Source organism: Stegostoma tigrinum, chromosome 31, assembly GCF_030684315.1.
Source record: "Stegostoma tigrinum isolate sSteTig4 chromosome 31, sSteTig4.hap1, whole genome shotgun sequence".
Classification (NCBI taxonomy): domain Eukaryota; kingdom Metazoa; phylum Chordata; class Chondrichthyes; order Orectolobiformes; family Stegostomatidae; genus Stegostoma; species Stegostoma tigrinum.
The window spans coordinates 17,385,159-17,529,337 of NC_081384.1; the positions used below are offsets into that span (position 1 = coordinate 17,385,159).

Genomic DNA, 144,179 nt, shown 5'->3' on the forward strand with positions numbered 1-144,179 from the left:
GAACTCCTTGTCTAGCATACCTTTGCACATCTGATTTTCTGGTCAATATGTGGAATAAAATCTCCATGTTAACAACTGCACCTTTTGGGCAAGCTCCCATTATTTCTTCCTTTACACTCCATTCTACCCTGTGGTTCCTGACAGGGGGCCTGTACAACACTTCAACAAGTGACTTTACATTTTTCATTTTCATCTCTATTCAAATTGCTTTTATATCCTGGATTTCTAAATTAAGGACATGGCTCTTCACTCCCAAATAACTAATTAACAGGGCTACCTTTTGCATCTCTTTCTGCCTGTCTCTCCTTCCTAAATGCCCTGTACCCTTCAATATCCAGCCCACAATCTATGTCAACATGCAGCAATGCCTCTGTAGTCGCTATCTTACATATCTATTTATTTCTATTTCTGCTATTAGTTCATTTGTTTTGTTATGAATGCTATGTACATTCAGACTCAGAGCCTTTGGTACATAAGAATGCAGAAACTAACTACTGGAATAGACAATTCAGCTGGTTCCATCATTTGGTTTAATCATGGCTGATCTTATCTTGGACCCAATTCTACTTTCCTTGGGCGCGTAACTACTTAAAAATATACCAGAGAGGAAATGGCCTGGTAGTGTTATCGCTGGACTAGAAAGTCAGCTGCTCTTCTGGGGAGTCAGGTTTGAATCCTGCCACAGTACATGGTGGAATTTAGATTCAATGTAAAAAATCTGGAGTTAAGAGTCCACTGATGACCATAAAATCATTGTTCGAAAATCCCACCTGGTTCACTAATATCTTTCTTGGAAGGAAATCTGCTATTCATACCGTGGTCTGGCCTACATGTGATTCTAGACCCACATCAATGTGGTTCCCAACTGCTCTCTGAAATGGTCTAGTAAGCCATTCAGTTGTACCAATCATTACAAAGTCTCAAAGAAATGAAACCAGATGGATCACCTGGCATCGACCTAGGTGCCAGAAAAGAAAACAGCAGAAACAGCCTGTCAATCCTGCAAAGTCTTCCTCACTGACATCTGGGGGTTAGTGCCAAAATGGGAGAGTTGTCCAACAGATAATTAAAGCAACAGCTTGACATAATCATACTTGTGGAACCATACCTTATAGATAATGTCCCAGACATCATCATCACCATTGCTGGATACGTCCTGTCCCACTGGTAGGACAGCCCCAGCAGATGGAGTGGAACAGTGATGTACAGTAAGGAGGGAATTGATCTGGGAGTCCTCAACATTGACTCTGGACAATCTGAACTCTCTTGGCATTAGCGTAAACATGAGCAAGGAAGCCTCCTGCTGATTACCACGTTTTGTCCATTCTTGGCTGGTGATTCAGCACTCCTTCATGTTGAGCAACACTTGGGGGAAAAATTGAGGGTGGCAAGGGTGCAAAATGTACTCTGCCTGGTAGATCTTGATGTTCACCACTAAGAATAGCTTGGCAGCGCACTGCTGATTGAACTGGCTGGGTCCTAAAGGACATTGATGCTAGACTGGGTCTCGGCATGTAGTGAGGGAACTAACAAGAGGGAAAAACGTACAAATCCTCATCCTTACCAATCTGCTAGCTGCAGATTCATCTGTCCTTGAAAGTCACAAAAGCAGATTTTTGATATTTATTAACACATATAACATTGGTTCATTCATCTATCAAGCATAATTTATCATTGAAGTTTCAATTTGTTATTGAAGTTTAATGGGTGACTAGGGAGATATTCTCAATCAACCTGCTCAGATAAATTGTGACATACCCAGGACTTCTTACCAAGAGATGTTATCACTGTACCACAAGAGCTTTGCAATTTAGCCTGTATCCAAATAATCAGAGTTAGAAATGAGAAAACTATATAGCACTGTGCAGCATAAGCATGCACTTTTTGAATAAAGTTGATGCATCTGCAGGTGATCAGCAAAGAGTCATCACCATGTGATACAATAATGGAAATGGCTGGAAAAACTCAGCAGGTCTGGCAGCACCTATGGAGAGGAAGCAGAGTTAATGTTTCGGGTCCAGTACCCTTTGTCGGAACCATGTGGTACTGACTCTGGGTGACTAATCAAGGAACGGCCAACTCTGATTAGCAATCCACTACGCTTTTCACAAATAAAAAAAAACAAACCCAGAACCTCAGATTATGCAGAGCATTGTGTCAATCCAGAACAAGTTCAAGTTTAAAGAAAACCTTCCACATGATGCTTTTTCACAGTTGAATTCATACTTTGTTTGCATAATGTTGAGCTTCTGTAGCTTTGGCATCAGTAATTTTTGGGTTTTTTGCAGCTGTGTGTATTGTGGTCCATACTGATTACCAAGTAACCATGTGAGGTCATTGGTTGATCTTTGTTTGGCAATTTTCAGCAAAAAAATCATTTAAATCATTCATCATGATAAGTTTTCATTGATTTATAGCATCAATTAAGTCACTACGCAATTCTTCTGGGTAATTCTAGAAGTAATAACAACACTGGAGCATCAAGGAGTCAACCAGACTATCTGCTCAATATCTAGAAGATATATGAAGTGAACTATTATAAGGGGGTGAAGTTGTTGTTGTCAGCTTTGTACTGCTTTGGCAGCTCAGTGAATGCAGCAGGCCAAGGCAGCTGCAAAAAGCAGTACTTTTAAAAAGGAACATTTTACTTCCTTGAGGTAGATTTAGAGGTCAAACCATCTTCCACTTAAAGGAACAATTCCATGTGTCACTTGTTATATAACACAAATATAACTCTGCATTACTTATGGACGTATAGAACTTCAATTCCAACATGCCTTTATTGGTCAGAATATTGAGTATAGGAGTTGGGATGTCATGTTGCAGCTGTACAAGACATTGGTTAGGCCACTCTTGGAATACTGTGTACCATTATGGTCTCCCTGCAATAGCAAAGATGTTATTAAACTTAAGAGGGTGCAGAAAAGATTTACAAACATGTTACCAGGACTGGACGTTTGAGTTCTAAGGAGAAGCTGAGTAGGCTGGGGCATTTTTCCCTGGAGCATAGGAGGCTAAGAGGTAACCTTATAGAGGTTTATAAAACCATAAGTAGCATGGATAGGGTGAATAGTCAAGGTTTCTTTCCTCGAGTGGGGGAGGCCAAAACTAGAAACCATAGGCTTAAGGTTAGAGGGAAACAACTTAAAAAGGGCCTGAGGGGTAATTATGGTGCAGGTATGGAACAAGCTGCTGGAGGAAGCGGTGGAGGTGGGTACAGTTCCAAATTTAAAAGGCATCTGGATGGGTTTATAAATAGGAAGGGTTTAGAGAGACAAAGGCCAAATAGTGGAAAATGGAGCTAGGTCAGATTAACATGTCTGGTTAGTGATGATGAGTTGGACTGAAGGGTCTACTTCCATGCTGTATGATTCTATGACTCTCTACGGCTATTAAAAGAGGATTAATATGAAAGTGGTTTTAACTATTTAAATCCAGTGGTTTAGAGACAGAGCCTATAATGTCACCCCTGAATGAAGCATCAAAGAAGCTTCAAAGAGATGAAATTAAAAAGGTGAACATGCATTACAAACTGAACTGCATACTTCTGGGAGTTATCTCAGGTTGCGAACTTGATGGGACTAAAGATAGCAGTCTAGACAAGAGACATATTTTGCATTTCCTTTTTTAAAAATGCACAAGAACAGGGAACAAAAGCCGGTTCAACTTCTGTGTGTGCTTGTGAGCTGACGTACTCATGTTTCCTAACCTGGTTTCAAGCAATACGGTGTTATAAAGATCAAAGTCAAAGAACCACCAATTAGTCACCCCTGTGTTGCAGGTATGGGACTCTCTTGCTCTGAGTACTTGAAACCAGGTAGCCAGTGAGCCAGCCAAAAGGAAATAGGACCAAAAAAAATCATCCCACCTGAAAGCCAAGAATCTCAAAATTGACTGGCCAACTAGCAACATTTCACCACCCACTCTTCACTAATAACCTAGAAACAGAACTATGCAGGTCTTAATTTTTATCTGTTTTTGGGGTTACTTCTCATTTCTGTTCTCTCTGTACTGTTTCTTCTCGCATTTTCTAACTAATTAACTCACTCTTTTATTAACCATGAAAGCCTGGGTAAAGCCACTTAACAAATTCTGATTTACTTTTATTTTGTTTTGCCACAGTCATGCAAATGATAATGCAATTAATTAGCTACAATGGAATAAATAAGTAATAAAAAGATGGAAACACAACTGAAAATCTCATTACGATATGTGCTAAGTGAATAAACGTCAGTCTGGTTAATTATAATTACCAAAAGAGCCTTAGGGTCCTTCAAAGAAAGAATGTTAGAATACTTGCCATTTCTGACAAAGGTAGTTTTTAACTTTATGTATATTGTCAATCCATCAATTTTGATATCAATTCAAAACCAACCATGTTGTAGGGAATTCATTATATGGTGCATTTTCTACTATTTCCACAAGGGGCCACTCTTTGACTAGCAAAAAGAACGACATTTTAAAAATACTGCAATATAAATTCTAGCAGCAATTTTTGAAAAATATACTCACTCCCTGTAATCAACTTCAAATTATTCCTTCATAAATACACAGTAATATCTGTATGTGAAGTCAGAACAACTTGCCCCCGGCACAGGGATCCTGCCTTAGCTCATTTCATCTCCTTTTTTGCAGTCAAATTACCAAGAGTAGAAATAATTTATACCAACATTTATCCTTTCATGGGACTTGGGTGTTGCTAATAAGGCATTTGATGCCCATCCCTAATTGCCCTTAAACTAAGTGTCTTACTGACCATTTCAGAGCACTGTTAAGAATCAACCTCACTGCCATGAATCTGAAGTTTTCGCGATAGTCAGTAGAGTTGTCATATTGTCAACTAGGCAAGTAATCCAGACACCTAGGCTAATGCTCTTGGGGCATGAGTTCAAATCCACCACAACAGATGGTGAACATCTAAACTCAGTTAGATCTGGTGTCACGTGGAGGCCAGATCTGTGTAACAATGGCAGATTATCTTCCTTAGAAGGTATTAGTGAACCAGATGGGTTTTAGGCTAATTGGTAGTTCCATGGTCACCATGATTGACACTATAATTTTTATTCCAGATTTATGAATCAAATTTAAATTCAATCACCTGCAGTACTGGGATTTACACCATATCCCCAGGATATTTTCCTGAGTCTGTGGATTAGTAGGCCTTAGTGAAATGATCATTACATCACCGACTCCCCTAAGCATATTAAAGAATCTGTAAAATTAAAATAAATGAAAAGGTTTAGATGCATATATCCAGACCCAGTTTCCTGCCTTTCTGTAATTTAGCAATATTTCTCATCTGAAGTTATCCTGATAGCTCCTCCAAAGGCCTCACCTGTGCTTTCCGTTTAGCTATTCCTCATTTCTTCCCTCTCAATGCAAGATGAAAATTCACTGTATTATTTCTTGCCCAAACTCCTTCTTCATCCAGGCCCTAAAACTATGGAACACCATCCTTCCATTATTGCAACTGCTCCGCAATTCACAGGCTTTCTTTAAGAAATGAATCTGTTATGTTTGTCTTCATTGACATTTCTCTCTCAAATCGTCCCACATCATCTGTTTTCCACTTTTGCGATCCTGATCCCTGCACTTAGACCTTCACTAACATTCCTCAAGTTACGTTTTGCATCTTCTGTATCATCAATGTATCCTCCCTGTGTTGAATTTGTAAAAGGAAGACATTGTTTGGATGAACCAAGACCGCAAATTATACCTTCAGTGCTTTGAAATCTCACAAGCATAACAACGATTCAAAAGTATTCTTCCGTTCTCTCTATTATGGTTGTTTTAATACTACAAGAGAGGACTTACGAGCTTTACTGCAAGCCATTACATCAGTAATTACTGTTCTCAGCTTTTTAGTATTTAATTGTTGTTACATTTGAAAGCTTCAGAGATGAGGTATTTTGAAATTCAGCTTAAAGTAAAACATTGCATGATACCAGAGTTCAAATATATTTCATAAATCTTACTATAAATCACAAATTCTGATGTTGATCAATGGAACAGAGTTCGTCAGTTAGCCACTCAAACCTAATCCATTATTCTCTTAGAGATATTGGAATGGCAGATGCTGGAGAATCCGAGATAACAAGGTGTAGAGCTGGATGAACACAGCAGGCCAAACAGCATCAGAGGAGAAGGAAAGCTGACGTTTCGGGCCTAGACCCTTCTTCAGAAATGGGGGAGGGGAAGGGTACCCCATCCCGGCCTCTTTGACCGGTCTATCTCCTCGCCACCTATCTTCTCCTCTATCCATCTTTTATCCGCCTCCCCCTCTCTCCCTATTTATTTCAGAACCCCCTTCCCCTCCCCTGTTTCTGAAGAAGGGTCTTGACTGGAAGCGTCAGCTTTCCTGCTCCTCTGATGCTGCTTGGCCTGCTGTGTTCATCCAGCTTCACACCTTGTTATCTCCATTATTCTCTCAGGCTGGAAGAAACCTTATATAATATTGACTGAGTGTTAGTTGTATCAAGGATTTTGGAGGGTTTTTGCCTCATGACATTGCACTATTTCTTGCAGCATCTTACCAAACTCACTTTATAAATTACCCACCCAGCCTGATGGTATCCATTTGGTCAGATTCCAGCCACATCTTACCACATGCCAGTCAGCAGATGTCTGCCTAAAGACTAGCATTCTTAGTTCCTGTGCCATTCCCAAGTTGCCCAGATTGATATTCAATCAGAAGATGCTGGAGAAGGGGAACTTGGCACCGCTGAGGGGGATGATGCTGATGGGGGGGATGGAATTTTCCGAGAGGACAGGCAAAGGAGGTCTTGACAACAGGTCCTGGAAGTCTGGTCAGAGGTCACCATCTTGGTCGGTCCAGAGGAACAACCAGCTGTGCCCCAAGGTCAGTGACCTTTCCCACTTCTCTAGGGCAAGAGCTGCACTTTTCTCTCATGCACATTCTATCCCCACTACTGTACCCAACTCACAGTAAAACTCATTCTCTGCCACTATTGCCTACAACATCTTTCCTCAATCATGCTAATCCCCTATGTTTAAAACTCATCTGCAATCCACTTCAAATCTGCTCGTGCACACACATCCCACCAAGGATTATGAACTACAACTCTCAATTGCACACATTGTGTCAATTCAACAGCTCCCAGGCACCTCTTCCTCCCAAGCTACGAACCTTTCCAGCTTTCTGCACTTCCTCATTCATCTGCCCTTTGACTCACCATTAACTGCTCTTTCACTCATTTTCATCATGGTCAGTTTCCTCCCTTTGTCTCATTGCAAGAAATACAAGGCCAGCAAGCTGATCCCACCACATCTCCCTCACTGACCTACCTGTTATCCCGAGATTAGTTTCACTTGAACCACACAGATGATTGAACCCCAATCCCCACACTGCTCGGTCACAGATTCCAAGATTCTGTTAGGACAAAGTGCCGGACTGACCATGGCCAAAATCTCAAATGGGAACTGAACGAACCCCTTGGCTGTCTGTGGTGCTACACCCAGATTGACTGTAGCTCCCTCTTGATACTGTTCAGGACTGCTCCAGTTTGACTTTCAGACCTGACCATTTGCTTGACCACCTGTGGCCTGTTTGCCACATAAGCTGTTGGCACATGCTGCAGGTGTGATGTTGACAAAGCCTCTTGTCACACAGTGCCAAGCCCACTCCTTCGATGCCCTGTCTGCCCCCGCCTCTACCCCTCTCTCTCTCTCACTCTCTCTCTCTCTTTCTCCGTGCAGTAAAATGCATTGTCAGTCACAGAGACTACAAGCCTCCAAGTGATTGCAAAGTGAGGAAGTAGGCTGAGTCATCCAATCCATCCTATATCGATGCATCTATGTCCCTGAGCACAGGAACCTGATGGAAAACATGCAGGCCGTGACCCTCAGCTCCAAAGCAAAATCCTGAAGGCTGAAGTGGGTGTGCATGTTGGTCCTAGAGCAGGCATGATGGTATGGTAGGACTGGTGGTTAGCTGACGCCAACATGTGTGGATATAGGAGGGCAGTAAGCAGGGAGCGTGCAGTGGCATTCTGAAGTAAAGTTCAATGGTGGCTGGGACAATCTATTATGAGCTGCAGCGTCAAGGTGTCTGCTCTAACTTGCTTGTCGGGAAATTGCACCACTTAGTTCCTCAAGGATGGAGCAACTAATTCACAGTGATGTAAAAATAAGATGGATTCAGTTACTATTAACAGGAAATGCACAGAAATAAGATAGAAGTGTTTCCTGGTGAGATTCTGAAATCAGTGTTTAAGGTTTAAGAGGAAAATTGAAAAATTTTTCTTGACACAAAATCCTGATTCCCATATTGCTCATGTTGCTCCAGTGAATACAAAATTTCATCCATAATTTCAAATATTATGGGCTCTGAACACTCACGAAATGTGTCCAGTGTACTAGCAGGAGTGTTACTTATATAGTAATGTTCACATTTAAATTCACATCATTGGCAAAGCCCTAATACGCAGATAATTACCAGAATGACCTGATGAAATTAGGATCAGCAATAAGAAACTTTGTTACAGCAGTCAGAGAACTGGCTTTCATGAAGTGGTGGTCTTTGCATACAAATCTACTCTTCAAATAAGAAATGAGATAAGAGACACCATTGCTTAAATAAAACTCTCCCATTTTTATGCCTATCTTTCCTGCGTGTCATAATTAGACAGTTGTGTGAGTGTGTGACAGTATATGTATGTTGCTACTAATGGCAGTGTTCGATCTCATTCTCGTTTTCTTTCCTGCATTCTACATATAAATGGTAATTTCCTCTTTTTTATGTTATCAGATGTTTAAGCAAAATAAGTAAATTGATCGAAGAATTAGACAGGAAGTAATGATCCTAGAAAAGTCTTAAGATGATATCACAAATATACTGTAAAGTACATTAAGCACAGGCTTTTTTGAAAGTTATGTTCTTGGAGCTTTGGGATACTGGTATCTGTTGATTTGTCATCAGATTACCTTCTCCCTTTCCAACATCCACTTAATGTGCTTCCATTTTAGTTCATTTCTTAGCCAGAGCATATAATAGAATATTAGGCTTGATAGAGTGGAGAGTCTGTAACAAAAACTACCCGATATTCTGTGAATTACAATCAATGGAGAATGGAATAGAATGGAAGCAGTGCAGAACAGATGCACCATACACTCTGCCAGATATTCCAACAGGATCGTGAGGTAGAATGCTCCCTGCCACAACATAAAGGCAGAAAATTACCCCCTTATCTCATTAATCAATGATACTTTAAAAATATCAAGTGTTGTAAATTACTGGCAATTAAAACTGAAAATCAGTTCTTTTCAGTAATCAGTTCATGTCCAGGCAACTGGCACTGATAATCAGTATTTATATCTATTTTGCAGCTGCACATTCTGATATTTATACTTTCACAATAGCAATCTGAGTAACATCATGGCAGATCCACTAATTTTAAAATTACTTTCAATTGAAGTACCGCATCTTCTACCTTGCAATGTCACCACTTTCCTTGCAAGTGGCTAAGCAGAGTACAATTAACAACTGTTAGTTTACAGGTCATGACAGGTCACAGGGCAGTGATGGCATAAGTTCATTGTTTCATGTGCCGTTCTAGTTTAGTTCACGGAAAGCGTGGAAGGAGTTAGGTTTTAATGAATTCAGGAATTAATTCCTGATTGACCAACTTTGTTAAAGTAGTTCAGATAAATACATATATTTAATTTGCATTTTGTGCAGTAAGCCCAAATTCTGTACCCTTCGGGAGAGGCATGTGTAATTTAGATTGCAATGAAATCACATAGCTTCTTCGCAATTGTTTTTCTTCAGAGGTCAGGATTGTTACAAACAAAGTAGTTCTGAGTTTCTGGATGAGGCCAAAATTGTACTACATGTTTATCAAGTTGAATAAGGGTCCTGAGATGCGGTAGCATTTGTTAAACAGTTATGTTAATTACATGAAAAATACAGTTATTTGGTAAGAAGCTGCTGATAGTTATGTAAGTTATAGACTATAATGGAAACATTATATGCAGTGTGAGTTGAACAAATGAATGACGCAAGAGGACTTGTTGTTTCACTGCTGATTCCATGAAGACATTGTAAGGAATGCTCTTGGCATAATAATGAATTTGTTACACATTTACAATAGTCCTATTATAACCACAATATTGACCTAAGTGTAAGCCAAAATATACCATATTCCATGACCAATTGTTACTGTTAAAACTTACAAGTACTAAGAATTCAAATGGCCCATGTTGATGGAGGCATGTATGGTTTTAATTGGATAGGACTGGCCACTTGTTGATTCTGTTATTGTACTATGTGCCATATCCCCAAGAGGATGTTCAATTGTTGTTTTGGATGATGAGTCCATACCTCTTTTCATCTTCCCTAATCTCCTATTGGGTTATACCACTCGTAGCTATGCAGGCTTCTGGATGCTTCCTGAACTAATTATGAATAGTGGCAGCTTGGAGTTAAATCTCTATCATATTCTTTTGCCCTTGATTTTTGGAGAGAGGTACCTCAATTCTTCCTTTTGCCTTCTTATAATGATGAAACTGAAATTGTAAAAGAAAGCTGAGAAGTTATACACAACCCATTTATCCCACTGTCTATGCCCTAGAATATAGACAAGGTTTAAGACGCTTGAAAAAAGCCTTAGTATATATGGCTATATTTTCTGGCCAGTAGGTGACGTTTTGACAGGAGAAATGAACAGTGGAGAGACATATCATTGGAATCCTCCATAAATCGTAGCACAGGTTTTTCGTTTAGATATTACATTTCACAATAATAACATTTAAGAAGTGGCTAGCGCAGTCGCCATGTGTTCTTGTGGGGAGTGCACCAGACGCTCAGTTCCCCAAGTGGAAGGCCTTTGAAGAGAATACAGAATACGTGCTTTCAGGGCGTGAATATTTTATACTGGTGCTGCTGCATATTTCCATTGCAGCAAGCTAAATACTGAACATTTGTATTGCCATTCTCTATCTGTGCTTTTTGAATAGAGAAGGAGGGATTTAGCACAGACTTTGTTGTACTAGAGACAGACAACTTTTAGTTAGCTTTACAAGTGCAGATCATGACCATATAATCAAGCATTCTGACCTATATTAGAAAACAAGAATCAGAAGCACGAATAATTTGGAACTTCGAGACTCCACCTAATCATCCCTAATTTCCTAACTCAACCCCACCTTCCTACATTTGTCATTGTCTCTTAATTCCATTCATAGCCAAAAATGTCTTGAATATATTAGGCAACTGAGCATCCACAGCTTCCTGCCTTAGAGAATTTCAAAAATTCACAACCCATTGAATGAAGAAAGTTTCCATAATTTCAGTTCTAAATACATAACCTAAGAGTGTCACTAAATGGTGACAGGTTGCAGAACTCTGAGATGCAGAGAAGTCTGGGTGTCCTAGTGCACAAATCACAGAAGGCAGTCTGCAGGTACAGCAAGTAATAAGAAAAGCTAATAGAATATTTTGTTTTATTGTGAGGGGAATTAAGTGCAAGAGTAAGGAGGTTGTGCTTCAAGCATACAGGGCATTGGTCTGGATTACTTTGTAGAGGACTGATTAGTATACTTACGGAAGCATGTTAATGCAATGGAAGCTAGTCAAAGAAGGTTTACTAGACTAATACCTGGAATGAGCAGATTTCCTAATGATATGAAACTAGATAGGCCAGGTCTGTAAGCTCTGGAGTTTAGAAGAGTCAGAGGTGACTTAATTGAAACATGTAAAACGCTGAGGGAACTTGACCAGGTGAATGCCAAAATGATGTTTCCTCTTGGGCCAATCTAGAACAAGGGGTTCTAGTTTAAAAATAAAGAGTTGTCCTTTTAATACAAAAAGGAGGAATTCATTTTTTTCTCTTTGAGTGTTGTGAGTCTTTGGAATTCCCTTAATCAAAAGACAAAGGATGCAGAATCTTTAAATATTCTTAGGGCAGAGGTCACTAGATGCTGATTAGGAAGGAGATGAAACATCATTGGGGACATGCAGGAATGTAGAATTGAGGTTGAAATCAGATCAGCTGAGTAGCCTCCTCTTGTTGCTTAGTTTTAGGAAATATCTAAAGGACATTGCCTCCACATGCATTATGTAATCAAGGATGCAGTTTAGGCCTTTGCTACCTGTTAAAATCAAACTCACAGAAGACTGCCATGAAAAGGAAAGTGACTGAATGTGCTATCAAAGTCACCAGGTCTTCCTGATACTTTAACTTCGGGTTAAGTTAGAAATTCCTTAATATTTATTGCATTAATGGCTTCAGTCATTCTGCAAATGGTGCAAATCGTTTCCATGGTTAATACTATTTCCAACAATGCTAATAAATTACCTTTACACAGCCTTTATTCATGTGTGGACAAAGGTAAGAGTGAGTGGTAAATGTTGGAAGACAGAATACAAGTGACGAAGTCTGAGCCCATTGACGTTTATGAGGGATTGAGGATGGGAAACCAACAAGGGAGGCATGATGCTCTGAGATGCTGACTAGGGGGCAGCACGGTAGCTCAGTGGTTAGCTCTGCTGCCCTACAGTACCGGGGCCTGGGTTCCATTCCACCCTCAGGCAACTATCTGTGTGGAGTTTGTACATTCTTTCTCTGTTTACATTTGTTTCCTTCAGGTGCTCTGTTTTCCTCCCACAGTCCAAAGATGTGCAGGCTATGTACATTGGCCATGATAAATTGTCCATAGTGTTCAGGGATGTGTAGATTTGGTGGGTTAAAGGCGAATGGGTTTGGGTGAGATTGTCTGAGGGTCAGTGTGGATTTGTTGGGCCAAAGGGCCTGTTTCCACCCTGCAGGGATTTTATGGATCTATGGACACTTGGCGAACTGGTATCTGTGATTGTTTCTTCATGACTTTAATAGGAACTGTACATTTTTCATCATTGTTTCAAATCCTGATTGATATTGAGTACATTAGTGAATGAGTACATTAAGGAAATACTAACATGGGGAGGCCCGAGTAAAGGTGGAAATGTGAAGTCAGCTCCCTAATGTATGAAAATGGTATTTGAATAGAAGCGTGTTAATGAGGGTAAACTGTTACGTAAGACATATATGACATACTCATTGACAGTTTTGACTCACTTGGAGAATGGGGTAAGGCACATGTGTTGAAAGACAGTTTGAAGTAGTAAAAGCATTTTTTGATATAGCATCTATCATTATCACTAGACTTCTTAAAGGCCTTTTACAATGAATAAAGTAGATAGTCTAGATAGTCACCATTGTAATGTAGGAAATTTATGGGGGAATTTCAAAAACCTTTTCTAGGTTTACATGAATCCACAGCTACCACAACCAAAGACCCTTTCCAGTTTTGAATGTAGTGTAGTCGAGACATTGCTGACCCACGATTATTTCAATAGTGCTGTGACTGGAACTATTTTGATTGCATGTTCATTTAAAGCTACTGGTCAAATTGATCTTCTCAGTTGAATTTTTACACATATTTAATAATTATAAAACATACATAGAATTATCTCAAATAAGTCATCATCAGAGAATTTGTTACAAGGAATTTGGTTTTAGGTGTTTTAAGAATTCCAGATCTTGATCATGCATCATAAAATAAGTAAAATTGGAAGAGACTACTCTAGAAATTTTGACAGGACCTGAGTTGGATGGAACTGTTTATTCAGCCAAACCTTGGCTCCCGATTGTCTGTCAATGAAGGATGAAGGGCTTTCCTTCGCTTGGAATTCCTGAGATTGCAATGTTCATTCTATTCTTCTATCTGGATACAGGAAAAATCCAAGTTACAAATCATAATCAGAATGGATGTGACATTCTTACGGTCTTAGGCTGTAAATTCCTGGAAACCTGCCAGGTAATCTTTGGACCTCCATTAAAGGGATTTGCTTTGTCAGGGTATTTATACTTGTTGGTGTACAGTACATAGTACAGTAAACACAATTGACAGCCCAAACCCCTTGCCTTGATTTCAAAGATGGTTAAAAGCAATTTTCAGATCCTTCAAATACATCAGTTATCAATGTAGCTACGCATCAATCTATTCAAAAGAAATGGCTCTTGGTTTTGAATATGCCTGAAAATTATCGTGGGAAATTCATGACACACCTGCAGAAAACATGATAACAATTACTTAAACTCATCAGAACAGAAATTGTATTAATTAGCAAAATTAAGTCTCTGCTGCTATGTCTTCCACTTGTTATCCTTTTCATTATGTAGTAAACACAGCGCTAGTTGTATAACGACCAAACAGCACTAAAAGTAACACATTGTTAACAGCAATGGAAAGCAGCAAAGTTACAAATATGAATATTGGGGAATTAAAAAGGGGAATGTTTGAATTCCCTCTGCCTAGCATAAGCCGGACAGACTGGGGGACTTAAAACACATGTAGTTCAATTGTCATTTATTTCCCACAGTATTCAGAAAAAGCATGAAGCAACAAAACCCTGCCACATCTGTTTCCTATCATCAATAGTTGGTTTGCAGTTAATTTGTGTGGGGTGTGTAGTGAGATAGAGTTGTAGCTGGCTCCTAAAGACAGATCCTGCAATGCCTCTGTTATATGAATGTTGTTGAAAAAGCAAGGTCATCGTAGTTATGAATGTGGCAAATATTTGGCTGTCCTTTCAGTCTGAACTAAGTAGCCTATCTCAGTGCTAATGGCATTACTGAACGTGGGCTTCCTGTGGCTCTGGGTATTGCTATGTTAGCTATAACTGACTTGACTATAATTCCTCTGTTGCAGCTATTTAAAAAAATTCCACAAAGGCTAGTATCCCATTACCAAGTCACTCTTTAATTACATGGGCATAGGTCTTGACATTGGTTTGGCTTCCTTAGAGCCAGCTCCCAGAATGAACAGAACCCTTGATACTCCTGGTTATTATCTCTCAGCCAGGGCTCCCTGATTGGACCATATTAATAGCCCCAATCAGGAAACTCATATTCTATGAGCTCCACCCGGCTGACCTCATGACAATCACTACAGCTATGATTGTGAGCATCTCAACTCCACAAAACCATTCATCACAGCATGCTCTCAGTAAGTGATCAATATCAAAAAACTGCTGGAACTGTTCCTGACTCATCAAAAACTCCATTAGTTCAGGTTGGAACTTCTGTAAATGTTAATTGTTTGATGTGCCTCGGCAGAATTCAATATTTGTTTAAGATTACCTCAAATCCATATTCAACTTTTCACGAACCTTTCTGATTCCCCTTTCTCAGGGCTTTGGATGTTTGTAGCATAGAAGTATAATTTGTTATTGCTTTGATCTATCTAACATTTAATATATTTACGTATAGAACATAGAACTGTACAGCATACAAAGGGGCCTTTTGTCCCATGATATTATGCCGAACATGATGCCAATTGAAACTAATCCCTTCTGCCTGACCTTGGTCCATATCCCTCCATTCCTTGTACATTCATGGCTTATCTAAAAGTTCCTTAAATGCCTCTAACAGATCTGCCTCCACCACCACCCCTGGCAGCACATTCCAGACTCCCACCACGTTCTGTATGAAAAAAACTCACATCTCCGTTAAATGTCCCCCCACCTCACCTTAAATGCATGCCCCCTAGTATTAGACATCATGGTTAGTATTGACCATCAACTCTATGCTTGCACCTCATAATTTTATAGAGTCCTATCAAGTGTCTCCTGAGCCTCCTTCGTTCCAGAGAAAACAACCCAAGTTTTCTAGACTGTCCTTGTAGCTCATACCCTCTAATCTGGGAAGCATCCTGGTAAACCTCTTTTGCATCTTCTGCAAGCTTCCAAATCCTTGAATTGAATGCAATACTTTAAATGTGGCCTAACCAAAGACTTATAAAGCAGCAATGTGGCATCCTGGCTCTTGTTCTCAATTCCCTGACCAGTAAAGGGAAGCATGCCATATGTCTTTCTTACCACACTACCTGCACTTTCAGGGAGCTGTGGACTTGAACCCCAAGATCCCTCCACACATCAATGCTGTTCAGGGTCCTGCTGAATACTTTTCCTTAACATTTGATTCTCCAAAATGCAGCGCTTCACACTTACCTGGATTAAACTCCATCTGCCATTTCTCTGCCCATATCTGCAACTGATCTAAACTCTGCTGTATCCTTTCATAACCTTCTACACTATCCTCAACTCCACTGACCTTTGTATCATCTGGAAACTTTCTAACCCATCCATCTACATTTTCATTCAAATATATACATAAATATAGAGTATAAAATAACACCCTTCCACCACTAACATTGTATATATGTGCGTGTGTGTGTGTGTGTGTGTGTGTGTGTGTGTGTGTGTGTATTATGAATGTTTATTTCGTAAAATTTCACGTACAGTAAATATGTTAGGTGTCAGAACAATGTCTTAAAATCAGATGATTCCACACCCTTGTGAAATTCTTTTCTCTGCTATTTTGTTGGTGTTAACTCATTTAACAGCACTGAAAAATCATGAGACAGGATTTTAACCAAACTCCCACAATATTCTTTCAGGGGTTCGATTTCTTTAAATTTTGAAAATAACTTCTGTCTGTAGGGGGCAGCATTATGTTTTGTTGAAATAGCATACTCATTTTCATTTCAATCCTTTATAAATTGATATTGTTTCGTAAAAGATCTCAAATTTTACAATGCCTGTGAGGGTTTTCTTTGCTATTTTTTAACCAATGTATTTCAATTAAATTTATTCAAGTAGCATCTTTTATTAAGGACCTGTTATTACAAATGTTTGACGGGCTATGATTTTAAAGACATCTAGTTAATGAACAACAAATCCATAATTTAATATTTTATGATAAATGTGGTCATAGTATTGTGGATGTTTGAACTTTACATGACTGAGATGATCTGTAGCCATCACTCACATTTCCTCCTCGTTGAACTCCTTTTTTTTAGTTAAGCTGTTTCATGGTTCTGCTTCCCAATCTCATTTTCGTTTAACTTTATTTGTTTTTTACGAGTCTGCCTCTATTTTTCTCTCTGTTGTTCACTCATTCTGTTTATCACTTCCCTGAGGGACCATTGCAAAGCAGTAGTCTGCTCCAATTGGTCAGCCTGCTTCGTGTACAGCTCCTATCTCCAGAATCACTGTGATGCTGGATACAGTTCCCAGGGAGTCTCCAAGACCACAACAGCCTTCCTGCAAAAATGCTGCACATGTTCCTGAGCCTTCTACCTTCACAGATCTCTACAAGAGCAGCTGAAGTGAGGACAGCCCCCAGTTTCCTACACTGTCTGGAAGCATTAAGCTACCTAGCAACGGGGAAACATCATTCGAAGTGAAAATCCTGGGCTACCTAGCAACTAAACAATGTCATTTAGTGCCTATCCAACACCCAGATTCGAAAGGGGACCTGCCTCATAACACAAAGACTAAAGCTGCCTCAAGAATAAAATTACACTGGGCAAGGATTGATGATTTCAGTGTGCTGCTGAAAGGATGTCTGCACTCCGTAGAAAATTCGGTGAAGACTATCAAGTTGTGAACACTTCCCGGGTTTCCACTTACAGTGCTCCTGTGAAAAAGAAAAGGCAAAGGTTTGTAGACAAGAACGGTCGTTGTAATGTGCAGCATGGGAACTTAGGCGGAGAGACAAGTAGGTATATTTCTGATTTGTTCACTACTTTAGTGGATCTGAAGTGGAGATGGAACCTCCTAATCTTCATTCTGACTTATACCATTGCCTGGCTAGTGATGGCTTCAATGTGGTGGATCATAGCCTATATCCGTGGAGATATAAACCAGACCCATGGCGAGAACTATACCCCGTGTGTGGCCAATGTCTACAATTTTCCATCTGCTTTTCTCTTCTTCATAGAGACAGAGGCCACTATTGGTTATGGCTTCAGATACATTACCGAGAAATGCCCAGAGGGTATCATCCTCTTCTTGTTCCAATCCTTGCTCGGTTCCATTGTGGATGCCTTTTTGATCGGGTGTATGTTCATCAAAATGTCCCAGCCAAAGAAAAGGGCAGAGACTTTGATGTTTAGCCACAACGCAGTCATCTCCCAACGTGATGGCAAAATGTGTCTGATGTTTCGAGTAGGGAACCTTAGAAACAGCCATATGGTTTCTGCTCAGATGCGGTGCAAAGTGATAAAGGTAAGCACAAACAAACTAATCTGCCAGTAAAAGCCTCGGCAATGTGTTCAAACAATGCCAGCCATTCTTAACTCAATTTTGGTCTCCGGATAAACTGTTATGTATCTTATATCAATGTTTTATTGCCAGATTTTGTTTTAATTGATAGATGGAACTTTGGGTAAATTTAATTTTAAAGCATTTAGCATTTGCTGGCTGAAATATTTAAGCTGAAAACAGTCTTCTTGGGGAATTCAGCAGTGAAGGAGTTAACAAAATCTCATCACAGAGATCACAAGTACATTTGGTACTTGTACAGCCTTCAAATGTAGGCAATTAAACACAATTCATCTGAATATGTTTGAATAATCCAAATATTCTCTACTCTCTCGATGTCTAGTGAGATAAATGATAGTGGTCAGTGGCCTGAATTACAGTTGCTGATATTAACAGCTACTAGTTAGCCTGACAGTGAAACATTTGTTGTTCTTCTGTCTTGCTGGAGGTCCTATTCAGTCTGTTAAATAATAGAATTTTGGTATGTTGCTTGTGCCCATGTAAAATCCCGACAGTGCAGAAAGAGACCATTTGATCCATTGAGTCTGCACAAATCCTCCGAAGAGTATCCCAGCCGGACTAACCCCATTCCCCCACATTTCCCATGGCTAACCCACCTAGCCTGCACATCCCTGAATACTATGGAGCAATTTAGCATGGCAGATGCACGTAACCTGCACATCCTTGGATTGTGGGAGGAAACCATAGCACCCGAAGGAAATCCACACAGACACGGGGAGAATGTACAAACTCCACACAGACCGTCACCCAAGGCTGGAATCAAACCCAGGTCCCTGGCACTTTGAGACATCAGCGCTAAACACTGTGCCACCCTAAGCCAATTTCTAATATGAATAAAGAGTTAAACAAAGACAGCAGTCCCAAATTTCATAATATATAAAGCCTGTCAGCTTGAAATTACAGAATTAGTGGAAGATACTACAGTTCCATGTATCAGTTGTGTACAAGCACCTTTAGGGATATGACTTCGGACACCCATTTGGCCGTGTTTGATGAAAACATTGGGAGGGAACCAACCATTATTGTTGTGGTTTGATTAGATTTTGATTAGATTAGATTCCCTACAGAGTGGAAACAGGCCCTTCAGCCCAACGAGTCTAACAGCCCCTTGGAGCATCCCACCCAGATCCATCCCCCTAACCACTAAGGGCAATTTAGCATGGCCAATCCACCTAGCCTGCACATCTTTGGACTGTGGGAGGAAACCGGAGCGCCCGGAGGAAACCCACAGGGACATGGGGAGAATGTGCAAACTCCGCACAGACAGTTACCCGAGGCCGGAGTTGAACCTGGGTCCCTGGCGCTGTGAGGCTGCAGTGCTAACAACTGAGCCACCGTGCCACCCTAAATACAGTGATATACAGTGATTCCTCAGGGAGCCAAGCAGAAAAAGCATTTTACAGCCTAAAGTGAACATGGTTCCATAAATTCAGAAGCAGCCGTAAATAATAGATTACCATGCGGAGGTGGCCAGTGTATTCCAAGTTTATAAGGACAGTGAACAATGGTGCGTAGCCATGGTAAATTTTGATGTCTGTTGGACATTGGAAGTGATTATCCCGCAAAGATTTCCCACTGCCTCCAACTATGCCTTCTTCAGCAAGGGGCCTCATAGAAGAAGTAATTGCATTTACATAGCAGCTTTCACTGGCTCTTGCCCCAGTACTTCACTCCTAATAAAATGTTTTTGAACAGGGGCCCTGTTGCTGACACATGTTAGGCAACTTGTGCACAGCAATGAGATACGTCCCCAAATGAAGTATGTTTGGAAGTGTTATAGTTGAAGCTTTACTGTCCTTTCATTAGTGCCATTGGATTCATACACTTGAAGGGACAGATTAAATGTTGGTTAATGTTTCATTGGAAAGATAATACCCAGAAACAGAGCACCTCCCCCTCTCTGAAATGTTGATTGAGACAATGTGCCAAAGGGGAGAGATGGAAGGAATAGTTATAGAGCCCACAAGCATGGAAAAAATTGTTTTATGAGGTGACTGACTTGGGCTGAATATGAAAGTTTGATTTCCTGATGGCACATTGAGGTTGAGATTAGGTCAATGACGTTTGTTCAGTGATGGGTTCATACATGTAATAAACATGCATGCTACGAATACCTATTATCATAAAGCTTTTTAACATAAAGTCCTATCTTCAGGATAAAGTCAGCTCACAAAAGAATCTTGCACCATCTTCACTTCGGTTTAAATGTGACATGTGTTTAAGGTCAAATGTTGCCACAGAAACATAGGCAACATGAACAGGAGTAGGCATTTGACCTCTTGAGCCTGCTCCACTATTCAATCTGAGTCTGATCATCAGGCTCAATAACTTAATCCTGCCCTATCCCTTGATCCAACGAGCCGCAACTGCTATATCTACTTTCTTCTTGAAAACATTTAATGTTTTGGCCTCGGTGATAATGGGAACTGCAGATGCTGGAGAATCCAAGATAATAAAATGTGAGGCTGGATGAACACAGCAGGCCCAGCAGCATCTCAGGAGCACAAAAGCTGACGTTTCAGGCCTAGGCCCAATCTCCCCTTCCCCCACCGCATCCCAAAACCAGCCCAGTTCGTTCCCTCCCCCCACTGCACCACACAACCAGCCCAGCTCTTCCCCTCCACCCACTGCATCCCAAAACCAGTCCAACCTGTCTCTGCCTCCCTAACCTGTTCTTCCTCTCACCTATCCCCTCCCCCCACCCCAAGCCGCACCTCCATCTCCTACCTACTAACCTCATCCCACCTCCTTGACCTGTCCGTCTTCCCTGGACTGACCTATCCCCTCCCTACCTCCCCACCTATACTCTCCTCTCCACCTAGATAATAAAATGTGAGGCTGGATGAACACAGCAGGCCAAGCAGCATCTCAGGAGCACAAAAGCTGACGTTTCGGGCCTAGACCCTTCATCTGATGAAGGGTCTAGGCCCGAAATGTCAGGTTTTGTGCTCCTGAGATGCTGCTGGGCCTGCTGTGTTCATCCAGCCTCACATTTTATTATAATGTTTTGGCCTCAACCACTTTCTGTGGTCGTATATTCCATTGGATCACCACTCTTTAGGTGAAGATATTTCTCCTTATCTCAGGCCTAAAATACTTACCCCTTATCCTTAAACAATGCCCCTTTGTTCTGTTCTACGCCACTATTGGGAACATCCTCCCTACGTCTAACCTACCTCGTCCTGTTAGAATTTTCCAGGTTTTTTATTAGATCCCTTCTCATTCTTCTAAACTCCAGTGAATCAATCCTAATTGACTCAATCTCCCATTGTATGTCAGGCCTGCCATCCACAGGAATCAATTCATTAAACCTTTGCTCATCTCTCTTTATAGCAAGAACATCCTTCCTTTGATAAGGAGGTCAAAACTGCACACAATATTCCAAGTGTAGCCTCACCAATGTCCTGTATAATTGCAGCAACACATCCCTGTTCCTGTACTTGCATCCTCTTGTGATGAAGCCAAACATAAAATTTGCCTTGTTTACTGCCTGCTGCACCTGCATGCGTACTTGCTGTGACCAGTGCATGGGGCCATGCGTAATCCATACACATCCTTGTTGAGCTCTACATCACAAGTGAGAGGAACAAGATAATAGCAGCTTACATGGATGTTCAGGCCTGACACGGACGAGTCAGCATTGGTGGTGAGGTGTGGCTTAGGGTTCGGGGAATGGAGGAGTGAAGTAGGAAGGGCCTAGCATCCTTGAGGTGGTGGGAGTTGGTTGGAAACAAGGCATCTTGGTCAGGGTAAGAAAATATGGGTCCTAAAAGGCAGTGTTAGTGCTTTGCAGATAACAATCCAGTGCAGAGTGTTCACTGGTATAGTTTCTAGGACTTTGAGTTCACTCGCAACACTCAAATTATCCCTGCTGAGAGTGATCTCTGATGATGTCCTCCACAATGCATAAAAGAGAAGGCAAGCTGACTCTGCACTTTCAACCATGTCCCACGAAGTGACAAGGACAACATTGCACTTTTACACAAGCATTCAGTAAAGAGTGAACATAGAAATGCACCATTGTGAAGGAAACAATAATGGAAGTGATCCTAACTCCCCTCTCACCATGGGTGTCATGTCTAATAGTTCCCATGCAACATATTTAAATTTCTGATAAAGTTAATTCTAAAAATAACAGTGGCGCACACATGAATAAAGTGAAATCAATATAATGTGAATTATTTAAGAAGTGATGTTTAACATGAAAAATACTGTACCTCATTTACACCCTCAAAAAGCCTCATATTAAAGGCAATGGAGTTATGCAATATAGTTGTAACCATGCTGAAGAGTCTTCGTGTTCAATGATGAGGGTCGTCTGTAGCCTGCCTGTACCTGCTTTATTGTCAATTGCTGATGGGTTTTGCTGCTGAAAAGCCACACCTGACATGCGGTCACACAAGTCTGCCAAGTACACTAGCAACACTTTAGTTTTAAATTGGAACCATGTGGGAACCAACAAAAAGAATGACCAGAAGTGACACACACAACTAGTTCCACCATTGGGAATAGTATGCCACTGCCAAAATGTCATCCGAAATTGTATGAAATGACATCTGAACCCATTGCATAGCATCCTAACTCAACAGACTAGATTACTATGAATTAGGCAAAGTTAATACTTGTGCCAGGATTTCTGCAATTGCTTGGCATACTGTCCAGCACCACAGTGCTGGATCCACTACTGAGTATCAGTAGCAGGAACCACTGCCCTAGAGAAATTCATGCTCCCCCAGTCCCTCACTTTGCCCCCTGTTCACATTGACTGGGGCAGGTGGAGATTCTGTGTTTTAAAAGGTAGCAACAAAGTTCTCAGAATCAGCTTGATGCCAAAGAATTGGCTGACATTCTCCTGGTAAGCCCTGTCAAAAACCTCCAGCGGGAAGCTGAAGCAATCCCTGGGGATGTTCTGGGCCACTAAATTCTTCTGCATGCTTGGCTGATTTAACTCCCCTGAAACCTTTTGTGAAATTTCCAGTTGTTTTCATCACTGTTTTAGGATGAAAAGTTATTTACTGGAATTGTACAGACTCGTGAAGTCAATTTTGAAGAATACGTGCATGGAGGCAAGTAATAGTATCAAAAATTTTATAGGTTTTCAAATGATTGCTTTTATAAAAATGTTAAAATTAAGACTGTCCAAAGTACAATTTGACAATTGAGGCTAGTCTAGAAATATGAAAATTTTATTGACAGCAGAAATACAGAATAACCCACTGTACATAAGTCAAAGCAAATAGCTCATATTATAGTATTAAAGTCTGCACTAAAAGTCAATATCATGCACTTAAAATTATCAACATAGTAAATGGTTATCTTAGAAAATAGGATCAAAAAATGAAACAAACGCTTAATGAGAGATCATTCCAAAGAAGGATTTGTTAAAAACATTCATTACAACTTTTCTGTGAACCATTTCGTAAGAAAATAATTCTTATGATGCCCTCATTTTTTTGTATTACTGGTCATATACCAAAATGTTCTGTGGTGTAACAGTTCCAAATTTTTACTGGATTTCATAAATGCATTAATGGAAAGCTACAGAACTGATGATTGCATTTAAAATGAATAAGTAATGGGCTTGAAATGAATTTGCCTAAATCTGTATGGTAATAATACAATCTCACTACATACTTGCAGTATGTAATGAATACACTCTCTTTTAGACATTTTGCAAAATGCGGGTAAAACATCTTCTAGATCTATATTTTCTAATGCATATAATCTGTTATTTTATTGAACATAAAATCATAGTCTCCGTGTTGTGCAGATAAGTCAGCTACATGTCTGTTTTGTAACATATTGTAATTTCTACTGCAGATCTTCATTTTTGAATTTGCACAAACTGAATTGTAGATTCAGGGTTAGTGTAAAGTATCTTGGACTGAGTTGCAATGTATGGCCAAGATGGATTTTAACTTAAATCATGCCATGAAATAAATTATTGCACAGGGACAAAAGACATGAACTTGACGTTGACATTGAATCATAGCCATTTTTCTAATAGCTATTTTGGTACAATTAGTGAGATTTTAGGTCAAGTTCAAAACTTAGTTGATTATAAAAATCACAGTGAAGTTCACAGTCAACCATCATAGCAGTTGCATCAGAGGTGACCTTGTTTTTGAAGTGCCACATACTGTCATTTCTGCTAAACAATTTAACCTCTTTAACCCTTTTCAAGTCTATGACAATATAACTGTCCATTAGTCAAATATGACATTTCCTATTATTTTTGATTGCGACATGAAAGAGGGTTGGAATGTGATGTAGAATAGTACAATACAGCAGGTTCAATCCTGGCTGAGGTTGTTCTTAGGGCTTGACTCCTATCGTTGCTCCATGTCTAATCTTTGGATTATCATGTCTCCATACTGATGTCTTGAAAAGAAATATGATATTTCTTGGACTTTCCAGGTTTTTAGTCTTTAAAGATGTAAAGGAGCTTCAAGAAGATAAATGTTTCAAAGAAGTATAATTCTTACTTCTCAAATAAAAACATCGAGTAAAATCTATGAATGCGTTTTTTTTTTAAATTGTGACCATCACTAATTCAAGGATTTAATAGAACAGATTTTCATTTATCAGCTTTCCTGCATTTTCAGGAATGTAATAGGGATATTTTGATATACTCTTTCGTGTCAACCATTTCAAAAGAGCTTCTCTGCAAAAGATTTTACTAATAACATTCAATGAATGTGTAGAAAACAAATAATCAAAACACTTGTTCTGCATGTGAGCTAATACTGATTCAGATCCTGGTAAAGGATAGCCTTATGGGAGGTGAATGTGGGTGACACAGTTGTTACTTTGGGTGCAGGTGTGGTGAGTGCTGAGTGTGCCAGCTGAGTGGTTAGGCAGTACGGAGGCATTGCAAGGTTCATGCTGTTGATTGGGGTTAGCTCAGTGACAGCAAACGAGAGACAATGTTTGCTGGCAATAGTGAGAGTGGTAGAGCGTAAGCCTTTGTGCGAGATGGGTACAGTGGTAGTAATAGAGTGAGTGTTTTGTGTTGGAGAGAAGATGGTGTTGGAGAGAAAACTCACTTACACTGAGTTCTCCTGCAGGCAGCTGAGAATGTAGTGACTGGGATGGCAACTTTGGACCAAACATAATCTGCTTTCCTCTGCTGGTTCTGAGGGAAAAGGAAATGCTGCTTCTGAGTCACCCTGTCCAGCAGGATCCCCAGGTCTCTGCCCACACAGCATGGCACAAATACCCTGAGATAATAGGAACTGCAGATGCTGGAGAATCCAAGATAATAAAATGTGAGGCTGGATGAACACAGCAGGCCAAGCAGCGTCTCAGGAGCACACAAGCTGACGTTTCGGGCCTAGACCCTTCAAGATGAAGGGTCTAGGCCTGAAACGTCAGCTTTTGTGCTCCTGAGATGCTGCTTGGCCTGCTGTGTTCATCCAGCCTCACATTTTATTATCTTGGCACAAATACCCTCTTTGCTCCATCTGGGACAACTGTACAGCACAGCTCCAGAAAGCCAGTGACTGTCTTTTGAAGGTGGCAAGGGCACAAGGAACATTGGTGAATTTGGTTTATCTGCAGACCGGCAAATCGTTGGGGAGCCGGGGCTGAAATCAAATGTGAGGAATATCATAAGGGTTGGTCAGGTAGTTAATGAGCAAGACACAGTGAAAAATATATGCAATTTTTTCAAATCACAAGTTATGTTCCTAACTGTGATCTTGTGAAAAAACTCCTTGTCTTTTTGCCAAGTCTGATTTTGGTTTCCCTAGTAGTATATTATTACATGCTCAGTATTTTTTAAAACTATTACATTCAGTAAGAATGTTACATCTACTGTTATGTACTCTTAATGTGGAGTGAGAATAGAGGAATCTTGAAGAGATTAATGCTTATAATGCTGCTAGTGTAAATCGCATGGTGTATTTCTAGAGATAAAGCTGTGGACCTGGACGAACACAGCAGGCCAGGCAGCATCAGAGGAGCAGGAAAGTTGATGTTTGGGATGCTTCATGGTGTATTTCTGATATGTTTGTCGTGATAGAATTCTGTCACCATCGAGGTGTGCATAATGGCAATATTGATCAACTCCAAATTCTGAGTTTCTTAATAAAAGTGGCAACAAGATGTATATGTGGGTTAGGACTTGTTAGCTCAGTTGGAAAGAGGGTCAGAGTGTGAGGCAGGATAGATGCAGTAGAGCAGGTTCAATCCTGGCCAAAGTTGTTCTCACGGCTTGACTCCATTCCTTGCCTCAGGATGATACTATAAGCCATGCCAAATCTTTGGATCCACAGAGAGCAGCAACCAGTCGCAGTTTTGAGGCGATGGTATTTTGGTTTATACTATGAGCTTTGTGTTGAGCAATGTTAAGGCAGAGGTGCAAGCTTCAGATCCCAGAACTGATGGCAGAATTTCCCAGTTTTCAACACCTCTAACAGCCTCTGTGATTGGATTTGTCTATAATCTGCAATGTAAAAGTCATTGGTGTGAACTATTTGAGATTCTGTTAATGACAGGACCAGAAAGAATTAAAATCATACGTGGATCAAAACTCCACACACAGTCTAATCAGAATAACTTGTATTTTTATAATTGGTTCATCAGTGAAAATTAATTTTGTACTGTGGAAGTTTCCATGCTAAATCAAACTGTTTCAAAAGTAGAAATAATTATAAAAATCATTTTGGATTGCACTGCCTAGAAATGTGGTGGAGGCAGGTTCAACTGAGGCATTCAAAAGGGCACTGGATGATTACTTGAGTAGAGGCCGTGTGCAAGGACATGGGAAAAAGCAGGAAATTGGCATTAGGTACAGAATTGTGCACTATGGGCCAAATGGCCTCCTCCGGCACTGTAGCAATTCTGTGTGTCTGTGATTTTGGAGACCTTTCATTTGAGTTGCATTCATTTTGTCACTGAGAGTGTATCCTCTTGAAGCTGTTAATTTGTTATGTAATAAATTGTACAGTAAAATGCTGTTCACATATCTGTAGCTCTTCCTGTGCCTCCGCATGCAGATAGTCTACCAATTTCAATCTACTTGTCATGTTGGTAGCAACCACCAGTCAAGTGCTTCATGGCTTGGGGTGGAAGCAGATGGCCACGGATAAAGCGAGTTGGGTCATCACAAACATCAGGAGATCTGTGGAACATACTCACATGCTGCTTTTATTTTTTGTGAAGCACGAAGAATAATTTAGCTTCGTATTTTTGACGACTGCTGCACTAGAAAAGCCTGACTGGAGTGGACCCATCACTACAGCAGGCCCAGTTTAACTGAGGAACCTGAAACAAGCGTTATATCCGTGTTTAAAATGGGCAAGGTACTTTATTCTTGTTTGAAGTCGCTGCCCTGGAATCCTGATAAGTGTCAGAAGCTAATGTGGCTTTGAAATTTTTTCAGGCTTCCCACAGACACTAGGGGAATAGCTGCAGCAATCTGGCCATTTATATCTCCCTCCGAATTTTTCATCCAATACACAAGTACAATGTTGACCAATTTCTAGCACAAGGTTTATTGCTGTCACAGCTATTGTCCTCAGTCTCAATCTTAGAGAGCTCTGTCCTCTTGTAGCATGACTTGCTTAGGGAAGAATGTTGCAAAACATGTGAATTGCTTAACCTGAGCCTAGATATTGTACAGCACATGTTTAAAATGCAGGAGCTGTGATAAAAATTGATTGGATTCTTTGGTACTATGTAACCCATTTTCATATTTCTGCTACAGGAGTTAGCATAATGTTGTTATGGTAAGGTTGTACAGGGCATTGGTGAGGCCTTTCCTGGGATACTGTGTCCAGTTCTGGTTGCCCTGCTCTAGGAAGTATACTATTAAGCTGGAGAGGGTTCAGAAGAGATTGAGCAAGATGTTGCCAAGAATGGAGGGTTTGAATTATAAAAATAGGTTAGACAGGCTGGGATTTTTTTTCACTGGAGCATAGGAGGTTGAACAATGATCTTATGGAGGTTTATGAAATTGAAGGGCATAGATCTGATTAATGTGGGTGTCTTTTCCCTATGGTGGGAGATTTCAAGACTAGGGGCATATTTTTAAAGTGAGTGGAGAAAGATTTTAAAAAGACATGAGGGGCAGATGTTTTGCACAGATTGTGGTTCGTATGTGGAATGAACTTCCGTAGGAAGTGTTGGATGTGGGTACAATTACAACATTTAAAAAACATGAGTAAGAAATATTTGGAGAGATGTGGATCAAGTGTAGGCAGGTGGGTCTCATTTAGTTTGGGATGATGGCTGATATTGACTGACTATGCTGAAGGGTCTCTTTCTATGCAGAATGACTCAGTAACATCACAGCATTAGCTATCATGTCTACAGCAATTTTATCCTTGTTAAACTACTGATTCAACAGGAATTTAGTCATGCTTAATAGAGTAAAGAAGAAACATGGGAGCAATGACCAGTGATACGTTGTTAGTTGGGAGCACCAACCACAGTGTACTCGTGAGGAACGTGCTATCCCGGGTACTTATGCGTACCTGTAAACAAGAATAAAGATCCAAACTCTGGTCGCATAATACAGAAATATAACTGAAATGGTCTATTATTTCTTTAAAAATCAGTTTATCAACCAGTCATGCAAACTTCAAGGATTGGTGTACATGGAAACCAAAGTCTGCATGCTCACCCACGCTTTTTAAAATAGTGCCATTTGTAACCTACTGGGTTGCCATCTCAGTTCTCAAAAAGTGCATGATTTCATTTTTCTCTGCATTAAACTCCATCTGCAACTCTTCTGCTCATTTCATATCCTGTCAGGTACACAATTCTGGAGTATTTCCCTTTATTAAGCAAAGTATTGAACACCTGAGCAGGGATGTAATGCCAGATATTTTTGGAACACTGCAAATTCCACTACTTGAGAACAGTAATGCAGAAAGGGTTTAAATAATCAAATTGTGGATGCTAGAGATCTCATATAAAAACCGAAAGTGCTGGAGAAACTCAGCAGATCCGGCAGCATCTGTGGGGAGAAAAAAACACAGGTCAATGACCTCCTTCAGAACAGAAAGCATGTAATTGCAGTAGAAAAGTAACAGTGGAGATTTACAAGGATATTACCAATACTGAAAAATGGCAGCGCTGAAGAAAGACTGCACAGCCTGGGGTTGTTTTCCTTAAAACGGAGGAGGCTGAGGGGAGATTTTATTGAGGTGCACAGGATTGTGAAGCACTCGGACATAATGGGTGGAAAAGACCTCCATCCATTACTCGAGAAATCAGTGACCAAGGGACATAAGTTTAAAGTCATTTGGTTGTGTGGAATCCTGGGTTTTATATTTTAGTTTAAGATTTAGTTGATCTGTTATTTTTTGACGAACAAGGGAAATTGGTGATTTTTGTATTAATTTATTATCTTTGAAGGAAGATATATCGTGCTGCCACACTTAATAATCTTGGAACACTTATAAACTATTTACATTTTGCAATGTATGACATTTAGAAGCTCTTCAATATACTGTATTTGAGGAATATGTAATAAATAATCAATCATGAATATAGAGATAATGGGAACTGCAGATGCTGGAGAATCCGAGGTAACAAAGTGTGGAGCTGGATGAACACAGCAGGCCCAGCAGCATCTTAGGAGCAAGAAGCTGCTTGGCCTGCTGTGTTCATCCAGCTCCACACTTAATCGTGAATATAGACTTTTTAAAATTAATTTTACTAATAAATGTTAATTTCTGTCAGTTTTTTAAGAACTTTCGTAAGAACAGATATGGGAATGTATTGAATAAAGCACCTGCAGGAGTCTTAACAGCAAAGTAGTCTTTGGCTAAAGTTAAGGCAAGTAAAAGTTTATGAACAATAGCTTGTTCCTTCTAAAATAAAAAAAATGCACTCCATTATCTTAGACAGAATAGGATCTTATGTGCATAGAAATATAACCATTGCCACATTATTGGCAAATTGCATATAGGATTTTTAATTTAGCTGATGGTTATCAATCCCAAATGAACTACAAGAGTTTTGAGCACTCCAGTCTTGAAGGTGAATGAAGAGCGCTCCTACCTCAGGTTGGTTTTATATCAGTCTGAAGATATTATGTTTCATTCAAGCTATTGTGAAATGTGGAATATTGAAGTCAGGATGGTTGGTCAAAGAATTTTGTCTGTGTTTTGACTGCTAATAGAGACAATTAGTCAGGGACCGCTGTCTGAGATTTGATAGTTATCAGAGACAGTTAGCCAGGGATTTAAATCGGTGTGGAAGCTGAGGTGTTTTATCCAAGAGCCAGGTTTTGGCTCCAGTTTGAAGTTTGTCTTTTATTTCTGATAAATGTAACTTTTGAGTTCTTTTGATTATTCCTTAAATAACTGTCAGTTGTTAGAAGAACGGGTTGATTTTACCTAACAAAATCTGATATTACAAATTAACCCATGCTCTAATCTTGCCTGTTGAAAAATCCCTGTTCAATCTGAAGCTTTTGAATTACGTTACTTTATGAGTTCATTCAATAATTTTAATTCATTTAATTAATTTTAATTTTAATTGAAATAATGTAAGTATTTTTAAAAATTCTGTTTCAAAACTGGCACGATAGAAGGATTCGAGGGAGGTGGGGAATTTTTATTTCCACCCAGAAAGTGGTAGGGATCTGGAATGCACCGATTGAAAGGGTAGAAGCGTAGAAACCCTCAACTCATTTAAAAGGTTTCTGGACACACAGATCAAGAGCTGCAACCTCCAGATCGACAGATCAACTGCTGGAAAATGGTAATATGGTGGGCGGTTTGATTTTCAGGATGATCAAAGTGGCCTCTTCCTCTGCGATAAATTTCTCTACATTTTCTGAATGCCCAAAGTATTTACAAAGGAGAAATGTGCATGGATGTGGAGTGATGATGGGGAGAGACAGTATATTAATTGTTCTTTACGAGGACCAGCATGGAAATGATGGGTCGAAAGGCTTTCTTCCACACTGTAACAGTTTGACAATTCTGCCCATGTTGTCCCAAAGACTATAACTATCTTCATTACGATCTATTAGTTGCTAAGTTTTATGTCATTTTCAAGTGCTGTAAAGCTGCTCCCCACACCCAGATCTCAGTCATTCAGGAAAATTGCAATGACCAATGGATTCAAAACTGACAGACAGAATGAAAGGTAATCCCTGGACGCAGTATCATACACTTGATGTTCTGAAATTAAATCAAGGGCAGCCTCTGACACCAGTTCAGCACCTTGGATACAGTCAATCAGCCACTCGAGTAACCAGATTCAGGTTCCCTCCACATAAAGGATAAGAATCCAACTTCAGATGGTCCACCACCTATCTTGACTATTTCTGCCCTATTGTGGATTGTTTTCCTCCTGGAATGAGAGAGAAGCAGATGTTAACGGAAGACTAAAGTGTATGGCACACCTGTTACAGTTGGTTCAAGTGGGGAGGAGTTCAAAATGGGTGAGTTGGCTGCAAATAGGGTAGAGTCAGTCATTGGGCTGGAGTTGGTGAGGGTTAGTGAAGGAGATAGTGCAGTGGCACTGAGAGTGGCAGAGCATGAGCCTTAATGAGAGATGGTACAGTAGCAGAGAGACAGTGAGTGCAAGGTATTGGCAAGAAGATGATGGCCCTTCACCTCGTCAAGTGGAGGTGGTCATTGATCTTTTTACAGTGCTGGGCATTCCTTGAGACATCTGAGACTGCTTCAGCTCAGATAGATCATTGTCTCAGTGGTTCACACTGCTGCTTCACAGCATGAGGTACCTTCGTTCGATTCCACCCTTGGGCAACTGTCAGTGTGGAGTTTGTATATTATCCCTGGGTCTTTGGGTTTCCTCTGGGTGCTTTCCAAAAATATGCAGGGTAGCTGGTTTGGCTATGCTAAATTGCCCATAGTGTCCAGGGGTGTGCATGCTAAGTGGGTTAGCCATAGGAAAGCTAGGGTTACTGAGATGGAGTGGGTCTGGGTGGGATACTCTTTGGAGGGTCGGTGTAGACTCGATGGGCCAAATGGCCTGCTTCCACACTGTAGTGACTTTTTGAATTGCAACCTCAGATTAGTGTGGGCTGGTATCATGTCTGCTACAGTGGTCCCAGGAGAAGAAGAAGCCCTCCATTTGCACCATTCCATCCAGCAAAACCTTCAGGCCCCTCTCCAAAAAATGGCTGCCTATTTCCAGATGATTGTGTTTTTCCAGGCGCACAAGGGGCTCTTAAAGATGGTACCATTCTGAGAGATACTGGTCAATTCCAATATATCCCAGCAGTGTTGACTTCTTGCGGGAATGGTGCATGGTAAGCTGGGACCAGAATTAATGTGAGAGATGCCGTATGGTGAGGTAGGTAATTGGTGAGGCAAGTTTTTGATAAGATACAGCAAGAAAACTGCTCAGCCTTGTGGAAAAAAGCCATTTAAAAATCTTGACACACCTGGTACTTAACCAAAAAATAAGTGCAGCCCCTAATTTATGTTTGAGCTATCTCATCCCTGACTGTCATCCATTTCTCTGTTTATTCTGTACCTTGTAATGGTCTTTTTCAGTCTAACACCCCAAGTTAACTACTATGCAAGGCTATATAATTCTGACATGAACAACATAAAAAAAAATCTTGTTTTGTTTTAAAGCCGATTTTATTGTATGAGCAAGTTTCAGAATATTGATAACAATGGACAAAATGTTCACCACTGTTTTCCATTAGATTTGCTAACCTGTTTACTTGCCATGCATCTTTTTAAAAATGAAATTAACATCTAGAGGGAAATATATCCTTAGTTGTTAACAGATAATTTGATAAAGCATAAAACAGCCTTCAAACATGGCACTAATTCGATGCTTTTATTTAGAGTAAACATAGTTCATCTAGAATTAAATAGTTGCTCTGGGTTTTAATTATCTGCGTCAAGGGATGAAATACTGACTGGAACTTCAGCATTGTTAACTTTTCATTTTAATCTGGTTAGATTGTTGATTGAATCTTACTTTGTATTTGTGTTATATGTGATTAATACTGCAGTGCCAGAACATTGTGTAAGATGCTAGGCAGAGATAAAAAAGGGAAAAACGAAAGAGAGAGAGAAAGAAAGAAAGCACAAAGTAAATAAATGAACAAAATGAAAGGTAAAATAGGAAAGAAACTTTAAAAAAGGGAAAAAATTAAAGAGAACAATAATAAAATGCACTAAGGAAGTGAAACAATGACAGAATAACAAATGAAGCAATCAGAAAATGCAAAGAATTGGGATCTGATACAATGCACTCACTTCTAGCTGCAATCTCCAATATATATGTACTGAATAGTAGCTAATTATTCTTAGAAACTAGCGTGGAATTCATGAGAAAATTCTGTGAAATCTACAATGGATGTTGCATAACTTTCCACTTAACCATGAAGCATTGGAATTTTCTTTGCTCTTTCTCTCCGCTGTATGTGCGATGTCTTTTTCTGTTTTGCTCCCTTTCATTGGCTAACAGTTAAGTTCTTCTCTCTTCCCATCCACAGGTTGCCAGCAATACATAGTAAATGCGTGGAAAAATGCATTTGTACATATTGGATTCGCCGGCTTGCCAGACCCATGTGACTATTACCTCTTCAGTAATGGTCCTACTTTGGTTTGTGGTAGCCTGCATGAAATATTGTATCAGAGGTATGAGAGCGACATTAGGTCAATATTCAGAACTTTAAGAGAACCAGTCACTGTAAAGACTAAAGCTGGAGGCTGCAATTTTGAAGTATAGGTGAGACAGAATAGTTGTGAATTTTCTACTCCCTGCTGTTTTGAAAATGAGAGGAGATATAAGACAGAAGTGGAATTTTCTACCTCTGAATGGCAAAACTGAAATCACGACAAGATTTGAACAAGAAGCCCGGCAATTTAGAATAACAACTATATTATCAGTGCTGTGGGAAGATTACGACAAGCTTTATTGCAGCCTAAATCTCACTGAGTGAAGAATCCAGAGAGAAGAAATTTTGAAGATATACATTGAACCTCATAGTAATATTGCTTATAAATTGTATACATTCGACTGACAGCTCAGGGAAAATGGAACTGACAGCCCAGTGCAAAAGTAAAAATGTAGATCTGGAGATCCAGATGGAAGACCTTATGCAAAATCCACTTAGATCAGCTGAACCAAGTCTAAAGCTTGGATGATTAACCCTGTATTCAATCTGAGGATATTTGTAGCATTCCAAAACACAGGAAACCATTAAGTGCGGAACAGATTCCAGGGGATCATAAATTTATTTTTACAGGTCTTGAATTGCTATCCTGGTGAACATCAACTCAACGTAGATGAGAGTGTGGGACTAACTCTGTTTCCTACAGAAAGAGTTCCAGCTCCTCTTGGGTACAGCATGAAATAAATGATTAAGGAACGGATTGCTCCAACCAACTGAGAAGAAAAAAGACCAGACGGCAAAGAAATCACAGTTGAGGTGCTGAAAGCTAATGATGCAGAAGTAAAATTAGAAGAGGAAGTCATCTCAGAATGGCAGATCATAAGAAGAAAAATCATGAGAAGAAAAAGATATAATTGAACATGCCTGAAGTTAAATACATAAGTCATATACTGACAGCAGTAAGAATTTCTCCAGATTCTGACAAGAACAGTAACAGACATACAGCAACCAGCAACTGTGAAAAGAATGCAATAATTTTCTTCATTCATGAACCATCTAACACTGTTCTCAGCTAATTTTTCATCAGACTATGAATGTCTATGCAAACTCACTGTAAAGGAAGAACAAGAAGCAATTTCCAATCTGTATTGTTAGACTGAATGTGCCTAATGGGTTCTTTCTAAGTCTGACCAAAACAAATACAAAAAGGCATGTACATTTCAACATGTAGCAAATTTATTAGCTTAAACTACTTAATTCAGTATATTAGAGACATATACAAACTAATGAATGAATGCATTAACTTAAACTACATAATTTACACATAAATACAAACAAGTGAGTCTCACACTGTCTTCTACCCATCAGAAACTTTAGTGACAGCGGCACTCAGAGTTGTATCTCAGATTTCATGGCACTGGTCTCACAAACTCCAACCGGATGGTGCAAAGTCCAATGAGTGGGCCAAGTCCCTGATATTAATACTAATCTGAATCCAGGGTGAAATGCTGAATCAATTTTCCACACATTCCATTGTGCAGAAAACAAGTTGAAAGATTTCCAGGTGGCTCCATGTTACTTATATAAAAGTATGGTTTCCACAGACAGCCAGGGTCATGTAGTTACCTCCTAGCCAAAACAGATTTTTTTTTAACACCAGGCCCATTTTAATGTATTTTTCCAATTGCTATCAACAATTTACTCTTAATGATAATGCTTAAAAAATTGGTTTGAAGGTGTTATTTTTAAGCCCACCGCTACACGCTATACTTTGAAGCATCTTCAAAGCAGATGATAAAACTTCAAACAAGCATATTAATATTGTTCAATAGCTGCATGTTAATTAGACATACAGTGCAGTTTACAGGCCATTATAAAGCTACATAGGAACAAGAAACAAACAATTAACAAGAATATAATAACCGGATGCATAGGAATGAGAGTAATGTTGAAGATTTAGGTGACCATCCCTTAAATATATCCCACCAGCAATGCACACTAAGGGTTACTAAATTATCCACCATGTAACCCATTGGATCTTGACTATAAATCATGGCAGTTTCTTGCTGTAAGAAGTCATGAAGTGCTGTTACCAAATGAGATGCTGTGCAAGGAAGGCCTGCAATTTTATAAATGCCACATGTAGAGGAACACTAATCAATTGATTGGTGATGTGATACGCGATTATCGCCTCCCGTTCGTTGATTGTGTAGGGCTTATGTCTAAGCGTATCATAGATAACATAAATTTGGTCCCTGCCTAATTTACTGGGTGGTTTTACTCTCTCTTATGAATAAGATAGCATGAGTAATAATTACACACATTGTGGTTAGGATCAATTTCATGGGTGATTCTATTGCTGAACAGTAACTTCCTCCATGTGCAAGTACCCCTGCTCAGCCGTAATGTACATGGTTCAAAGGCAGGGGTACGGCAGGGGCATTCAAGGACTTCTGTCCATTGTTCACAATCATCTTCCTGGTGGCTCTAGTTGTCATCATCTATCCATTTGCCATAAAACCCAGGTGTCCAGATAGCAATGAAGTGGTTGGTTTATGCAATTGTGCCAAACCATACAGTTTTAACAAATTACAATGCATTCAACTAGCTTTGGGACTAAGATCATCTGGATATGATTCATTCCTCAGATTGTGTTATTCGCAAACTTCCAAACCATGTTGGGCAGAAATCAATTTGCTGAACCTCTAGGTGCTAATGGTGTTGTCCATACAGAAGAAAATTTAATTGCTTCCCTAATTAGTTGCCCAATCTTAGCAATCTTATTTTGAGGTCTCAATATCCGTATAATTTAATGCACCTATTGCATCTGCATTAATAATATGGTAGGAAACATTGCATTTCATGTAACCTTCTGCTTATGCTTTCTGCCTTTTTTCCTGGGGTTCCCTTACTCCACTGTCCTGCACCACCTGAGTCTTACCTTGGCCTTTTTTTCACATACACTAACTGCTCTAACATCTTACAATGTCAGCTATGGCTTAAACACTGGGGTACATGCACTATACAACCACTGAAGTGGGGTAAGTATAGGTCGTCTGATGGAACACTCCACTGTGATGATGCTGTGGCTTTAAGAGGCTTGTTTTGTGCTAGTTTCTTTTCGACTGAGATTGGGAGACAGGCAGCGGGCAGTCTAAGAGAAGATAAACAACTTGTGAGGCCTTGGGCTTTTTAAAGTTTGGAATATTGAAGCAGCCAGCGTGGATATTATTAAGCTCTCACAGATCAAGGATTTTTAGTTAGCTTCCATCAGTTGCTGTTGGGGTTTTGCAAAAGTGGAAGCTATTTGTCCCCCTCTTGATTATGGCCAAAAGCTGAGGTTTCTTTCCTAGGCTGTTAGATTGCATGTGAGACAAAATCTGTTTTCTGAATTTGCCTTTTTGTCAAGGGTGAATTTATGGAATGTTGCTATATTGGAACAGTTGATTAGAGATAGTTACTGTATCTATTGTTATGTTAAGTTTTCCATTAGTTAAGTTAGCCCAAGTTCCTCTTTGTTTTGTTATATTTTAACAATAGTGTCTGAATAAATTATGTTTTACTTAACACTGAGTAGTTTGACCAATTGAATTGCATCTGGAACACAGCTCTTTAGGGCCTAGGCTATATTCTTGATACGGTCTGGTCTGGTTGATAACACCACTCAGACCACCGTAAGTCCCCCCAGAGAGTACGTCCCTCCAGCTCTATAATATTATGACACTATAACCAATTCCCTTTTATTTTAATTTTTACCTCTGTTTCACTAATACCACTTTCATTCTCAATGAATTATGTGTCAGTGTCTTATCATTCAAACTATGTTGTTTTTGTGCTCATCCAACACACAATAACCATTTTGTCAATGAGGTATACTTGTCTGAGACCCGTACTTCAGTGCATTTTCACCATGCATTCCATCATGTTTGTTACTTCAGATGTAGCAATCATTTTTAGAGTCTTTCATCGGTATCCCAAAATCATGCCATGCATTATTGACTTTCAGCCATTCTTTCAAAAGATCAGAAGTTGATGGAGGATGCTTGTGTATCCTTCTCACCTGGTCCCAATGTTCTGGGTGGTGGATAGATCAGGAAATTCCGCGCCCTTGAAAAGAACTCACCGCAAGGGCAGACACAACTCCAAGAGAAAACTTGATTATCTAATCTTATCAATGCTTTGATTTCATTGGATATATTCCATTTAAATGTGCCCAAGATGAATCTTTCCCATTTCCATTTGATGTTGCGTCACTTTTTCCCTGTCACTATTCTTTTATTCTAAATGTGACCCTCATTATTTATCATTATAAGTGATTCAGGAACTCTTATTGTCTGGAGTAAACAGTAAAAAGAAGCATATTTTGCGATAGTTTTAAAAGAGACAAACATTATTACTGTGTGATTTCAAGCATTACCAAATTTTGCTTGATGTTCTTTCTAAAATCTAACTCACTAGATTATACTGGATTTTCCTTCTTTCAAAGTTATTTCAAGTTCAATATTGAAAGCAACAGGTTTCTTTTGTTTACAGCAGTGTTGTTGGGCTGACAAATTTCATTCGTGGTCAATTAATTTCTTCACAAACAATTTATCCCATTTTATTCTGATACAAATTAAATCCACTTGGACTATTTCCATTGGTTCTTGTTCTAAATTAAAATGTGAAGATTTACATTAACTTGCCCTTTGAATTTCAACTGAATTTCCCAATTGTGAGCTTGAACTAGCAACTTGTAGCAAGCAATTTTATGAATCCCAATTCTAGAAATAATTACATCCAGGCTTCTTGGCTTTTAACAATGTACTTACATTGAAGATTCAAGTAAATATAGTCACTTCAGAGTTCTCCTGTTTCCAAAGACAAAGTCTTCACAAGACTTCCAGCTCCCTTGCTGTGTTCTTGAAACCTGTTCAAAAACAAAACAAATGAAATCCACTGTGGCCCTGGAAGAAGCCCAATGGGTTAAAATTATCCACACAACACATTTCAACACACAGAAGGTATGTGAGAAGATTTAAACTGTCAGCAAGAAGAGCTAACTCTGCTGGTCTCAGAAAGACCAGGGCCCTAGACGCCAGGTGAAACCATGTTACACGTTCACCTACTCAGTTCAAAACAGTCAAAAAAAACTTTTGACAATCTCAAACAGGTACTTCAAAATCTCTGTCATCGTAAAGAAAACATTTTTTTCAGATCTTTCTTCTAAGACCACCTTCAAAAGAAACACAGCAAGTATACGGGCAAAGTATTTCTCATTCTAAATTCTGAGTTCAAATTGGATGTCTTCCAAAAAGGTTTAGTTATTTTTAAGAACCATTTTTTTCTCAGCATCTTCTTGACAGTAGCTTCTAACAAAAAGAAACACTTTTTAAGCTTTCCAATGAAATAGGATTTCAATGTTTTGATCAATGATGCTATAGGACTACTCCCTGTTTAAGCACTGATTTAGACTAATATATAAAATGTAACTTGCAAGGGAACTCTGAATACAAGCCAATTTTCACAGAAGGCCTCTTCAGCTTCACTGGGAGAAAGGTACTTATTGATCTCTTCCTTAATTGTGTGCCAGGGACATAGTCCTTTGCCCTCCCTTTCTAGCTCCTGAGTGAAACTACACACCGGCCGCGACTCATTACACAGAAGTAGACCAGTGCATGAAATGGTACCAACTTGAATCTCAAGGTTACTTGCCTTGTCTTCCAAGATAACAAACCCAGCTGCTGTCTGTTCACGGATTTCTGTCTGGCATGTTTTGATTTTTGCTATGTCAAGGGAGAAATCCGCCTTATCATCAGTCCCGGCACAAACATCCAGCCTGTACAGCTGTAATGGTGGAAGACTGCAGACAAATTCAGGAATTCAAAGCTGCTGGGAAGAAACCTTCTCTATCTGCTGTTATCTTCAGGGAAAACAAAAAGTATCCATCGATCCTGATTCAAGCAGAATGGGTACATCTGTTTGATAAAAATTCTATATATTGAATATATAAATTCTCTGAAAAGATGCAGATGGCTTACCGCTGATCTGAAGGCACTGGGTGAAGGCTCTTGGAGGTAATAACATCAACAGCCACACCCCATCCTCTTCCTGAACAGAGATGAGAGCCGTGTGTGTTATTATTCCATTCTCAACAAAGCAAAAGTCTACCTCCTCTGTTGGTTTTGACCTTCTGCAATTTCTTTGACATCGGTTTTCTCAGATTTCAGAAGCGGGAATTACCTTTCCAAATTTCCAATTTTCCCTATTTTATTCACAGCACCAGTTCACACCAGAAAACATTCAAGATGAGCAAATCATAACCAGAATTAAGGATTCACTCATATATCACAATGATATTTGGAAGTTCATTCCGGCCAGAAAATGAAATTCCAAGAGTAAGAATTCAATCACGAAGCCTTTGAAATTTACCAAGTATCTTTCCTTAAACAAATGCAACATACAGAGCACCCTGTTTTAGGGAAAAAGGAAATAAGTTATACCATTTAATTTCCTATCTTTAATTGGTATCATGTAACTACAACTAATTTCAAGAGGTACCTTTTCTTACCAAGTCCAAAAGAAACTAATTCCACAGAAACACTCCATAACAGGGTAATAAAATGTGAGGCTGGATGAACACAGCTGGCCCAGCAGCATCTCAGGAGCAGAAAAGCTGACGTTTCGGGCCTAGACCCTTCATCAGAGAGGTGCAGTGGGAGAGTGATTCCCTGAGGTTGGTCCGGAGGGAGGAGGGTAACTTCTTCAGGCTAGGCATCCCTGGAAGAGGCTTCGCAGTGAGGTTAAAATTGTATCAGTAATAATGGGAACTGCAGATGCTGGAGAATCCAAGATAATAAAATGTGAGGCTGGATGAACACAGCAGGCCCAGCAGCATCTCAGTAGCACAAAAACTGACGTTTCGGGCCTAGACCCTTCATCAGAGAGACTGAAACGTCAGCTTTTGTGCTCCTGAGATGCTGCTGGGTCTGCTGTGTTCATCCAGCCTCACATTTTATTATCTTGGATTCTCCAGCATCTGCAGTTCCCATTATCACTCCAGAACAGGGTTTTCTTTTACACAACACTGTTAGTTCCTTAAAGGGAAATCAACTTAAAACCTCCCCAGATCTCAAATCCAGGAAGAGAAACGTGAAAATGACACAAGACAGGATCTTGGCAGTCAACAAACGAAAACACAAATAAACACATCACAAAAAATTAACAGTTCAGAGACTATGGACACTGAATGAATTCACATCTAGACAGAAATGATTTATCGCCTCAGTCAAACACAAAAGCTGGTCTCTCCGCCCTCCTACAACTTTGAGAACATTTTCTTCCTTTAACCATAATGAGAGTGAGATGTCTAGATAGCTTTCCATCCAATGATTTATATTCCAGAACCAGCAGCTTGAGTACACCGGCACAACATTATGTTGGTGTTTTGATTTCCTATATGATTACCTTTTATTCAACTATCAGTCACATTAGCTCAGCTTTTTCTCATCAAGTCCTACCTGAGGATGGCCTGTCTCAAAAGTCCATCTTTCAAGGCTTGTAGCTGCTGTGCTAAGCTAATTTTCAACAGCCCAAAAGACCATGTGCCCTGTAGCTTCACACAACTAATTCACTGTCTAGCACCCTTTGACTCACTGGACCAATGGAATGGCTAAATGAATTCACTCAACACCTGGAGTATACCTGTAGTATCAAGGTGGGTCATCGTAGATATTTCTCTCTCTCTCTTGCTCTCTCTCTCTCTCTCTCTCTCTTTCTATCAGCTGAAGATGATATAGAGTGGCCTTTTATTGGATTCACTTTCCAGGTTTCACTCTGTTGTTATGCTGGACAGGGTCCAATGTGACCCCCCCATCCTCTGCCAGCACAGCCTTCTGCTGTTCTGCAGGCAGCTCAGGCAGTCGATGTACCATTCACCTCCTTTGAATCTTGCACCTCCTGAGGCAACATACAGAGGCTGGTCGGCAGCATCCACCCTTTTGGGCACCATACTTGCTTTGCTTTGGAAAACCTACTTCCCCCAGACAGTCCTTCTTGGCATGGAGTAGTCACGTGCGATTTTGCTCCAAATCCCCCCAGTCCAGCCAATCAGCTTGCTTGCTCACCGAACCCATCATTCACAGGACAAGTCTGGGATATGGAATGTTTCCCCAGCATAATATCCTCCTTCTTGAACATTTCCCTCAGACAATGCTCGTAGCACCCAAGTGTATTGTTAGGCTGAAAGTACCTAATCTGTTCTTTATCCTCTGATCAAACTGAATACAAGTAGGTACATGCGCTTCAAACCAAATGTATTAGCTGAAACTACTTATTATATATTAGAGACATATGTAAATCAGTAAGTGAATTTATTAGCTTAAACTAAATAATTCGCATCTAAATACAAACAAGTGAATCCCATCGGAAACTTTAGTGACAGTGGCACTCAGAGTTCTATCTCAGATTCCATGGCACTGGTTTCACGATCCCTAACCAGATGGTGAAAAGTCCAATGAGTGGGGCAAAGAGTAATATTAATATTACTCTGTATCTAAGATTACTTGCTGAATCACCATTTCATACTACTTTCAGTGCATTGCCAGACATTCAGTTGTGCTGAAAACAAGTTGAAAGAATTCCAGGTGGATCCATAAAAAAATGTTGCCCTTAGATAATCATGGTTAAGCAGTTACTTCCGGGCCAAAACAGGCATCAAACCAATTTTCATGTATTTTTCCACTTTGCTTCAATTGCTCGTTCTCATGAGCAATTAGCCCTTAATGATTAATCCTTAATGATCTGGTTTGAAGATATCATTTTTTAAGCCCAACACTACACTCTCCAATAAAAAAAAACTAACAACAGCTCAACATGATGTGGAAATGTCAACCAGCCGAAACATTGACTGTTATAGCCAAATAATTTAATCTGTTTAGGCACTCACCATGGGAAAAATATTCCTCAGGGAATGAACATCACCTTAGGAATGCATAACTCCTTACAAATTGATAATAAGAACTCACATGTGCATCAGAGAAATAACTGAACATTTTAGAGATAATGGATGAATTGCATACACAGAGACTGATGAAAGTGAGACTGACTATAATTAATACACTGTTCTGTTAATGAATTACAATTTTCTTTGCTTTGTGTAATACATGTGGTGAATGGGTAACATGTAACTGCAAATGGCTTTGGAGAAGTGCATTTGTGTGTGATGTGTTGAATGGCTTTTCATAGCAATATGACCTCCATCTCTGCTGTGTTGCTTCAACTTTTGTTTGAGGCTGCCATTAAATACATTGCATGAAGTGTAGCTGAAAATGATTGAATTCTATAATTTAATCTATTCATTGCTGTTAGCTCACATATTTTCTTTTTATCTCCTATTCTTTTATTTTCTGTTCTTGCACTGTGAATAGATCATTGCAACATTTTCTGTGATAGTTATTGATGGTGGGGATATGATCAAATTTGGTTTCTAAGATTTACAAATAAATATTTTACTTTAAGAAGGAGTTAATAGTCCACAGATTTGAATATATGTGAGAATTACATATGCTTAATGTAAATTATGAAGGCTTAGGAAAATGCTAAATGAGCAAACAGGAACAAGAAAAAGAACTAGCTCTGAATCTAATTTTATATTCTTTATCTCTCTTCTTCAGTCCAGGCAGACCCCAGAAGGAGAGTTCCTGCCCTTGGATCAGTGTGAGTTGGATGTGGGATTTGGAACTGGTGCGGACCAACTGTTTCTGGTGTCACCTCTGACTATCTGCCATGAAATAAATCCTAAAAGTCCTTTCTTTGACCTGTCTCAACGATCCCTGAGAAGTGACCAGTTTGAAATTGTGGTGATTCTGGAAGGAATTGTTGAGACTACCGGTGAGTCTGTTGTACGTCTGTGCAGCATTGAAATCTTTCATTTCTTCTTTACTTTTCAAAATAATGCAGACAGTTATTTTTTAACAAGCTCCTTAAACATTTAAAAGTTGATATTTGTCCCATTACGGGCTATTTCTCTCCCTTGCTCCCTTCTATTTTGGAAGCTGTTTAACTTTCCTCTATTGTGCTGTTTGATGGAGAAGATTTTGTAGTGCTTTTGCTACTGCAATATTTTGAAAGAAGTACACTAATAAGCTTGTTCTTTGCCACTCCTAACCTCTTGGAAGTGCCTAACTAAGTTTAGATTAACTAAGAATTTTTAAGATGAACAGGGGTTTTCTACTGCTCTGGTACAACTCAATGATGTAGCATAGAATTGTGTTAGTAAAGACTCCATCAGTTTGAGTTACCCAAAGCCTGGAGATGCTGATAAGTAATTGTATGATTAGTATATTTGTAGCAAATATTTTAACTTTCTTTTTTGGACTGGAATCTTCTGATAACATTTTAATAAATGCTCATAGAGCAATTGCTACTGTGTCAACGTTCAGGAATTCTAGACCTCAACTTGTTGTGGGATGGAGAAACAACACCACAAGGGAATCCAGTGACTCAAGGACATATCTCACCATTGTTTTCATTCTGACAATTTAATAAAAAAAAATTGACCTCTGTAATTCCTCTTTACTTGTAATGTCTTTATGGCAAACTGAATGCCCCTAGATATTTTCACAAGTTACACCAAAAATACTGTTAGAATTATTGTTTCAGACAGGGAGAAGAAAGAAATACTTACACTTATATAATGCCTATCTCAGGATGTCCCAAATAAATTTACAATCAATCTAAAAATATGTTTCAATATTGAAAAAATGGACTATGAAATTTTAACTTCCACCATTTTGATTGTTATAACCAAGACCTTTTAATAGACTTAAATCATCTCAGGAAAAGCACAAATACTGTCCTAAAATGGTGTTATGATCACCTGATCACAGATGAGGCAAGTACTGGGGACGAATGTGGAATAAATGTATCTGTCTGCACTGAAATTACAGGTTTATGTAAAGATGTCAAAACCGAGCCATTCAGTCAGCATCAAGACATTTATATCTCTTATTTTAGTTCATACTTCTATGGTATTTTAAAAACTGGGAGATAAATAGCTCCCTTGACACTGGAATCAGACTTTGAAGTAAATAAACAAATTTATATTTCATATTTCAGTAGTTGTTTTTGAGCAACAAAGCAGAGAGAAGGCACATAAATGTGTAACAAGATGAGATGCATGTCTATCTCTGTGTTTCTTTCAAGCTCTTCGAATACAACACCTCAATAAACAACAAATTGGGGAAACAATGATTCACTGAGAACTGAAAGATACCCACAACTTCTGCAACTCCTGAGGTCTAAATCAATAATTAAATACCTATGGTTTCAAGTTAAAATATTTTAAACCACTAAGGGGCATTTAAACTGCATAGCCAGTATTCTTCCTATCTGAACCAGACACACTCTCCTTTTTAACATATTAACTGAGTTTGTGTGTGTTTGATGCTGTGTCTTTTTTTTCTCTCCAGGCTAATGGGTAATAAAATTCCTCTTTCTTTCATTCAAGAAACCCACATAATTGATTCATTCATAATGAACTAGTTAACTACATGTTTGAATTGAAATGCGGTAGCTGATTGCTTAAAAGAAATAAAAATATTTGATGTAACCGACAGAGGGGTGTTAAATGAGTGGCGTTGAATTTCCTTGATTATAACCAGAATAATATTGTGCTAGTGTGTGTAGGATTGTATCAAGTTGGATTTTGTATTTTGTTGCTTAATTTTACAAGCAGTTTTCTGCTGCTTTCTATCGGAGTGTTTTGTCCTGCAGCCAATTTAAACTCTGCTGCTAATACTAGTATTACCAGGTCCTCTAGCCACAAAATGACTGTATGCATCTCACAGGAAGTATTCTAGTGAGATGTTCCTGAGAGCGAGGTTTTGATTAATAAAGAAATGAGGTTTTTCTGCCGAACAACAGGAGCTTTTCCTTTTTGCTCCTGTCTATCTATTTCACATGAATAAGCTCACGTAACAAAATCACAAACTTGAAGTAAAGTAATTCGCCACTGCTCTCCTCCATTTCATCAGTACAGTACTGGCTGTGATTACTGCTCACATTTACTGTAACTATTTTATTTTCTAATAAATAATTGCTACCCAGATTTGCATAAGAACAGACAACCCTCAATTTACAATTCATTGGTTGACATCGTCGCCCGGGCCTCATTTTAATTCCTGAAGTGGGTGGGTTTTCAATGGGTTGTCAGATCAGACCCTGGACTTTTACATTTCAGATCTCAGAAAACTAAAATAGGATAATAAAGTATGAAGCTGGATGAACACAGCAGGCCAAGCAGCATCTCAGGAGCACAAAAGCTGACGTTTCGGGCCTAGACCTCTCTGATGAAGGGTCTAGGCCCAAAACGTATGCTTTTGTGCTCCTGAGATGCTGCTTGGCCTGCTGTGTTCATCCAGCTTCACACTTTATTATCTTGGATTCTCCAACATCTGCAGTTCCCATTATCTCTGAAACTAAAATAGGAGCTCATTTAAGGAGCTAAACTGCCTACATATATAGAATATGTTAGGGACTGCGATCCTTCTTACCTAGAATGAATGTAAAAATGTCAAATGAGAGCCATGTAAAATACAGTACAAATAGAGCTTTGAAAAATAGAGCACACCGATTGCGTCTGTCTTTTATGTCACTCAAATATTTTGGAGAAGATTGCAATTCAAAGCAATGACATGAGTTCATGCTCAAGCAAGATAGCTTCTTCATTTATGAATTAATGTAAGATACCAATGGTCTTGCAAACTTGCAGAGAATGAACTGGGAAAAATTACACGTATCAAAGCCCTGTTGCAATTAATTTTTCTGACCTGGGATAGGCACAAAGCACTATTGCAAGTTCGCCTATAAGTTCACTATGTAACAGAGCCTGGTGAGTCGAGCAAGTGAGGGATGCAGGGAAAGAATGGGTGCAAGGTCTGGCCTATCAAACACACATCACCAATGGGCTGAAGAGAAAATTTGGGCCTCATGCTTTTCTGAGAAGTTTGCAGGACACAAGTTGAATACATTGAAATTGTACTTGTTCTTGTATCAACTTCTTTATATTTTAAATAAGTTTCCCTAGCCATGAAGTGGAGAAGACAGAGTATCTGGGAATTATTACAACACAGCAATGTCCTTCAGGCTTTCAGAAATTTTCATTTCAGTCCAGCAACATCTTATGAATTTAATTTGAGGCAGGGCTTTTCAATTTGAGTTGGGGCACCAACATTTGCTTTAAATGTGGGCCCCATCACTGCCCTGTGTTGGGAGTAAGCAATCTCATATTAATCCTTGATAATAGGAACTGCCGATGCTGGAGAATCCGAGATAACAAGATGTGGAGCTGGATGAACACAGCAAGCCAAGCAGCATTTTAGGAGCAGGAAAACTGATGTTTCGGGCCTAGACCCTTCATCAGAATCAGCTTTCCTGCTCTTAAGATGCTGCTTGGCCTGCTGTGTTCATCCAGCTGTACACCTTGTTATCTCACATTAATTCCTGCTGACTTTGGACAAAGAGTAACGTAGGGTAAGCTGCCAACCAATTAAAGGCAGATGAGAAGCTTGCTGGAGGGGCAATAGGAGGTCCCCTAGGACTGAAGGCACTGGAGCCAGCCATTGCAGCCAAGGGAGAAGGAGGTGCCTGACCCTAACTTGCTGCACTCTCAAACCAACTCAGCACTTTTAAAGTATTTGAAAAATATTTTAGGCACACATGATCAATCATCACTACAGAGGGAGACTTCTTTCACAGGGCAGTTTGTGGCTACAACTATGATCAGACAGGTTGGGAAGCAGACAGAGTGGCCTCAAAATCATCTTGCAACCTGGTTTCCTATACTGTTGCCGAGAGCACAAATTTAGACAGCTACTTTCCTTCCAACATCACAAGCACTTTGTGGGGAAGCAGGTTGATTCCATTTCACCTCTGATCATTGGCTGTTATTTGCCTTGTAAATTAGCAAGCTACCCACTGCTTGCTTTATTCTTGTTAGAAGTTCCTATGACACAGTGGTATTGTTCCTCTAGACCAGGAGGTATGAGTTCGGATCTCAACTGCTCTGGAAGCCATAGCATCTCTGGACAAATTGATTAGAAAATATCAGATTCATCCCTGATCTGGCCTTCCTGAAAAGAGCGCCAAAGCAGGAGCTTGGTGACAAAGTAGCTGGCAGCACTATGTTCCATCAGTTCCTGACCCCGTTGCTCTCTGAGAATACTCACATTATAAACCCAGCAGTGATATTGTTCTAATTTCCATAGTGATTCAAAGGGATTTTCTTTTTAGAATTAGTTTTATTATGATTGAGGTGGATACTGAGTGGTTACCTTTAGGGTTCGAGTCTTTGATGATCTCAAAATCAAACTATTTACCCTCAGCTGGAAGAAGCTGATTAGTCTGCTCTGCCCATTATCTGTGATCTACAGCTATAAATTTTCCTTCTGCCTTTCTCCCAATAAAAGGAGTAAAGTCTATTTGTTACATTTTATTAGCTAGTGGTTTTTAGGAGCTATTGCCTGCTTTATCATGTTGGCTGTATTTTCTAATTCCTATGATTGGGCCATAAAAGAAACATTTTTATGATCTGTTTTGTATTAGCTTTGTGAGTTTGACAGAGTTGGAAAATGGAAACCATTTCGCTATTTTCAATCAGTTTTCATGTCAAGTATTCTTGCCTTCTGTGTGGTACAACCACAAGTTTAGAAATGACACCATCTATCGTGTTGTGTCTCACAATCAGTATGCCAGTATACCTTTATGAGACATAGTTTAATTCCACACATGGTATACACAGTATAGTCATACCTTTAAGATACATGCCCATGACATAAGTGCTGTATCGTAGCAAGCGACCTGAGGGTATAAGGGTCTTATTCTCCATCTTAACTTGGAGCACTTGAAGTATTTCACTGTACTGGAAGTGTTTACACTAGTATTAAGCTTGCCTTTGCCATTGACTTTACTGGAGTATATAGATATAGGAAAGAACAACTGATTAACATAATCAGCATGACATTTACCTATGCAGAATGCCACAAGATATAGTCCTACTGGATGCTTGACTAAAAGACATCTCAGGTCCTTCTCTGGCCAATAAAAAAACAATGGTTGAACCCTCACACCCTCTACGGGAGGTTGGGGATGCGGAGGTCCTGGAGGAAATATTCAAATTGAAAGTAAGTGATCTTGTTCATTGTCTTTGGGAGTTTGGTTGCTACTTTGACCTTGACCCTGACCCCTGAGCAGGTCCCAATCAGTGCCATCCCTAACACTTTATATCTCTTGCTTCTCGACATTGGCCTCTGAAGTTACTCCCAGATCTGTGATGGAAAGAAATTGCAAGGGGTTAGTGCTCTGGATTTTGCTCCTCTGATGTAAAGGCCCTTGCAAAGTCTATATGGATTATCTTACTTTTACAAGACCCTACAGATGCTGACAATACAGGTTGGGGCTAGCTTATTCCTCAACTTTAATTGCTAGTGCCACAGGTCTTCTGATATTGCCTTGACAAAAAGTCTTCTAAAAATATAGCCATGTATTTTGCTATGGGTGAATCTTCACCTCGAAGAAGGCTATGAGTTCCAGCTTGATTTCTAGAAATGCACACAGTATGTAAAACTCCCATTGCAATGCTGGGTGCATTCCAGGGAAGTTGGAAATTCCATTGGGCAAAGATCTGGTGTCTGGAACCATCCAAAACTCCTCAACTCTGTTGAGTCAGAAACTTTGGATGATTCTGACTCACCTAGCCGAATAGTCAGCCAAAAAAGTGAGTGGAATAAATACAGTTGTATCTCTTGGCTAACGGTTAGACTAAACACCCCCCACACCACCACCACTCCCCCCATCCCACACACACAGCTGGGCTCATCACTGATTGCCCCACAATAACCCTTTGGACACATATACACAAACAGCACTAAACTTCGCACTGGATCCTGCTGAATTCCTGAACCAAATCCTGACTACCCCCCATCCCTCCTCAATCTTTCCCCGATATTCACAAATTCAACACCTCCTACTCTCCCCTACATCCAGTCTCTGACTCTCCCTCCCCCTCCTACCTTCCCTGTATTCTATACAGATACTCATCATAGCCACTGTCACACCCATACCTGACCCATCACATGCCCTCCTAGTAAATCATATTTAACCACCCCCCCATGTTATCTGCCACCAAATATGAATGGACTCAACTTCCACACTTCCTGTGACAGACCTCCTGACCAGACCCAATTCCCCTTTCCTCCAACTGGACCCACATGGACAGCCCCAACTACCCTCCTGACCTTATCCCTTGACTACCCTCACATCTCACTAAATAATCTTCCACCTTATCTCTTCCACCCAACAGCCACCTTACCCCCTCAGTCTCCTGGCATCCTTGTAACTCCCACCCACCTAACAACTGTACCCTCTACCCACCAAGGAATCCTGTTTCTTCACTCACCCCAGTCACTCCTCTCTCTCTCTCCTTCGTCCTCACTCACCTGAAACCCTAACACCCTCACTTTGGCTCCCACACCTTCACGTGCCTTTCATTCCTAACTTAACGGGATAGCTGTCAAAGTGACTTTAGGACCAATGAAGTTGTGATTCAGCAATTGCTGACAAAGAAGAGTATGATTTCAATGCCAATCCTCTTTGGGGTTTCCTGGTTTTGACATGCTGCTTCCACTGGGAAGATTTGTGCCTTGGAATTTTGCCCAGAACACTCCTCCTAAGGTGAATGCTCAACATTTTTTTCTGATCACGGTGGCAAGTAGGGATTCTGATTCCGATCAGAAGAGTCGAGCCATAATTTTAAGGCCTGTGCGGGTAGAAGCAACAGAAGCAAAGCAAGGGCATCCATGGGCTTAGATCTATGAATTAATCCATGATCTTCTGAGGCAAAGCTGTGACTGAGGGTGCTCAAACCGACATGTGACCCAGAATCAAAAAGAGTGACAAGAGATCTCACAGCCAGTTACGCACTGTGGCGATGAATCCTCCCCAGCCATTTAAAAAAAAATCAATGGACGTTCTGCAGAAAATTTAGAGAAACTACATAAAGAGAGGTATGTCACAACTATTTATGTTTTAAACTGAAGAGAAGTAAATAAATCTACAGGTTTGCATGATATAGAACAAAACATGAAAAGTGAAAGTAAGTATTGAAGATCCTTTCTACAATCTAGGGTTGAATCCCTCCTGTGCATTTTCTTTTCATGTTAGCGACTGGATCTAATCCTGTTAGAGAAAAAATAAGGGCATGTTCATAATTTATAGCATGGGCAAATCAGCCTACAGTTCAGGTGGTTAAAAAGACAGGCCGTTATTAATATTTAAGATTTGATGGTAAATTTATAAAATTGCATCATTGCCTTTCATTAATTATATTTTACCTTTACCATTCCTGTAATGTCAAGAATTAGCTGCATTTGTATGGTCATTGCTATCTGTTGATTGAAAGCATAAGTTCCCTATTTACAACATGATCATTATTAATTTCTCATGCCCTCTTTTGGCACAGTGGTAATGCACCATCCTCTGAGCTAAGTAGACCTGGGTTCAACTCTCACCCACTCCAGGGGTGTGCAAGAACATCTCTGAACAGGTTGAGTAGGAAAATAGCTTATTAATTTCTTGCCAATCATCCTCTTTGGTTCAGAAAATAAACAAATTAAAATGATACATTGCATTCTTGCATGCAATAACTTGTCGGAGGTGTTAAAATTTGCAAATTTGAAATACTGTGCCCTTTATTTTCCTTTTGGACTTTTATTCTCTCTTCATCTAATTATTCCTTCCCTTCCTATCCTCCTTATCCTTTGTTCATCTGCTTCTTTTTCAATCTTTGTACCTTATTGGTGAAAGACATAAACTGTTGATCCAACTGTTCCCTGAGATGATCCTGGATGCCAAAATGCCTTTGCTGCAATGTAATCAGTTCACATCTCCAGCGAATTACATCACAAAATAAAATGTTTAAGCTACAGGCTGCAGATGCAATTCCAACTAATGACGTGTACCATTTAGATGTCCATTCTGCTTTTCTAGAGTTGAAACTATATTCATAGGAAATATTCACTGTCAAACAATAGACAACCCTGAGAGTTCAGTCCTTTGCTGTTGGAAATGCTTTTCACAATGTGCTTTTCCAGCAAAGTACACCATTATTAAACTGTTAGTTGCAGCCTATTGATCAGAGTAATACATTTTGATTAGTTTATTGTCTGCTAAAAGTTTCATTGTTGTCTGAATAACGCAGAAGGAGGTCTAACAGTGCCCAGTGCAAAATGCTCTGCTCTATCCAGATTTGACCTTTCATGTCTGCACTAAATTGCTGCTGAATGACAAGTGCATTTGCTAACCTGGGCTCTCAATAAAACTTTGTCAACCACAACCTAAAGAATAGAATACAGAGAAAATTAAATCCCTTCATACCATAAAGAATAACAGACAATTGTCAAAGTGAACAAGGTTGATTAAAGCCAAGGGTCTATTGAAGTCAGTGAATGACCTGAGATTTGCTCTGAACAGCTACAAGGCCAATAGCATGATTGAATTATTAACATAGAGGAGGGCTTATGGTACAGTCCCTGCTTCTGAGCCAGAAGGTCGAGCTTCAAGCTCCTCTTAAGGACTTAATGACTCCGCAGTTTGGGTTCATAACATGGTCAAACACGTTGGACATCAATCACAAATGTTTCCAACGTCTGGCAATGGCAGGTGGGGAGATTCCTGATTAGCCCATTGATTGAAAAAAAAAACAGATTTACTATCATTAGCCACAACTCCAGCCTTCAGGCTACAACATGCATGCAAAAATGTAAGTTGCCAAAGCAATTCAAATTCATTGGTAGGCTAATGGGCTCAGTTGGCTGCACATCTGGTATGGATCATACTGGCACCAAGTGCACAGGTTTCCAGTTGGGAGGTATTCTGATCCACCTCCTTGACCTACCTGTGTTGGGGATTGTGCTGCTGCCCTTGGGCAAAGAACTCAAGCACAAAGTTGTGTTATATTTAAGTAAACGTTTGCACAGGAGTCAATCTCCAGCACATAAAATACAACAACACATGGAACGTGGAACAGTACAGGCCCATAGGCTCATGATGTTGTACTGATCTATTATCCTACTAAGATCAAACTACCCTGCATACCCAGCATTATACTATCACCCATGTGGCTATCCAAGAGTCCCTTAAAAGTCTCTAAAGTATCTGACTCCACTACACTGCTGGCAGTGCATTCCACACACCCACCACTCTCTGTGTAAAGAACCTACCTCTGACATCTCCCTTATACCTTCCTCCAATCACCCTAAAATTATGACCCCTTGTGATAGTCATTTCCGCCCCGAGACAAAGTCTCAGGCTATCCACTCTCTCTATGCCTCTCATCATCTTGTACACAAATCATAACCAAACAATCCATAAATATGTGAAAAAAGGCAAGGAGAAAAGAATTCAGGTTACCTTCTAATAATCACTTCTGGTGTAACATTGAAAAGGTCATTAAGAAAGTTAAATACAAAACAGGAAGTTGCTCATAGAGTCATACAGCATGGAAACCGACCATCTGATCCAACCAGCCTATGCCAAACATAATCCCTAACTAAAATAGTCCCATCTGCCTGCTCCTGGCTCATATCCCTCCAAATCTTTATTCTTGTGCCTTTCTAAAGGCCTTTTAAATGTTGTAATTATACCCAAATCCACCGCTCCCTCAGGAAGTTTATTCCACACGCGAACCACCTTGTGTGTAAAAAAATTTGCCTCCCATGTCTTTTTTAAATCTCCGTCCTCTCACCTTAAGAACGTGCCCCCTAGCCTTGAAATCCCCTACTCTAGGGAAAAGACAACTACCATTAACTCTATCTATACCTGGCATTATTTTATAAACATTGATCTGGTCACCATTCAACCTCCTACACTCCAGTGAAAAAAAGCCCCAGCCATCCAGCCTTTCTTTATAACTGAACCCTTCCATACCTGGCAACATTTTGATAAATCTCTTCTGAACCCTCTGTAGCTTGATAATATCCTTCTTATAATTGAGCAACGCGAACTGGACACAGTATTCTAGAAGAGGCCTATCCTAATTCCTGTACAACCTCTACATGCCTTCTCAACTGCTGCACCCAGAGGATTGAGCAATGAAGGCAAGTGTGGTAAATGCTTTTTTAACCACCCGATCTATATGCAAAGTTCAAAGAATCTAGAGAAAATTCCAGTAATAACAATAATTAACCCCTAATTGAGGTCAAGACCAATTTAAAGAATGGTCTTTAAAAGCCAGGTTAGCAGTTGAACATTGCGACCAAGATTTAGATCCAAGGCTATCCATGGCACGACTGAACTTCAGCTGATTGGGATTCTATGATTCTATGATAGCTATAATACTCAGGACTACCACTTCTACCATACGTGAAAGTTATTTGTAGTGAGACCCGCAAAGTCTGTTGCATTTTCACCAGACATTTGAAAAATGGAAGTTGTTACACAATCCTTTTTTTTATCTATTTGTGTTTTGCAACAATTTGTTAAGATTGTAACATTTATGCACAATGTGTTCCGGAGATTGAAACATTCCTTCCTGCCTTGGAACAAGAGCAGGGCTCGGAGAATTTTGATAGCTCATCCAATTGGTCAGTGCACAGCAGTTCAAGGGAAAGAGTCACTTTTAGGCAGTGAGCGAGCATCACATACTAGCTCAACATTTGGCAGAAATGGTCAAAGCAGAAGTTTGCCTTCTTCAGGCTGCTGGTCACTCAGATATTTAGAAAAGTCTCCAAAAGGCAGAGGTCCTCATGTTAGCAGACTGAAGGCAAGACAAGAAAAGAACTGAGAAGGTGGCTGTAGGTTGTTGGCTCTGTGTTAGAGATATTTAGGGCACTTAAGAAACTCCAGGAATGATTGTGGTACAGTACAGCTAACAGTAGGGGTTTGCTTGGTGTCGTTGAGAAATATTGTGACTAAGAGAAAGTCGAGGCAGTGCAAGCTTATTAAAGCTACCTATCCGCGAAAGTGCTGGAAATTGGGTCTGTGGCCAGGTGCTGGAGTACAGTCTTGAGAATCCAGTGAAATACAGTATCAGAGGAAGGGATTGAACCATAAGGCTGTGAACAGTCGTTGAGGAAGACTGTGAAGGGGTTGCATCTGAGGGAGTCCTAAGGGAAAAATGAACAATTGGAATCTCTTGTAAAATAGACTAAAATTTTAGTTACACTTGGGAGCTTATAGTGACACTGAACAAGTGAAGGTTCTTTTTGCCGGGGATTACAGAGAAATCTGTGGGATCAATTTGTTTGCCAACACATCGTTACCGCACGTTAATTCTGAATATTGGAATAAAAGTTGTGTATATAGTCAATTCTTTCACCTTTTCTACCCTGATGTTTTGTGTGCTCGTCCAATAAACAAACACAGAAGTTTGTGGCTTTAATGTCTTAGTGAGTAGCTGGGATCTCAAATGTCATCTACTCTAAACTGTCCCTATCCAGGTTACAGCATAATTTGACACAGTCTTGCCAGGGAGGGGAACAAAGTAAACAGCAACTCAACCTACTGATAAGAAAGCAGAATCTTAATTCTAAAAATGACGATGGGGAAATAATAATTTCTTCTGACCTGGAACCAGGATTTGCAAACAACTGCCAATCGATAAATTTTTCCTAGCAACAGCAATTAGTCAGTAATTAACTTGAGTATATGCCCGTATATAGTAATTAGTCTTTGTGATGCTAAAGTGACAAACCAAGTTCAACATGGCAGCACTGTATTTGAAAGAGAAATATATTATTTTCAGGGGATAATGCTCTGTGCAGGATAAAACAATCCATTGAAATAATAACACAGAAACAGTCATCTGACTGCAACTTTCTGTGAGCAAGTGAGCAAATCGTTTTAATCACGTTTACCACTAATTTCCCCTGCCCCTTCAAACCCCCTTTCCTTCATTTATCTTTATTTTTATTTGTTCAAGAGATATGATTGTCACTAGCAGAGACCAGCATTTATTGCCTTTTCTAATTGTCTTTGAGAAGATGGTTGTGAACTGGCTTCTTGAACTTCTGCAGTCTATGGTGTAAGTGTTTGCTCATTGATATTAGGGAGTCCCATAATTTTTGTCAACTAGTGATAAAGGAACAGTGATGTATTTCCAAAATCAGGGTAAGTGTCCTGGAGAGGATTCTGCAGGTGCTGGTGATTTTTATCTGATTTTTGATCCAGTCCATCGAAGGGTTGAGGTCTGACCAAATTATGGCAGAATCTGGAATCTGTACTGAAAACAAAAAATGGTGGAGATCACAGCAGGTCAGGCAGCACCCATGGAGAGAAAGCAAGCTAACGTTTCAAGTCTTAGACAACTCTTCATCAGAACTGAAGTAAAGTGTTGAGACTGTTTTGAGAAGGTGACTGTGATGCAATCTGTTAGATAACACACACTGATGCTTCTCTGTGCTCATGGTAGAGGAAATGAATATTTTATGTGATGGGAAGGGTGCCAATTAAGAAAAAAATGCTTCTTTGTTGAGCTTCTTGAGTGTTGATACAGTGGCACTCAACCAGTCAGCAAGAGAATATTCTAACGTACTTATGATGTGTGTCCTGTTGATAACGGTTTTGACTTTTTTTCCACTGATCTACTTTATCTTCTGTATAACTTCCATTTGTCACTAAAATAAAATCTTAAATTTGTCAAAAACAAATTACATTGAAACTCCATACTGTCAGCCTTTGAACAACTTATCCACGTCTAAATGCTTGTGGCCTCAGACTTCCTATAAGTAAGGTCCTACAAGAGGTCCTTTATTGCATTTGTGCATTGTGACCAGCATTGTAGATTTAGACACTAGATTAAGTATTGAGCTGAATAATCTTTATAGTGGGGTGCAAAACGTTATAGTCTGGTGTGATATACTTTCTGTAGTAGGAGTATGGTATAAGCAACCATTGTGAACAATTTTTTTTTTAATTTGTAGGATTGATGTGACCAAGAAAGATGTTTGAAATAAAGGAAGTCTGCAATGTTTCAATGAATTACCGGAGATGGTTTAATGGTTAGAGAAACAACTTCTGTCTTAGCATTAGAATGAAATGTAATAAAGAAAGATTTGTTTTTCAACAGTTCACAAAGGCTGCTGGCAAATGGCTCAAGATATGTTTCCTTTGAAATTGTACATGTAGGTTGCAACTTAACATTTATTTTGGGATAAAACACTGAAGGAAGTCACTCAGCAAGGAAATGAGTTGGTGTAAGAGTTCATGTTGGTTGCTGATCTTGTAAATGTCTGATAATTAAATACAGAACAGACGCACTACCCCTGGAATATGTGGTAACAAAGTGTGCAGCTGGATGAATACAGCAGGCCAAGCAGCATCTCAGGAGCACAAAAGCTGACGTTTTGGGCCTAGACGCTTCATCAGAGAGGGAAATGGGGAGGGGGTTCTGAAATAAATAGGGGGAGAGGGGGAGGTGGACCAAAGATGGATAGAGGAGAAGATAGGTGGAGAGGAGAGTATAGGTGGGGAGGGGATAGGTCAGTCCGGGGAGGACGGACAGGTCAAGGAGGTGGGATGAGGTTGGTAGGTGGGAAATGGAGGTGTGGCCTGAGGTGGGAGGAGGGGATAGGTAAGAGGAAGAACAAGTTAGGGAGGCAGGGACGAGCTGGGCTGGTTTTGTGATGCAGTGGGGGAGAGGGAGATTTTGAAGCTTGTGAGGTCCACATTGATACCATTGGGCTGCAGGGTTCCCAAGCAGAATATGAGGTGCTGTTCCTGCGACCTTCGGGTGGCAGCATTGTGGCACTGCAGGATGCCCATGATGGACATGTCGTCTAAGGAATGGGAGGGGGAGTTAAAATGGTTTGCGACTGGGAGGTGCAGTTGGTTATTGCGAACTGAGCAGAGGTGTTCCGCAAAGTGGTCCCCAAGCCACTGCTTGGTTAATCTCCCCCTCCCCCCACTGCATCACAAAATCAGCCCAGCTCGTCCCTGACTCCCTAACCTGTTCTTCTCTCACCTATCACCTCCTCCCACCTCAGGCCGCACCTCCATTTCGCACCTAACAACCTCATCCCGCCTCCTTGACCTGTCCGTCCTCCCCAGACTGACCTATCCCCTCCCTACCTCCCCACACATACTGCCCTCTCCACCTATCTTCTCCTCTATCTATCTTCGGTCCGCCTCCCCTTCTTCCCCCTATTTATTTCAGAACCCTCTCCCCATCCCCCTCTCTGATGAAGGGTCTAGGCCTGAAACGTCAGCTTTTGTGCTCCTGAGATGCTGCTTGGCCTGCTGTGTTTATCCAGCTGCACACTTTGTTATCTTGGATTCTCCAGCATCTGCAGTTCCCATTATCTCTGACCCCTGGAATATGTTTTCTCCAAGCTCGTTCACAGTGGATTGAATTACAAGCAATGGAAACACAAGCTCCAACAGTCTGGTTAATTGCATACTTTACTTCTAAACCTCTGACTACCCATGGAGAACTCATTAGAACTCTGACCCTAAATATGGTTTCATCTGTTGTGGTATAATTGACAGAAATCTTTGAGGCGCACATATATCAAATCAGTTACATGGGTATGGCGTAATGAGCTGTTGCCTCTAAGGGACAAGGTACCGAACTCAAGGCTAACTTTCCAGTGCTATCTGTGAAATGCGATGCCAAATCATTGGCTTAACTGCTTTGTCAAGAAGGCATAAAAGATTCCATGGCACTATTTCAAGGAAGAACAGTGAGGCTATTCTCGGTCTCCTGGTCAACATTTATCCTTCAATCAACATGAAAAAAACATAATCTGGCCATTAACATATTGCTATTTATAGGAGTTTGCTTTGCACAATTTGGCTGCTATGTTTCCTATATTCCATGGGTCTTCTTTCCTTCTGTTTTCCTTTCTATCCATCTTTCAAGGTTTTTTATACACTGATATGATGAGAAGTTCATGGCACCAGCAACAGTATAACGTATGGGGAGACTTGTGACGTGAGTAACTACATTGTACTTAGATTAAGCACAGGAGCAGTATTGCCCTAGTCAGGCACTGGACAAACAGCATGAATGCAATTCTCCAGCTCATAGGAGGCAACAGCTCCAGGCCATGATATACAGGCAGTGGACTGGCCCTCTGGACATAACTGACCACCACTGTCTTAGACCCTCCGCCTTTAACATCAGTTCTTTTCAGAAATGTACAGCATTTCCAGAAGAAGTTCTTTTGCCAGTTGAATTAGCAGATTTACATTCTCAATAAAGCCAAGGATACTTCAGATTTTGAATTTCTTCACTCCCAGCTCCTGTTGGTGACATTTGTAGAATTTCAAAATCTGCTGTGCACCATCTCCTAGGTGATTAGATTAGATTCCCTACAGTGTGGAAACAGGCCCTTCGGCCCAACAAGTCCACACTGCCCTTTGGAGCATCCCACCCAGACCCATCCCCCTGTAACCCACACACCCCTGAACACTACAGGCAATTTAGCATGGCCGGTCCACCTAGCCCACACATCTTTGGACTGTGGGGGGAAACCCACACAGACATGGGGAGAATGTGCAAACTCCGCACAGACAGTTAGCCGAGGCCGGAATCGAACCCGGGTCCCTGGCGGTATGAGGCTGCAGTGCTAACCACTGAGCCACCGTGCCGCCCACAATTTGCATCCACTATGCTGCAGGTAAAGTCAGTCAGAATGAGATGGCCTTGAGACTTGTCATATCTTTAGATTCCTGGAGGTGCAGAGAGCCATCGATTTCACAGAAGTAGCAGTCAAGTCACCCTCAGTACAGCAATGTTCATCAATTGAAAAGGTGTTACTCTTCAATTGTTCAGCTGGTATGCGACCACTGAAAACTCCTCATGCATATCTGGGCAAAATCCCAAAGAAGATGCTGTAGTGCCTCGATTCTGCACCAGTAAAGGTTCCCACATTTCCACCTGTAAGTAAAGTCTGTGGTTGGTCCTGTGAAGACAAGTAATACTTTCTAAGAATGCTGTGAGGATCCTTACCATTGCCACTCAGGAAAGATTCATTCAAAGCAAAACAAGCCGTCATTTAGCAAACCACTGGGATTCTGAAATTATAATTTATGCATCTGGACAGGTCTGGGGATACCTTTCAGTATGCACTAGCAACAGCATCCACAATAATGGTTGTTGTGCCTTACACATCATAGCACAACAGAGAGGGTACGTGCCCCGGGATGAAGAAGGGCATGGTTTTCCCTGTATCTTTGGAAAAGGAGTAGGAAGAGAATACTGATGTAACCAGAGTCCTGTTCACTCAGCTGCCAGTTACAGACTCACTTAGATATGCTTCAGTTAGACTTGGGCAGTATGTCTGCCTGGCATTTCATTGCTGAAAACACAATTCCCACATCAGACCTGAGGATGTAAAGGTCTCTGACTCTATCTCAACTCAGATCTCTTGAAGCCTGAAAACTAATAAAAGCATGCTGCTCCTTGTAATCAAATAACCTAATACTAGTCCAGACACTGAAGAGTCTACAAAATCTGATATTTGTATACCACACTGAGCTGTAACAAAGTTTCGCCTGATTTTGCAAAACCACATTACCTATGTCTAGATTCTTATATTGTAGGAGATAACATAGGCACTGCTGCATCAGGTCAAGATTGAAGACAGAAGACATAATGTCTGCACATTTTTCTCAGCAAAGCCAGCAGCAGAAAGCTAATGTATTTGCTCAGTTAAAAAGCCCACTGAAAGACTGGCTACTCAAACTTCCAGGTGATGGAAACAATGTCAGCTCCTCCTGCTTTGAACAGCATACAAATTTAAAATTCACCCCATTACTTTTTCTCATTCTTGCAAAGGAGCAAAAGGATCTAATATGCATGCAGTTCCCTCGAATTGATGTCGTGACGACTTCACTAAAAAATGAATACATAAATGCAGAGGGTTTGGAGGGAGATGGGCCAAATGCTGGCAAATGGCACTAGATTAATTTAAGAGCTCTGGTCAGCATGGACAAATTGGACCAAAGGGTCTGTTTCCATGCTGTACATCTCTGCGACTCTAAGTGTTGTTAAATAATCATTAGGAGATGAGACTTTGCTTCTTTTCCAAATCCACTGAATTGGTGTAAATCTCAACCAGGAAAGCTCCAGAAGGCTCTGATAGGAACTTCTTGTTCTGAAATATGCTTCAAGTAAATAGTACTGCCCGCACTCTATCACTTAACAAACTTTAGTGGAGAATTCTAATTGAATTGAATGTTAAGCTCTCAAGTCAAACGGTGTTTTAAGTAAATTCCTGACATATAACTACCACATTATTTTTAGACATCAATAACAATTTGGATTCTCAATGATTTATAGAACATTATGCTAAAATCTTACATTTAGTCAGAAGCCAGCCTTGTAATTACAACTCTGTTTAAAAAGCAGAAAAGCTTGTATCAAAGGAGTTCATTGAGCTGTCATTCATTAACATCGCACAACGTTGACGTCTAGTCTATGTACTACTATCATGTAATGGAGGAGCAATAACAAAACCTAAGGTTACATTAAGATGTTTAAGCTTTACAGTTCTAGGAAGAAAGTACAAAATATGAAATAGTGTACATAAAATAAACCTAATATTTCCAAGTACACCAAGAAATCAAGGACAAACAGAAATTAGTAACGTGTACATTTAGAACAGATAGTTCAGTTCTAGTTTTGCATCTTCAACAATAGATCATTCATATTGCTGAAGTAAGAAAAAAGTTTGAAGATTTTCATTTTGCACTCATCAGGGCATTGAATAAGCATAACAATTCAAGGCGAATACCAATATTCAGCATGAGAAGAGAGTATCAATCATTGTCCACTTAGCAACCAATCAGCACGACTGTCTGAAGATTTTCTCCTTGAATTGGTACTCTTGCAAAATGTCCTGATGAGTGCAAGACGAAAAGCTTTCAGGAAATGTCTTTTTACACGTTAAAATATGCATGTCAAGGTTTCTTCTACAGTTTGTTTTAAGTATCCAAACTGAATTTCCAATTCAACTTACAAGTGCTTCACGTGTTCTTGCATCTCCTTTTGTCAGCCCAACCGAACATTCTCAAGACACTTGTCTTTGGCAACTCTCAGAGAAGGCAAGGAAGTTGTTTAAAACTTTATAAAATCACAGATTAGGCCTTAGTTTAAGTAGCATGTCCAGTTCCAAGCTCTGCACATTCAGCAGTTGTCAAGGGCTTAGAGAGACTGCAGAGAAGATTTCCTGGAATAATAACAGGGATGTGACTTCAGTTGTGTGATATGTCTGAAGAAGTTGGATCAAAGGGTCTGATTCCATGCTGATGACTCTACAAATCGATGAACAAGAGGAAAAGGAGTTTTTCTTTGCAGAATGAGCTATCATTTACTTGTTGAAAAGGTGCAGAAGCAGGTTTAATTGTAATTTTCAAAGAAGTATTTATTGTATACTTTGAAAGCAGTTGTAAACAGAGCTGAGGAAGATAGGACTAATTGAATAGCTTTTTTCAAAGACACATCACAAATCAAAAAGAAAACTTTCTGTGCTGTTTCTCTATGTGCTTGATTTTCTAACCACTGCAGCCACAAAGAGCATAGGTAATCAAGAATTAAAAGTTTTCTTCTTTATATTCATTTGGGATGTGGGTATTAGTGGCTACATGAGCATTTATGCCCACCTCTAATTACCCTGGGGAAGATGGTGATGAGCTGCCATCTTGAACTGCAATGGCCCTTGGTGTCTATGGCCCTCCCACAGTGCTGTAAGGAAGTGAGTTCCAGGATTTTCACCCAGTTCCATAGTCCAAAGTCAGGGTGGTGTTTAGCTTGGATGGAAACGTGCATGGTGTTCCCATGTATCCGCTGTTCTAGTCCTTCTATGTGACTGGGGTTGAGGGTTAGGAAGAAGCCTTTGGCGAATAACTGCAGTGCAAAACGTAGATGGTACACGCTGATGCCACTAGCACGCTGAGATAAACGGAGAGAATGCTGAAGATACTAGGACAAAGTGAGTTGCTTTGTCCTCGATGGTGTCAAGCTTCACAAATGTTTTTGAAGCAAGTGGAGAGTGTTTTATCACTTGCTTGTATCCTGTACATAATTGACAGGCACTGGGGAGCCAGAGGCAAATTGCTCACTACTGAATTTCTAGCCTCACTCCTGCCACAATAGTTATTATGTGTCTAGTTTCTGGGTTAATGGTAAACCTGAGAATGTTGATCATGGAGAGTCAGTGATGGTAATAATATTGAATTGTAAGGGTGATTTTGAATTCTTGTTGGAGACCATCATTGTCTGATGTTTGTATGGTGCAAATGTTATTTATCACTCTAAGTCCAGCTATTGTCCAGATCTGGCTGCATATGGACCCAGATTGTTCTGGCATCAGAGGAGCCACAAATGTTGTTAAGCTTTGCACAAGCATTAACAAACATTCACATGTTAGACATTGTGATAGAGGGATAATCATTGATGAAGCCGCTGAAGATGGTTGGGCCTAGGACATAACCCTGAGGAACTCCTACAGTGATGTCCTGGGATTGAGATGATTGAGCTCCAACAATCACAATGAAGTTCTGTATGCCATATATGTCTCCAACCAGTGGAGAGCATGCACCTTCTTTGTGTTAATTCAACTGAATGTTGCCTTGATGTTAAAGGTCAGTTACTAGCATCTCACCTCTGGAATTTAGCTGTTTTGTCCATATTTGGACCAAGACAGTAAGGAGGTCAGAAGTCAGTTGCTCTGAAGAAACCCAGATTGAGCACCAATGAGCAGATTTTTCCTTTGCAACTGCTGCTTGATAGCACTATCAATAGCTTTTCCATCAATTTTCTGATGATCAGAAGTAGACTGATACAGATATCCTTAGTACGTTGCCAGAATGTTGTCAGGACCTATATCCTTTGCAATATCCAGTGCATTCAGCCATTTCTTGATGTCACATGGAGTGAATTGAATTGGTTGAAGACTATGCCATTTGTTGCTGGGGACTCTGGAGGAGACTGAGATTGATCATCTTGCAAGGTTGAAGATGGAAGAAAACAACTCAGCTTTGTACTTTGCATTGATACACTAGGCTCCCCCATGCTTGAAGATGAGGATATTTGTGGACCATCCAATTCTCGTTTGTGCTTAATTTTTCACCATCATTCAATACTAGATGTGGCAGAACTGCAGAGCCTAGATTTGATCCATGAGTTATGGGATTGCTTAGCACTACCTATAATATGGGGTTTATCACTGTTTGGCATGCAAGTAGTTCTGTGCTGTAGTTTCATCACATTGACACCTCATTTTTAAATATTCATGTTGCTGCTCCTAACTTACCCTCCTGCCCTTTTTATTGAACTACATTTGATCCCTAGCTTCTCAATTATGGTAGTCTGAAGGATAAGCTAGGCCATGAGGCTAAAAATTGTTGTTGAATAAACTCTGCTGCTGCTGATGGCCTACAAGTGCTTCATAAATGTCCAGTATAGCATAGCTCGAACAGTTTGAAATCCACCCAATTCAGTACAGTGGTAGTGCCACAGAATACAATGGCAGGGATCCTCTAAGCAAAAATGGGACTTTGTTTCCAAAATGTCAATGCAGTGGTCAGATATTGATACAGATGGACACATCTGTGACAGATAATTTGCTGAGGATAAGATCAAGTATATTTTACCCTTTTGCTGCCCACCCAGAGAACACTTTGTCCCCTTGCCACCCTCAGTACTACGTCCAAGTGGTATTCAATATAAAAGAGAACTAATTCATCAACTAAGGGAGGGTGGTTGGTGATAATCGACAGGATGTTTTCTTGCCCATGTTTAACCTGATGCCATAAGATTTCATGGGATCCAGAATCAATGATGAAGACACGCAGAGCAACTCCTCCTCAGCTGTACTCTACTGATCCACCACATCTGGTTGGCAAGTAGGACTTAGCAGGGTCAACAGTCTGTGGTTGCCCTTGTTGTTTCTGATGCTTGATGATGCCACATTGTCTGTCCAGTTTCATTCTTTTGGTTTAAATGTCATAGAAGTTTCGTATTGGTCCAGTTGAGCAGTTTGCAGGGCTACAGTCAACCATAATGCTGTGAATATCGTGTCACATGTTGGCCAGGCTATGTAAAACGTAGAATATAGAACAGTACAGCAGGCCCTTCGGCCCACAATGTTGTGCTGACCTATCATCCTACTAAGATCAATCTACCCTGCATACCCTACATTTTACTATCCTCCATGTGCCTAGCCAAGAGTCGCTTAAAAGCCTCTAAGCATCTGACACCACTACAACTGCCGGCAGCACATTCCACACGCCCACCACTCTCTGTGTAAAGAATCTACCTCTGACATCTCCCCTATACCTTCCACCAATCCCCTTAAAATTATGCCCTCTCTTAATAGACATTTTAAAGATGGCAAAATCTTTTCCTAAAGGCCATTGCTGAACCAGATTTTTTTTAAAAATGACAATAGACAATGATTGCATGGTTGCCATTTGACTAAATTTAATTACATATTTCTAATGGAATTAAAATCCCATTATTTAAAACTTGTGTTGAACATTAGCCTGGGGTTCTGGATTACTCATCCATTGACGTTACCATTAAACTTTTCATCTTAATGTCACTAGTTTTTGGCATGCCAGATCCCCACTTCCATCCTGCCCTAGGCCACTTTTGCACTATATATAGCAGGGACATCCAACTGTTATTAAAAGTCATGTAAAACCAATTAAAAGTTGCCAACTAGGATTATCCAGTCATTCTGCTGGGGGGGCAGTCACTAGTTCAATGCCCTGGGGGTTGCTTTTCAGTGGCCGATTTGGTGTTCGGCTCACCGGACAGGTCTTGGCACCCTCCCTGCAGCAACTTCAAAAGCTACAACTTTATCATGTGTGGGCACAGCCCTGATTCTCTGCCTCACTCTCACAGCCTTCCCCTTGCTCCCCTCTGCACTCACACTGACGCACAGTAATGGCATGACTGCAGAACCCATTTTTTAAATTATAACAGGTAACGAGGCTGGTGAGAGGGCACCTCCATTTCGAATCGTCCTTCTCCCTCACCTTTCATTGCAACTTGCTGTTTCTTTCAAATTGGAATGGCCCAGCAGCTTGGAGAACACACCCACCATCCTTAATTGGACTCAGATCCCCACCTCTGGCTATTAATTAAATGCTCCGGGAGAACCGTAATAAATGACTGTTTCGATCCCAGTGCGGCCTTCTGACCCACATTTGAACTGAACAGCAGGATTCAGGAGCCCAGAGAAAATGTTGCATTGTAATACTATTCACAAAGGACATCTTTTCTCAAGCAATTTCTGTAAGACAATGATTAAATATTTTGAATGTAGAGCAGAGCCAGTTAAAATTACACAAGGATGCAGATCAATTTAACTGTCCAATTTGACTGTAGGTGTCAATTTTAGTTGGTGCTGTCATTTTCCAGCAGACTGTATTTTATTTAAAGTATTTCCATTGTGTTTTGCAAAGGAGGTGATAGAGTGGTGGTATTATCGTTAGACTATTAATCCAAAGACCCAGGTAGTATTCAGTGAGCCTGCATTCAGATCTTACCACAATAGATGGTGGAATTTGAATTCAATTTTAAAACAAAGCCCATTTGTAAGGGTTCTTGTGGTGCAGCTGTAATATTCCCTGTTACAGAAGGCCTGGGTTCAAATCTCATCTGGTCCACAGTCTGTATCATAACACACCTGAACAGGTGCATTTTTAAAATTAAAAATCCAATGTATTTCATGTTTGAACAAACACAGATCAGGCTTGTTCAAGGAGTCATTAACTGGAGGGTAGCCCGAAATAAAGACATATCTCAAAAAGCTTATGCCTGAATTGTTTTGCCATTTTTTTCTCCCTTTACAAATCTAGGCTTTATTTCTACTTTTTCTATGTTCATTATAAATTTCATAGGGCTTTGTTTTGACTTTGTTCATTCTGCTGTTGGTTTTAGCTTCTCCATGTGAGCTTTATGTACAGTAGGAATGCTTATAAGTAGCTCCTAACACTGATTAATGTCAAAGACTTCATGAAAAGGCTCCGCAACTATCTGCTTCATTGTGCATCTGAAAAGAAGCTTGAATCATACTGCAATCACACTGGCATGATAACCTTCAATAAAAACTGAAAATAAATACATCTGAAAAGGCAAATGACAAGTTAACCAATCAACGGAATGAAATATAATAATCTTATTACTTTCTTGAAATGAGACTTATCTATGCTCTGAGCAGATCTACACAGGATGAAATTTTAATCTATTCCCAGCACTGTATATATTCCTCCTTGCTGGTTTATTTATTTTTCTCGCTTGTCCAAATCCCAATGAGAAAGACTGTAAGAAAGAAGGAACTGCTACTATTGCCTTACATCCTGATGACACTTCAAAGTCCCATACAGTTGATTAAATACCTTTGAATTGTAATCACTGTTCTGTGTTGGAAATTCAACAGCCGATTCAAGAGGCAAAGTTCCTCAAATAGAAATGTAATTATAACCAGGTCGACTAGGCTTGTTTTTTGATGATGTTAGTCAACTGGAAACTATACGCTAGGGGTGAGGAGAACATTACTGTTCCTTTTTGATGCCATGTCATCCTCAAGTGGATGGATGTATTCTTGTCCAGTTTTATTTGACTAGTTTGGCCTGTTGATTCATTAGTTCAAAGTTGTGTTGATTTTTGCATTGCATGAAAGCAATGCACAAAAAATTCACACTTTAATCAGACTGTTGCATATTTTCATCCAAATTGTAACTTTCCAGATGTTGTTTCTAAATCTATTTGCCTAGTGAATGTTCCACATCTGTAACAGAAAGATTATGCTGTTGCAGAAGAAGCAGAAGTACTGTATAGCCCCAGGCTGTTGCTCAGGAGGGAGTGCAAAAGAGATTCACCAGGATGTTGTCTGGGATAGAGTATTTCAGCTATGAATGAAGGTTGTATAAGCTCAGGTTGTTTTCTTTGGAGTAGAGAAGGTTAAGGGGGGGTTGGGGAGAGCACCTGATAGGACAGTTTAAGACTTTTTGTGGCATAGACAGAGTGAATTGAAAGCCTCTGTCTCCCCTTAGTTGAAGGGTCAATAACAAGGGAACATTATTTAAAAGTGAAACACAGGAGGTTTAATGGGAATACTTTTTCCACCCAGTGAGTGGTGGGAGTCTAGAGTGCAGTTACTGTAAAGGTAGTTGAGGTGGATTACATCACAACCTTTAAAAAGCACTTGGATAAGCACTCGAGGTGTCATAATATTCAAGGTTTTGGGCCAGTCCAGGAAAGTGGAACCAGTGTTGATAGTAATATACTATTGGCAGCATGGACTGGATGGCCAATGGGCCTCTCTTGTACTGTAGTATCCCATGATTCCACAGTGTTAGAACAGATGTTGCTTCAACTACTTCCTATTTCTCTCTGGCCATCTGGAAGAAGGCTACATGGATGCTGCACTTTCTTCAAAAGTAATTGAAAAAGAGGTCTGAATTTGAGAAGAAAATGATGCACTCCTTTGCCAGCTTTCTAAACTTCAATAATTTCAAAATGTTTGGATTTTTGCTCCCCTAAACCAATCCTGCATTTGGTCCTGTTCTAAGGGCAGTACAGTAACAGCTAATACAGTGCTTATGAAATTTATGCAAAGAACGTTTTTAATTGGGAGGATTATGGTACCTAAAATTTCATTGGTCCAATTAACTCAGAATCTCAAGGCAATCAGTTTGGTTTATCACAGTACACTTTGGAAAGCCCCAATAAAGCCCAGTGTATCTGTACTAAAATGGTTTTGCTGTCCCTTTATTTTGAAGGATGATGGTAACTGAATTTTAATTAGGCTAAGTAACGTAGGAGCCCATGATGATCATATCACACTCCACATTAGGAAGCTCCAGAAAGGCAGAAGGGCACACACACGTGCGCGCGCGCACACACACACACACACACACACACACACACACACACACGATAACTCTTGCCTTGTGATAATTAAGTTAAAGTCATTATAGAAAGACAAATTGTTGTTGTCTTATCCACAAAATAGTCCTCCATCAGTGCTACACAGCTTCATTACAACAGTAGAATGTCAATGTAGAGAGTGATTTGCTGAGAAAAGTGTTGACTTCACAATGTTCTGACACATTCAAGAGCGCAAATATTGAGTGCTGGCTGATACCTGCCATGTGAATAATTTTCTGATTAAACTCCCACATATTAGCCAAGGCAGAGATTGCTTCATAAGTAGGAGAATTTCACTTTGGCAAGTGTATCTCGAAATCCATGATGAGTTATCACTGTGTTCGATTGTGCCATTAAATAAGCCGTGGTTAGGTTAATTGAATGTCTGATAACTTTGCTCAGGCAAAGGGTTACTCCCCTAAATAATTTCACCCAAACAGGGATCTGGCACCATGGGATATGTGCAATCATAGTACTATCCCAAGTTTGTATCACAAAACTAATAATTGATATTGATAAGCACACTTTCTTCAGTGTTGATTATAAACTAGAAAGTACGTGTGCACTAACTGACAGCCAATTTTATATTTTCTCCTTTTCTCTCGAATCTTGTATGTTTCTCTCCTGTAAGCATTTATCAATTTCCTCTTAAAACACTGTGATTGAATTTTTTAACACGGGAATTGTAGTTAAATATTTCACATTCTAATAACTGAGTTTATGCTCCGCCATTGCAGATTCATCTTCACAGAATTGATCTGTTTTCTATTTATCAAATGTCTCCATAATTTTGACTATTTCTCTTGTTTATTTTAAACCTTTGAGTTCCAGTGATCATAAGCAATGTTTATCTCAGTCAGCTTAACCATAATTTATAAACTATTTGAATCAATTCCGGATAAAGCATGATCTTTTGCATCAAATTAGGATATGAATTTATAGGGCAACTGCTGAACCCAATCATTTTCTATGTGAAAAGAATTAGCTATTGTACTAAAGATGTGTCTTACACTCAAATAATGATTTTTGATCCATCATCTGGAAACACTAATTGAACTTGTGGAAACAGAATTTTTAAACACAAATGATTATGATTTGACCTCACAGCTAAGATGGTTACCTCATTTGCATTACTGAAATTTCCACATTATATCCCTAGTAAGGTGGGGATGTCATGTCTGCAGAAATGCATCAAAAGTGGTAAACACAGAGAAAAATAGATGAACCATGTTGACACAATGTCCAAGTACTTAGTTGCTTGGAGACCAAACATCAAACCTAATCACTTGAACATTGGACCCTGGCTAGGAAGAGGGAATTCCCTGACATGAACTAATCAAGATACAATTAGAAAACATGATCACATTTGAATTACTAGTCAGCTGGAGACAGTGGTTACATGACAAGTGGACCCTTTTTTATGTTGTTAACACATGTTTCCTCAACAGCACTGAACAAGCAGCTGAAAAGCTTAGACAGACAGAGAGAGAGAGAGACTCTTCTTCCCTGGCCCTTTCCACTCAACATACAAGCTTTCAGGGTCTGGTCATCTATTGTATGACTCTCTTGTCCATATGCCGTAGACCAAGATTTAAAAAAAACACAATTCAATAGCTACGTCTCCAGAAAAATAACTTTGTTTACATTTGACTAACTTTCTGGAGTTTATGAGGAAGAGACAAAGCATTTTGATGAGGTTAATGCTACACTGTGCAAACGCTTCCAAAATGTTTTTGATACAGTGCCACACAACAGATTCGTAAGCAAAGTTAGAACTCCTGGAATAAAATGGACAGTAGTAACATTGATACAAAATAGGTTGAGTGATAGAAAGGAGCACAATGTTTAAGATATAACACAGCGTGGAGCTGGAGGAATTTGGCAGGCCAGGCAGCAACAGAGGAGCAGAAAAATTGAGGTTTTGGGTCAGGACACTTGTTCAAATGTGGGGGTGGGGGAAGGGACCTGGGAAATAAACAGAGGGAGGAGAGGTGGGGCTGAGTGGAGGTAGGTGGGATGGTGTTAGGTGAATGCAGGTAGGGAATGGTGTGGGGAATGGTCAGTGAAGTGGGAGAGAAGATGCACAGGTTGTGTCAGGTCAAGAAGGCGGGGATGAAAGGGAGGGTTGGACGTGGTATGAGGCCAGGGATGGGGAGATTTTAAAACTGGTGAATTCTATGTTTAGGTTCCTGAGGCAGAATATGAGGTGTGACTTCTCCAGTTTGTGTGCGGTATCATTGTGGCTCTGGAGGAGGCTCAGGATGGGCATGTCACTCGGAGTGCTAAAATGGTTGGCGAATGGAGGGTGTTATTGTTTGTCACATACAGAGCGCAGATGCTCTATGAAATGGTCTCTGAGTCTATGCTTGGTCTTACCAGAGAGCAGGCCACATCAGGAGCAACGGATACAGTAGACCAAGTTGGCAGATATACAGGTGAACCCCTGTGCGATATGAAAGGTTTGCTTTGGGCCCTGTATAGAGGTGAGAGAGGAGGTGTAGGAGCAGGTGTAGTACTTCCTGAGGTTGTAGGAAAGGTGCTGGGTGTGGTGGGGCTAGTGGGGAGTGTGGAGTGGACGAGGGAGTCAAAAAGGGAGCAGTCCCTACGAAAGACTGAAAAGGGTGGGGAGGGAAATATCTCTCTGGTTGTGAGGTTGGATTGTAGGTGCCAGAAGTGGCAGAGGATGATGTGCTGGATGTGGGAGTTGGGGGGTGGTTTGTGAGGACCGGGGGATTCTGTACTTACTTTTGTTGGTGGGGGGGGAGGCGGTTTGAGGGCTGAAGTGTGGGAAATGGAAGAAATGCAGTTGAGGACATTTTTGATCACCGGAAGGGGGCAGTTGCTGTCTTAGAAATAGGAGGACATCCGGGATGTCTGGGATTGTAACATTCCATCTGGGGAGCAGATGCGGCAGAGGTGGAGGGATTGGGAGTAGGGGTTCACATTCTTACAGGAGAGTGGGTGATTGGAGGTGTATTCTGGGTAGCTATGGGAGTCAGTGGGCATGCGTGAAATGGATGTCAGTGTTAAGATGTTTACCAGAGTTGGAGAGGTTTAGGAAGGGGCGGGAAGTATCGGAGATGGTCCAGGTGAACTTGTGTTTGAGGTGGAAAGTGTTAGCAAAGTTGATGAACTGTTCAAGCCCCTCGTGGGAGCACAAGACAGCGCCAATACAGAGAATTTAGCAGAAGAAGAGGTGGGAGATAGCGCCAGTGTAACAATGGAAAGGCACTGATCCAAATATCCTACCAAGAGGCAGGCATAGTGTGGGCCCATGTGGGTGCCCATGGCCACCCCTTCAGTCTGTAGGAAGTGGAAGGAGTTGAAGGAGAAGTTGTTAAGAGTAAGGACAAGTTCTGTTAAGCGGATAAGAGTTTTGATGAGGGAGATTGGTTGGGCCTGTGGGAGAGGAAGAAGTGGAGGGCTTTTTGGCCACCTGAGTGTCTAATATAAGTGTACAGAGACTGGATGTCTGTAGTGAAGATGAGGTGTTGAGGGCGGGGGAATTGGAAGTCTTGGAGGAGATGGGGGTGGTGGTGTGTGTGTGGTGTCCTGGATGTAGGTGGGGAGTTCCTGGACCAGGGAGAAAAGACAGAGTCATGGTCTAAACGTGGAATTCACCAGTTTTAAAATCCACCCCGGCTTATCCCATGACCAGCTCTCCCTCTCATCCCCACGACCAGCCCTCCCTCTCATCCCTACCTCCTTGACCTGACACAACCTGTCCATCTTCTCTCCCATCTACCCAGCCCACCAATCCCTACTACTTCCTACCTGTATACACCCATCACTATCCCACCTACCTTCCCCACTCCACCCCTCATCTCTCTATTTATTTCTCAGGTCCCTTCCCACTCCCCCATTTCTGAAGAAGGGTCCCGACCTGAAATGTCAATTTTCCTGCTCCTCTGATGCTGCCTGGCCTACTGTGTTCCATCAGCTCCACACTGTATTGTCTCTGACTCCATCATCTGCAATTCTCGCTATCTCCTAGTGGTTAAGATATATTCTTCAGGCTGAAGGAAGGTTTGTAGAGGAGTTCCCTTGGGGGTCAATATCGGGAGCCTTACCTTTCTTAATATCTATAAATGATCTAGATATTGGTGTAGAGGGGGCAAGTTCAAAGTTTGTGGATCACGTATAAAACTTGGAAAAATTGTAAACGGTGAGAAGGACAGTGTAGAATGTCAATAAGATATTAACAAGTTTGTTGAGTGGGCAAATAAGTGAAAAATGAAGTTCAGAGCAATGACGTGTGAAGAAATACATAATATGTAGAAAGAACCTGGAGAACAAGTACATAATAAAGGGCATGTAGGAGCAGAGGGACCCTAATGTATATGTGTATAAGTCATTACAGGTGGTAGGACAGGTAGAAAGTACAGTTAATATTGAGTACAATATTCTAAGTTTCATTAATAGGAACGTACAATACATAAGCAAAGAGCTTATGCTGAATGTGTGTGAAACAATCATTATACTTCAGCTGGTGTCACACTTCAGGAAGGGTGACAAAACATTGGAGACGTTGCAGAAGAGGTTTACAAGAACAATTCCAGTGATATAAAAATCAGCTATTTGCATAGTTTGGAAATGATGGGACACCTTCTCTTGGAGAGAAGGCTATGAGGAGATTTCATAGATATAAAAATCGTGAGGAGTTGGGCAGAGTAATAGGGTATAGATATCCTACTTGTAATAGTATTGAGAATGAGTGGTAATGGATTGAAAGTAATTTGCAAAAGAATATGTGTGAGAAAAACATTTTCATAAAGCGAGTACTTAAGGCCTGCATTGCCCTGCCTGGATTTATGGTGGAGGCAGGTTCAATTGAGACAGACAAAAGGCTATTAGATGTTCATTTAAACAGAAACAAGGTACAGGATAATGGGAAGAAGGTAAGAAAAATGGCACGAAGTGCGAATGAATGAGGCATTCAAGAGATCACTGAATGATTATTTGGAAAAAGGTAATGTGCAAGGATACAGGGAGAGAAAGCAGGGGATTAGTATGAGGTAATGATGCACAGTTAATGAACAGGAACAGACGCGATGGACCGAATGGCCACCTCCTGCACTATAACACTTCTTTGTTTCAGTGAAGTGAATTGCTCAGAGAACCAGTGCAGATACAATGGACAGAATGGCCTCCTTCTGCACTGTAATGATTCTATGATTCTGTGAAGTTGGTACATATTTTACTATTTTTCTTAGATTGATTTAAGTATTAACGAAACAAACCTCTTTCATTGTTCAATTCAACAGTTAAACACTCATTGAATTGACAATCATATAGTTTTCAAACAGGAAAACCTATTGCATGAAACAGGAAGTGTGCAAAGAGGGGAGCTATTTGGCCACTGCTCACCTAAGGCACTTCCAATCATTTATGTTCAACTATGTAAATTACTCTGACATTTATGCTGTGCAAGTGTGCTTTATAATCAGCATTTTTGTCTAATCACGATAATTGAAATAATGTGTTCATTTTGCAAACTCTATCTATTTAGAAAGTTTTAATTTTGTTATTCTGCCTTGCAGGAATGACATGTCAAGCAAGGACCTCGTACACAGAAGATGAGGTTCTTTGGGGCCACAGATTCTTTCCCGTCATGTCACTAGAAGAAGGTTTTTTCCGTGTAGATTATTCTCAATTCCATTCCACGTTTGAGGTCCCCACGTCTCCCTATAGTGTAAAGGAACAAGATGAGAAGCTGTCGCTTACATCATTTTGTCCCACCCCCTGTATCAGCAACAGCAAGAACAGAAGGGAGAGAATTTTCTCCATGGACTGCATTGATACCCTAGAGGAAAAGGGCAACAAATTACCAACCAAACTTCAGAAAATGAGCACCGGTAAAGATGAGGTGCAGAGGAAAGTTATAAGGATGACTGCCGACATAGGAGAGAAAACTTGCAGCACTGGTGATCTGCCTCTAAAACTACAGAGGTTAAGCTCTAACCCCAGCAATATCGGTGCTGAAGAAAGACTCCCGCTGAAGAGTTTCAAAGTCAATTCAGAATCCATCACTCAATCGACGGGAGATCTTCCACAGAGGGAACATGGTCTGAAACTTGCAGGGCCCCGAGTGGAGGACAATTTACCTGCCAAACTGAGAAAAATGAATTCTGGTCGCTTCACTTAGAAAGAGACAATATCAAATACGGCATGTTTCTTTTTAAATACCTGTAAAAATCTGAGACTTAAGACCTTCAAGTTGAGTGTATTGGCCTATTTAGAGTATACATTCTCTGTTGATATTGGGATGACTACAGTTGCTTAGTTCCTAAGTTGAGGGGTAAGATGGCCCAATCAAGTCAAAATAAAAACCAAAAAGGCATCTTGTATTTCTAGGAAGGCCCTGTCAAAGTCAATTGAAATAATTTAGCAGCAAGTCAATTTTTAAAAGGCCTGAGTACAGACCTTTTCCTGGATCTCTTGGTGTAGTTTGACTGATAAATTATTTTCTACCTTCAGTCAGTTATTACTGATTTGGGACCTGCCAGCTCCAGTTAACGTGTTCTATATTGAATTAGCCCATTAACTAATGTAAGCTTAACATTGACTTTAGTGTCCCTGGGATAAAGGAGAGAGAGAGAGAGAGAGAGAGAGAGAGAGAGAGAGGCAGAGAGAGAGAGAGCAACCAGAGCAACCATTGACTCCAAGTAATGAATGTTAATATCCAAAATGGATAGATTGGAGTCTCATCAGGCATTAAAAATGAAACCTTACTGAACATGCTGTGACCCATAGAGATGTGGGTTTAACATAGGCAGAATGAAGTCTGTTTGAGTTTGCAGCCTTTCCACTCTTGGGAGACAGGGTGACGAGCTAAATATTTTAATGGAACTTACAGCCTCTGATTTAAATTGCTTTGGAGGTTTAGAAATGATTGGCTAAGTTGATGAAGTCTCAGGAAATTGGATAGCTCTAGGGAAATTGATACAGTTTTGACATGAATGTAGTTTGCCCTTACAGAAATGCAAACATAAGTTCCTCGAGAAACTCAGCAAGCCTGGCAGTCTGTGGAGAGAAACAGATTCCTTCTTTCAGTCTGATGTGACTTTTCTTTATGGCTCCGATTGTTAGGCTGGAGAAGCAGAACTGTATCCCACCCTTATTCCCTGCTCTGCTAAATGTCTGCATCCCATCAGATATCTCCCATGCACATCTCTTAGTTGGAGTTGAACAATCTCACCATCAAATCATGGATGAGATTTGCACCCTGCACTCCCATCTGACCTATCTACTCCTGTGATATATTTCAGAGCCCTCCCAACTCAACTTGAACGCTGGTCTGTCACTCTGGGTCAGAAATCTAAAAGGTAAAAGTTGTGGAGCTGGGACTCTCCATTCTCCCCTTTTAATATGCAGGCCACATTTTTACAGTAATGTTCTTGTTTTCATCTAAGATAGAATGAAAAGAAGTGCCAATTGTTAAGTTTTGAAATCAACATTGCCTCCAATAACAAACTCTCATCTTGAGGTCCTAAGCAGTTTCCCTAAAACAGACTGCTAATTTATTATCAGGAGTGAATTAGTAAAGAAGCATCTCAATTCCAATCTATAGTCTAATAAAACGTTGACAAATGCTGAAGTAAACAAACATCCTTGAGTTTTATTCCAAAGTTTTGTAAAGTATTGGTTAGGCCCAAACTATGAGTGTAAGCCATGACTATCCTGGCCATTTCTGGGTTCCAACCTTTCAGATGGAGGTCAAGATTTTATTAGGAGAATTACTCATAGGGAACCAAGTATGAAGGCCTTGGAATTTCAGCTGGAGAAACTAAAAATAGGAAAGCAGAGAAGGTTGAAGAAAGATTTTAAAATCAGAAAGAGTTTTGAGTGAATGAGGAGGAATAGTTTCCAGTGGCTAAACAGTGACTTGAGAATTCAGATTGAAGTGCAACCAGTGGCAGGCAGCCCAAGCAACTTTTTTTTTCAGGAACAAGTTCTTCTGATCAGGTTATCAGTGCCCAGAAAGGAAGTGGAAGCAGATTCAACAATTCCTCTTGAAAGGGAATTGGGTAATTACCTGAAGAAGGAAATTTGTAGATCGCTCTGGTAGGTTTTTCAAAGAGCTGATACTAACACGACAAGAAGAATTACCTCCTTCTGTTATACCATTCTAAAGATTGGTGCTGCTTGTGTGAACGGTAGATGATGGTATCAGGTTGCACCTAATAAACAAAGGAAGAGCTGACCAGCATTTATTTTGCCATACAAGATGGCTGCCTACAAGTTATAGCCCAAGAAGCACCTAAAACTGTAAATCGGTACTGCAGCAAAGGAAGGAGAAAAAAATTGGAGGAAAATAATTTTACATACTTTATCCCGACATGAAAAATGGATTTTAGTGAGACAATACATTCTAAATCAGGAATCTAGCCGTGTATTTAGGCTACAAGATAATGAATCTATTACTTTGAGATTGAATTTATCTTGATTCCAACCTTTCAGTGTAGCTGATTATAACAATGGAATTTTGATCTCTGAAAAGCACAGTAATTAAGTCCCAGATAACAAAGTGTGAAGCTGGATGAACACAGCAGGCCAAGCAGCATCTCAGGAGCACAAAAGCTGACGTTTCGGGCCTAGACCTCTCTGATGAAGGGTCTAGGCCCGAAACATCAGCTTTTGTGCTCCTGAGATGCTGCTTAGCCTGCTGTGTTCATCCAGCTCCACACTTTATTATCTTGGATTCTCTAGCATCTGCGGTTCCCATTATCACGTAATTAAGTCCCATCTGGTCTCCAGCAACTCCAGCCATCTAAGTGTCCCATTGACACAAAATATGGAGACTTCCTAAATTAAACAAACACTCATAAATGCTGATATCAAGATTACTTTGAACTCTGTAAAGTAATGTTTAGATCCCAGATAGAAGATTCTGCCCATTCCTGGGTCAGCATCAGTTTCAGGAGCGTACCTTTAACTGTGGGGAGAGGACAGTGTTCCAGGGTAAACTGCTGGATCCTTTGACACAACTAGCAGATAACAAATTGCTTTCAAGGCAATTAGGAAGAAGATAAACATGAAGTTCTATTCTGAAACTGCTTGCATTGTGTAATTTTCTTCTCCACTGTCTCCTTCTTTTGCCTCTGTCTTTCTCTACATTTACTGATGTGTCTCTTGCAGTCTCTCATTCCAGCCCCTCCCTCTCCTCCTTCAGTTTCACTGCTCTTTATATTCAGTTCCTTAAAGTTTGATTAAGGCAGCTAAGAGGTGCAGAGTTTATGATTCCTGATTAAACTCCATCATTTGTGGTGAGTGTTAGGAGGTTCAGAAAACAAGTGGTCATCTTTCAAAGGGGATCAGGAACCATTCCAATCAAAAGGTAGAAGGCAATGGAAATTGTTATCAATGAATGAAATGCTGTTCCAAACGATATAGACTTAATGCAAGAAGGCACTTATTGGTGTCACATGATTGATCAATATCAGTTAATACGTTACACATACAAATCCTCCCTTCACATTCTCTATTAAGTATAATTCATGTCTAGTATTCAGAGCTTCATCCTCATCCCTACAGCCTAGCACCAAGATCACTTTGGTAATGCACAATGCCAACCATTCAATTATTCCAGAACATTATCTGAACACATTAACGCATCAATAGGTACATTCTTTTATCTCTTCCGGAACAATGTGTTACACAATCACAGGTAACAGCAACAAACTGGCTGGGGGATGGGCTCGGTACATTGCTGGCACTCCCCATGATGGAGATGATGCTGGTTATCATTAATGATGCCACAACTGAGGCAGTGGTCACTGGCAGTGCTGAAGCCATGGAAGTGATGGAATATTCCTACTAATCCTTTTCCTCACATTCTACTCTACTCATCCTCTCACCATACCTTCTGATAACAGCTCGGATACTCCAACTTTAGAAACCAGCATAGAGATGGAATTCAAAAGTGATCTGTCGCTAGGCAGTCAAGGAAATTACTGCAGGTTCTAGCTTTGATAAGGGTGAGGGAGATGTGAGTTTGCTTCCAACAGTAAGCTTGTCCTGATGTGGCAATGCTTACATATTTCCATAATACTAGAAACTGGGCATGAATAATGTGTTATTAAAGAACTAAACAGATGTTTATTACAACAAACTGTTATTTACAACCTTTCCATTCCTTAGGCACACTAGTACCTGGGTTAAAATTACACTTTTTGTTTACAACTGAAACATATCCTCCCAGGAGATTGTCATGCTTCAAATGATCTGAGGTAAGATGGAGTATGAATTCATTCTGCCCTCGGATCATATAGTATGATACAGTGATAGTATCATAAGATTCACTCTTAAAATCATACAGACGTATTGACCCTGAGTTATAATACAACAGAAAAAGAATGTTATTCCCTGCAGCAGAAACTAATGAAGATTTCAATAGGGGAATGTTTTGACAAAGAGAACAAGAATCGAGAAGAAGGTGAAGACATGACTCTGTTCATTGCGCAATAGACAAGGATGAGATAAGTTCAGTAAACCGGAAAATGGAAATGGTTTGGGTTGAGGAGACAAATTATTAAAGCAAGAAATCACTGGCTGTAGTAATGTATAAGCTCCCTAACAGTAGCAACATGAGTACAATGGAACAAATAATGAGAGCTTGTCAGAAAGGTACAGCAATAATCCTGGTGGGTGTTTAATCCACATATGGACTGGAAAAGTTAGATGGGTAAGGGTAACCTCGGAAAGGCACTCAATGCTTTCAGGATAGTTTCTTAGAACAGCACGTTCTAGGGCCACCAGAGATCAGGCTACTCTGGTCCACATATTGTGCAGCAATCAATTAATGATTTTATAGTTAAGGTATCCTTGGATCCAGTGATTATACTGTTGAGTTTCTGTGACAAAGGGTGGGTTCAAGCTATTATTTTATGCTTAAACATGGGCAGTTATGAGGGCATGAAGGCAGAGCAAATTAAGTTGAGCTGGCAGCTGAGGGGTTATTACAGAATAATACAAAAGAAGCATTCCACTACAAAAGAAAAATTCCAAGTGGAGAACCTGCTATCTGCCATTAACTAATAAAGTTAAAATATCAGACTTGAAGAGAAACCATTTAGCTGCACAAAAATGAATGTTGGGGATGGGGTTGGGGTGGGGGGAGTAAGTATATTGAGAGAAAATAAAAGCTGTAAAAGATTAATGAGGAGGGAAAATATTTGGAGTATGAGAGAAAGCTAGCCAGAAATATAACAGATTTCTATAGGCAGTTTAAAAGAAAAGACTTAACAAAATAAGTGTTGGTCCTATAGAAAGTGTTTCTGGAGAATGAAAAATAAGGAGGTGGCAAATAAACTGACCAGCTACTTAACATCAGTCTTCAGTATAGAGGATAGAATGAACATCCCCGAAATGGCTATAATTTTCAGCAAATGAATGCAAGAAAGAACCCAAATAAATGTATAATTTACAATCACCAGGAGAGTGGTATTAAGCCAACTGATGGAGCTGTGCACTGACAAATGCCCATATCCTGATTGACTTCATACTATAGGCTAAAAGTGTCTCGTGACATAATTGATGCCTTGGTTCTAAATTTTCCAAAGTTCCCTATATTTGGATAAGATTCCATTAGATCTTCAAGTAATAAATGTAACTTCTTTATTCAAAATGGAAAGGGAAAGAAAGCAGGAAAGGGAGCTTAAACATCTTCAGAGTGAAAATTTTGGAAGGTATTGTTATTACAGGTGACTTTGAAAAGTTCAAGGTAGTTGAGTGGATCAACATGATTCTGTGAAAGGGAAATCACATTTAACCAATTTCTTGGTGTTCTTTGAAGAAGTAATATGTGGTATGGATAACAGGGAACTGGTGAATATACTGTACTTCAATTTCCAGAAGGCATTTGATAAGATGTCACATCAAAGATTATTGCAAAAGACATAGCTTTGTGGTATCGATGATAGCATATTGGGATTGACAGGCAGAGTTGATAGGTTCTTCATTGGTAAGGGGATCAAGGTTACAAGGAGAAGGCAGGAGAATGGGGTTGAGAAACATATCAGCCATATTTGAATGGTAGACCAGCCTCAATGGACCAAATTACTTCATTCTGCTCCTGTATCTTATGTTCGTGTAGATAGAATCTTGGCAGGATAACAGGAAATAATTGGTTAGATATTGCGGATGTTGTGTCACAAGAATCAGAATTGGAGCCTTAACCTTTGAAATTTATGTTAATGACTTGGATGAAAAGACCACAGGTATGGTTGACAACTTTTCTGATGACACAAAGAAGAGTTGTGAAGTAAATTGTGAAGGGGACACAGAAGGCTGGAGAGACATATAAATAGGTTAAGTAATTGAGCAATTCTTGAAAATGGAGTATAATGTGGGAAATGTGGATTTGGCTATCTGGTGAAAAGAATAAACAGCAGCATATTACCCAAATGGCGAGAGTTTGCAGAGCTCTAAAATGCAGAGGGAACTGGTACCTTTGCACATGAATCACAAAAGGCAAGATACATCAAATAATTAGAAGAGTGAGTGAAATGTTGCTGTTCATTGTGAAGTGAATTGAATATCGTGTTAGGGAGACCTGGAGTAGATCATGTACTCTTTTTCATAACTATAGTTTGGAACTATTTTACCTCTCAATCTCAATATTTCTTTTACTTTACAGTGTCCCTTTGTCTTTTGCTCTGGGCAGCTTAATTATCTGTTCTACTTACTCCTCCTCCTCCTTCTGTCAACAACAAGAGAAAACACAATTTTCCAGCCCCTGTCAGCTATAAACAGGAATGATATCGGACTCAAAATGTTTAAATATGTTTCCCTCCACCTGCTGAATTTCTCCAGCATTTTTTGTTTTGTTACAAAAGTAGGGAGGATCTACTTCAGCTATACAGGGTATCTGCAATACCTGGCACACTACTGGTCTCTTTATTTAAAGAAGGATGTAAATATGTTGGAAGCAGTTTACAGACTGTTTACTAGACTAATACCGGTTCTAGGCTCGAAACGTCAGCTTTTGTGATCCTAAGATGCTGCTTGGCCTGCTGTGTTCATCCAGCTCCACACTTTGTTATCTCTAATACCTGGAATGGGCAGATTGTCTTATGGTGGAAGGTGGACAAGCTTCATTTGTATCTGCCAGAGTTTAGAAGAGTTAAAAGTGACTTAATTGGAACAGAAAAGATCTTGTGGAGTCTTGACTGAGCGGATGGAAATAAAGATTCACCTGTTGAAGACAAAGCTGAGAAGGATTCCTTTTTTTCAAAGGATTGATAATCTTTGGAACTCGCAGAAGTGGGAAAGTAGAGCCTTTGAATATTTTTAAGGTGGGGTTGGATGGATTCTTGGTAAGCAATGGGTTAAAAGATTATTGAGGCTCAGCAGTATTGTGTGTTTGAAGTTAAAATTAGATCAGTCATGATCTTACTGAATGGTGATATAGATTTCAGGAGTTGGAAGGCCAATTTCTGCTCCTAATTTGTATGTTTGCGTTTTCGAAGAGCAATGGGAGAAGATTAGTGGGAAAACCATCACTTGCATGTACCCCTCCAAATTGAACACCAGTCTGAGATTTCACAATACATTCCCCATGGTGGAATCAAAATCCTGAAACTCCTTCCTTAACAGCATGCTTATATACTGCAGCAGTTCATGTGGTGACTCAGCACCACCTTCCCAAGGGCAATTAGTAATGAGCAAGAAATGCTGGCCTACCCTGTGACACCCATACGCTCTGGAAGAATAGACAAATGTCTCAAATATTTACCAAAGGACACTGACAGTATAACTTCTGCCTTCCAACATGGTCAGGCGCCTATTTCAGTGAAATTCCAATATGACACACACAAGGTCGTGACTGAAAACTATTTTCTTTAATCACTTTAAATTTGTTTACCTTAAAGTAATAACTTTATTTTGTTTGTCACTTCAAAAAATTCAAACTAAAATCACTGACTCCAAAAGTTGTGAAATGGTATGGATTAAAAGTATTTGGGAGGTGCCTACAATCATGAATAAAAACAAAGTGAGTGCACTGTGAACTTTCTCGAAAAATTCAAACAGTCTTCACTGTCTAAGCATCCCAGCCACACTGTAGCAACTGACCGAACATTGATGAGGAAAGACTGAATATCACTGGGTTCACTCCTAGTGCCTTTTCTGCTCTTACACTGACTTCAAGCTTACCTCAGTTTTGAGAAGAAACTCAAACCTCCAATGTTACTTTTAATCAAATGACATAGCCGGAATTTGCGATTTTAGTCAGATTTTGGAGCAATAAAACAATGGATTTGTAAAATAAATGCAAAAGTATCTTGGAAGCCAGACGCCTGTATTAAAAACAGAAATTGCCAGAAATTCTCAGCAGGTCTGGCAGCAGCTATTGAAAGAAAAGCAAGTTTAATGTTTTGAATCAAATGATCTTTCTTCAACTACATTGTTTCTACTTTTTCTCTGTTACCTGTGACCTATTTGAGGGGCACTGACTTGCCAGAATTTTAGTTTTCCCAATATACCTCAGCATCTGAGCTCCACCTTAAATAAGCATTCAGAGCTGTGATTTTGTGCAGGAGCCCCTTTTCTGTTGAGGCTGTGACAAAGGTAGGAATAGTGATGGAAGTACTGCAGGTTAGTTTGCATTGTTTTCTGTCCCCTGTAACGAGCACATCGGAGATAATTTGAACATATAGCATTTTCTAGTAAGTTCAATGTTTTGTCATTCAGATCCAGGCCCAGAAGGCAATTTTTTTTGGCCTGTTAGAGATAAAAGGTTTCCAACAGTTTGATGGCCTCCAGGCACAGGAAGTACAAGAGACCGACTAGCCTTTCATCCAAACATTCTGAATGCCAGAGATCATGGACTGCCAATATTAAATGCTAATGAAGACAGTGGTGCATCAAGATAGAATTCTACACTGATCAATGCATCGGCAATATTCAGATCTAATCCAGGATTTTGAGGTATGGATGTAATGTTTTCTCTGGAAGCAAAATATTGTTGTGATTATTCATGTTTGCTGCATAGATGTGGAAATACTTGAAATTATGTTTCCTGAACTCATCATCTATCTAACTGAGCAGATCAGGTTTAGCAATTTGGAATATTTATGACCCAAAACAATTTAAAATCAATTGCCGTACTTTGGGGAAGAAAGTCTTCTGGCTATTGTATTATCTTTCTGTTTGAAAGGCTGATAAAGCTAAGGAGCCAAGGGCCAGAATAACACCACAAGACCAGCAGCCATGAGAAGTTTAAACAGTAGCATGATAGGCTAACAATGAATGGTTACTCTGTGTCTGCAAGCTGTTTACTAAGCAAACCTATTTGTGAAAAAACATTGAAGAAAATTGAACAGATTCGAGCTGCCAATGCTATATGTGAATGGTAACTCTATGTTAAGGAAAACGACACAAAATTACAAACTAATGATAGTGGGGATTTTTTTTAAAAAGTGCATCAATTCAACCTTGAAAACGACAGGAAAAAGCCTCAGGCAAAATTTGAAGCGGGATAGAACTTAAATTTACACAAGACACCAAGAAAACAAATCATCATGATACAAGGTAAAAACCAAAAGAACAGTAGATGCTGTAAATCAGGAGCGAAAACAGAAGTTGCTGGAAAAGCTCAGCTGGCCTGGCAGCATCTGTGAAGAGAAAATCAGAGTTAACATTTCGGGTCCGGTGACCCTTTCTCAGAACTTCAGAACCACCGGACCGGAAATGTTAATTCTGATTTTCTCTTCACAGATGCTGCCTGATCTGCTGAGCTTTTCCAGCAACTTCTGTTTTTGTTCATCATGATACAAATGCTACTGAGTGGGCTGTGAAAACTTGATTCATAAGTTGGCCAGATCAGTGATCCATTCAGTTCTGAATTGGACTGCGGCTACAGGGTAACCTTATGTGCCATTCTTGCACAAAAAGAAAATGTGAAACAAAAAAAGCTTGATGTATAGCTAATAGCAGCATGTAGAATAATTTAAACAAGTAAAAATCACAGCAGCTGCATTGTTAGGTCTTCACATGGAGTAACCTTTATATTGGCTTGCTATGATACATCCCCTACATGTTGACAGCATTGACAAAGGAGAGAAAACATCAGGAAAATGACTGTCAAATTCCCTAGCATGAATTGGAAATCCACAAATCTCCGATCTGAATTCAGACATTTTAAACAAAGGGTGGGAGCTAGGCTTTTTAGAATAAGTCACTGCAGACCAGGTACACAATTGGTAAAAATAAGATGCTGCATAGATTTGCAGTATTATCTCAAGAAAACCAGAGAGATCCAACTCAGCTATGTGAATTACTGAAGGATCAGCTTTACAGGAAAGTGAACTTTAGAATTCACCATCTTCAGGTAATGTCTTTGAGGCAACAGCTACAGAATCAAATGATCAGTTGATCATTCGGAGCTGTGGCAAGGGTGAGGTCTGCAATTTTTCAGAGATTGAGTTGTCAGAGCTGGCTATAACTTCAGAAAATTCTAAAAAGAGATCTTGGAGAAGGAAAAAAGAACAAGGTTATGACATTGACACATTGCTAAACATTGGCTGTAATCATGAAAATGTTGTAGCCAGACATCATCTGCAAAGCATTAGATACATTTACCAGTACTGAACAGAAGCCAGGGATACAGAAAGCAAGCAAGATGCCTGGAAAGTGCAATTTGTTGTGCATTCCAAGGAAAGTGAATCCCAAGGTATTTGCAAGTCATGTATAACAAAAGAAAATTAGCTTACCCAGGCAAGAAATCTAGTTCTGTCGATGCAATCAGTGCCACCCTCTTACCCTCAAATTGGTGCAAATGGAGACAGCAAGCAAATCGCCTTGGGTTTCCCACTCAGAAAGCCCAGCACTTTTCTCACCTGCTGAACAAAGCAAGTAATTCAGCCAATTATAAATTGTGTCTGTTAACGAATAAATCAAGAAAGTCACCAATGAAGCTTCTTGCTCAGCACTCAATTGCTGAAGTGGCGAGAAGGGGATAGCATCTCTAGAGTCAACTTGCTAATTATTTGCACATCTTGCTATCTTACTGGCCACAACCAGGATGTGGATAATCATGCCCAATGTTTGGACCAAATCAGTCAGCTAGAGGCTCTTGCCATTATATGTCAGGCACACAAAAACAATTAGTTAACACGCACTGAAATCCACAATTGGCATGTGATCCAGTGCAAACATTCTATGAATCAGAATTCTGAAGGATATGTACCTGGGTAGTTGGAAGTCAATGATACAACTTACAATAGCAAAATTGCTCGCTTACAATGGAACAGCCTCGAGAGGCATTGATGGTGAAATGCAGTGTCATGACAACAGATCAGAATCTTGAATTAATTATAGACTTATTGAACATTTGGACAAGATGTGTATTTTGTTAAAGTAAATAAGGTCAGAAATCACACAATGCCAGATTGTAGACCAATGGGTTTATTTGAAAACACAAGCTTTCAGCTCCATTACTTGATGTCATGTGATTTCTGACCTTGTCCACGCCAGTCCATCACCAGCACCTCCACATCATTATTTAGTAAAGACTGCAAGCCAACCTTGGCTGATAATGTAACTGGCAAGAATGAAATTCATTGACTGTTGAAAGAATTCCTGGAGTCAATGGAACATTGCACTTTGTTGGATACCAAGAAAGCTTTAAAGAAAGAGAGAGACTACATGAGGCAAAAATACAAGTCATCTGACTCTACTCCTCTCAGCAAGAAATCATTTCCACTAGGTTATATTCCGGACTATGGACATGAGTCAAAAGATATGTTTTTGTTTTGCACTTCCAGAAATATACAAATAAATCGTTAAAAAACATTGCAACACTAATCTGATGTGACCGAGGAGTCAGTTAGCTCAGTCGGCAGGATGGCTTGTTGGTGATGTGGAATGATGATTAAAAGCACGGATTCAGTCTCGCACCAGCTGAGGTCACTATGAAGGACTGAATCTCTCTTCTCACCTTAGGCATGGCAACTCCCAGGTTAAAACACCACCAGTTTTCTCTCTGTAATAAGTAAGCAGTCTGTTAGGACTATGATGACTTTACCTTTTATTTTCATTTCTGATGCATTAAATTTTATCTTGGAAAATTTTGTTGCTGCTTTAAGAGCTGCATGTGATAATGAGCCAAGGACCAGGATATCAGTAACCTAATAGCAGCCAAGAAGAGTTCAATCAGCAGCATGCCAGGCTAAGAATGTGCACTGTACTCTGCAAATGCAAGTTATCAGTTTGTCTGTTTAAAAAAAAACTGTTTGAGTTTTCTAAGCAAATTGAACCCCAATGACTTGCCAGTCCAGTATGAACTTAATATCTCTGCGTTAAGGAAAATAATGCAATGAATGTGACAGTTAGACTAATCTGTCTGTTAGTGGCTTAGGTGTTACACACACCTACAACACCAAAGGGAAGAAATGTTGGCATTTCTAGGATCAATTATGTTATCAGCATCCCTGAACATCTGCTTTCGAATTGCTGAGGTATTACTTATTCAAGTCCCACCAACTGCCCCATTCTGATTCGAGGTTGTTAACCAAAGAGAGGAACAGATTTCAATTGCACATGGCTTGACCCTTAAAATTGCAGGAATACTGCAGTCTCCAGTCCTTGTTTCTTGGCCAGCTGCAGGATAATTTCCTTTAATTTGCTTATTTTTCCCAGTAGGAGGAGATAAATTACTTTCAAATCTTTCTCAACAAATTATGTTTTGCTGATGCCCTGTTTTAGAATTGATGGAAGCTTTAGGGTGTTCTCAATTTAGTTTGTCTGTTTATCTCAGTGACTCTTTCTTGTCAGATCCTGTTGATGCTTGGAGAAGCAATGGTCCCAGGTTTGCCTTACTTGGTTGGGTCAAAGCTTTCCTTCATCCGTCCACAAGTAGGCACCTCTTTCAATCTCTTCACTTGTGTGGATTTCAAGCTGCAGACTGCATCACATCTGTAACAAAGCATAGGATGAGTGTAGTTAGATGCGATAGAACCGTTTGTAACTCCTAACATTTTAAGTGGCAGTCAACAAATTGTTGAATGCTTCGAAGGAGATTTTTTTGACCCATTATATCTGATACTTTTCTTTGAAATCCAGCCTAATCCCACTTTTACTTTATTTAATGCCTGGAATACTTTTAGCAATGTAAAGAGAGGAGAGATATGAACTATAGTGGATTCTGAAATGTTACTTGTCCAGAGTATGAGGATTGTGAGGGACATATTGATGATTAGCCAGGTTTCTTAAATAGTACAATTTGAAAGAAAGGAAAATAGTACAGGGTAATCCTACTTCTATAGCTTACTTTTCCAGCCTCTGATTACAGGTTAAAGGGAAATTTGGCAGTATATCAAACATCAAGCTATGCCACAGTTTCACAAGGCTTGGAATGGAAAACAGATGGTCTTTTTTAGCAAACTGAATAGATATTTGAATAATTTTACCAGAAACATGTTCTTGACCAGATTTAAATGGAAAGTTAGAACTGGAAATGCATTGGAGTCTGAAGATACGTATCAAGAGATGCCTTGGTTTGTCACTGAACACTTGTCCAGCTGACAATTAAGTCTTAAGAAACCAAATAGACTCAATGCAAGATATTTTATAAGGAAGATAAATGAATATATTCCAATTAATTTACTTATAACTAATTACAGTTTTATTTCATTTATGTGTTGAGTGCAGTATTGAAATAGAAATTTGCATCAGTTACTCATTGAGATGTGCTCTAACTCTAGTACTTTTTGTATTCAAGCTGAATGGTTGATTACCTGTATTTCAATCTTGAGGGTCAAAGGTTTAATCATTGCCCTGATGCACTGAGTTAGATTTATGAGATAAAAATAGAAAGTGCTGCAGAAATTCAGCAGGTCTGGCAGCATCTGTGGACTGAGAAACACAGTTATTCTTTGAGTCCAACACCAACAAATAATTGGCTTTATACTTTGGAATTTATTAGGACATTGTAACTCATATGATATTAAAAATATATTTCAACATTTGTGAAAATGATGTGTGGAGGGAATATTGGAAGCTAAGTCTACAAGTATTTTCTTTTGACACATTCCACAGAAATGCAACAAAGATTGGCATCCTGAAGAACAGACCAGTGCTTGACAGGGAACTTTGAAAACTGTTATTAGTAAATTAATTTAGAAATACTTCTGAAAAGAAATTTTTGGAAAAGAGGGCCATACAACAGCACTCTTGAAAATTAGAACCACATAACAGCAAAGAGATTCTTTCACAATTAAATTGATTTCCCACACAAAACACCACCATATGGTTTGGGGCCTCTGGAAACAGTAATAGCCTACACCAGAATGCTTTATTAGACTCTGCTGGAAATTAAATATCCACACAAAACAAAATTAACTTGAGAAAAGTGAAAGCTTTAAAATTTCTAAGCAGTTTAACGATTTGCATCATATAGCCAATGAATTTTGGTGTTCTACACTTTATTGTTAAACAATCTGCTGTCCTTACTAACGATATTATATTTATGTTATGTCTTTTTATGGCACTCAGCTAACCTCCACCTTGTGTTTCAAAAAAAATCACCCACGATTGTTTCTGTTTCACTGGAGAGGAAGCATTGGCAGAATTACCTTTGCTTCTCAGAAAAGCATGATCTTCAGTGGTATTGATGCTCACAGTAAGAATCTCTCATGTTGTAATACAACTAATAGGCTGAACAAGTTAAAAAATGACCTGCAATTTTCCAAGAACTGATGACAGGACTTTGCAGAAAGTCAGTCATTCAAGCACCTTAAAAATGGTATCTCCATCCCACCAACAACTCATTTTTCACAGCAAGTAATGACCACTGTCTCAATGACTTGAATTTCCCTCACAAGTATGTTTCACCAGAACGATAAATTAGAAAGTCTAAAGCACAGGTTGCTTAATTGTATGGTTGTTATGTCAATAAGGATTCATGCTATGCCCAAATTTTAGTCAATGTAATCTTACTTAAATTAACTATAAGCTCACATTAATCATATTTATCAGAACTGTTGCTCTCTAACATATCAAAACTAGACAGCAATTTTGTAGCTACACGGAAAAAAATAAAAAATAATGACAAAATAAATAATAAAGTAATAAAAGAGTACTGGAAAATCGAGCCTGATGTTTTGAATTATGCCCAACAGACCTGCATAGCTGCACTGTTGCCATTTAACTCAAAGAAAATCAAGATCATCGTTATTGATCTGTGGCTGGACTTTAATGGAAAATGCATGTGTTTACTTTTTATGATCTGGTATAAAATGTCATTTGGTCAGAAACATGTTTTTTGAGATCACTTCTGAAACAACTGTGCATTTTGTGACTTATACATTGCTTAAGTTAAAACTCTCATTCCTATTTTGGAAGTTAAAGGACTCACCAAAAGGCGCAATGATTTCTCAGTGACCGAGTGGACTACAATGGGAAACCTTCTCTGTCCCAGCTCATTAAGTCTAGTATTCCCAAATCTTTTCAAGGTGTTGATGAACAAATATACACAAGATGACTACATTCAATAAATAAATTATCACAAATCCTTTATTACTGCAGTTGTACAGGACATTGGTGCAGCCACTTCTAGAATACAGTGTGCAATTCTGGTCGCCCTTCTAAAAGAAGGATGTTGTTAAGCTTGAGAGGGTGCTGAAAAGAATTACAAGCATATTGCCAGGGCTGGTGGGTTTGAGTTATAAAGTGAGGCTGAATAGGCTGGGGCTTTTTTCCCTGGAGCACCAGAAGCTGAGGGGTGACCTTATAGAGGTTGATAAAATCATGAGGGGCATTGATAGGGTGATTAGCCGAGGTCTTTTTCCCCAGCATGGGTGGAGCCCAAAACTAGAGATTTAAGCTCAGACAGGAAAATTTAGAAAGGACCTGAGGGGTAGCATTTTCACGCAGAAGATGGTACGTATATGCAGTGGGCTGTCAGAGAAGAGGCAGAGGTAGGTACAATTACAACATTTAAAAGGCATCTAGATAGGCATATGAATAGGAAGTGTATAGAGGGATACGAGCCAAATACTGGCAAATGAGACTGGGTCAGATTGACAAGTTGATTAGATTCCCTACAGTGTGGAAACAGGCCCTTTGGCCCAACAAGTCCACACCACCCCTTAGAGCATCCCACCCAGACCCATCCCCCTATAACCCACACGCACCTGAATATTACGAGCAATTTAACATGGCTGATCCACCTAGCTTGCACATCTTTGGACAGTGGGAGGAAACCGGAGCACCCGGAGGAAGCCCACACAGATGCAGGGAGAATGTGCAAACTGCACACAGACAGTTACCTGAGGGTGGAATCGAACCTGGGTTCCTGGCACTGTGAGGCTGCAGTGCTAACCACTGAGCCACTGTGCTGTGGATGTCTGGTCAGTGCAGACACGTTGAACTGAATGGTCCGTTTCCATGCTCTATGATTCTATAGAAATGATTTTTCCTTAATAATGGTTGAATTAACTCCACAGGGGCTGGTAACCCATCCCCCAAGTCACCCTTTATCTACCCATGGAGGGTCCGTGACACAGATCCAGCTCCCTTAGACCTTGCAGAGTGAACAGGATGTCCGACATTCCTGTTCTTATCTGTCAGCCAGGGCTCCGTGATTGGACCAGATTAACAGCCTCAATCCTTGTTACAATCACTACAATGGTAGCCCCATGTTTTCATTGAAAACTGCCTCAGATGTACCACAGAATAGTATAGCACAGAAAGAAGCCATTCCGCCCATTCATTCAACATCATCTGTTTTGAAAAGCAATTCACCAAGTACATAGATAATAAAATGTGAGGCTGGATGAACACAGCAGGCCAAGCAGCATCTCAGGAGCACAAAAGCTGACGTTTCGGGCCTAGACCCTTCATCAGAGAGGGGGATGGGGGGAGGGAACTGGAATAAATAGGGAGAGAGGGGGAGGCGGACCGAAGATGGAGAGTAACTCCCCCCACGGTGATTGAGAACGCCCTTGACCGCGTCTCCCGCATTTCCCGCGACACATCCCTCACACCCCGCCCCCGCCACAACCGCCCCAAGAGGATCCCCCTCGTTCTCACACACCACCCTACCAACCTCCGGATACAACGCATTATCCTCCGACACTTCCGCCATTTACAATCCGACCCCACCACCCAAGACATTTTTCCATCCCCACCCCTGTCTGCTTTCCGGAGAGACCACTCTCTCCGTGACTCCCTTGTTCGCTCTACACTGCCCTCCAACCCCACCACACCCGGCACCTTCCCCTGCAACCGCAGGAAATGCTACACTTGTCCCCACACCTCCTCCCTCACCCCCATCCCAGGCCCCAAGATGACATTCCACATTAAGCAGAGGTTCACCTGCACATCTGCCAATGTGGTATACTGCATCCACTGTACCCGGTGCGGCTTTCTCTACATTGGGGAAACCAAGCGGAGGCTTGGGGACCGCTTTGCAGAACACCTCCGCTCAGTTCGCAACAAACAACTGCACCTCCCAGTCGCAAACCATTTCCACTTCCCCTCCCATTCTCTTGATGACATGTCCATCATGGGCCTCCTGCACTGCCACAATGATGCCACCCGAAGGTTGCAGGAACAGCAACTCATATTCCGCCTGGGAACCCTGCAGCCATATGGTATCAATGTGGACTTCACCAGTTTCAAAATCTCCCCTTCCCCCACTGCATCCCTAAACCAGCCCAGTTCATCCCCTCCCCCCACTGCACCACACAACCAGCCCAGCTCTTCCCCCCCACCCACTGCATCCCAAAACCAGTCCAACCTGTCTCTGCCTCCCTAACCGGTTCTTCCTCTCACCCATCCCTTCCTCCCACCCCAAGCCGCACCCCCAGCTACCTACTAACCTCATCCCACCTCCTTGACCTGTCCGTCTTCCCTGGACTGACCTATCCCCTCCCTACCTCCCCACCTACACCCTCTCCACCTATCTTCTTTACTCTCCATCTTCGGTCCGCCTCCCCCTCTCTCCCTATTTATTCCAGTTCCCTCCCCCCATCCCCCTCTCTGATGAAGGGTCTAGGCCCGAAACGTCAGCTTTTGTGCTCCTGAGATGCTGCTTGGCCTGCTGTGTTCATCCAGCCTCACATTTTATTATCTTGGAATCTCCAGCATCTGCAGTTCCCATTATCTCTCACCAAGTACATAAGTGGCTATAGTCATAGCCTTAGGCATCTCCCTTCAATAGAAACAAGTAGTTATATAGCTTGAAGGACTGCAATCTATCATAAGCATGGGACAGGCTGGTGCAATAATGAAACTCTTGTTGTTGACATCTTTGTGCACCATACTGTAACCAGCTAGCCAACTGAACTAACCAAGCCCCATCAATTCACATATCACATTTCTAAACTTTTCACCTTACCTCTATTTCTCCTGGTCAAGTATTTATCCCATTCGCTTTTGAAGGCTGTATCTTAGTAGACAATGCATTCAAAATTCTACTCGCTTGCTGAGTTGAAAAGATGGTTGAAGATTAATTGATCAATAAACTCATTTATGTCTGCATCAATGAAATTATTAATAAAGTTTCAGTTACAAATTAATGGTTAGAATTAAGAAATAAAGCGAAGAGTGCTGAGTGATTAAACAAGAAAAAAATGCACTATGCAAAATTAATCATGCATCATATGGAAAATTTACTCTGATGCAGTAAATTGTACTATTAGTAAGATTTTTATGCTAATATTATCATACAACAACTTAGATTTGTTCATTCCTTTTAATGGATGTTCCAAGGGTCTCTCACTTGTGTCCACAGAGAAGAATTCAGCTAAAGAAATACAAGTTTGGAGGAGGTAACCATAAACCTAGTGAAAGAGTTGAATTTCGGGTGTTTTTTAAAGAAAAATAGAAGTTGAGAAGTGTAGAAAGATGTCACCCATGGTCTCATGAATGAACTTTAACAAGTAATCATTTCTAAGTCATGATAAGACAGGACATACTTCGAACACCTTAAGAGATGGAGTTACAGTTCCTTATGATCTGACATCACTATGTCACTCCTTTTGCACATGCTCAGTAGCTATTCTTGTCGTAAAGACATGATTAACTTATCTTCTACACTGTTTCGAAGTTCTTTAATGGTACCCCACTTTGTCATTAACATTTAACTATGAATGTTAAATTCTTTACATTCATTTATAACCTGCCCCCATCCCCCAATGAGATTTTATGTCTTGAGGCATTAATCTCCAACAGCATTCTCGGTTTACTAAGATGTGGAGGAGATATGGACTCTTTTGTCATTATTTCGAACAGTAGAATGGTTTTTTCACTTGTAAAGGACAAATCTGAAAATTAACTGTGAAGTAGAAGTTCATCTCCATTTCTGAGGGAATGCAATTCTGGATTGACAAATATGAGAAGTTCCTGTACAGTACTGTGTTCTGCAGACTGGTTGGCTTTCCCATGTGTTTCAAAGTTTTTTGACAAGATTATCCTTTTTCTTCAGGTCATCTCGACCCTCAGCAAGGATTCGTGTCTCATTGATAATGTTCTGTGAATCAAAAGGCAGATTTTTGTTCTGTTCCTCCAGTTATTTTTAGGTATTAGCTTTGGAAATGAATATTTTCTTCCGCTAAGAGTTTGCAGTGATCTTGGAGCACAGAACATTTCTTTGGGAAAGATTCTTTCTCTGATATCAATGCATCCCTTTTATGTATCAATTGTGTGAGACTCTGCAGGGAGTTTGTGGACCTCTAATGTAAGCTTTTCTTTTTTTAGTCTCCAGGATATGACTACTTTGAAAGAATGTCACAAGCTGGGCTTTTTGATCAGCAATTTCTTTAAGTCTTTGGATTGCTGCAGGTCTTGTTAAACTTTGATCTGTTTAAGCTCCTGCAGAAGCTTAAGCTGAGCTCTGACAAGGCATTCTACCTCTCCTTGAAGCTGGATAGTTTGATCCATTATTTGTTGAAAAAAACCCTCCAATGCATGCATGGACTATTGACCAGGCATATATTCCGGCTACCAATGTTTATGCAGCTCACACTTTCTGAATACTGGACTGATCCAATTCAAGCATATCCTTTTCCTTATCAATCTGGGTCATTTCAGATATTTGAGGGTTTTGTTCTAAATATGTCAACTTTATGCTGATGCTCTCAATGCATTACAAAGATAAATGGCAGAGGATTCGCTTCTGCTGTTTTGAGTGGAGGATCATCCACCCTGCCTTAAACTTCAGGGTCCATGAATTTACAAAGGAACTTGGAAAATTTATAAAAAATGTTTATGATGTATGGATGTCACTGGCTTGGTCAGCATACATTGTCCATGTTTAATTGCACTAGTGCATGGGCTGTCTTCTTAAACTGCTCAATCCTGGGTATCGGGACAGCTGTTCTGTTATCAAAAATGGAGTTCAAAGATTTTGATTCAATGGCAATGAAAACTGGCAATATAGTCCCAAGTCAGGATTGTGTGTGACCTAAAGAGAAGTGTGCATTTGGTGGTGTTCACATTCATCCACTGCGTATGTTCTTCTCAGTGGTAAAAGCCACAGGTTTGGAAGTTTCTGTTAAAAGAGCATTGATGAGCTATTGTATCGAGTTTCTCAGGTGTACGCATAGCTGTCACTGTGTGCCAAGGGTGAAGAAAGTGAATGTTGAAGGTGGTGGTTGGGACGGGTGGTGGGTAGGTCAGTCAAGCAAGATGCTTTGTCTTGGATGGTGGCAAGCTTCTTGAGTGGTGTTAGAGTTGTGCCCGTCCAGGCAAATGGACAATATTCCATCGCCACCTTGACCTAGAGTCACAGTTGTAAACAGCATGGAAACAAGCCCTTCAGCCCATCATGTCTGTGCTAATCAACAAACACCAAACTACATTAATCTTATTTATCTGCAGTTGGTCCATAGTAGACTATGTTCCTGGTGTTTTAAGTGCTCACGGGATGCCTCTTAAATGTTGCAAGAGTACTCACCTCCACTACCCTCTCAGGTAACACATTCCATTCTTTCACCCTCTCATTGAAAACATTTTCCTCAGATCTCCTCTAAACTAACTATTCCTCACTTTAAACTTGTGCCCTTTGGTCTTAGACACCTCCGCCATGGGGAAAGGATTCTGACATTCTACTCTGTCTTTGCTTCTCATAATTTTGTATACCTCAATCAGATTGCTCCCTCAGCTTAATCTTCTCCAAGGAAAGTAAACTCAGCCTATTCAGTCTCTCTTCCTAACTGACACTTTTCATCCTAGGCTACGTCCTGGTGAATCTCTGCTGCACTGTCTCCAGTGCAATCACATCCTACCAATACTGTGCTGACCAGGAGTGCACACAGTATTCTATCTGTGGCCTTACCAATGTTGTACAAAGTTGTAACAAGACTTCCTTGCTCCCAGATACTAAGCCCTGGCTAATGAAGACAAGCGTCGTGACAGCATTCTTCACCACCCTGTCTACTGGTGATGACATCTCAGGGTTTAGCGGACTTGTACACTAAGGTCCTGTTGTTCCTCAGTGTTACCAATGGCCTACCATGCATTAGGTATATCCCTTGGTAAACCTCCCTAATACATCGCCTTGCATTTATCAGGTTTAAATTCCTTCGGCACAATTTACCAATCTATCAATGTCAGACTGTAGCCTGAGACTATCATTTTCACCAACAAATCCACCAATTTTTGTGTCATCTCAGAAAGTAATAATTATATTTTTACACTCACATCCAAGTCATTAATGTACTAACAAACAGCAACTGTCCCAGCACCGATCCCTATGGTACATCGCTGATCACAGGCTCCCAATTACAAAACCAATCCTCTACAATTAGCCTTTACCTCCCATTTGCAACAAATTTTGGTTCCAGTTTAGATCCCATGGGCTTTTACCTTATGGACCAGCTTCCCATATGGGACATTGCCAAAGGCCTCACTGAAGTCCTTGTAAGCCACATCGGCTACACTATCCTCATCAATATAGTTAGTCACTAATTCAAAAAACACAAATCAATGCTGACTATCCCTCATTAATCCCTGCATTTCCTAGTATTGATCAATCCTGTCCTTCAGGATTTTTTCTAATGATTGGTAACTGGTCTGTCCCTGCTGACCTTCTTGAACAGAGGAACCACATTAGCTATCCTCCAGTCTGGCACATCACCTGTGGCCAGTGAAGGATTGAGAACATCTGCCAGGAACCTAAAACTCTCTTCTCTGGTCTACATCTCATCAGGTCCTGGGGATATATGCATTGGTATATCAACTAAAACTTCTATAGCTGCCCCTTATTAATCATAAGACCATAAGACCATAAGGCATAGGAGTGGAAGTAAGGTAATTGAGCCCAGCTAGTCCACTCCGCGATTTAATCATGGCTGATAGGCATTTCAACTCCACTTCCCTGCACTCTCCCCGTAGACCTTGATTCCTTGTGAGATCAAGAATTTATCAATCTCCGCCTTGAAGACATTTAACGTCCCGGCCTCCACTGCACTCCATGGCAATGAATTCCACAAGCCCACCACTCTCTGGCTGAACAAATGTCTCCTCATTGCCGTTTTAAATTTACCCCCTCTAATTCTAAGGTTGTGCCCACGGGTCCTAGTCTCCCCGTACAATGGAAACAGCTTCCCAGTGTCCACCCTTTCTAAGCCGTACGTTATCTTGTAAGTTTCGATTAGATCTCCCCTCAACCTTCTAAACTCTAATGAATACAATCCCAGGATCCTCAGCCGTTCACCGTACGTTAGACCTGCCATTCCAGGGATCATCCGTGTGAATCTCCGCTGGACATACTCCAGCACCAGTATGTCCTTCCTAAGGTCTGGGGCCCAAAATTGGACACTGTATTCTAAATGGGGCCTAAGTAGAGCTGTACCTAAAGTTGGCGAATCTACTACCGTTGCGGGCAAAGCGTTCCATTCCCTTACTACTCTCTGAGTAAAGAAACCACCTCTGACATCTGTCCTATATCTTTCACCCCTCAATTTAAAGCTATGCCCCCTCATGCTCGCCGTCACCATCCTAGGAAAAAGGGTCTCCCTATCCACCCTATCTAACCCTCTGATTATTTTATGTTTCAATTAAGTCACCTCTCAACCTTCTTCTCTCTAACGAAAACAGCCTCAAGTCCCTCAGTCTTTCCTCCTAAGACCTTCCCTCCATACCAGGCAACACCCTAGTAAATCTCCTCTGCACCCTTTCCAAAGCTTCCACATCCTTCTTATAATGTGGTGACCAGAACTGTACACAATACTCCAAGTGCGGCTGCACCAAAGTTTAGTACTTGACAAGCTTCATTCCCTAGGAGTAGCCCCATCTCTCGTAGGACCATTTACAAACTTGCGTACAAAGCTGTCCAGGATGCACTTTAAAAAGTCCACCCCCTTTAATCATTTCACACTAAGGCAATCCCAGATAATGCTGGTAAAATCGAGTCTTGTGAGTGGGAGATAGAAATTGAGGTGTTTGTTTGAGTTACTCACGAAAAAATTCCTAACTTCTGACCTTCTCTTATATTCATATAGCTCATCCAGTTCAGTTTCTGGTCAATGGTTATCCCCAGGATATTGATTGTGGATGAATCAGTGACAATAATGTCATTGAACAACAAAAGTCGATTGTTACATTTCATCTGGTTGGAGATAATCAGTGCCTGGCATTGTGCAGTCCAGATGTTACTTGTCACTTATCAGCCCAAGCCTAGATGTTGTCTCGACCTTGCTGCATCTGGACAAGGACTGCTTTAGTATCTGAAATGTTGTGAATGATGTTGAATATTATACAGTCACATCCCCACTCCTGTTTAAGATGGAGGGATGGTCACTTATGCAGCAGCTAAAGACATTTGGACCTATGGCACCACGCTGAAGAATCCCTCCAGCACTACCCTGGGACCTAGATGATTGATCTTCAGTGACCGCAAACATTTTCATTTCTACTGGTGTTGACTTCAGCCAACAGAGTTTCCCTGATTCACATCGTTTCCTGTTTGACTAAGGATCCTTGATGTCGTACTCAGTTGAATGCTACTTTCATGTGAAGAACTGTCACCCCCACCCACCTCTGGGGTTCTGGTCTTTTAAACAAGATTTGACCAAGGCAGTAATGAGGTCAGGGCTAAATTACCCTGGCAGAACCCAAACTGAGTATCAGTGAACAGGCTATTTCCTTTCATGATTAAAGGTTTCTTAATTCCACAATCCGAGGCATCAATGATGCTGAGAACACATTAGCAGCTGTCAAATTATTTAAAGCTTCGCTTGTTTTCCTTGTTGATTGAACTTGCGTGACTTGTATAACTTACATAAACTGTTCCTTTTTTCTTAGAGGGTTCCAGCAGCTCACCGTGGGAGGAACTCTTTAATCTATCTCTGCTAGTGATTGCTGCTATTACATCGATAGGAGAGGAGATTGCCATTTCTACCAACTAGTGAACAGATTTTGCTGTTATTACCAGAGACAACCAATGTTATGCTTTATAGCTTTATGTCTACTTTAATCACAGATTTTCCATTAAATATATCCCATACTCAATTTTTCCAGTAATTGCAATTGCTGAAAGAACCCTATTCTTTTTATTGCTGTCTGTAGCAACCATCCTCACAACAAATCACAAAGATTGCTTTGATGAATTTCATTACAGACTTCACAGATTTTACATCGCAATGAAACCCATGGCACAACATTTAAAACCATTTCTACTGAAACAGCAAAAGCTTAAAGATTAATTTAGCAGCTGAACTAGACTGAGTGCTTCACAGTTAGGTTTCAAACCTCAGGGGCCATGAACAAATTAAATGGAGTTCTCTGATGGGTTCTTTTTGTCAACGTGTGATGATGTTAACAACCACGACACTTCAGTGATTAAAGTTTGGTGGTAAACTAATTTCTTTCCATTGCCTGAAGGTTACATTTACAGAGCCTGAGGAAACGTGATCAAACAAGGAGTGGCAGATTTTATTTATGAACATTTCAATTTTGATGCATGACTTATGAATAAAATTACATTTAAATAACAGCTCCATAAATAAATTGTGGGCTATATTAAATTGGTGTACTTCCAGCTACGTTAATTCCATTTAATGCCATATTTTACACTCTAAATTTTCAGTGACAAAATTCAGGCAAAAAAAAATGAGAGCTTCGTGGTTACCAATGTATATTTGAATGTTATATGTTACTTGAATAACCTAAATGGAGATCTGACTTTGTGTGATAATATGAAACAGCAGAGCAGTAACATGTTTTGCATCTCAGTCAATTTTTATTTCCATTGAAACCAGTAGAAGTAAAAATCAGCATGGATCTACACCAACGATTTTGTTGAAGATGTTGTTGGCTTGCTCACCAAGCTGACTGGTTATCGCACAGATGTTTTGTCACCGGCTAGGGTAACATCGTCAGTGCAGCCTCCGATGAAGTAATGTTGTTCCATTCTGCTTGGAATTTATATGATCCAGTCCGTTGTTAGGCTGTGTCATTTCCAGTTCTTTTGTGCATGGGTTTGTATTTCGGGTCTAATTCCACATGTTTGTTGATAGCATTACATTGACTATATTGGAAGGGAACAAGCCATCAGGATACATGAACACCAGCTAGCAGCAAAGCAACACAATGAACTTTCCTTCGTCGCAGCGCACTTGGGCAACATGAAAATCTTAGCTCAAGCCAACTACAGACACGATTGGGAATTTCTAGAAGCCTGGTTTTCAAACTGTATTGCAATCAACAAACATGTGGAATTAGACTCCAAGTACAAAAAAGAACCGTAAATGGACACAATTCAACTTTACAGAAAGGATCATATAAATTCCAAGAGGAGTAGAACAACATCGCTTCATCGCAGGCCGCGCTGATGATGTTACCCTAGCACGGTGACAAAACGTCTGTACGATAACCAGCCAGCTTGGCAAGCATGTCAACAACCTCATCCACAACCCGAGCTACAGTTCTACGCAAGAACCTTACATTTTACTGATATTTCTCTAAGTAGCTCTTCCTGTTGTTAAACCTCTTTCAGTGTGTTGCTCAGACGAGTTATCTTCCTTCAATAACATTGATATTACATATTTATTCAGTGGGAAAATCACTGGGCTGGTTGTTAGCAGCCCTCTTAAGAACTCCTTGTTGTAGGGGCAACGTCCAAAGATTTAAGGTTGACACAGATAGGGTATTGATTAGTATGGAATCAAGTGTTGCAGGGAAAGGGCAGGAAACTGGACATGAGGAACATCAGAGAAACTCAGCAGATCTGGCTTAAGGAGACCCCAACCCCAACCAATTCATGTCCATGACAATAACTGCCACATGGCTGATGGTCAATCCTTGCTCTCAACACACTACCCTGTCCTACCTCACCCTTACAATTTTGGGGTTATGCCTTGCCCTAGTACCCCAGGATTCTCTTTAGCTGATTTACAGGATGACCAATGTTCATAGCTACCTTTCTTCTTGGTGCAGTGCCAGCAGTGGCCACCTCTCTCCGTGGCACCACAGGGCAGGCTAAGTTACCAGTTCCATTGGAGAGCACATATTTAAATAGATGGGGTGTGCTGCCTGAAATTAATTAGTTGCTAGATAACATAAAAACAAAATATGCCTGTGGAGCTCATAAATGACTGGAGTGAGGTTGGCCCTGGCATTCAGGACCTGCTGGGGAATTCTGGTCACTTATTCCACATGCTCAGTTCTATTTGTCTTAAATTGAGCCAGATCATAAACATCAACCATTTCTATTAAAGGTGCTATTGTTATGACCATGTGAGGAGGGGTGATGGTCTCCCCTTTCTTCTTAACCTCCTCTTGTTGTTTGTCATTTATATAATGACTTGGATGAAAGAATTGAGGAAGCATGCTCAGTAAATTTGAGGATGATACCAAAAAATTGGCATCATAGTCAACAGTGAAGAAGGTTATCTAAGATTACAAAGGGATTTTGATCAATTGGGCCAAGGGGCTGAGAAGCAGCAGATGGAATTTAATTTGGATAAACACGAGGCAGTGCATTTTGGTTAAATGAATAAGGGCATCACTTATACAGTTAATGGCAGGGCCTGGGGAGTGTTATCAAACAGAGAAACCCAAGATTCGGGTACATAGTGCTTTGAAAGTTGAGTCACAGGTAAACAAAGTGGTGAAAGAGGTGTTTGGCATGTTTACCTTCATTGCTCACACCACTCAGTATAGGAGATAGGGCGTCATTTTGTGGTTGTACAGGATGTTGATGAGGCCACTTTCGGGGTGCTGTGTACAGTTCTGTTCACCCTGTTACAGAAAGAATGTTATTAAACTGGAGAGTGTGCAGAAAAGATTTACAAGGATGTTACCGGGACTGGAACCTTTGAGTTATAAGGAGAGCCTGGATAGGCTGATACTTTTTTCACTAGATTGTGGGAGGGTGAGTGGTGCCTTATAGACATTTTAAATGTCATGAGGGACATACATAAGGTCAATAGCAAAGGTCTTTTCCCTAATGCAGGTGAGTTCAAAATGAGAGTTTTTTTTAAGATTAGAGCAGAAAGATTTAAAAGGGGCCTGATAGACAACATTTTCACTAGGAGGGTAACTCATTTGTCAAATTAACCACCAGAGAAGGCTGTAGATGCAAGTACAGTTACAAGTTAAAAGACAAGCTACCTGAGTAGGAAAGGTTTAGAGGGATATGAGCCAAATACAAACAAGTGGGACTAATTTGGTTTGGGTAAACTGGTTTCCATGGATGAGTTGGACTGAAGGGTCCATTTTCCATGCTACATGCCTCTATGACTCCATGGCTGGCCACAACAAATTTGTTTTATTTCATTTTTCAGCACACGACTTTCACAGTTTAACTAGATCTTATTTCACTGGATCATAATGAAGGAGGGCCAATTTTAAGATTTTCTTGTTTGAAACAGTGGAATTTTATTATCTATCAAACACAAGAATAATTAGAAAACGTAGCATCAAACACATAGATTTTTTGTTGGGGATGTTTGTGTTGCTGGCTGGGCCAGCATTTATCGCCTGTCCATAGTTGCCCTTGAGAAGATGGCAATGCACTGCCTTCCTAAACCGCTGCAGTCCATGTGCTATAGGTAAACCCACAATGCTTTTAGGGAAGGAATTCAGGATTTTGACCCAACAATAGTAAAAGAATGGTGATATATTTCCAAATCAGGATAGTAAGTCACTCGGAGGGGAGCTTGCATGCTGTCGTATTCCCATGTCTCTGCTGCCGTTGTTCTTCTCGATGGAAGTTGTTGAGGGTTTGGAAGGTGCTGTCTAAGGATCTTTGCTTTAATTTGCTTTAGAAGCTTTGTATCTTTTAGAAAAAAGGCAGCAGATATGTCTTGTACAGACGGACGGCAAAGGTAGTTGAAGTTTACTGAAAGAATCTTCAGAAAGAGCCCAGAACTAAGAATTTCTGTATACTTACTTCTCCCAATAATTAAAGAAACAGATAGGAAATTCTTCACTTCTCCATGCACCTTCCTGATGTTTCATTGAACAGAACACAATTATTATCCACTTGTTAAAGTCTGAATTGGTTCTTGTGCCCACAAAACAGCACCTTTTTTTTCTTGAAAGGCTTGAAAAGCAATGTTATAAACCAGCTATAATATCTCAAGCAGATTTTTTCTGTTTAATTCTTGAGATATTGGCAAAACACATTTGTTACTCATTCCGAGTTACAAAGGTATAAATGGGCTTTCATCAGGAATTTCTTGATCCTTCTGTTGCTGGTATTATTTGTGCTTGCTGCTTTTCGTTCTGAATAAACTGAGAATTTTCAGATTAGGAGGATGAAGTTGCAAGTGTGAAACCTGATCCCAGTTGTTCAGCTGTTTTCTTCTTTCCTCATGAGTGATGAAGCTAACAGTTAACCTGGTGTTTGCACTGAATGGTTGTAATTGTTCCAAGTTTCTTAACATTAGCTTGTTTCTGAAGTTGAGAGTGATTAGAAGAGAAATTGAGAGAAGAGCTTTTGGCATCCTTGTTTTGATCAGTCCATCCTGTTTTAGCTTTCATTCTGCTCAAAGGTTATTGGTTGCTACATAATTCCTTTGAGAAGTATCTGTTTCATTCATTTTCAGCTGGAGAATTGTCACCAACCTTTCATTTCTCAACATGTGAATTTATTAAGAAAGGGTGCATAAAACAAGAGGTGCAAAATTCTTGATGCCTGACTGAATGCCTCTTGATTAGAATGTTAATTCCAGCGCAACTGGTTTCACATATTTCATGTGGGGTTTTCAAGTGAACACAACATCCAATTCTAGATCAGTGGCGTCCTTTTTAAAATAACTTTTATTCTTTAGATATTCTCAGTTATTAAAGTCAAATGACGGAAGTTGAATATTGATAGTCCACTTTTGCATTACAGTTGTAAAATCATGAAAGCAACAGAATAAGTAACAGTTCTTGTTAGAAACCCACAGGCTTGGAAAATAGGAGCCAGAATAGGACATTTAGCCATTCAACCGTCCAAGATTTTTCTGCCATTTATTATGATCACTGTTATAAAGTGAAGGTCACTCCCGCCTCTGGTAACTAAAACTGAAACACCCAGAGAGGCTCACCTCTTGCTATAATCCGTTAAAAGAAGTGTCAAAATGGTATAACCTTCTTCTCACCCTCAAGCTATTATAAAGGAATGGTTAAACGAAATGAACTCCTTTAACTCACTCTATAATCAACAAGTAACAATTTATTTATCTAACTCTAACAGTGAACAAATTAACTGAACCATTAATAACTCAAACAATTCCCATTTAACTACTAATTAATCCAGAGGAAAACAAATTCTAATGGTATGCTGTTCCAATAAATATGAGTCCCGCTTATATAAGCCAAAATAATAAAGAAAATTAAAAATTATTCTCTCAAAATTATAGCCAGGATACATCTTCCAGAATGTTCCATGCCTTCTCTGCTGATCTTCAGTCAGGAATGCCTTTCTCCATTGAATTCTTGTATCAGGATTATTAGATAGAGTGCCACTCTACCTTTAGTTAGATGATGGTTACTCTGAGAGCTTAGAGAATTCTGTTAGAGACAGTGATTTTCTCTTTAGAGCCGATGGTTTTTGCTCTCACACTGATTTTCAAATGCCTTCTTCTTTTATTCTCTTGATGACATGTCAGTTTCATACGAAATAATTAGTCCTATGTTATCAAAATTACCAGGTTTAAGTTTTTTGGCTTTTAGTCTCGAAGTACCTGGTTTGAATTTATTGGTTAATGTCCAAATTATCTTATCTAGTTATCTTGCTAACAAAACAAAACTGTCTGGATTGTTATCAAGAATAGCCTTTGATACAAATGTTTCAATTTCAGGAGCTCTCCTTGCACTTGCGGCCTATAACTTGCCCGCAGACATTTTTAAAAATCTCTTAGCGCAGAAATGCACATCAGTTTTAAAGGGATCATGCACTCTTCCACCGCATCACCTCCAACACCTTTATCATTTTACAAAAATCAAATTCTAACGTCCCGCCTTCCAATCCACAAATATTCACTCTAGCTTCACAACATCATGGTCAATCATCCAACCCAGTCCCCTGTTCCCAAATTCATCCCACATCCTTTGATCCCTTTAGCCCTAAACACTATATCTACTCCTTCTTGAAAATATTTAATGTTCTGGCCTCAGCCAGTTTCTGTGGCGGAGAGTTTCATAGACTCACTACTCTCTTCATCGAAAAGGAAAAGCAGGAATACATAAGGCTTACAGAAATAAAGACAGACACAGCCGTGAAGAATATCAAGATAGCAGGCAAGAACTTAACTGAGGATTTAGAAGGGCTAACAGAAGCTAAAAAATATCCATGGCAAACCAGATTCAGGAAAACAATCACAAAATGTTTTATTCATCTATAAAGAGCACAAGGGTAGCTAGGGAAAGGTTAGGTCCACCCACGGACAAAGGAGGGAATTTATGTGTGGAATCAGAGGAAGTGAGTGAGGTCCTTAACAAATACTTTGCATTGTTACTCACAAAGGAGAAAGATGGTGAGTCTAGCGAGAGAGATTTTAATAGTCGATGAAATGTCGATATTAAGAGCTGTTGGGTGTTTTGAACAGCATTAAGATAGACAAGTTGCCCAGGCCTGATGGGATGTATCACAGAATACTGACGGAAAAGAGGGAAAAAATTGCAGTGGCCTTGTACAAAATCTTTATATCCTCTTTAGTCAGGTCCCAGATGACTGGAGAAGAGAGATAACAAGATGTAGAGCTGGATAAACACAGCAGGCCAAGCAGCATCAGAGGAGCAGGAAAGCTGACATTTCAGGTCGAGACCCTTCCCAAAACATCAGCTTTCCTGCTCCTCTGATACTGCTTTGCCTGCTGTGTTCCTCCAGCTCTACACCTTGTTATCTTGGATTCTCCAGCATCTACAGTTCCTACTTTCAATATGACTAGAGAAGAGGCTGAATTGTTCCTTTGTTTAAGAAAGGGACCAGGGATAATCCAGGGCAGGATTTACTCAGATTTGGAAAAATATGGACTTATTACTGATAGGCAGCATGGCTTTGTGAGGTGGGTGGTCGTGTCTCACAAACTTGATGAGTTTTGTGAGGAAATGACGAAGATGAGGATAGGGCAGTAAGTTTTGTCTACGTGGATTTAAGCAAACCTTTTGGTAATTTTCCTCATGGCCATTTGACACACAAAAGGTGGAGTCACAAAATATCCGTGGTGAGCTGGTATGGTGGGTACAGAACTGGCTTGGCCATGGGCAATAGACAGTGGTGGTGAAATGGTGTTCTATTGACTGGAGATCTGTGACCGCCGGTGTTACACAAGGATCAGTGCCAGGCCTCCTGTTGTTTGCAACATACATAAATGATTTGTAAATTTGCGGATGACAGAAAGTCTGGGAAGCTGTGGATACTGAGTATTGCCACAGGATATAGTAGGCTTTTGATGGGCTGGAGATTTGGACAGAGAAGTAGCAGATGGAATTTAATCCAGACAAATGTGAGGTCATGCATTTTGGAAGGTTTTAATGCAGAAGAGAAGTAAACAGTAAATGGTAGATCCCTTAGAAGCATTAATATTCAGAGGGATCTAGGCCACACTCCCCTAAAAATCGTAACACAAGTTGATGAGATGGTCAAGAAGGTGTCTGGCATGCTTAGTCAGGGCGAAGTGTATAATAATTGACAAGTCATGTTCCAGCTGTTTAGAACTTCAAACGGGCCACATTTGGAATATTGTGTGCAGTTTTAGTTGCCACACTACAAAATGGGTATAGAAGCTTTGGAAAAGGTACAGAAAAAAAAGGTTTACCAAAATGTTGCCTGGTTTGGAGATTATAAGCTGTGAGGAGAGATTGGACAAACTTGTTTTGTTTTCACTTGAACATCAGAAGATGTCTGACCTGTCAGGAGTTTACAAATTTATGAGAGACACGGATAGAACATAGAACATAGAATATAGAACATTACAGCAAGGAACAGGCCCTTCGGCCCTCGATGTTGTGCCGACCTGTCATACCGATCTCAAGCCCATCTAACCTACACTATTCCATGTACGTCCATATGCTTGTCCAATGACGACTTAAATGTACCTAAAGTTGGCGAATCTACTAGCGTTGCAGGCAAAGCGTTCCATTCCCTTACTACTCTCTGAGTAAAGAAACTACCTCTGACATCTGTCCTATATCTTTCACCCCTCAATTTAAAGCTATGCCCCCTCATGCTCGCCGTCACCATCCTAGGAAAAAGGCTGTCCCTATCCACCCCATCTAACCCTCTGATTATTTTATATGTTTCAATTAAGTCACCTCTCAACCTTCATCTCTCTAATGAAAACAACCTCAAGTCCCTCAGCCTTTCCTCGTAAGACCTTCCCTCCATACAGGCAACATCCTAGTAAATCTCCTCTGCACCCTTTCCAAAGCTTCCACATCCTTCTTATAATGTGGTGACCAGAACAGTACACAATACTCAAAGTGCGGCCACACCAGAGTTTTGTACAGCTTCACCATAACCTCTTGGTTCCAGAACTCAATCCCTCTATTAATAAAAGCTAAAACACGGTATGCCTTCTTAACAGCCCTGTCAACCTGGGTGGCAACTTTCAAGGATCTGTGTACATGGACACCGAGATCTCTCTGCTCATCTACACTGCTAAGAATCTTACCATTAGCCCTGTACTTTGCCTTCCGGTTACTCCTACCAAAGTGCATCACCTCACACTTGTCTGCATTAAACTCCATTTGCCACCTCTCAGCCCAGCTCTGCAGCTTATTTATGTCTCTCTGCAACCTACAGCATCCTTCGTCACTATCCACAACTCCACCGACCATAGTGTCATCTGCAAATTTACTAACCCATCCTTCTACACCCTCATCCAGGTCATTTATAAAAATGACAAACAGCAGTGGACCCAACACCGACCCTTGCGGTACACCACTAGTAACTGGTCTCCAGGATGAACATTTCCCATCATCTACCACCCTCTGTCTTCTTTCAGCAAGCCAATTTCCAATCCAAACTGCTATATCTCCCACAATTCCATTCCTCTGCATTTTGTACAATAGCTTATTGTGGGGAACCTTTTCGAACGCCTTGCTGAAATCCATATACACCACATCAACCGGTTTACTCTCATCTACCTGTTTGGTCACCTTCTCAAAGAACTCAATGAGGTTTGCGAGGCACGACCTTCCCTTCATAAAACCATGCTGACTATCCCTAATCAATTTATTTTTTTCTAGATGATTATAAATCCTATCCCTTATAACCTTTTCCAACACTTTACCAACAACTGAGGTAAGGCTCACTGGTCTATAATTACCAGGGTTGTCTCTACTCCCCTTCTTGAACAGGGGAACCACATTTGCTATCCTCCAGTCATCTGGCACTATTCCTGTAGGCAATGACAACTTAAAGATCAATGCCAAAGGCTCGGCAATCTCCTCCCTGGCTTCCCAGAAGATCCGAGGTTAAATCCCATCCGGCCCAGGGGACTTATCTATCTTCACCTTCTGAAGGATTTCTAATACTTCTTCCGTGTGAACCTCAATCCCACCTAGTCTAGTAGCCTGTATCTCAGTAATAGTTAGAGCCTTTTTTCCAGGGTAGAAATGTCAGCTACTAGGGGACATAAGTTTAACAAAAAAACGAGGAATGTTTAAAGGAGATGTGGGAGGCAGGATTTTTACGCAGAGCGTGGTAACTGCTTGGAAAGTGCTGTCAGAAGAGGTGGTGGAGATGGATATAATAGCAATGTTTAAGAGGCATCTTGACAGGTGCACAAATAGGCATGGAATAGAGTGATATGGATGACATACAGGCAAAATATTTTTAGTTTAGAAAGGTGCCATTTGTCAGTGCAGTCTTGCTGGGCTGAAGTGCTTGTTTGTGTGCTGTATTGTTCTTTGCTTTTTATGTGATGAAATTTCTATATCTAGCCCTGCTACCATTTTACAGGTACCTGTGAAATCTCCCCTCATTGTTCTAAACTCCAGTGAATATAGCCCTTACCAATCCAATGTCTCTTCATACACCAATATTTTGCCATCCCAGGAATCAGTCTGCTAACCTATCATTGCACGCTCTCCACAGCCAGAAAATTCTTTATCATTCCAGATATGACTTCACCAAGGCAGGCTTGCAGAAAACCATCCCCAGTCCTGTACTTGAAGTGTCTTGCTATGAAGGCCTTCTTCGACACTTGACGCACCTATATGCTTAATTTCAGTGATGGTTGTATGAGGACATTTAGGTCTCATGACAATTCCCCTTTTCCCAATCTATTGCCATTCATGCAGCAATCCGTATGCCCGTATTTGCTACCGAGCTGTCCTATGATTTCTGCATAGTAGGTTAAGACAATTTTATTAGTAGTCACCCAGAATAAGGATTACATTTAAGAGTTCTTTCAGGTATAACCTGGCTCATCATCTCTTCGCGCTCCAGAGGAAATAGCTTGATATACAGCAATGAATTGCAACTGATCTGGTTGTTCTGGATCTTGGATAATCAACATTACTGTTACTTGTCCATCTACTTAGTGTTCCCAGGCTCATTTATGTTAGACTATAACTTTCTCTTCTTCTCACCAGACCTATTGTTGCTTTGTATTATATCACTCTTTTGGGAGAATCTTACATTGCTGTGCTTTTACAAGTACTTGTTCTTATTTTATGACCATTAGGCTGTTGCTTGTGATGACAAGAGCTGTTTTGGACAATATTATGCCTTGTGACCTTGCCCAGTAGGTTAAGACAATATCCTTCTTCTCTGATCTAGTTGAAAACCCAACCTAGATCGACTGAATGAATATATCCTTTGTCTATGGTCCTACATAAAATGAATATGGGTAGTGTTCAATATAATTTTTAGTCAGGTACAGATAGCTATAGCCCTGTATAAATAAACTATGAATTTGAAAAACCATGGAATCATTTTAAGGAGACAGCCAATTCAGTACTCAGTGTTCTTTTGCAGAAAAGACACTGATTTCAGAGAGAATGAAGAGCAATTGAGAGAGAGATTAAAATCACAGGCCAAGGGGAGAAAGGAAAGTGAATCCGTCAGTTAGAAATTTGAAGTTGAGCTTATCTAGGATTTTATTGGAGGTGAGAGGTGTTGGAGTGAATGAAGTGTTCAAAAGAGGGCTAAGTGTCAGAGGCAGGGGCTAAGGTGTGAGTTAGGGATATTGGTCACACCATCACTGTGACAGTTGGGAGTGACAGGTGTAAAGTACTAGATGATTTGACATTCGTTGGGGGCTTTTGTGTTGCAGTGATAGCGTCTCTACCTTTGAGCGAGGAGACCTGGTTTTAGGTACCACCTGCACAAAAGGCACGCAGTAACAACTCTGAACAGGTTAATAGAAAAAATATTTGTAGGTTGGGTTCCCACCTGTTCCTGAAGAATTAAAATAAACTAATTAGGGTTCCTTTCCATTTTGACAAATGCATGCCAATCCAGAAAGAAATGGGCAAACCCCATATTGTTCAAATGCAATGTGTTAGAGGATCTTGCATGAGTAATAATCACTTCCACAAATGAATACAATGATAAGAACAAGGAGCAGGAGTAGGTCACTCACTCCCTTAACACTGTTCCACCAATCACCAGGACCATGGCCGATCTAATGGTAATCCCAAATTCCGATTCCCATTTACCACTGCAGACATTTCTGCATTTGCTGACTAAGAATCTATTCACCTCCATCTTCAAAATATTTGAACACTCTCGTCCCATTACTCTGTCAGGAAATTCCAAAGACTCATGACTGTCCGAGTGAGAAAAAATACCTTTCATCTTGATTTTAAAGGGGACCCCTTTTTTAAAACAGTGACCCCTAGTTCTAGATTCTTTTCATGCAGAAAGATCCTCACCATCTTTATGTTGCCAAAATCCCTCCAGATCATACATGTGTTAATCAAGTCACCTCTTACTCTTCTAAGTTCAAGCAGACACAAGCCTTGCTTGTTTCCTCGTAACGCAAGCCACCCAATGCAAGTTTCCATGTGGTAAATCTTCTCCGAACTGTGTTAATTGCAATCACATCCTTCCTTAAGTAAGGCGACCAGTGCTGTACACAATACTCCAGATTATCTCACCGTGCCCTGTGCAACTGAACAATAGCATCCCTGTGTTTGTATTCAATTCTCCTTCCGATAAACAATAAAATCCTTTTAACTTCTCCAATTATTTGTTTTGCCTGCACACTAGCTTTCTGTAATTTGTTTATGGGATACCCAGATCCCTGAATACCTCACAGCTCTGTAATGTCTTGCCATTTAGATAAAATACCTTTTTAAAAAAATAATTTATCAGATATTATTTAACCAAAATGGACATTACACTCCGTTTTCATTTGGCAGATCTTTGACCACGGACTTAACCTATATACACATCTCTTAGCTTCCTCATGTTCTCTTCACAACATGCTTACCTACTTATCTCAGAACATAGAACACAAAACAGTACAGCACAGGATCAAGCCCTTCGGCCCACCATGTCTGTGGTGACCATGATGCCGCTCTAAACTAATCATATTTGCTTGCACATGGTCCATATGCCTCTATTGTGCATGTGTTTGTCTAAATGCCTCTTAAACATTGCTTCCTATAATATGGCAACCAGAAATGCACACAATACTCCAAATGAAACCTAACTGAAGTTTTATACATCTGCAACATGACTTGCCAATTTGCATTCAATACTCTAACTAATGAGATAAGCAGGTTGTATTCCTGTTTTACCACCTTATGCACTTGCGTTATCGCTTTCAGAGAGTTTTGGAGTTGTATCCCAAGATCTTTCTGTATATCAATTCTCCTAAAGATCCTGCCATTTACAACATAGCTTATTATCTTTTACTATCTTGAAATTACAGCAAATTTGGCAACCATACCTTCAGTCCTGTCATTTCGAGAAATTGTAAAACATTCAAAGGCTCAGCACTGACCCTAGAGGCTCATAACTCCATTACTTCTTATCAAATAGAAAAATATCCATTATACTTATTTTCTGTTTCCTGTTAGCCAACCAATCTTCTATCCTTGACAATATGCTAACAATTGTACTATGAGTTTTCATAATCTGCAATAAACTTTGATGTGGCACTTTATCAAATATCTTCTGCAAACCTAAGTATGGTATATCCACCAGTTCCCGTTTATCACATGTTACTTATTCAAACAATTTCAATAGATTGGTTAACCATGATTTTCCTTTCACGAAACCATGTTGACTGTGCCTGATTACCTTGAACTTGACTAGGTGCCCTGTAGTATGTTCCTGAATGATAGCTTCTAACATTTTCCCTGTGATAGATATTAAACAAACTGGAATGTAGTTTTCTGTCTTCTAGCCATTTTTGAATAAATAAGTTACATTTGATATCTTTCAGTCTAATGAGACCTTCCCTTTAATTTAGGACATTTAGAATATTAAAACCAATCCATCGAATATTTCACCAGCCACTTATTTAAAGATACTAGGATGAAATTCATGAGGATCCAAAGGCTCAGTACCACTTTTCCGATGATTCTACCAAGACTTGCCTATCTAATATTCTTACTTCACTCACCATAATAAAAGAAGTGTTAGGCATTTTTTAATAAGGAATTGATTCAGTGTGTGGTTTATGAATTTGGAGTCATTCAGCCAGCACTTGGGCCTCACTGAAGCTAGGAACTGAGGTGGATTGGGCCTGAAAATTACAAGGTTGATTATAGTGTGCACTTTTCCTGACGTTGCATGTGATATTGGTCATTTGTTAAGGCCTGTAGACGCACTTGTTCCTATTCAGTAAATCCAGTGACACCAGTGATGTGCCATTTTATCATACAGGAGATATGTTGATATATTTGGTGGTTCCTTTTTGGGTGATGTGACTGAATGGTTAAATGTGTAGGTTGAGAAATGTGGGTGTGAGTCTTGCTTCAATGTTAGTATATGAAGGTATGGTGCTGCGCACAAAGTTATGAGTTGGAATTAATTGAGATTATAGAGCGATAAGTGATGAGGAGGAGACAAGTTAAGCAGTGATAAGAGTACTTACTGCAGTTGGCAGGACATCTTTGATTGGGTATTGAGAGTAGTGTTTTGACATGAACAGGGAACTGGTTAGCAGACAAGAAAGAAAGAGTAGGAATAAATGGGTCTTTTTGAATAGCAGCCAGTGAGTGGGTACTGCAGGAATCCATGCTTAGACCCTGGCTTTTCACAATATGTAATAATGATTTAGATGAGACAACTAAATGTAATTCCTCCAAGTTTGCAAATGATACTAAGCTGGTTGGGAGGGTGAACTGCGAGGAGGATGCAGAGATGATTCAATATGACTTAGACAAGTTGTGTGAGTGGGCAAATGCATGGCAGATGAAATATAATGAGGATTAAATGAGAGGTTATCAACTTTGGTAGCAAAAATAAGAAGGCAGGATATTATCTGAATGGTAATAGATTGGGTTGGAGAGGTGCGACAAAGCCTGAGTGTCTAATGCACCACTGTTCTAAAGAACGGTCACTAGGCCTGAAATGTTAACCCTGCTTTCTCTTCACAGATACTGCCAGACCTGCTCAGTTTCTCCAGCAATTTCTGTTTTTGTTTCCGATTTCCAGCATCTGCAGTTCTTTGCTTTTTTTTGTTTAGTCATCGAAAGTAAGCATGCAGGTACAGCAAGCAATGAAGAATGCGAATGGTTTGTTGGCATTCATTGTGTGAGAAAATTTGCGTACAGAGCTGAAGATGATTTTCTCAATTGGGCTGAGCCTTGGTGAAACTATCCCTGGAGTATTGTATGCAGTTTTGGTCTCCTTATCTCAGAAAAAGGTTTACCAGACTGATTCCTGGAATAGCAGGATTGATGTATGAACAGAGACTAGCTTGCACACACATTTAAGGCTAAAGTAACTGAAGTTTAGAAGAATGGGGGATCTCACAGAAAACGATAAAATTCTAACAGGACCAGATAGGATAAATGCAAGAAGAATGTTCCCTTTGACCAGGGATTCCAGAACCAGGGGTCACAGATGAAAGATATAGCATGGACTGAGATGAGGAGAAATTTCTTCAACCAGAGTGGGGAGCCTGTGGAATTTTCCTCCACAGAGAGTAATAGAGGCCAAAACACTGAATATTTTCCAGAAGGAGTTAGATATAGTTCTTAGGGCTAAAGGAATCAGAGACTGTGGAGAGAAAGCAGGGGTAGAGTTGAATGATCAACCATAACAAAGATAGAGCAAGGCTGAATGACCTACTCCTGCTCCTAAAAGCTCTATGCTTCTGTATGCTACTTGATAATATACTCTGACCTATTTCACATGTGTAACACCATTGAAGTTCTGGCGGCTCTTTAACCAGACCCTTGGGGCTAAATCCTGGCATAGACTTCCACAGATAACAGCTTTCCCTCTTCCTGTAGAAGTAAAAAAAATCTCATTAAGGACCTTTTCCTTGTCTACAAACAAGTACTAATGCTAAACATGTCCCTGGAGGTCCTCCTGGTCTCCATCGAAGCCCCATTTCTGCATCCAAAAACCTCTAAGCCCATTCACGGTGGTGCCATTCTTCAATGTTTCTCGAGGAGACTGACTTCCTACATGACTGTCGACATGCTCTTCAGTCACAATACACTCATCTGTTTGGAGATACAGGCTGACCTTCAGCAGTGCAGGACAGCTGTATATGTTGCTGGTTACTCATGCTATTGGGCACTTGATGATGTCTACCATTGTATTGTGCTGGCTGCTGGTATCATCCAGATTAGCAAATTGCAGAAAGACAGGAGCAGACTAATCACACAGTACTATGCCTGTGCCAGTTTTCAGGGGCTATCCAATATAGCCTCCAAGAGCTCTACATTTTTGGAAGAGGACACTCGAAACTAAATGGATTGGAATAAACTGTTATGATGTTGTACTGTTGTTCAGTGTCAATTCAGTTTTTTTTTCATTTCACTGGTGTTGCAGATGCCATTATAAGGCAGAAAGTATCATAACCATGAGCTTTTGCATAAGTCCTAACTTTGTATCTTTAAGAAGTTCAATTCATATTGGCACTGCTTTATCATCAGTAAAATTACAAGTATAAATTACCAGGTTGAATTATAAGTCAAACTTTATCTATAAGTCATATTGTGATAATATATTAGTTTGGCTATGTTCCCTTAACAGTATTATGTATGCTTTATTAATTTTGCAATTAAGCATGCAGTTAGATCCATACTAAACCGTTTAAGTGAGTCTGCATTGATTTACTGTTTAGTACAGCTGCTAAAGATAGGTAGCTGCATATAATTAATTAAATGCATAATAAATTATTTTTCTTTGGTATTCATTGTTGAAAATAAAATATCCTTATAATGCAATTCAATAACAGCACACAAGATCTATGTGGTGGCATTTCAAAATGACAAGAGGAAAAAAGATGTTGAAAAGCAATGTAAAGGTTATATTCTAAGAGAAACTGATGAGGGAAATGAATGAATGCTACATGATCAAGGTAATTTGAAAAACTAACTTAAAGTAAGGCAGATAAAGACTTTGTACCAGGAAGGGCAATTTCAGACTTGATTATGACATCCCTTCCACATCCCAGAAGGTTCCCTATAGCAACTCCCTAACTCTGGACTAGTTTGCAATGTAACTCACTTACATTTGTCAGCAATTGCATATACTATAATACTGAGACCTAGTATCCTCTGGAAAAAGTAACATGAACTTGCTCCAGAGATTTAAAGCATGATATCTCTAGCAGAATATTGCACACAAGGATTTGGAACTTGCGAAGAAGAAAGCAATGTGATTACAATGTATGATTATTTTTGGTCTCATTCAGAGGCGATGGAGCCTATGCACTCGAATTATTCTTCTGGTGTGCTGAGACACACTGCTGTTCCTCCTGTTTCAACAAGGATAAGTGCAGTAATGTTAATTGTTTTAACTTAAAGTCTCTTGGTAACACAAAATTTGAGTTTTGCTGAGTCCTCGAAAGCACTAGATATAACCCAAACATACTGATGAATACTATTGGTCAGGCTCACACTGTGTTTTTTATAATTAAACAAAAGCGGGCAAGGGCACAACATTTCCTTGTTGAATTCTGCTTGCCAGGGCCTTGACCAATCAAAGCTGACTTGCCAATCATCGGCACTCTTTTCTGGTGCAGTATAAATTGTCACTCCACTTTTAAATTTGGCATTCTTACATCTAAAGACAACATAATGAACAGCTGCAACAGCATGTCTCTTTTTTCAATAATTTTATCTTACATTGAGAGTTCTATTCTGTTGTCTAACCAGGTTTTACTGAGTGTAGTGTTCAAGGTAGGTGTTTGCTCAGTGAGCAGTCAAAATACGATTGCCCTACATATAATTTGTATATAGTAATGAGACCTTCATCTGATTCAATTGTGTACGACAAATGCCCGTTGGAAGGCCCTGAGGAATACTCTGTTGGAGTTTTAATTGAGCATTAAATCTCTGTGTTTTAATTCAACTAATGTACAGCTTAGCCTTACTCAACCATCAAGTGCAATGTTAGCTTCACAGTTTGCCTATTATACATTCTATTGAAAACAATACAGTATATAATTGGACCAGTGTTTTAAACTGGCATTCCATCTGATCTCATGGGTTTTCTGCCAAGGAAGTTAAATTAAAATTATATTCAACAGGTTTGTAATTGGTCCTTTTCGTACTATCCAGGATGGAGGTCTGTGATACACACATATCTAGTCTACTCTGCACTCCTGTATCCTTCTTACTCTGCTGATAGAGATCGTAACAGGATATCATTTGCCATCAGACTTCAACCTTGAGAGCACATAATCTCCTTTACACAGCAAGTAGCATTGTCCAGCTGTTGTTTACACGTGTCGTAAAAGGCCTATGTCAATATTTGTGCCAGTTGACAGATGGGTCCAAATGGTGAGCCAGCATCAAAGAGCCTACAAGGTAGATTAAAACAGTAAGGGTGATTGTCTGTTAAGCAGTGATTATTGTTTCAATTATTTTGGCTGACGCTGCAGCCATGTTAACAGCATAATATGACTGTTCAATGTGAGAGTGCACATTGCAAAACAAATTCTTTTTTATACCCTTTGGATGGTTTTCTAGAATTTTCTGGCCAATCGGGGCGATACACTTCATAGTTCAAAACAGAGCCAATCATTTGGATGGCATACTACCGTTTGTTTCTTTGTGTAGCAGGACCCAGTGCCTTTCTGTATGGGTTGTCCTTTGTTCAGTGGATAACTTGTTGGGCTGTCTTTGCAGACCAACTGTTGCATTTTATATTATGCTAATGTCATTAGCACCTGGCTGCAGTGTTTGCACTGTGTCTAGTGTGTGGATTTTGAGATTTCAGAGTCTACTTGGCCAATGTACCCAGCATCCCTTGCTGTTTGTCCAAGTTAGTAATCTATCTGTGTTTTGGAGGATGCTGCAGATGCATCAGCTGGTATATCAGAGTACTATTTGCTGATCATCCGTCCTTAGCAAGGGATGAGTGAATTTCAAAAGTGGCAGTGATTGACTCTATTTAGCGAAGTATTTAGGTTTGAATTATCTGCAGCTGAATTTGCATTGCGTCTCAAAGATTTTTGTGCCTATATTAAAAACATAACTTAAAACTTATGAAATGTTCATGCCTGTATAGAGCATGATACACTTGAAGGCATAGCTGCTAACTGGTATGATGCTGGTTGATGGTACTACTGGACATACCAGAATGCAAAGCAGATTGATAAATCATTTGTTTAATCTTTCTTTTGGTTTGCTTGTTAATGTGGTGTCTAGTTACTGAAACATAGTCACACAATTCTATAGATGTTCTTTAACAATGGAAGATAAGTTCATGGCAAAAGCAAAAACCAAAAAAAAGCTATCTGTACATTACAATTAGAAAAATCTTGGCACAAACATTAAAATAAATTTTCTACTGTTTCCGAAAACTATCTGTTCATAGAATCAGAGGCGTATCCGACACAGATGATCCATTGTGTCTGCATCAGCTATCCAATTAGCATTATGATTTCGTGACATTCTTCTGCCTTTTCCCAATAGCCTTACACATTGTTTTTATTCACATCCTTCGCATAATGTGGCACTTAGAACTGTGCACTTTACTCCAGATGATGGTTAGTAAGTCATTTGTACAAGTTCAACATAAACTCCTTGGCCTTGTACTCTATATCCCAAATAATAAAGCCCAGGATATGTATGTATTTTGACCTACCCTGCCACCTTCAATGATCTATGCACAAGTAAACCTGGATACGCTCTTGCACCACTTATGCAATCTACCTGTTTTTTATACTGTTTGTCTAAGTACTTCCAACCAAATTGTGTTCAAGAGGCCAATGCAGATATTTTGGATCGTTGTACTGCTGGAGGATTTAACAGAAATAGAGAGGGCCAAAGCTCTATGGGAATATGAAGACAAGAAAGAGCTTTTAAAATTGAACTTTAACTGACTGAATCTAGGTCAGCAAGCACAGACTAATTGATGAATACCATTTATTCTCACATTAAAGTCATCTCAAAACATACCTTAATAAAAATAGAAAGAACTGTGGATGCTGTAAATCAGGAACAAAAACAGAAGTTGCTGGAGTTCTGAGGAAGGGTCACTGGACTTGAAGCATTAACTCTGATTTTCCTTCACGTATGTTGCCAGACTTGCTGAGCTTTTCAAAACATGTCTATGTTGCTTGGTAGTAGAAGATTGCTGTTGATGCATTTTGTCCTGTACTCTTCTGCGTAGAATTGCAAGAAAAATATAGTGATTTGAGTTTAGCTGTTCCCTGCTGAATTTTCCATGGCAACCCCTCTACCACTCAGAATTCACTTGCCAACTATTCAAGACCTTATTCCACCAAGTAAGATGAAAGCCTTTGACAATGCAGCTCTTTCCTCAGCAAGAGACATTTTTATTTAAAGATTGAGTGATCAAAGCCAATAAAACCAATGTAGTTAAACTTCTAGCATTTTTAATAATAATGTGGTTTAGGAGGAATCTCTTAACTGCAGAAACAAGTATCAGTCATTGAAAGCTATGGTAAAAATAGGTTCAGAAATAATAGGCCCACAGATGCTGGAGAATCTGAGATTTCAAGGTGTAGATCTGGATGAATACAGCAGGCCAAGCAGCGTCAGAGGAGCAGGACCCTTCCGAAGAAGGGTCTAGGCCTGAAACATCAGCTTTCCTGTTCCTCTGATGCTGCTTGGCCTGCTGTGTTCATCCAGCTGTATACCTTGTTATCTTGGTAACAGAGGTGTTGTTTTTCTTTACTTGTATTTCTATGAATGCCCAGATAGGGATTGTAAGAGCAATTAATTGGTTGACATATTTTTGATATCTAGGTAATGTTATGAGGCAATATATAATGGCATGCCCCACATTTTCAATCAAATAATGTTAATTGTTATAAAAGAATTCTACTGTTTCTCCTTGATTGCTTTTTTGGTTGTACAGATATGGGAATTCACTTCACTTCACTTCACTTCACTTCACTATCTGAAATATGGCTTTTTTCCCTCCATCAGGAAACTAAACGCATTTCTAATCTGACAAAATAAAACATCTGAAGGTGGGGAAATACAATTTACAAGTCATTCTTCTACTATGGGAAGAATGACATTCCATTCAATGAATGTGTCTTAGCCTGTCACCAGCATATATTAACATGAGAAAGTATTTACATCTCCTTTTTGTGCGTTGTTGTGATCGCATGACAAGTTCTTCCAGTCTCTTTAGGACACAGAATTCAAATCTCTGAGTTACAATCCCCTTCTTAAGCATAAAAGCTACCTATCACTTTAATTAATATTCCTAATTTTAAAAGAATGGTAATTGGAAGATGAACAAGAAATTAAGTGAGCTCTCACGAAATTAGAATGCACAGATTAACAAACTGAGATGCATTAAAAGCAAAGGAGAGGATTAAAAAATTAACGGAATGTCAATATGATAGTATTCGTTCTGCAAAGTATTCTTAACACTATTTAAAACTGGGAAAGTATCCATTCACATGTTGATGAGGTGCGAAATCTCTTCATTCCCTATCGTTTGCATGTTCAATAGGAGTTACCATTCAGTCACAAGAATGTTCTAATCGGATTTAGACTGTTGAAAAATGCAAGAGAGACATTCACAACTGTACTGTAATCACTTATAGGAAATCTCTGCTATATATCTATGTTGACTCCTATATAAGCACATCCTGCTTGCTTCAGTAACCTTGTAACTTGAGGTTTAATTTTCTTTTCACTAACTTTAGAAGATGCAGATGTTTTCTTATTGGTTTAAATATAATTCCAAAATTTTCGAACTAGCTTTGAAGTTTCATGTGTTTTAGCAACAAAAAACACTCAGCCCAATATTGTAACAGTCAGGTCATTCATGTTAGGAGTAACAATCTAGAAAATGAATATGATAATTAAATCACATTCAAGTAGTAGAATTGGTGGTGAGAGATGTGGTGAATTGAGGAAATAATTGGATGAGTTAGCCCTGAAGATACACTTATCCCCTTCTGACTACCTGTCACCAATTAAGTCCTGAGTGAGAAGGTTCAGTGGGGACTTTTTTGACTTATCTGGAGTTATGGCCCTTAAGTGTTCAATTAATGGTCTCTTAAGGGTCTCAACTCACCATCTCCTGATTATCTGTCTTCCAGTAAGATGAGAAAAGTAACTAATTTCCAGACTGAGAAGCTGGGGTGACCTGTATACCAGGATCATTGGAGTAATTCCATTCACCTTAATCTGGTGCCAATTAGAGACATGGATGAGGGAGGAATGATGTAGCTTCTGAAAGCCACTTCCATGCCTTATCTCTGAATTCTTTATTCTTCTCTTCCAGTAACCCTCACTGTGTGAGAAGCAAGAAAAGATAACACTTACCCCCTCACTTTTGGGTACCCTAACCAGTAGGCCTCTTTAAGGCCCAGAATCTGCTAGATTTTGATTGGTTAATAGCTTCTGATGAGCTCAAGCTCATTGTTGAGATCTATGATAGACCAAGAGCTCTCCAAATAGCTGTTAACAAGCTGATTGGTTTATTATCCAGTGAATTTTCCTAGAGGGTGGAGCGGTGAATCAGTTTCCGTTCAACATAGCTGTCCCCACTGTAAGCCGCAACATTTAAGAATCACAGCAAACACAACTCCTGAACATGAGGTGGCTCTTCTAAATTTTCATTTTTGTTAACTGTGACTTTAAGGTTGAGAGTTCCCTCTTCCTCATTTAAGATCGATAATCTCTGTGAATCTTCAGCACAGGCAATTTTGACGTTGCACGAATGTGTCACCTCTCCTGATTGCCATTTCCATTAAAGTCAGTGGAAGTAATATGACTTTAATCCAAAGACAACTTTCTAACTGTTAACAAAGAGAAAAGTTATAACTGCGAACACAACTTTGAATTTGTGGTTCTGTTACATAAGAAATGTAAAAATTAAAAGCTCAAAGAATTACTCAAGTTGTGTCCATTTATAATAAGATTATCCCAAAGAAATTGATAGTTTCTTTGTTGCTTTAGTATTCTGACGTTTGAAACTGCAAGCATGAATATGACTGCCACTGTAATGAGCTCTCATGCTAAATTTGGTCATTCGGAATTGTTCTTGTTTGACAACATAATTCTCTTCTGACTTCATATCACTTTAAATTCCAGCTAGAATTGGCAATTTTGTCTTCAGCAAGCCAACAGTCATGGGGTTTGCAATACAATTGTTGCTGGTATTTTATATATTTTCTACAGTTTGTGTAAGAACTCTGTATTCTTATTTTTGTATATTTAAAAACTGAACTGTAGGGAGAAATATTTTTGAAGAAGGGTCTAGGCCCGAAATGTCAACTTTCCTGCTCCTCTGATGCTGGCTTGCTGCATTCATCTAGTTTGACACCTTGTTATCTCTACGGGAGAAAGAACTGTCTTTTTAAGAGGATTTTTACCAGTATGGATCCATTAATTCACATGAAGGAATTCAAAATCTCTTATTATTAAATGATCAAGGCATGAGGAATTGTTTGGGAAGTGAAGTTGTTTGGCTCTCAAGTAACTGAGCAAATTAGAACTGGAAACAGGTTCTAGAGACACAAACACAGGGAGAGAGAGAAAAAGGCACAGATATATAAACTGTTGTTCTCCACAGCAGGAACTGCCTGTTGCCTGCAGTAAAAAATAACCTTATTTGAAGCTTGAATAAAACCCATTACCATTCGTACAGTAATTGCTGTGACTTTTGAATTGATAAATCAGAGACATTTTCTAAGTGAAGCAGTTTTTCTGTAACTTTTACTAACCAGTGTAAGCTGCAAGAGAAAGACATCTGAATGCTGAGGTCCTTCTTAACCAAAGAAGGATCATCTCAACTGTGGAATCGGGAAGCAAAGATCATTAACTTAACTTTCCAGCTTTTTTCTACCTTTGGTAATAATCCATTTACCTTATTTGTTTGTCAGCGTGCGTGAGTAAGTAGCATTTATAGGGCATTAGAGATTTAATTAGTCATGTTATGTGCCAATAGTTTGTAACTAATCTAATCACTTAAAATAAATAATAATTTTTGTTTCATACAGCAACTTGACTTATGCATTTTATCAACCTTGGCCTGAAAGTCGGGAAAATTGTCATTCTGTACATATCTTAAAAAAAACTTTCATATTTGAAATGGCTTGGGGAGTAGTAGCGCTTAATTTATGGCACACTACCCCAATGGATATTTGAAGCAACACAAGATGTGCTACCTTCAAACGATCTAGCGGTTGTTCCTCATGGTCTGCACAAGTCAATAAACAGGTGGCTGGAAAAGCAGGCTAACAGAAAAGGGAAATGTATTACGTACAGTTCTGGTCACTGCATTATAAGAAGGATGTGGAAGCTTTGGAAAGGGTGCAGAGGAGATTTACTGGGATGTTGCCTGGTATGGAGGGAAGGTCTTACGAGGAAAGGCTGAGGGACTTGAGGCTGTTTTCATTAGAGAGAAGAAGGTTGAGAGGTGACTTAATTGAGACATATAAAATAATCAGAGGGTTAGATAGGGTGGATAGGGAGAGCCTTTTTCCAAGGATGGTGACGGCGAGCACAAGGGGGCATAGCTTTAAACTGAGGGGTGAAAGATCTAGGACAGATGTCAGAGGTAGTTTCTTTACTCAGAGAGTAGTAAGGGAATGGAACGCTTTGCCTGCAACGGTAGTAGATTCGCCAACTTTAGGTACATTTAAGTCGTCATTGGACAAGCATATGGGCGTACAAGGAATAGTGTAGGTTAGATGGGCTTGAGACTGGCATGACAGATCGGCACAACATCGAGGGCCAAAGGGCCTGTACTGTGCTGTGATGTTCTATGTTCTATGAAACAACAGGAATGAAGGTGTTTTCATTGTCTTTATAATTCACCTACTTGTTTTCGTATTTTCATGTCAAAACACAAGTTTAAAAGACATTTTCAAGTCTTTGAAAGGCATGGCATAGTGGCTCAGTGATTAGCACTGCTGCCTCACAGTGCCAGGGACCTGGGTTTGTTTCCACCCTTGGGTGACTGTCTGTGTGGAGTTTACACATTCTCCCCTGTCTACGAGGGTTTCCTCCCACAGTTCAAAGATCTGCAGATTATGCGGGTTAGCAATGGGGAATACAGGGTTAGAGGGATAGGGTAGGAGTGGATCTGGGTGGGATGCTCCTTGGAAAGTTGGTGTGTATCGATATACCAAATGGCCTCTTTCCACGTTGTAGGAATTCTACGATGGTATCTTCCCCACACTGTAGGAATTCTATGATGATATCTTCCCACAAATATTATGCCTTTGTTTATTAAGGGTATCAGAGGATATGATGTAAAGGGGAGCAAATAAAGTTGAGCTACAAATTAGCCACAATCAAAAGTTTTAGTGTAGATTTGTAGCTCGGGTTGTGGATGTTGAGGTTGGTTGGCTCTCCGAGCTGGTTCGTAGTTTTTCTGCAGATATTTCATTACACTGCTGGGTAACATCATCAGTGCAGCCTCCAATGAAGCACCATTGTGTTTTCCCGCCTGTTATTTAAGCTCTGGAGTCTATTGAGCTGGATTTCCTCACTTCCGGTTTTCCTTCGCAGTGGAGTGTATATGGGGTCAACCTCCATATGTTTGTTGATGGCTCTGTTCACTGAGTGCCAGGCTTCTAGGAATTCCCATGCTTGTCTCTCCTTTGCTAGTCCCAGTATCTTGATGTTGTCCCAATCGAATTGGTGGTTTTCCTTATCCATACAGATAGAAATGAGTGAGCTGATGTTCTTTAGTTCAAGCAAAGAATGGAACAAAGCACTAATGAGCAGGATGCATTGAATTAAGTATTTGATGCATACTTCAGCCTGAAAAGAATTTTCATCAGAGAAAGGCTGACTTCAGTCAGTGATCTCAGAACTTGAGGGAATCAATGGAAGCAGAATTAGATGAATTCATTGGTGAGCTGCCTTCTTGAACTGCTGCAGTCCACCTGCTGTGAGTTGATGCAAAATGCCATTAGGGAGGAGATTCTAGGATTTTGACCCAGTGACACTAAAGGAGTGGCAATATATTTCCAAGTCAGAATGGTCAGTGGCTTGGAAGGGAACTTGAAGGTGTTCCCATGTATCTGCTGCCCTTGTTCTTCGAGATAGAAGTGGTCGTGGGTTTAGAAGATGCTTTCTGAGGACCTTTGGTGAATTTCTGCTGTGCATCTTGTAAATAGTACACACTGGTGGTGGAGGGAGAGGACGTTTGTGGATGTGGCGCCAGTCAAGTGGGCTGCTTTGTCCTGATTGATGTCAAGTTTCTTCAGTGCTGCTGGGGATGTACTCATTCAGGCAAGTGGGAACCATTCCATCACACTCCTGATTTGACCCTTGTAGATGATGGACAGGCTTTGGGAAGTCAGGACGTGAGTTACTCTCCTCAGTATTTGCAGCCTTTGACTTGGTCTTGTAGTACCATGTTTATGTGGTGAATCCAGTTGAGCATCTGGTCAAAAATAACCCCCAGGATGTTGATAATGGGGAATTCAATGATGGTAACACCATTGAATGCCAAGGAGCAGTGGTTAGATTGCCTGTTATTGATGATGGTCATAGCTTGGCTTTTGTATAGCTGAATGTTACTTGCTACTTGTTAGCCCATGCCTGGATATTTTCCAGATCTTGATAAGATTAAAATTGTTTTATCTTCTTTGCAGCCTTTTTCTCACTCTCTCTGTACTTTCTGCCTCGCTGTTTCTCTGTAAGCCCTTTGCAATCTCCTTCTGTCCTCCAGACTCGTTACGCACCACCACATTATCATTTTCTAAGAATGACATGCTGTAAAACAGTTGGCATAACTGAAGGACTGAGAAATGCATGCCACAATTTTTCAGCAAAAATCACTCGGCTGTCGCTACATTGTGAACAATCAACTCTGCATGCACGACTTCTGTCTAAAATATCAAACAATTCTAAATAATAACTGCAGCACAAACTGCAGGTGATCCCACATCACCATCTTTTCTCATCTACATCGATCATCTTAACTATCTATGCCCTCCTTCATTAAACCTATGTTGTTCCTCTCCTTAACTACACCTATATCATGCCCTTAACCATGCCTTGTGGCAGAAACTTCCATATTCTTCCCATTCTTTGAGCAAAGAAATTGCTTCACGGTTCTTGATTGGATTTCTCAACAACTACCTTATTTTGATGGCTTCCAGATATGTGCATTCCACAAAAGTAAACATTCTTTTTGCATGTAGTCTGTTAATGCCTCTCATAATTTCTTATCTGGCAACATCTTATGCACACTAGCATAGTCACTTTCAAAAGAAGTCATTTGCTGTGTGACATCTGGTGAAGGCTGATAGCTTGATGCTACAGCTCCCTGTTCAGCATTAGCATTCATACCGCTAATCTCTTAAATTCATGTAATTCCTATTGAAGGCAGCATTGATGAACTCTCTGACCTGCAATACCATGAAAGCTTAAAATTAAGGCTCTGAATTCGCTTCCCTAATGCCTTTGTAATCCCCGTGAGAGTATTCTCCCATGTAATTGAATCTGCCTGATCATCTTGTCCCTGAGATCGATGACTTTTAATACATGAATTTTAAGAGGTAGAATTGTTTACCCATCTGTTACCTCCAGTTCTATTACCTGTAGCAAGCATCTTAACAACAGCTTTAACCTAACGTTTCAGAGCAGATTATGATTTCCTTTTGGTAGCGTGATCAGTTGGACTGTTGAATTAAATCAAAGCAATTTATTGACTGAAATAACTGTTGTCAATAATAGAATTAATCACTGGATGCACAGATTCAGCAAAGAACAAGATGTACATAGTTCTTTTCACTGTGACCTTCTGTTATCCCTTTGCCTTGCTTCATCCTTCAGAGTAAAGCTGGTCACCTTAGCTGCAAAATTCAGCTCCATAGTGTGGCTGTTTTTGGAATGAGAGGAACTAGAGGTGGAAAAGTCACAGATGAAACATGTCTGAAGATTTCCAGCGTACTCAAAACTAATCGGTTGTGTGGACTTCCCAAATGTGCCTTGTAGTGAGGTCTGGAAGCCAATGGCCAAACAGTAGTCACTGTCACCTTCCACAATGGGAAAGAAAATGGCACGAGTGCACCCAGAATGGGTAGGGTAAGGGTCTGGACTTGAGACAGAGGGAACTTTAAAGGGAAACTAACATTACACATAGAGCCACGCATCATGCACCAGACGTACAGAATCCCAGTCCCTGGGGATTCAAATGCATTGACTCCTCAATTGTTGCAGATCTCCCTACCCCAGCCATTGCTGACCATTTCAATCACATCAGCATCTTTGGATTTGGAAACTAGAGAAAGAAAGCCAGGAGTGGTCGAGAATGAGGGTCACTGCAGTCAGCAGAACCCAATACCCTGTATATGCTTTATCCATTTTGTTTTCACATGCTGCAAAAGGCTCCCACAACAGATATCAATCCATGATATTTCTTGTGTTGGCATGATGTAAGGCATCATCCTGGTAAAGTTACATTTGGGGCTGCACAGATATTCAGATGTAGTGCCAAAGCAATGATATTATACAAACTTGAAACAACAAGCCACCAAAATGCCTTCAATACATTTTCAGTTTTCTCTCCTTCACTGTGTCTTAGTGTAGTCCCTGGTTCTGCAGTTGGAGTGGAGGGAATCTACTCTGAAGTGGAACTTTCTGGCCCTGGATATTTGGTCAGGAAACCTTGGCACTTCTGTTTTGAGAACACTGACACGCTGAGATCTTTTCACCAGAGGTGCCCATGCTGAATTTAAACATCAAAGAGTCGGAAGGGGCTCTAGAAGCACAGAGTTGGAGGATCTGGCCACACCCGGAGTGCACTGAGTGGAGATAGACACAGTCTTGATAAACAATGTGGGTTTAATAAGTAATTGCATTACATCTGAGATACACGATGGCCTCCTGTGAGAAATCAGGCTTTTCTTAATAGTAAATATGTATTATTCCAGGTTTCATGGACTTAACACTAGAACAGCTTAGAAAGATCCTTGCAAAACACTGGTAAAAATGCTGGTTAGCTCCACCCACCAACAATCCTGATGTTTGGAGCTTATCTTATGATGTGTGTTAACATTTTCATGTACTAACTATCTCATACATCAGAGAAGATTACAACATCTTACATACAGAGTTACGTTAAAACCTAAAGACATGCTGTGCCATAATCATTTCCTTTGTCTCCCTCCTGGTTGAGCGAATTAGTTCCACTGATTCAGCCTGACAGTGGGGGTGGAATACATTGATCTCTGCTCCCCTGCTTTCCTCTCCTGTGTTTGCTCACTTCACTCACAAATGAACATTTCAATGATTGTAAAAGAATCTTGTTCAGCTAGTTTGAGGAAGTGCAATCTGATTGGTGTTATCTGCTTGGCATTACTTAAAATTCCGATATTTGGCTGAAACTGGTCATAAATGTATGTCTAACGAGTACGCTCTCCCCATCCACACCTCCACCCCCACCCTTCATTCACCTGAAGCCTGATGTGGGAAAGCTAAATTAAATTTATGCAAACCTTCAGATACAATATCCTGCAAAACCAAATGTCAAAGGTGCATGTCACAGGCAGCAAAATGAAATCCATATTGAGGAGCTTTGGAATGGCTCAACAATTACTTGTTAAACTGATTGAGCACAACATGGTCACTAAACTGATTAAACAGTACAATAAGAAACTTGAAATGTTGCTTTATTACACATAAGAATAAACAGAGGATGGTAACAGGAGACATCATACTTGGAGTCCTATGGGCCTAGGCTCAAGTTCCATATGATCTGACATAGTAATGGTACCCAGAGTGAAGGTAAAATTCACTTTACTGCCTGCATGTCCTGTTGTGATTACTGATCTCATAGGATTTCATGTTAGCATTCACACCTGGTCAGAGAGATACTCATTTCACTCTCACAGACTTTGGTCTTCAATTTCATCCACGGTCAACAACGTTTCATGTATAAGTTGCCTATGTGTCTGCTTTTCTCCTTAACTCTCCGGTCGTAAAACACTTTGGAACTTCCTGTAATCATGTAAGGCAGTATGTAAATGTGTGTTCTCCTGTTTTTTCTTTTCCTGTGACCTGATATCGAGCTACTCTACTGCTTCAACAAGACGCACAGAAATCTAGAAACTCGGAGTAGGAGTTGACGTTTCAGCCAATACAGCCCACTCCACTATTAATTATGATCCTCTATCTCTATATGATCCTTCAGCTCACTTCCCATTCTGCTGATACCTTTAGCTTCCAGAAATCATTCGATTTCTTTCTTAGGTATATTCAGTCACTTGGCTGCCAAGCTCTCTGTGGTTTACAATTTCAGAGATTCACCATACTCCAAGCAGAGCAGTTTTTCCTTCTCTCAGTCCAAAGTGACATACTTTGTTTGCTAAGACCTTGAGCTCTTGTTCTGGGTTTCCTGCTGGGGGAAACTTTATCTCGACATCCAGTGCAACTAATCTGTTCACTCTGTATGGGTGAGAGGAAGTAGCGGCTGACTGATTAGTTTAAAAAATGAATGATAATGTCAGTGTATCTCTTACTCACATACAAACCACATGGCTGATTTGCAGACCACTATGTGACAAATTATGCAGATGTCCACTCTGTGGGCAGTCAGCCTATCGTGTGTTGACCCAAAGGTATTGTTCTGATGGACGAGATGGAGCATATCACTCCAACAGACTTACTTTCCATTCCAAATCATTCAAACAATGGCCAATGTTACGAACATGCACTGCTGGTTGGAAGTTGGAAAGTGTAAGAAGTGTTAGCATTAAAACAGAAAAAGCAGACATAGTGGTATGACACAAACATTTCATCTTATAACAAAGGATTTCACATTGGGCTAGGTGTCAAAATGATTCAGATTGTTTTACTGGTTTTCTTCTTGCCTCATTTACTTAAACTCTTAAGAATTTTGTGAGTAATGATGGGACCTCAGATAAAAGGATTTATGTATTTCCCATCTCCAGAGACCATTTCAGAAGACTTGTGCTAGTGATACTCCTGATGTTCATCTTCGTTTGCTCCTTTGCATGTCAAATGTGTCTACTGTACACGGAAGAGTTGCCTATATTACTCAGGAATTCCTTCAGACTATGATTATAGAATGCTTATTAGTTGAGTTTGAATATTCACCACCATATTACTATAAGGCAGAGAATCTTCACAGATTACGTTCTCCCAGAAAAGTGCTATGCAAGGAGAAAAGGTGACAGATTTAGTCTTACAATGCAGTAGTCAAAAGCTTTCTTGGGAGTGAAAAAATGATGAATTCATTCTTTTGTTTAAAATCTGTTTATCAACAAGTAATAGTGCATTCTTACAAAGCAGTACCCCAGAAAATTGGAATTCCAATCTGGTCAGACCCTCTGGGGTTGTGCTTGTGTTAAATTACTCACCCATATACTAGTGACAATAATTGATCTGTGCCTTTGAGGTATATTTCAGGAGGGGGACTATGGGGAAGAATTAGAGAAACTCAAGCTGTGATGCCTTGCTGATACCTGGTGTGTAACAAGAGCAGACTGCATTCCTACTTGAGAAGATGAAGCTAGTGATTTTTAACTACTGGGTCTCATCTGAATATTACCAGTCAACTGCTTTGTGTTTTGAGTACAGAAAGATGAAGAAAATTCAAAGATGCAGTGAATATCAAGGATACCTATTTGTGATGAATATTCCAGTTGGAAAATGAAGCTGGTTCCTTCCCATGAAAGCTGGACACACACATATTCTGTGGATTTGTTTCATGTTTATTGCAAATTCACTATGTCTGACAGCATTCTTTCTAGCTGACAGATATGCTTTCCACCAGAAATCCTGATGTGAACCAAATTATCTGTTTGTTGATGACCTACTGCAAATGTACTATGTCTGTGTCACTATCATTTTAATAATTCTGATGTAATCTGCTTTCTGGCCTTTTGAGTTTAATGCAGAAGTGGCAGCATACGGTTCAACAAAACTGCAGAGACAGATATTTATCTAAAACATTTAACCAGAACGTTTCAGAACTAACTGTCCTTCAATTGTTCCTTCATAATTGACATGTTCTGCTCATCTTGGATGTCATTCTTTGCCAGTGCTAGGCAATGGAAAATGTTCTATTATAGATGAACAGTAACAGAGCTTTGTTTCGTAATTGCCTGTTTTATAACAAACGCAAAGAAAGGAAATGAAATTATGTTGTTGCTAAAATCATTGCTAAATCAAGTAAAAGCGAGAATGAAATCTAGTGCTCCTCAAATACATTGCAAAGAAACAGATGTGATTTTGGATTATGTGGAACCCTGCCATTGTCAAAAATATGTTGAGGTGGGGACAGAATTAAGGTTGAGATTTGTACATCACACCCAACCATCTCAATGAAATACAATTTCTGACATCTTGGCAGCAAGAAATCAAATAATTACTACACCTCTCAGTGTTTAACATAACAACAGTGATTGCATGCTGGCTCAGTGGTTAGCACTGCTGCTTCATAGGGCCAGGGGCTCAGGTTCAATCCCACCCTTGTGTGACTGTCTGTGTGGAGCTTGTACATTCTCCCTGTGGCAGTGTGGGTTTCCTCTGGGTGCTCCAGTTTTCTCCCACAGTCCAAAGATGTGCAGGTTAGATGGATTGGCCATGCTAAATTGCCCATAGTGTCCAGGGCTGTGTAGATTAGGTGGGTTATAGGGGGATGGGTCTCGGTGGGATGCTGCAAGGGTCAGCGTGGACTTGTTGGGCCGAAGACACTGTTTCCTACTGTCGGGATTCTTTAATAAAAAACTCAAGTGATTTATTGGCTGCAAAGTATATTGTGACATTTTAAGAATGCCGCAGAAATGCGAATTCCTTTCACTGACCTTAAAGCAGAACAGAAAACTGCACAGAATAACCACTTCCAGTCTGTATAAAAAAGGGTTGGCTCCATTTCTAATATTTCGAATTGTGCAGGAGGTATAAGAGCCAAATTGGCTCAGTAGGAAGCATATCTTCCCCTGAACTCAGGGCCTTGTGTTCAAATCTCTCTCCAGGGCCTGTTGGCCACTGAAAAACTCATGTGTTGAGTAGGCAAGTACTGCTGTTGGTCCAAAGTTGGAAGGGGGAAGGTCGATGGTAGAAAGGCATTTGACTGTGAAGCCAAACTGCAGAAATGGTAGCTGTTGTGAAGGTGATCAGCGACCCCATGGGAAAATGAGAGATTGGGAATTAGGTCAGTGAAATAACTATCTACAATAAATTAAATCACCATAAAGTTAAATCAAACTTATGCATTTAACACGCTTCCCTTCATTGCTCACAACGTTTAGAATAGGAGTTGGGGAAACATGTTGCATTGTACAGGACATTGGTGAGGCTACTTGTGGAGTATTATGTACAGCTCTGGGTACCCTGCTATAGGAAGGATATTATTAAATGGAAAGATGTTACCGGGACTGGAGAGTTTGGGTTATATGGAGAGGCCGGATAGGCTGGGACTTTATTCACTGGAGCATTGGAGATTGAGGGGTGGCCTTACAGAGTTTTATAAAATCATGAGACACATAGATAAAGAGAATAGCAAATGTCTTTTCCCTAGGGTAGGTGAGTTCATAACTAGAGGGTATAATTCTAAGGTGAAGAGAGAAAGATTTAAAAGGGATTTAGAGAGGAACTTTTTCAAACAGAGTGGTTCATGTGTGGAATGAACTGCCTGAGGGTGTGATAGATGCAGATACAGTTACAACGTTTCAAAGACATTTGGACAGGTACATGAATTGGAAAGGATTAGAGGGTATGAGCAAAACACAGGCAAATTGGACTAGTTTAGTTTGGGAAACTTAGAAGGCGTGGATGAGTTGAACCAAAGGGCTGTGTTTCCTTGCTGTATGACACTGTGGCTCTATGAATCTATAAAAAATAGATGAGAGAGCTGAGAAGGAGAAACCACGGGCTGGATTGACTGCAGTCTATCATGTTAAGAAAGGTGGCAGCTGAATCCACTTAGTTCAAGCTGAGGTCACCAATTAGTGGCAAACCCTTCTCTTATTCCCCATTTGAAAAGGCTGACACAGAATCCTGGCCAATGGCAAGCCGTTAATTAAATGCATGTACATCTTTGAGTTGCATTTCCTGCCCCATTCCAGAGTCCGCCTTCCTGAAACACTCCATTCATTATGTTGTCGTAAGGCAAAGGTACCCATTGCACTCTGCAGCAGAGAATCTGCAGCCAAATAGTTTGCCAACATTAACTTTTCCATCAATATTAGTCATAGACTGTGCTATCCAAGGTGTTTACACTCACCTTTGCCCTTGATCTCTGATGGGCATATTGTCACCAGCTACCATGTGTTTGCAAGCCTGTTGGTGGAAAGCAGAGCTGTTGCCATCAGATTGACTGATAGCTCTCAGCAGACAGGGGCTTATGCTGCTGGAGACCTAATCACAGAGAAGGCCCATTAGAGGCCATTTGTGTAACTTAAAGGCATGAATCTGTTAAAGAGTCTCACCCTCTCAAACCCACACGAAACAGATCTCCAACCAGGTGAAACACCCATTGGCTGTCAAAAGAACAACTCAAGGTGTCAAAAATTCAAATGCCAACTCAAATGTTTTGAAGAAGGGTCACTGGACGTGAAACTGTTAACTCTGTTTCTCTCTGCTCAGATGTTGCCAGACCGGCTGAGTTTCTCCAAGAATTTCTGTTTTCATTTCAATTGCCAATTTCGATTTAAAATTGCTTTTAGCATTTTGATTGTTGTTGGTGTAATATTAAAATAAAGCTCTGCCACAGGTAACCTGGCCCACAGTAGGCCCAACACATCCATCACTTCTGCCCTGAGCTATCTGTATTATTACCCATTATCCACTGTATTCGACTTAAAATCTTTGCTTGAATTTTCCCATAATTCCCCCATCCTACCTCCACAACTTCTTCCAGTGCAATTAATCCCTTGCTTGGGCCACCCAAATAGTCTGTTCTTCTGACTCCAGTCTCCTGTGCAAAACCACATTCTACATATTTATTAGGTGAAATATCACAAAATATTTTCCATGTTAAATCCAGCATGAAACTCCAGATTGTGGTGCCTAGTCAGTTGTTTTTTTCTGCTACAACATTAACTTTTATCTCAGCAGCATGCTGTACCATGTAGGCTGGCTTGCTCCAGGACTTCCTATGTCTACCAGCTGCCTGAGAGTTTAATAGGATCCCGTGCCAATTTTTCTCCTGTTTCAAAAATTCTGCGGGAGTTGGTCGCCTTCCAACAGTTGGCTCTTGGCTGAAATCAATGGCAAAATTTCCACAGTTAATGTTGGCAAGCTATTTGGCTGCAATGTAATTCTGCTGATCCATATGGTGTCCTAGCCCTACATCCCTATACACAAATATTCAATGAGGTTGAACAGTAATTGGAAATGGAAGACCGGGCACAGTTTCTTTCTTATCAATGCCAATTACCCTATTGTGACTTAAATTGACAGCTAACTTCAGGTTTTTTAGATTTGAAGTTTAATTACAATAATGGGAGCTCCTCACTTTGAAGGGTATCTATTCAATTTTCTGTTGGTGATACAAGCAACCCCAATGTCATCCTAAGTTAAAAATTTAAAATAGGCACTTCTTTTCAATATTGGGATAACAACAATGAATACGTAACAATGTCTTGTCTGTTTGGGATGAAATGGCAATTATGCAAGCTAATTCACAATTCTGAGTTTTTTCAACAAAAATCAGTCAAAAGCACTTTCTGACACAGCTCTATGTAATTGTTATTGCTCACCAAAAGCTCTTTCTCCCTAACATTGCTCTCCACCTGTCTTTCTCATATTGACCTTGATGTACAGACTTTCACAGAATTTCTTTTTCATGTTGCAATGTAAGGACATCAATTGACAGAAGTACTTTGTAGATCGATTTGCTTCCTCACAAGACTCCATTTGGTTTTGACGTGTATGTAAATGTGTTTTTTGTATTATGCTTTTCCACAACCACATGTCTTAAAGTACCTCATAAAGTTACTGCTGTGTAAGAGAGCATGCCTTTTTATGTATGAAAACAGAAGACATTCTGTTGTAGCAGACATTCTGTATCAGCAAGGAAATCTCACTGTGACAGTCAAAAAAAACATAATGTAACTGCAAGTCTCTCTCGCATTTTCCAAAACAACTACTGCTGGCACCCTGTGGTATTTGCCACCTTGTCCAGTCTACATTCTTTCAAATATTTCCTGTTGCTGTTTGAACCTCTAAGGGCCATGCTTGGCAGTGGCCTCTGGAATCAGAAGTCAATACACCTGCACACCAGTTAGGATTTGAAAACCCCCTGAGCAGTCGTGCAGTTTAGAGGGATAGTCGCTGTCAACATGTGGTCCTGGAGGTATGAGTTAGCTCACTGTCACCCTAGCCTCCATTGTCTTGGATCTATCTAATAATTAGGGAGTCAGCTTGTTGAGTTTTGGCTGAACAACTGGTTTGTGATGCAGAACAATGTCATCACCATGGATTCAATATCTGCACCAACTGAGGTTACCATGAAGGACTCTTTCTCTCAACCTCTGCCCTAACCTGAAGGGTAATCACCCTCAGATTATACATCACCATTTGTCTCCCTCTTGTGAGAGATCAGCCTTAAGATCTGGTAGGACTATGGTGATTTTTACCTTTATCTTAGTGATAGAGGATACACCATCATAAGGTAGGAACACAAGGGGCACTGTTATTAAGTGAAAAGAAAAGTTATTTCACGATGCCAAAAAGTACAACAACATTTGGTCAGGCATAATTACTTTGACCCTAAGGAACCGATAGATAGAAATGCCCTGTCTGAAAGCTGGACTGAAACTCCTCGTCGCCACCCAAAGGCTGCACGTGACATCAGTAGAATGCGTAAATTCTATGCAACAAGAACATTAATCCCTCCAGAACCAATAACATGTATAAAGTCTCCATTTCGCCTTCCAGAGCAATTAAAAGACTGGTCAGTCAGTCTGGTTGATTGAACTCCATCGGATCAGAGAGGAATGTTGGGTAAATAGCTGGTAGAACTCCCTTCTCTACTTTGAATGGGATATTTAAAGTTATAGAGTCATAGAGATATACTGCACAGAAATAGACCCTTCAGTCCAACTTGTCCATGCTGACCAGATGCCCTGAATTAATCTCGTCCCATTTGCCGGCATTTGGCCCATATGTCTCTCTAAACCATAAGACCTTAAGACATAGGAGTGGAAGTAAGACCATTCGGCCCATCTAGTCCACTCCGCCATTTAATCATGGCTGATGGGCATTTCAACTCCACTTACCCGCACTCTCCCCGTAACCCTTAATTCCTTGCGAGGTCAAGAAATTATCAATCTCTGCCTTGAAGACATTTAACGTCTCGGCCTCCACTGCGCTCCGTGGCAATGACTTCCACAGGCCCACCACTCTCTGGCTGAAGAAATGTCTCCTCATTTCCATTCTAAATTGACCCCCTCTAATTCTAAGGCTGTGCCCACGGGTCCTAGTCTCCCCGACTAACGGAAACAACTTCCCAGCGTCCACCCTTTCTAAGTCATGCATTATCTTGTATGTTTCTATTAGATCTCCCCTCAGCCTTCTAAACTCTAATGAATACAATCCCGGGATCCTCAGCCGTTCATCATATGTTAGGCCTACCATTCCAGGGATCATCCGTGTGAATCTCCGCTGGACACACTCCAGGGCTAGTATGTTCTTCCTGCGGTGTGGGGCCCAAAATTGGACACAGTATTCTAAATGGGCCTAACTAGAGCCTTATAAAGCCTCAGAAGCACATCGCTGCTTTTATATTTCAACCCTCTTGAGATAAATGACAACATTTCATTCGCTTTCTTAATCACAGACTCAACCAGCAAGTTAACCTTTAGAGAATCCTGGACTAGTACTCCCAGATCCCTTTGTACTTTGGCTTAATGAATTTTCTCACCGTTTAGAAAATAGTCCATGCCTGTATTGTTTTTTCCAAAGTGCAATACCTCACATTTGCTCACGTTGAATTTCATCAGCCATTTCCTGGACCACACTCCTAAACTGTCTAAATCTTTCTGCAGCCTCCCCACCTCCTCAGTACTACCTGCCTGTGCACCTAACCTCGTATCATTGGCAAACTTCACCAGAATGCTCCCAGTCCCTTCATCCAGATCATTAATGTATAAAGTGAACAGTTACGGCCCCAACACTGAACCCTGCAGGACATCACGCCCTATTCTTACACCCATCCAGATGCCTCTTAAATGTTGCTATTGTGCCAGCTTCCACCACTCCCTCTGGCAGCTCATTCCATACACGCACCACCCTTTGCCCCTGCGATCCCTTTTAAATATTTCTCCCTCACCTTAAACCTATGTCCTCTAGCTTTTGATTTCACCACCCTGGGGAAAATACCTTGGCTGTTCACCCATCAATGCCGCTCATGATTACATAAACCTTTGTAAGGTCACCCCTCAGACTTCTGCACTCCAGGAAAAATTGCCTCAGCCTATTCAGCCTCTCCTGTTAATCAAACCCTCCAACCCTGGCAACATCCTCATAAACCTTTTCTGTGTCCTGTCAATTTCAACAATATCTGTCTAATAGCAGGGAGACCAGGATTATACACAGCATTCCAAAGGTAATGTAACCAATGTCCTGTACAGCTGCAACATGACTTCCCAACTCAGTATATCCCAACTCCTATTCTCATTGCACTGAGATAAAGGCAAGCATACCAAACGCCTTCTTCATTGTCCTGTCTACCTGCAACTCCACTTTCAAGGCCTCTTTGTTCAGCAATACTTCCCAGGACATTAACACTAAGTGCATAAGTCCTGCCCTGATTTGCCTTTTCAAATCGCAGAACCTCACTTTTATCTAAATTAAACTACGTTTGCCCACTCTTCGGCCCATTGGCCCAACTGATCAAGTCTAACAAAAGAGATAAGAGCAGTTTTTTCTTAGCTTTTTCAGAAAAAAACCACCTCTGATAGATTAGCAGCTTGTCAGTATTATATTTTTAAAATACATTCACAGAATGCAGGTGTGTCAGGCTAGGCCAACGTTTATTCCCCGTTCCTGATTGCCTTTGAGAGGTTGGTGGTAAGCAGCTTTTTCGAACATTTGCAGTGCTGTTAGGAAGGGAATTCGAGTATTTTGAACAGGCAACTGTGAAGCAATGATTACATAATTATCATTGTTTAGTAGTACAAAACTTAAAAGTTGAAACAAGACAAATTTTTCAAAGGCTTCTGTTTTTCACTCATCAAAACAGTGGCAAAGAACACCAAAGAAAAGGGAAAATAACATTTATACTGTATATGAGGAGAATGCTGATGTGTTTGCTAGAGGACTCTGTTTGGTAAAAACAGTACCACGGAGAACTGGCCAGTTAACAATCATTGAATCCCTACAGTGTGGAAATAGGCCCTTTAGTCCAACAAGTCCATGCTAGCTCTCAGATCATCCCGCCCAGGCCATTTAGCATGGCCAGTCCTCCTAGCCTGAGTATATTTAGACTGTGGGAGAAACCAGAGCAAATCCACACATTCACAGGGGGAACATTCAAGCTCCACATGGACAGTCACCCAAGGGTAGATTAGAACCCAGGTTCCTGGTACTGTGAGGCAGCAGTGCTAACCACTGAGCTACCATGCTGTCCCTACAAGTATGCTGTTAGGCACAAGTTGGGATGATGGATGGTTAACTAACTTGTAAATTTTAAATCAGGCAGGTTGACTCAAATTATTCTGAACAGATAAAGAAGGGTAACAAACAAGTGAAGCTAGCTATTTCAAATGGCATCATGTTGCAGTAGCAATATGAGTGGTGTTGGCTTTTAACAGGATGCTGCAAAAATGTGCAGATGAGTAATGTAGCATAATATAACATAAAAATGCTAGATATGTAGAGTGAATGTCTCAAGGATTGAAGGCATCATCAAACAACACATCCCTTTTGATGTTCACAATAAGCAGTATATTGACCATACCCAACCAGCCTGGCCTTGTAAAGCTCATAATACAATGTCCAACATTAGATATGATTCTCTGATTGAGCATGATTTTCTAAATATTTCTGAGTATGGAAAGAATTATGCTGATAATACATTTAGCAGTACCTTTTGAGCTTACAGTGCCACCCCCTTGTATGTTTTGGAAACTGCATACATTGATACACAGGATTCTATTCTGTGCAGGCTGTAAAAAAAAGTGTACACGCACAGTATCTGTTTCAAGGCAATAAGATCAGTGACAACCATTCCCTAGTTTATTTCTCAGAGCAGTGCCTTGACCAGAGTGAAGCTGACTGTTTTAAAATGTAAAATCATTTTGGTAGTTAACTTTCAGTCATCATTAATATGTTTATTCTCCATGACTTCTAATAATCAGACTCTATTTGCTGAACTAATTAGCATTTCCCCACTCATTCAGCACAAATAATGCTACCCCTTTACTTGGACATTTCCCCTGAATTGTCCTGATGAGTGTGATGAAAAACTTCAGCAAAATGCATCATTTTTCAACAATATAGTTCCAAGTCAGATTGACATGTGACTTGGAGAGGAACTTGCAGGTGATGGTGTTCCCATGCATGTGTTGCTCTTGTCCTTTTAGACTATAGAGATCATCAGTTGGGAAAGTGCTTTAGAAGAAGATGGGGTTAATTGTTGCCTTGAGGTGGGGCATGGATAGGGTGAATAACCAAGCATTTTTGCCAAAGTCGGGGAGTCTAAAACTAGAGGGCATAGGTTTAAGGTGAGAGGGGAAAGATTTAAAAGGGACCTAAGGTGCAACTTTTTCACGTAGAGGTTTGGGCGTGTATGGAATGAGCTGCCAGAGGAAACGGTAGAGGCTGGTTCAATTACAACATTTAAAAAGCATCTCGATGGGTATATGAATAGGAAGGGTTTAGAAGGCTATGGGCCAAATGCTGGCAAATGGGACTCGATTAGTTTAGGATATCTGGCTGGCATGGACGAGTAGGACCAAAGGGTCTGTTTCCATGCTGTACAGCTTTATGAGACTGTGACTATATGAATCTTGTAAATGGCTTGCTCTGCTGCCACAGTACGTTGATGGTGGAGAAGGGGACTGTTGACTATGGTGGATGAGATACCAATCAAGTGGGCTGGTTTGTTTTGGATGGTGTTAAGATTTTTGAGTGTTGCTGGAGCTGCACTCATCCAGGCAAGTGGGCAGTATTCCCTGATTTGTAGTTTGTAAATATTGAATAGGTTTTGGGGAGTCAGGATGTAAGTAACTTGCTACAGAATTCTTGGCTTCTGACCTGCTGTTGCATGCACAGTATCTATATATCATGTTCAATTCAGTTTTTGGTTAATGGTAACTCCCAGGATGTTAATATTTGAGGAATTCAGCAATGGTAATATAATTGAATGTAAAGGGCAATGATTAGATTCTTCCTTCTTGGCAATGGCCATTGCCTGGCACTTGTGTGGAGCAAACGTTACTTGCCACTTATTTTCCCAAAGTTTGATGCCGCTCAGGAGTTGCTATATCTGGACACAGATTTCTTCAGTATTTTAGGAGTTGCAAATAAAGCTGAACACTGTGCAAAAATTTGCAAACATGTCTGTGCCTGAACTTATGATGGAATAAAGATCATTGATGAAGCAGCTGAAGATTGGGCCAAGGGCACTACCCTTGATGTTAAAGGCAGTCACTCTCACCTTACCATTGGAGTTCAGCCCTTCTATGCATGCTTGGACAAAGACTATAATGATGTCAGGAGCTGTAGTGTTCTGGCAGATCCCAAACTGAACTTCAGTGACAAGGTTACTGCTGAGTGAGTACTGCTTGATAGCATTATGTACAACCTCTTTCAAGTTACCACGATGACTGGCAACTTAATCAATACCAATTTAACCAATTAAAAATGTTTAGCAATGGAGATGGTAGAATGGTTCATGCACAGAAGGAGGCCATTTAGCCTGTTGTGTCCCTTCCATTTTCCTGCCAGAATATCTGAACAAGTTCCATTCACTCATTTTATTCCTGTAGCTCTGTGGATATCTTCTCTTTAAGAAATTATCCAATTCCTTTTTGAAATCCCCTCCAGCTTATGTTGTGAGTCACGACCTTCCATTTTACAAACCCTTTCTGCAGAATCTTAAAATTAACTTGTATTGTTGCACTTTTCTTTCACAGCTTGTTAACATAAAAACATGAATTCTATTTTTAAAGGTTGGACAATAAAAGATGAACATTTTTCAAGTTCATAGAAGGCCCTATGTGTGAAGTCACTCAAATGAGAAAAATGGCAGCCTGGTGAATATGATGTATCTCCCTACCTCATAATATCTAGATCATCATGCATTAAACACAGCATCTGCTCTCAGCAGCACAAGTTTATTGACAGGCACAGCTTCAATTTTACTTTGTGCAGATATTATTTGAATCTATGAGAACACTGGAATACAGCAAATATAACAGTAAAGTAAATTACATTTTCCATTTCGAAAAACAAATTCTTAACATTGATTTCAAAGAGTAAAAGGGCAATTTATGCAAATATTATAGATTGCAGTAGTACAAATCATAAAGGGAGAACTTGATAAGATTCTCCAGTGCATCATTTCAAAGTGCCTTCCTTCCTCTTGCAGTTTAAGATCTTATATTGCTGAATGCAGGCAAGAGTTTCTTAGCTTCTCACTGTGATTGGTTGCAAATGTAATGTATTAAGACTTTCATCATCACTAGATGAATGTTGGCTCAAAATGTGACCTAAAGGCACAGATTAAGTTAAAAATGTTTATTCAGTTCATTGGCATTATTAAGAATGGCAAAATACCTTTACTTAGTGATTTTCCTTGATGTTGTTCATAATGAATCACAAGATATATTATTAATAGGCAGAGAACTGTTGTAAATGTGATGTGGAGAGCATAACTGGGAATGAGTGTGATACGTACTCTAGACAGAAGGCATTTTAATATATTATGGATATATAACTCAGTTGTATTCAGAAAACATGCACGTATAATACAGCCATATGTGTGCTGGAATATACAATGTGTGTAGCTTAGATTTAGCATCAGTTTGATTACTGGCATTATTGGGACAGGCACTCTTGCGGTGAGCTTGGCTGATTCAGTTGGCTGGAATGTGGTGTGGAATTATTCCATTTGTATGACCTCTATTCCTATTCTTACACTTACAACTGGAGTGCAACTCCAACAACCCTGATGTTAACATATTCCAAAGTCAGTTGAAATAGGAAATAAAATGCCAATTCTTTACTAATACTAGATGTATCTACAGAATGGTACTTTATAAATGCCTGTTTACTCTCCAAACAATACTCAGTGTTTCAGAAATATATTTATTTTCATCAATCAATGCCTTCCACTTGTATATCCTTAACCCAAGTATAGACAAAGTGCCATTTAGGGCTCTTGTGGCACATATAGGGCGGCACGGTCGCTCAGTGGTTAGCACTGCAGCCTCACAGCGCCAGGGATCTAGGTTCAATTCCAGCCTCAGGCAACTGTCTGTGTGGAGTTTGCACATTCTCCCCGTGTCTGCATGGGTTTCCTCCAGGTGCTCCGGTTTCCTCCCACAGTCCAAAGATGTGCAGGCTGGGTGGAATGGCCATGCGAAATTGCCCATAGTGTCCAGGGATGTGTGGGTTATAGGGGGATGGGCCTGGGTAGGATGCTTCAAGGGGCAGTGTGGACTTGTTGGGCCAAAGGGCCTGTTTCCACACTGTTGGGAGTCTAATCTAATCTAATCTAAACATCTCTGAACAGGTTGATTAGAAAATACCTCTTAAAATGCCATTAAAGGTTACAGTTGTAATGTCCGTGTGTTTGAGCCAGTATGCCTGGCTTCCAATCCCATCTGCTGCAGAGCTGTGTAATAACATGGACAAAATTAGAAATTGCTCGAAAAGCTCAGATGGACTGGCGGCTTCTGTGGAGAGAAACCAGAGTTAATGTTTCAGGTTGAGTGACCCTTCCTCAGAGCTGTGTAATAACATGTTTGGACAGGTTAATTGGAAAATATCTTCACATACTGTTACCACTTTAATGATCAGTTGCAGTTCATGGAGGATGTTTCCTTACCTTGTCCAATATTTGATAGCCCCTCAAGCTTTATAAGTACATGTCTCTTTCTGACAGACTGAGATATTTATCCTCCCTTGTGGACTATGCCTAATTACCCTACTTTAATTTTATTGTAAAATCATAATTGTTGAGAAATGGTGCATACAAGATTTTGATATTGAAGTTCCCTTTTGCAGATATTTAGTTGCAGAGCCAATATTGCAAAATGTTTTATTTGAAAAGATGTAGAAGTTAATACCAACATTGAAGAGTCTATTAAAAAAGGCATATTTTTTGCAAATGTTCTTGTTTATGTCCAAATTTAACAGATTTAATACTACTTTATCACTAGCTTTTTGCTACCTGTATTTCCTCGTTTCCATGAGACACTGAACTCAAGCCCCATTTGATATTTTTAAATCAAGGTTCATGCAGCTTTTACTGATGCTATCACACTTTTTGATGTATGCAAACATCCGCGGTAACCTGCCTGATAATCTTTGCTCCAAACAGTGCTATCAAGCAAATGATCTATTCATTGATCTCCACCTATCTGGACTCCATTTTCTCCCCTTTGGTCCAGGAACTCCCTACCTACGTCCGTGACACCACCCACGCCCTCCACCTCCTCCAGGACTTCCAATTCCCTGGCCCCCAACACCTCATATTCACCATGGACGTCCAGTCCCTGTACACCTGCATTCCGCATGGAGATGGCCTCAAGGCCCTCCGCTTCTTCCTGTCCCGCAGGCCCGACCAGTCCCCCTCCACCGACACTCTCATCCGCCTAGCTGAACTCGTCCTCACACTCAACAACTTCTCTTTTGACTCCTCCCACTTCCTACAGACTAAGTGGGTGGCCATGGGCACCCGCATGGGCCCCAGCTATGCCTGCCTCTTTGTAGGTTACGTGGAACAGTCCCTCTTCCGCACCTACACAGGCCCCAAACCCCACCTCTTCCTCCGCTACATTGATGACTGTATCGGCGCCGCCTCTTGCGCCCCAGAGAAGCTCGAACAGTTCATCCACTTCACCAACACCTTCCACCCCAACCTTCAGTTCACCTGGGCCATCTCCAGCACATCCCTCACCTTCCTGGACCTCTCAGTCTCCATCTCAGGCAAACAGCTTGTAACTGATGTCCATTTCAAGCCCACCGACTCCCACAGCTACCTAGAATACACCTCCTCCCACCCACCCTCCTGCAAAAATTCCATCCCCTATTCCCAATTCCTCCACCGCATCTGGTCCCACGATGAGGCATTCCACTCCCGCACATCCCAGATGTCCAAGTTCTTTAAGGACCGCAACTTTCCCCCCACGGTGATCGAGAACGCCCTTGACCGCGTCTCCCGTATTTCCCGCAACACATCCCTCACACCCCGCCCCCGCCACAACCACCCTAAGAGGATCCCCCTCGTTCTCACACACCACCCTACCAACCTCCGGATACAACGCATCATCCTCCGACACTTCCGCCATTTACCATCCGACCCCACCACCCAAGACATTTTTCCATCCCCTCCCCTGTCTGCTTTCCGGAGAGACCACTCTCTCCGTGACTCCCTTGTTCGCTCCACACTGCCCTCCAACCCCACCACACCCGGCACCTTCCCCTGCAACCGCAGG

General features: G+C 40.3%; 1 protein-coding gene across 2 annotated transcripts; it reads left to right on the forward strand.

Annotated features, from left to right (window-relative positions):
• The first annotated feature begins 17,088 nt into the window (after positions 1 to 17,088).
• Positions 17,089 to 77,126, forward strand: LOC125466113 (G protein-activated inward rectifier potassium channel 1-like). Of its 2 annotated transcripts, none has more exons than XM_048560269.2 (3): positions 17,089 to 18,070; positions 43,349 to 43,565; positions 74,154 to 77,126. In XM_048560269.2, the coding sequence occupies exons 1-3, from the start codon at positions 17,405 to 17,407 to the stop codon at positions 74,756 to 74,758; spliced, it is 1,488 nt and encodes a 495-aa protein (XP_048416226.1). In that variant the 5' UTR covers positions 17,089 to 17,404; the 3' UTR covers positions 74,759 to 77,126. The 2 variants fall into 2 exon arrangements, with proteins under 2 accessions (XP_048416226.1, XP_048416228.1); XM_048560271.1 differs by lacking the exon at positions 74,154 to 77,126 and adding an exon at positions 56,651 to 56,715.
• The last annotated feature ends 67,053 nt before the right edge of the window (positions 77,127 to 144,179 follow it).

Coding starts and splice junctions, on each gene's coding strand:
- LOC125466113 (XM_048560269.2), top strand. CDS start 17,405: ATGTCTGCACTCCGTAGAAAATTCGGTGAAGACTATCAAGTTGTGAAC. Junction 18,071..43,348: donor TGCGGTGCAAAGTGATAAAG/GTAAGCACAAAC, acceptor TCTCTTCTTCAG/TCCAGGCAGACCCCAGAAGG. Junction 43,566..74,153: donor AGGAATTGTTGAGACTACCG/GTGAGTCTGTTG, acceptor TCTGCCTTGCAG/GAATGACATGTCAAGCAAGG.